We start from the raw sequence: 144,179 nt of genomic DNA on the forward strand, positions 1-144,179 counted from the left end.
TGCCAGACTGGACTCAGTCCTGTTTCATTCTTCCAATTCTAGGCCACTGTTTAAAAGTAGTTAAAACATTTATTTTTATTTATTCTTATAATTTTTACTTCAACCCTATCCATGGCTTTGGCTGCTTTCACAGTAATTAAAAATGCATAATATGAATATAAGCAACACCATTGCTGCAATGGCCATTGTCGTCTCTCCTGGACAGAAGAACCTCAAGTGAGTTATTTAATAATATTATTATATTAGATTTTCTAGCTGTGATGTAGCTAGGGCCATTATCTTGGCTCCAGTAGACTTTCCTCATCATTCCAACGTATTCAGCATGCAACAGCTTAGGTGATTATGGCCTTTACCATCCTACTGCATTATACCCAGGAACCCAACAGACCCAATCCCAAATGTACTGTCCTCTTAGTCTTTTGTGTACCTGATATACTCTGGGTATAAGAACTCAACTCTCAACCCTTGACTTCAGTGGGAGCAGTATTGAGACCAAAGGGCTCATCTTGTTAATATTTAGTACCAAGCATAAGCCCTAATCCTGCGAAGACTTACACATAGTCAACAGGACTATTCACAGTGCTTAAAATTAACCACAGTCTTGTACAACTGGGGCCATAGTGCTTACTACTGTATCTCTTCAGACCAGGGACTTTGTCAACTCCATTTTCTATACAGTGCTAATATGCTGTTAGCATTCAGTAAAAGTAATAAGTTAAGCAGAGTTGGGTATCATCAGGAATTGGATAGGAGGCTTCCTTATAGTACCTAACTGCTGAAGAGAGTGGTGTTGGGGGTTCAATAGATTGTAGTTTACTCTAGAGGAAAGTACCTAGCAATGTCCCATTGTTGGAGGTTCTGTAATTCAGGTGAGATGTAAAACTTAGGCCCTGACCACTTGCAGTTGTGAAAAATTCCGTGGTATCTTTTGTAAGAGTAGAATTGGTAACCTGCAGTGTTAGGAGTGACAGTCTACCTATTCACATTCTTCCATAGTTTCATTTGGATAAGGCATTTTTCACTTTCTAACCTACACTGCTCTGCTGATGCGGTACTTTATTAAATAGCTGCTTTGTGACTGCTCTTTTGTGGTTGATAGGCCAAGTGTCCCATTTGTTACATAGCCTGTTAAGTTTGTTTATGCTTGGTATTCTTTGAAGCAAAAGGCTTCCCCCAACCCCACATGGGGCCTCCTTGTATCTCAACAGCAGAAACAATAGGAGGGGGAGAGGGGCAGAGAATGAGCTTGGTATTGGCTTTGCCTCCCCACAGCCCGCCAAGTGCAGGTGAGTTGGGTTAAGGGGAAGTAATTTGCTCTGGTCTGCGATGTAGCAGGAGCAAATGGGGAGCACAGAGGAAATTGTGAATCTCTGAATTAAAGTTTCTTCCCTGAACTTCTGGGGTGGCACAGCTACCTTACACAGGGCTGTTCCTAAAGGGACAGACTATCCCTTAGTGAGCTCATATACCCCACATGGAGGTGACCAGCTACCTACTAATTTGATAATGGTACTGTTGATACCATTAGCTCCATCCTGGGGTTATGACAACTAGTATTAAACTGCAAAGCCTAGAAACTGAATGACTAGTTTCTATCATTCACATGAACATGATTCTTTTCTATGAGTTCACTCTTCTATTTAGAGAAGGATGTCACTGAGAACTCCCCTTCTGTACGTACTTACGCAGTTGCCAAAATAACCCCTCTTAGTAACTGGCAGCTTTAAAAGCCAGCCAGCAGCTGATTTCGAAGCAGAAGGTCAGCAAAAGGGAGTGAGATACTTCAATTCAGAACTTTAATGTGATCCTTGATTGCAGAGCAAAAGGGCTTGATTGGGCTGTCTGGAGTGTGTTACATACGGAGTGGAAAGTCATCTTCGTAGTCTTTGAGCCTTCTGTGTATATATAGATATATTCTTCACTCTGTTGATTTCAAGATGAATGTGCAGCCTTGTGCTAGATGTGGCTTTGGGGTTTACTCTGCTGAGAAGATTAACTGTATAGATCAGGTCAGTAGACATTCTCTATCTTGGTCATTTTGAACGTTGTTAAACATATGCATTGGTACTTTACTTACTAATATTGGGCCTAATCATGCTTCCATTGAAGATACTGCCAAAAATCCCCAGACTCTACATTCTTTATTCATACTGGATTTCAGAACTGAGATGAACTTCATTATAAAAGTTTGTTGGAACAAAATTCAAAACAACAAACAAATTTGAAATGACAATAGATCTATTTAGTACGTGTTCATCGACACAGTGGGAAATGGTTATTAATTATATGGATAGAAGGGATCAATATTGGTGTTTAAAATCGCAAGAATAATACAATATGAAATACAAGTAACTTTCACTATATTTTTATCTTTTGCAATTCTAGACATGGCACAAAGCCTGTTTTCACTGTGAAGTCTGCAAGATGATGCTAACTGTAAATAACTTTATCAGCTATCAGAAAAAGCCTTACTGTCAAGTGTAAGTGTGTTTCCTTATAAAAAAAAAATCATGGTGTAAAATTTAAATTACCATAATTCATTAGAAGAGTACGCTTGGGGCAGATTCTGGTCTCACATATTGTGGTGTAAAACCAGAATAACTCTACTGATTTAGTTGGTGTTGGTCTTGCTTTGAGCAGGGGATTGGACTAGAAGACCTCCTGAGGTCTCATCCAATCCTAATATTCTATGATTTCATTATACTTAAGTGGAATTACTCTGGATTAATGTAGGCAGCACTGGCAGATGAGATCAGAATCTGACCTCATATGTAACATTTCCACATTTGTCATGTTGTCTTGTAGCTTAAAAGACACCAAAATAAGTGTCATTTGAAGTATTTAGAAAAGTAAACTATTGTGACTATACTATGATTTCTGTATCAGCGATTAAGAGTTAACAAGATGTGAATTCACTTAGCCAGAAAAATATGTAAAATGCAGATTTTAGAGGGAGGGTTTTTTCTGAAAGTTTTTTATTTCATAATGATCAATTCCTGTCAAATCTGTCATTTGAAAGGAAGAGATGACAGTTGTTTTTTATTCTATTATTCTCTTTTGTTATTAGAAACACAGCATTGATATGATATGATCATTAATTTAGTTGTAGGCACCTGCTCCATAAAACAATAACTTGTGTGTAATCCAATAGTTTTGTTGGGGGGAGGGATAGCTCAGTGATTTGAGCATTGGCCTGCTAAACCCAGGGTTGTGAGTTCAATCCTTGAGGAGGCCACTTAGAGGTTTGGAGCAAAAATTGGTCCTGCTAGTGAAAGCAGGGGGCTGGACTCAATGACCTTTCAAGGTCCCTTCCAGTTCTAGGAGATTGGTATATCTCCTTAATTACCTTTAATGTTGTGGTGGGGGACGAGTTCATTCAGTGTTTTTAAGAAATATCAAACTGAAAAGAAAACCTATCTTTCTGGTGGTCAATAACATATATTTCTAATTTCCCATTACACTTTCTTTTGTAGACATAACCCAAAAAACAACACATTCACAAGCATATATGAGACACCAGTAAATATAAATGTGAAGAAACAATCAGAAGCAGTAAGTGAGGTAAGAAATTTTAGGAACAAGTGTGCTTTATATTCAGCTGTATTTTATGTTTAAAAAAGACACCATTGTAGTTATGTATTCTGTTCTAGAAATGTTCTAAAACACAAAGTCCAGACAGAAACTCCTTCTCCTCTCCCATGGTCTCTTTGAGAGTATTAAAAGTTTGTATCCAGGTTGGATCAGAATGTTGCAAATGGGGTCATAATGGGCCACAACAATCAAATACACCCATATTTAAGGGGTTTGAAATCAGTTTGGGATTCAAATTTCCCAGTTTGATCCCATCTGTAGCTTGGTTATGCTGGTATATAGATTTGTTACAATTTTTCCTTAGAAATATATCAATTTTATGTAGAAGAAGACACATTTTGTAACATTTGTTTATAACTATTTCAGTGAATGCTAGAGCTGGCTGGAAAATTTTGAAATTTAGACAAAATGAGGGAAAATGTCTAAAATTTTATATGCAGTGTTGCTGTAGCTGTGTCAGTCCCAAGATATTAGAGAAACAAGATGGATGAGGTAATTTTGTGGAATATTTTTTTCCTTTTTTCAACAATAGTTTTTTTTCTATCTCTGGTGAATTTGTATCCTATGTGTTCAGTATTCATTTTAAAAGGAGGAATAATGTATTGTGCCTGTTCAACTCTACATTGGAGAAACAAAGTGGGTGAGGTAACATCTTTCATGGGACCAACTTCCGTAGGTGGGAGAGACAAGCTTTTGAGCTTACGCAGAGCTCTTCTTCATGTCTGGGAAATGTATTCAGGGTGTCACAACTAAATACAGGGTGGAACAGATTATTTAGTGTAAGTAGTTTACACATGTATCTAGACCTGAAGAAGAGTTCTGCATAAGCTCAAAAGCTTGTCTCTCTCACCAACAGAAATTGGTCCAATAAAAGATGTTACCTCATCTACGTTATCATGCTACATGGCTACAACACTGCATACGACTAACTCTACATTATAAGGCCGTTGAATTACATTGCAAAGAAAGAGAGTAAAACAATAGTTTTGTCAGTATCACTAGGAAACCCCAAGGTAGAATTATAGCCTTACTTCTTGTACTTTTGGGACCTCAGAGTCCTTACTCGGGCAACAAATCGATTAATATTATTGGGAATCTTCCTGATTAAAAAATGGAGGCTCAATGTTTAAAGGGATACTTATCTAATATTCTAAGTGGCAGTGCTCACAGAAAATTGCTAGGAATGCTGAACAAAGCTGTGTAAACTTGATAGTGTCAGTCATGTGGGTTCATGAAGACATTTTCTTAAACTTTCTATCGCTTGTTTTGAATTCTGAGTTCAAATGAATCTGAAAACACCAAGCAAAACTTGACTGAAATCTCCAAGTCTTTGATACCAAGCCACAAAGTAGCTTCGGTTTTATTATAATCTGTACCCAGGAGGTTTTTCAAGCATCTGATGAACTTGGGCTGAGATTTATAAAAAATACAAAGTCAGGTTTTGCATGGTTTTGTTTTGAGAACATTTTTACTGAAATATTATGGGTGCATTGGATTTTCTTGTACCTGTATCTGTATCAAAGGCTGTTGTGCTCCTGAAAAACACTGGGGGAGCTCAAAGTCTTTTTGTTTTATGGCATTCTTTCTTGTCTTGTGGTGTTTTCCTCCAAAGAATTTTGTTTCAATTTTGTATTTCTGGTAACTAACATTAGAAAAATACATAGTAAGATTGCAAATAACCACTGTAACTGGCCAATTTCCATATGTAATGTTTTATTGACTTTAGTCCCCTTTGATACTATAAAAACTACTACGATTATTATATATAGTAAGCATAAAAGTGTGTTCATACATAATTTCACACCTACTAAAAATTTTCTGTAAAATAAGGGAAGGAAGTTGTATTATTTAAATTATTGCACACACTCTTCATATTTTCTCTGCTTTCTGGACAATGCTGGCATCATACATTTAGCAGCATTCATCATACATTGCACTTTTTCTCCCATTTTTCTTGCACACCATTTTTATGCATCAGGTTTTTGGAATAACTCAGACACTCTTACAACAACAACCAGTATACTTCCTTTAAATTGTGTGTGACAGAGCTGGTCTGGAATGAGTCTGGGATTACTGCAGGTTCTATTTCTGTTTGCAGACTGTGATATGAGACCCCCGTTACTTCCAGTGTGTTTGTGTGTGTATATAAACATGCAAGGCAAATTATAGTTCAGAGATCACTTTCCCTTCCTTTCTCACCTAGAGCAGCTCCTGTCCCTTTCAATCACATAGGGAATTTTGAACTCCAAAGAGGGGGGGGGGGTGCTAAGTGTATTTAAGGGCCTGATCCTGCCGTCCTTACTCACTGAAAGTCCCTATTCACTTATATGGCAGTTTTGGGTCTAGAACTACGTATGCTAAATGGATAAAAGAATTCTCACTTGAGAAAATGTTTGAGTTGAAATGTTAATGATCTCAAGGAAAAAGCATATTCAGTTGGTAAAACTGAATATGCTTTTACTTGAGAACATTACATTACATTAGAGAAGAAGGATGGTTTTGCTCTTAAGGCACTAAACTAGGACTCAAGATATGAGGGCAATTCCTTGCTCTGCCACTGACTTCCTTTGAAACATCAAGCAAGTCACTTAACCTCTCTCTGCTGCTTCTCTTCACCTGTAAACTGGAGATATTGATACATATTTTCAGCATTCTTCTGTCTTGTCTATTTAGATTGTAAGCTCTTCAGGGCAGCAGCTGTTTCTTATGTACGGGTACAATACATAGCACAGATAGCGCCCTGATCTCAGTTGGGGCCTCTAGGTGCTATTGCAAAACAAATACTAAATTGTAATAAAGTGAAGACATGAAGCTCAATTTTGCCATTAATTTACATTTGTGCAACCTCACTGACTTTACTGAGGTTGCACAGGATACAGGAGGTAGAATATTACCCAATGACTGATACACAGGACCAGTGTTTCATAGTAACACTTGAACTGTATGTTCTGTGCAGATTTCTCTCTTGATTTCAGTTGTCATTATATTACTGGTGGCTAAGAACCAAATTCTCTTCTCAGATTTTCATGGTAGGTTTCAACTGCAGTGTGCTGCTCCTCCTATATGTGTATAACTCCTGCATCAGCAGACTATCTTAGTCAGAAGCCACTATGTGGATCAGAGAACAGATGTTTGCACTAAGGGATAAATCTAACCTCCTGCTCCGCTGATACCTTAGGCAGTGGTGGGAGGCATGCAGGAGGGAGGTCTGTGCTCCTTGCATGGCACAGAGTCTAGTGCTTGTGTGGCCTTCCTGTATGGCAGTTGGCAGGTGGAGGATGGTGATAAACTAACGAATCGAAGTAGAGTTGGCCAAGTAAAGGGGACTCTGGTGGGGTGGAAAGGAAGAAGAGAGTGCAGTGAGCAATGGTTTCTCAAAGGCCGCAGAGTCTGGGTTGTCTAGGCCTGTGTTTGTTTTGTAGGTCCTAACATAAAATGGCATGTCTCTATGGTCTGGTCTACACTAAGGGGGGGATTGATTTAAGTTATGCAACTTCAGATACGTGAATAATGTAGCTGAACTTGACGTACTTAGATCTACTCACCGCGGTGTCTTCACTGCAGTGAGTCGACTGCTGATGCTCCCCCCCGTCGACTCTGCCTGTGCCTCTTGCTCCGGTGGAGTACCAGAGTTGATGGGAGAGTGCTCGGCCATTGATTTATCGTGTCTAGACTAGATGCGATAAATCGACCCCTGCTGGATCGATCACTGCCTGTCGATCCAGCGGGTAATGTAGACAAGCCCTATATCTGTAGAACTTTTAAAAATATATGGCTAGCTCCTCAGTTGATGAAAATTGGCATAGCTTTCAGTGCCAGTATACACCAGTTGAGGTACATAGATACATACACAAAGTAGCAGAGGTGTGCATTTGTTCATAGCTTTGTTATGTTAGGAAGCAAACAAAGTCTTGCACCGTTTTAAAATTATTCTCGCTGCAGTTTGCACTTACTGTATAGTACTATGTACCCAGGCATGTTCAGCACTTTCCCACCTTAAAATGACGGACTCAGGCATCCATGATGCGAGAAAAACCTGTACATAATGATGCCATTATATTTTGTAGATTAAATATCGAGAAGAGGGGGAACGATTCAAATCGTTTTTTCACTGGGATGTGAGATCCAGAGATATGGAAGCTGCCCATAGAGTTCAACAGCTGGCCAGACAGGTTAGAGACATTCTTCAAGTACACACGTTCATGTGAGCAGCTAGTATGCAACCCGCCAAGCATCGGCCTGGTGTGAGGTACTATCCCATGCTAAATGGGATGATTATTGCTATGCTTTTATTCACCATATTTCAGTTATGAGAGTCCATTTATTATTATTTCCTTAATAGCTTATTTAACTTTCACTTGCTTTTCCAGATAGCATATTTTAGTCATTAAAAAGAGGAGAGCAAGAGTCAGGAGATTTGGATTCTATTCCTGACTCAGCCGTGGAGTCATGCGTGAGCTTGGTCAAGTCACTTACCTTCTCTGTGCCTTTGTTTCCCCTTCAGTAAAATGGGTATAATCAGACTTGCCCATCTCTGTAAAACTTTCAGAGATCCTCAGATGAAAGGTGCTATGTAAGTGCTAAGTAGTATTATAATCCATAATTTGTCTTGCCACTTTTTCTGTTTATTGCAAATATTGAATGAAATTCTGGCCCCATTAACATCAATGGTAAAACTCCCATTGACTTCACTGAGGCCAAGATTTCACCTATTGTGTTTTGCTAGTGGGTTTTTTCTGCCTACTCCAGTTTTTCCTCTGACTTGATCCTGAAGTAGAGCCATAATGCTGAATTTGTGACAATATTAATTTTCAAGGTGAGTGTCGCAAACACAGGATCAGGGACAGGAAGAAATTGGGCAGGGAGTTAGGAATCCCTGATTAAACTCATCTATATGAGCGAGTAATAAAGGGAGAACAGAAAACGACTACCCAAGATAACTATTTATTTTAAAAAAAAGTTTTTTGCTAGTGTTAAAATAAATAAATCTCCCTTAATGTAGAGACTGGAACAATAATAGAAAATGTAAAGAGCTAGCTTGATGATTTATTGGGCTGTAGAACCATTCATCTTATTTTGGTGGATCAGACCCATCCCACGTCAGTAATAAGTAAAATATGCTGCTTTTGAAATGATCTAAGCCCATTATCACTCTTCTTGGCAGTCTCAGCAGACAGCCCAAATACTCACAAGTCTATAAATAACTGGCATCTCGAGAAGATGTCCCTTTTGGCAGGGCAATCTGGATGCTGCCTCTGCAAGAAAATAGAGTACTTCACTTTTCAGAGCTTTCAATCTGGCACTTTTCACACTCTGAATTCTTATGAAATAAGTCTGACAAAAAAGAAAATATATCAATCTTCAATTGCTGAATTTTCAGTTTTCAGATTTGCCTGCACATCTAGCACAGATTTAGCACTAATAGTAATGCTGGTCTAGCAAATTCATTGCTGTTTGCATGATGTTCGGCATTACTCAGCAAATGTTTTACTGGAGTTTTGGGAAATGGGCCCTAATTTCAACTCACTTAAGCAAATCTTATGGAATGTGCTCAGAAATATTCATTGATATGGAAAGGGTCAGCACAAAATTCATATCACTTAAGATCCGCCTATGTTCTCAAAATGAAACTGAAGAGGAGCATAGGCCTCATGCTTTCCCTCTGCATCGGAGTACGTTTCTCCCATAATGAATGATGGTTTTCTTTTCCCTGCCCAGCAGATTAACTGCTCGGGTTTAAAAATGAGTATGCACATTTCCGCTGACTTAATCTTTCCTTTTTTAGAAAGTCTACCAAGCTGCATATGAGGAAAACAAATCCTGGTATTCTGGAACCATCCCAGATCCTGAAACGGTCAGAATAGCTCAGGCACAGAAGACTCTCAGTGATGTATGTGGGCTGACATTTGCAATAACTTTATTTGTATGAGTTATAGTGTTCTGAGGACTTTCCAGTTTAGAATAGCCAAACTTTCAATAACAAATTACAAAAGGAGAAGGTGACATGCAGTTACTGCTATGTTGAGACACAGTGCTGAGCCTTGTGAGTGCTATCTATATATACCATCAAGGTCACCTAACAGTGTTACCGCAAAGCTTAGAAATTATATTCAAGTGGAACTACCATGAATTTCTGCAATTAAGATACACTTCAGCTACAGGAGAGTAACGTCTTAAGTAAACTTTGATTGTAGATGGAATCCAACATATTCTACATCTTCCAGTGGTGCTACCACCTTTAGGCTGCACCAACAGTGGATTACGCATCTTATTTTTTGTAGAGTAGACAAGGATCTGTTGCCTTTCCGTCAACCTGAAGTGAATGGAAATCAAACTTGGTATAAGAATTGAAGATCTGTGCCTACACAAGATGGTCTTTACTAAATTAGTGACTAATAGTAAATATTTTGTTTGCAAAAGTATTGAAGGAAAAGATTATAAACAGATTTTTTCCACTTTACATAGGAAATGTTCATAAATTTTGAACTTATGAAATACATTTTCTTTTACGTGTCAATTATTTTAAAACTCTTTAAACATGTGTAGCCAGACAGATGGGACCTGTGATTTCCACTTTGCTTAAGTCCATTATGATTTTTAAAAGTCATCAGGATAATATAACCCATAACAATTAGAATGTGTGCATTAAAAGAGGTGTCACATTAATGGTTTTTCTTTAACAAAAATAAAAAATATATAATTTTCTAGTTGAAATACACAGAAGAATATGAACAACAGAAAGGCAAAGGCAGCTTTCCAGCCATGATGACTCCAGCTTACCAGATAGCTAAGAGAGCCACTCAGCTAAGCAGTGACGTAAGTCCCAATTTGTGTGTGTCAAACTTATTGAAGTTCAGCGAAACTTGGATTTCAAACAGTTCACAATAAAAGGTGCATTCCATAACCAACAGTAATTGTAAAATAACTCCTGTAAAAGTGAAAAAACCTTGAATATGATACATTGACACAGGAATCGCTAGCAAATTAGCTAGCTTTGGAAGAATGTCACATATAACAAGCGGAGCTTGAAACTTGTCTCTTTCACCAACATAAGTTGGTCCAATGAAAGATGTTGCCTCACCCACCTTGTCTTTCATGTATAACAAGTGACAGTATGGGCATTTTCTAAGATATATGGGACACTTATGACATAATAGCCATCTCAAATTTAAAAAAAATGAATTGCTGTACCATTCTATGCCATCTCACATTTAAAATCAATTAATTGCCGTACCATTCTAGATCCTGTGAATTATTTACTCTTATTTTCCTTTTTTATTCGTTTATTTATCCACTTATTCTAACTTTTTCATCTCTTTCCCTTTTAGTATGTAAAATTATATACCAGTACACTAGTAAATTAATTTACCTAGAATTTACTTTTACTTATCTATGCACGTAATGTACTATATTATAAAAATAATCCAATCCAAAGAAATCCAGTGAAAACAAGAACCATACAAAGCATTTGAAAAATACTGACGTGGTTTCCATGTATAGCATCAACCATTGCAATAATACAGTTGTAAGCTGTGGGGGTTTGTGTCGTTACTGAAGAATCTTGTGATTTTATTGAAGAATATTGTTCACCCAAAACAAACACTTTGGACCATATCCAGCTGCTCCCACTAAGTTTGGAGTCTTTCCGTTGACTTTAATAGGCATTGCACTGGGGCCTTAATAGGAAGATAGCTTACTATGTTGTAGATATCAGCATTACCTGCTTTTATTTTTTTCTCTGTTTACCTGTATTAGTAAAGAGAGAATGCTGTATGAAGTACCAGAAAAAAATAGGTTTTTTTCCCCATAGTGCAGTTTTCTTTCATTGCCATAAAATGAAAACCTTTGGCACTTGATAGATCCAGACAGGCTGAGTGAAATAATAGAACAATTAAACTAATGCACATAGTTTGATGAGTAAAATCAGAACACACTGTAGTGACAGCCACTTTTAGTCAGTAGTAGATACAGCTGCCTTTGTATTTACAGCTGAGGGACTTATATTAAAGACAGAAAACTGGGAATAATTTATTAGCTGAAACAAAGGTCAGTTCTTCTGTTACCTTTTCAAGCCTTATGGAAGGAATTACCCAGATATTTGCTAGTAAATAGTTTTAAAATGCACTTTATATCTTCCGCCTCCCAGGTGGCATATAAACGAGGACATGAAGACAGAGTTTCCAGCTATACCACTGTCATAGACACTCCAGATCTACTGCACGCAAAGGTTGGAGGGAAGCTTATGAGTGATGTAAGTGTAACAGGAGAGAATAGGCAACCTGTTTCAATCCTGAATAATCCGTAGAGCAGGCCTGTCCTGAGTACAGAATGAGGCTGGGGTCTTCTGGGAAAAATAGTATTTGATCATGTAATTAATGACTATACATACAAGGCTGTGAGGGGGTGAGGGATGATGGTGAATAAAGGTTGCACAGGCAACCTTTATTCTGACATTTCCTGACTTTTGAGTGGTTGACTTTGCAATCTCAGTAGTGTTCTTTTTAATGTAGCTTTTTTGTGTGTAGCAGATATAAATGTGTGTGATTTACTTGTTCCTACGTTATCTTGGTTTTTTTTTACAGCTGAAATACACAGGAGAATATGAACAGCAGAGAGGGAAAGGCAGCTTTCCTGCTATGATCACTCCGGCTTATCAGATAGCCAAGAAAGCTAATGAACTTGCCAGTGACGTAAGTATCAAAAGCAATCTCTCTTTTGAGGGAAAAATCCAACAGACTTAGGGCCAAATTTTTTTCTGGCAAAATCCCATCGGTGCCAATGGAGTTACATCAGCAGAGAATGTGGCCTGTAGGATTTCAGGTAATTATTTTTGCACGGGTAGGTCCTGTGTTCTACATGAGGGAAAATAAGGCCATTATATTTTGAAAGCAATCTCTGGGGGCAGAAGGCCCTCCCAAGCTGCACTTGGACACAAAGGAATGAGGGGAGTGGCCATAAGGAGCCACTTGTGGCTCTCTGAGCCCACTCTGCTCAGCCTTGGCATAAGTTAGAGGAGCAGCTCTAATTTATACCACAGGCACAAGGTCCCTCTTACAGGAGGATTGGTTTTATCAGAGCTCTGCCCCTGCCCTTGCTCACCCCCGATTCCCTCTCCTTCTCTTTATGTTGGTGCAGGAGTGAGCTTTGACTGAGAGGCACGAAGTGAACTAGAGAAACCAGTCTTGAGTATTAAGTATATATGTATAAATAAAATTAAATATGGAAAGCATATCAAATGTTTGTTGGCTCTGGACTGACATTATTTCAGAATCACCCCCCTCTCTTTCCATTCTCTTGGAGTATTATCGTGCATGGTGCCGAGCACTCTTGTGAGGGGCTGGATGCCCTGGATTCCTACTGAAGTCATTTGGAGCTGAACTCACGTAGCAGCTCTCAGGAGTGCTAAGCACCTTTCAGGATTGACCCTCTATGGAGCAGTGAGCAGGGGTGGCTCTAGGTATTTTGCCACCCCAACCACGGCAGGCAGGCTGCCTTCGGCGGTTTGCCTGCGGGAGGTCCCCGGTCCCACAGATTCGGCGGCACACCTGCGGGAGGTCCGCCTAAGCCGTGGGACCAGTGGACCCTCCGCAGGCATGCTGCCGAAGGCAACCTGCCTGCGCCCTCGCGGCGACCGGCAGAGCGCCCCCCGTGGCTTGCCGCCCCAGGCACATGCTTGGCGTGCTGATGCCTGGAGCCGCCCCTGGCAGTGAGGGCCTGGGATCTTTAGTGAATATAATTTGTCTGCCTGTGCCTCAGTGCCACAATTACAATGTTTGTTAAATGTGTAACAACCCCACCGCCAGAAGCTGTGATGATTTAAAAAAGCAGTTTCAAGGGAAGATAACATTACCAGCCTCCTACGAGGCTAAATTAAATCATGTGTGTTCAAACTGACTCATTAGTATCAATTTTTACACAGGCAGTGAAAGGAAATACGTATAGCATATTGTGTTAGCTACATGGAAATGACTTTAAAACCAGAATGGAGAATTTTCTAGTTATTAATTCATCAGTGCAAGTCAAGAAGGACCCTTAGTCTTAAAGTCAAAGGCAGATGAGTTCTAAACATTGAAACTTTATACACTGCCCTTGATCTGTGGAGGAACTCTTATTGTGTAAAAAAATCACCTGTGTAGGATAAAGAGCAAGCTTGCAGACATTATTTTGACTTCAATAGAGATATTGTAAAACTTGGGCCTGAACTTGAAAGCTGCTCACCTAAAGCTACCACTGGGCCTAGTGGACATGCTAGTGATCAGCGCCTCTCAGAATCAGACTCTTATTATTAAAAATAATTATTGGTGGGCAAATGATCCTGCTGTGGAGTGTACAAATCACATTGAGATCAGGTAGGATGAAAGGCACTATATAGTGACTCTGCACTTACGTGACTTATGTGTTTATTTTTAACCTTCTGGCACATCAGATGTTAGCCACTGCCAGATGTAGAATGCTATACTTAGCAAAATAATTATCTGAACTGATATAGCAAGTCCTATGTTCTTAAAATTTTATTAAATACAAGTAGAAAACTTGGCTTCTGAAGACTGGTTGCAGTGGAAATTTTTTGGCAAATCTTTATTATTAACATGTGCATGTGATTTATTATGTGGCATGTATGTAACAGGCTGAACTCATCTGGCTTGATCTTCTTTCTTTCTGTTAGGTGAAGTATCATCAAAGATATGAAAAAGAGATGAAAGGAAAAGCCAGCCATGCAACTGGAACAGATGATGCTTTCAGAAAAGAAAATATAGATCACTTTAGCCAGGTAGGCAACAACTAAGAGATACCCATGTTACAGCTGGTTTTAATACTACCGAATGCTTAGAGTTTACTAATGGCAATGAGATTTGCTGTCCCCTGTTGTAAACTTTGTTTTCCCATATGAGAAATCAAGACCTCAAGGAGAAAGCAGCATGATAATACCATAGTCTGAGTATGTAAATGAGTGTGTACCATTGGCAGGGAAACAACCAGGCTTTCTTTCAACCCTGGTCTTTATGGCTTCATCTTTGCGGTTTTTCCATTTTTCAGGATATATAATTATTGTGGGCAATGCTAAAAAATCCTAATATTCATTAACATTTAATATCATAATATTAATTAACATTTCAGTTAAATTATGTCTGTAACAGGGAAGTAATACAACTCAGGGGTCCCAATCTCAGGAATTTATATTTCAGAGGATAATTATTATTTTCACATACTGTTCTTGTAGATAGACTTTGCTTTTTAATCAAAGTCTTTAGGTGAAAAGAAGTGCACGGACTTACTGATATAAGATCTTCGTAACATTAAACTTGCTCACTTCTTTTACCCAAAACTGGCTTATTTGATAGATCCCCTACAAGTGTGAACAACAAGCCACATTTGAAAAAGAAATCAGTTTAGCATATACAATAGCAGAAATTTAAAATCACCATATATCTTCTAAACTAACAAAAGTTTCATTCAAAAAATAAATGAATAAACAGGACATTCCTAATATTCCTATACAAAGGTGGCTAATTTAAATGCTTGTGACTTTAAAACTAACTTACGTATTTTCTTTGAGTGTGGCGTTGAACCTTATATCACAAACGTCAAATCTGGCTTGATTTTTTTTTTTATCTCATTGGGCCAGATTCTGATTAATTTAATCTTATTCCACGAATAGTCCCATAGAAGTGAACAGACCACATTTGCTTTAAGATACCACGTAATATGAGCAGAGAGTCCTGTGGCACCTTATAGACTAACAGACGTATTGGAGGATGAGCTTTCGTGGGTGAATATGCACTTCGTCAGATGCATGGCTCATGCTCCAATATGTCTGTTAGTCTATAAGGTGCCACAGGACTCTTTGCTGCTTTTACAGATCCAGACTAACATGGTTACCCCTCTGATACTTGACACGTAATATGAATAATATTGGTTTCAGACTTGGAACAAGCATAGAAAATTTCAAGAACTTTGCTTGAGGAAGTTATGAAAAACAAACTTCACTGTAGTGTGACCCAACTCATCATGTGGCATGTGATGTGACATAGCATGACCTACAGTGAACCCCTTTGCTGTGAGAAGTCATAGGAGAAATACCATGAATATTTGTAGCATTTACACTACTCCTGCCATAGCAGGCATCCTCATTTCACCTGATCTGGCACGTTGCTAAGATTTATGTGCCAGATCTATACAAAGTTACGTGATAAGCACATGCATGATATGGTTTCTAATGAGGGGAAATTGTTTTTTCTTTTGCTAAGATTGTTAAAAATAAAATATTTAACAATTTCTTTTTCACAAACCCTTAATATGTTTATGAAAAAGTTAAAAATAATCTTTTGGCTAAATGATTTTAAAGTTCAAAACAACCTTTTTTCTGTAAACCTGGCATTAGTCCAAAAATGGTTCAATTATGTCCTGACATAGGGATAACATCCTGGATAGTCTCATGCAATCTGAAAGCTAAGGAGATTTACTCATATGCTTTTGAGGGCAAAATCTGGTCTTTAGACACATTCTGCTTCATAGTACTAATTCTAGAATAATAATAATAAATAATAATAATAAAAGAGTGGGCCCTTTTTGTTTTTTAAGGTATTTGCCACCATAATACCTGAGCACCTCTCATTAATTAATTAATTCATCCTCAAAAAAACCCCTGTGAAGTTGAGAAGTATTACTATACCCATGAGGACTACAGTCACAGAGATGTTAAGACTTGCACAGCATCACAGAGGGCATGTGATGCAGAGCCTGACTTGAACCAGATCTCCTGAGTGTCTTAACCATGAGACTCATTCTTCTTTTCTTTTAGTTTTTGGCCTGGGGGAGTTGGGGTGAGATTTGGAGGTTATATTCATCTTCTCTGTACTGGAAGACTACCATCTTGAAAGTAGCTAAGTTACCTGTGCTTCCATTGCAACATAAATAAAGAGGCCATAGAGAAAGTTTACATTGTGGGTGATTAAATACATATATTCTAGTATGAAATGAACAAACTTTACAGATAAATGGAAGTAATGAACTATACATGTGTAACCCTTCTGCCGGGCCAACGATAGCAGCAAGGGCTGGGTTCAATACATAGGGGTCCCTTCCCCACAACATAATGCAAATCCAGCTCGAGCCCCCACCCAGTGACCTGGGAAAATCTTACACTCACCCCTGGGCGCCTCGAAGGGGCAATACTTCCCCTCTCGCAAGCACAGAGTCTTGGTGTAGCAGAAAAGGTTTAATTACATAAAATAAACAACAACAAGCATTAAATCTGGAAAATACCTTAACTAGAGATCATGGGTCAAACTGTGAGCAAAGACCCACCCCAGCAAATTGGGCCGTGTCCTTCTTTCTGGGCCCTTGAGTCCAGCAACCCCCCAAATCACCCACAGTCCCAAAAGTCCCACAATCCAAAAGTCTCTGTCCCGGGTCAGTGCAGCCCCAGAGTTCAAGAGTCTCTTTGCAGAGGTCCCCTCCCCAGCCTGGGTAGAAAGGGGCACCTTACGTGGGTTCGGGGCCAACTGCCCTGCCTCGTCATGGGGTTCTGCTTCCACTAGTCGTCCCCGCAAACAGCTCAGCTCCGCTTGCTCTGTGGGCTGCTCCGCTCTGCCAGCTGCTCTGGTCCACCAGCTGTCCTGTGAGCCACTCCAGCCGTCCTCACGAGCTGCTTGGCTCCACTCACCCAGTGGCTGCACAAACTGCTCCACTCCGCTCTGCCCTGCCAGCTGCTCTGCTCCACGGTATAGCTTCAGGCTCCCCCACTCATAAGCACAGTACTCAGTGCTCTCAGCTCAGCAAGTCCAGCTCTTCAGTGATTTCAGCTCTTAGTGAGTCCAGCTCATAGTAGGGGAGCCCCAGTGAGTTCAGCTCAGTAACCTGTATCTAGATTCTTAAGGGAATCAAAAATTAACTCTAACATTCCACAGTGGAGAGAGGCACAGGTGGAACTGGTGCTTCTGGCTCACACAAGAAGCCCGCACCACCCAGTACAGATCTCTGTCCCCAGCCTCTCCCCTTTCAATGGGTTTTGGAACTCATGTGCCCCATCTAGCAAGTACTATCCAGCTGACAAGGAAACCCCCCATCACAAGACAATTTTGTAGTTCCCCATTTACCCGATCGGGGTGACAACATTTCATTGCTCCTGCCCCAATAACAACGAAATTGGGGCTCCCACAGCTGTGAAAACAACCATCCCATACTGCTTTGCGGTATGCTAAGTGGGGTGGGAGTGCCCATGCAAATAACTGAAATGCTAATGCGAATACTGGAACCTGCCACTCTGCACTCCCCATAATCTACCACCAGATGTCAGGGTAGAGCTCATCCTGACTCTGCTTACACATGCAAATTACAAGACTGGGGAGCTTAGAAAAGTCATTAATAATCCACTTGCTCATATGTAATGAATAAACACCCTGAATTTTCTGCAGGATTATATGGATGAATATGAAGAGCACAGAGGGAAAGGAAGCTTTCCTGCTATGATCACTCCAGCTTATCAAAATGCCAAGAAAGCAAATGAACTGGCAAGTGACGTAAGTATAAAACATGAATAATCAATACAATACATAAACAATTAAAAGCAGCAGTTTGTCGAAGTAGTACTTGGAAGCAGAATGCTAAAATTAAACTAGAAAAACAAACAATGACATTGCAGAGCACTAGAGGGCTCCGGGCATCGATGATGTCCGTTATCACCAATGCAAATTATGTACTTAGTAGTTACAGTTGTGAGATTTGCTACAGTTACTCCCATAGTGAGTAAATATAGCTTGAATGATCTGAACAGTTTCTAGTTTTTTAATTATGTTGTATTGTATCTTTAGTACAAAGCAGTTGATACTGAGGGTACGTTTATACTTACCGCGCGGGTCGACGCGGCAAGTTCGACTTCTTGGAGTTCGAACTATCGCGTCTGATCTAGACGCGATAGTTCGAACTCCGGAAGCGCCGCGGTCGACTCCAGTACTCCACCGCGGCAGGAGGAGTTGGCGGAGTCGACCTTGGAGCCGCGGAGTTCGCTTCCGCGGTGTCTGGACGGGTAAGTCATTCGAACTAGGGTAGTTCGAATTCAGCTACGTTATTCACGTAGCTGAATTCGCGTACCCTAGTTCGACCCCGGGGCTGTGTGTAGACCAGGGCTGAGACAAGAGAACATAGGATGTGACATTGGCAGATCATGAGGATTGAATTCCTTATCTGCAGTACAGTGTTGTTTTTTCTTCAGTTGTAATCTACAGAACAGGTACAGACTGAGATGTGGCAGCATAAGGTTTTTCCATACAGCCCACCAACCAGTGAACCTCAACTCAGTTCTGAAGAGACCACCTCTAGTACTCACAAAATGTGTCTATCCGCATTCCCATCCTTTCTTGTTCTGTCTGGCATGACAGCCCAAAAGGATGCCTCTTGGTGGCAATTTTTGTCATGTGGACACCTGTCCACTAGGGAATAGACTGAGCCCATCAACTCATGCAGACCATTAAAAAGCCAATAGATGGCAAAATCTTTCTGTCAACCCAAGACAGGCACAAGCAGCAACCTAGAGGTGAAAGATTCCATAGTATCCCATTACTTGAACTAATGACTGGGAGAATATAAAGAAACTAAGACCTCCTATGCAGTGTAGTTATAGCTGTGTCGGTCCCAGGATATTAGAGAGCCACACAGAGTTCTTTCCTTTCCCACATCTGAAGAAGAGCTCTATGTGGCGAAAGTTGTGTCTCTCACCTACAGAAGTGGGTCCAATAAAAGATATTACCTCACTCACCTTGTCTCTCTAAGACCTCCTGGCCTATTTCAATGACAAATTCAGTAATGACCAATTTAAGAATGAATATTTAACCTTCCCTGATTAAACATGCCATTGTAAACAGGTTTCTAACATGCTAAAAATCAAAATTATATTTCCTAATTGGCAATTGTTATAGGGGTTAGTTTTATGGTTTTCTTTTTGCTATACAAGGGGGATGAACATGTCATAGTATAAGGCAATTTAATTTTTTTTAAAGTCTGAGAAACTGAACGCAGACTCCAAAATCAAATATGAATAATCATAACATTTCAGCACACTCTAAAATATCTTTTGTTTCATAACTTACGGGGTAGAATTTCAAAGTTAGGCATTTGCAGTTGCATGAGGCGAGGAGCCTGACTCTGTACATGGGAAAAATAATTGATTTGTTTGCAGAAGTTAGGCAAAACACAAATATAAACATCCAGACCCAGAGGTAGAATCCTGATCATATTTAAGTCAGTGGTAGAACTCTGAATCCAAATTGGCACCTCCTTCACCTCCCTCCTTTTTAAAATGGGGGGGAAGGGGTGAGGGCACGGCAGACTCAGGGGAGGGAGCAGGAGCAGGGACAGGGTCTGCAGAGCAGCCAGGGGTTGAACAGTGAACACTCCCCAGCACACTGGAAAGTTGGTGCCTGGAGCTCCAGCTCTGGAGTTCATAGAACATCAGGGTTGGAAGGGACCTCAGGAGGTCATTTAAGTCCAACCCCCTGCTCAAAGCAGGCCCAATCCCCAACTAAATCCCCAAATAGCCCCCTCAAGGATTGAGCTCACAATCCTGGGTTTAGCAGGCCAGTGCTCAAACCACTGTGCTATCCCTCCCCCCATCCCCTATTGGTGCCTCTACAAGGAGCCACATATTAACTTCTGAAGAGCCGCATGTGGCTCTGGAGCCACAGGTTGGGCACTCTTGCTCTAGTGGATACTTAGTAACCATCCATAATTCTCTGACTGGCATCTTAACATTAGACTACTGAGAATTGAATTCTTTAATAGAGTAGAGTACAAGCCTCAATCAGTTGCTAGACAAGAATCTGATAGTGATTATTAATATGAAGATGTCTGTTCAAGTAACTAAGAACTAGTGCTGTCCAACCAATGGGAAAACTTTTGAAGAAAAATACTAAATTGTGAAGTGGTTTCATATGAAACAGTCAGATTGCATGACTGGTGATTTTCTATGGAGATGATTTTAAGAAGTAACAGCCTGCAATTAATTTACCTTTCCAACTTATTTACCCTTTTGTTCAAGCATATTAAAACTAATAGAAATTAAGGGAAAGTCTTACTCTGTCTCTTCAAGTGAATGGAAATGACAATGGTGACAAAAATCTCTTTGATTTGATTATTTTTCCCTTTTTTAGATAAAATACAAAAAGGATCATTCAAAGATGAAAGGGGCAGCCCACTTCCATTCTCTTTCAGCCGAAGACAACTTAGTTCTTAAACAAGCCCAGAATGTCAACAAGCTTGTCAGTGAGGTAAGGAGTCAAATAGAATTATGGACTGATAGAAGAGCAGCCCATACTAGATACAGCTATATCTATTTATCTCTGGCAGGTAAATTCTGGTTTCTCAGGCTAGGAAACTAAAAAGCTGTTGTCCTTAATGACGAGCACACATGAAAACAATCAATGTGTAGGACAGTTATAAAATATGGCCATTCCTTAGGAGAAACATTCAGGGACAGATCCTCAGCTGATGAAAATTGTCATAGCTTCATTAACTTCAGTAGAGCTTTGAGAAGTTACACAAGCTGAGGATCTTCTCCTCACCTTTCTGTGTTTTTTAAAATGAAAGCATCTCCAGATGAACTAAAATAGCTTTTCTGTTTCTTGAACGACACTTTTCATTGCATGTGTTTTTTTCACGTAATTCCTTTCTGCAGGGGTGCAAGTAATATTCAACACTTACCAGTATGTGGGCCAGCCTCAGCCCATCCGTGCTGCCTGGCCCGTGCTGCCCGAGGCTCCAGTGGCAATTTAAAAGGGCCCAGGGCTCCGGCCCTTTTAAATTGCTGGCCACGGGGCAGCTGCTCCTTTTGCCCCCCCCCACTGTCGGTTGTCCAAGAGGGGAGGGGAGGAGGGGCAATGACGCTAAAGTGCTGCCATGGCAGTGCTTTAAGCAGGGTCCTTTGCCATGGCAGCGTATGGGCCGATACCGGTGGCCACTTTATACCAGCCCACTTTCACCCCTCACTTTCTCCAAGATACATCTTCCCTTCCTCTTCCTTTTTTTTTTTTTTTTTTTTTTTTTTTTAAGGAAAAGAAACCAAGAGTATACATATTGTAGGCAGAGGAGATCAAGAGATGAAGTTTTCCAAAATGTTGTCAATGTGATTTAGTGAATAGATTGTTGGACTGGTAGTCAGGAGACCTGAGTTCTATTTCTAGCTCTGCCACTGACATGCTGTGTCACCTTAGGAATCTGTTCACTTCAGTTCTCCCACCTGTAAAATGGGGGTAATGATACTTGCCTTCTATTGTAAAGTGCTTCGAGCTCTAAACAGGAAAAGTGCTACATAAATGCTGAGTATTATTATTTTATTTTTCTGAATTTAAAGTGTATCTGAAATGTACGTATGTCTTTAGATGAGGCTTAAAAACAAGTTCTACACTTAAGAACTTGCAAATTTTTTGGGAAAGATTTGCTTACCTATTTGAATAGGAAATCCAGTATACAGCTGAGCTCTAATTCTGTACCGTTCTGCCTCCACATGTACATATGAAGTAATCAATGGGAAATTTGCATGTGAATTAAAGAGAAGAATTAGACCCGCGTATCAACACTGCATGTACTAATTAATACTTTCATACAAGGAATTTCAATTTGACTTATAAAGTGACATCACTGTTACAGAGTAAGAGAAAGCAGCATATTTCTGATTCTGGCCAACCTCAGGAAGTCTTGTGCATGGCTCTTAGTGCTGTGTTTCTCATTTTCTGGGGTTCTAAACATAAGTAATTTAGGATAATTCAGAAGTGTATATTACAATATTTTAAAGGGTTTTCTGCAGATAATTGGAAAAATTAACCTTTTAAAAATATATGCAAAATGGGCCAAAATCCAATTTCCATTATACCTGTGCACCTCTATTAATGTATCGAGAACAGAATCCAGCATCCTGTAAAAGACTGTTGCTTACAAATAATGCAAAAAAGACACATCTGCTTGTAGGAGAACAGTGTACAGGAATTCTCAAACTATTCTGAGTTGTTAAGGCATGTCCACTATTATCTGATTAATGGATGCAGTGTGTCAGGAGTATTCTCCAATTACCTGTAACAATTCAGTGTCAGCTGAAGTGCTAGGATACAGCCTCCCACATACGGGTACTCTTGCGATATCAAGTGTGAATCTTCTTAGAAGAAACTTTCCAAATCTGTTTTGTAGCAGCATAACTGAAATAATGTGTCCATCCTTTGGGGGTGCAACTACGTAGTCTATTTGTCAGTAACATTAGCATGTATTAATTTGTTCATAATTAATTGTGCTGTGATAGCTTTAGAGAATAAGGATAACTTTTTCAAAATTGATACGTGATTCTGGATGCTTCTGTTTTGGGGTCCCCACTTAAGAGGTCTTTAAGGGTATGTCTACATTGCAGCTGGGAGTGAGCCTCCCACCCTAGGTAGATGACTCACATTAGTGGAGCTCAAGCTAAGATGGTAAAAATAGCAGTAGGCTTGATCTTCTCTACTCAAGCCTAGGTGGGTTTGAGAACCTGAGCCTCAACATCCACGCTGCTCGATGTTTGAGCACACTAGCTTGAGCTCTGCTAGTGCGAGTCTATCTGCCTGAACTGGGAAACTCACTCCAGATGCAATGTAGGCATACCCCAGGGAGCCTCATATGTAGATGCTGAGCAGTCAGCACTTTCTGAAAAACGTCTCATACCAGGGACTCAAAGCTGAGACATCTAAAATCACTATTCGCTTTTTGAAAACGTAGGCCCCAAATCATCATCAAGGCTATAGGTCTCACTATTGGAAAGGGTAAAATCAGAAGTGTGGAACCTACATTTTACTGTATGCCATATAATAAAATCCTTTATGTTAACTTATCTGGATTTAAGGTATGACTTACGTTCATAGATATTTTATGCAGTGAATTCAGATTTTGCTACATCTCACCCTTGTATTTTTTGGCTTTTAAGGTGAAGTACAAGAAGGATCTGGAAAACAGTAAAGGCCACAGTATTAACTACTGTGAGACTCCCCAGTTCAAGAATGTGAGCAAGATCTCAAAATACACCAGTGATGTAAGTCCTCAGTATCTTGCATGCAGTGCAGTGGAAGTTTAATTTAGCAGCTGCTGGAATCACAGTTCATCTGTGTGTGTTCCATATAAGCCTTGAGTAAAAGCTGCATTGGGAGTTTGAATAGAACAGTCATTTTTTTGTGTTTGTATAATGCTTAGCATAATAGGGCCCTGGTCCGTGACTACAGCTCCTAGGCAATACAATAATACAAATAATAATAATAATAATTAATATATGAAAAAGAGATGACTTACTACAATGCATTGCTAATCCAATCAAAAATGACTATTAACATTCTTTGTCACACTTTCATTTACTTCATCACTTATGTCCATGTGTTAATTGAAGTGAAATATATGCAGATAATCTCAGGAGCCATTTTTGAGATGTAAATTATTGAGCAGAACATAATTAAATATCTGTAAAACTAATGATTATTATTATTGGTGTAGCAATAACTCATTTAAAAAATATCTTTAACTAAAATACATTAGTAGGATGATCTCCATCAGCACAAAGGTAGGGCAGAATGGGTGACTATCCTAAACGAGGACACAAAAGAATATTCATGCAAGAATCTTAAAATACCATGGGATTAATTCCTTTGTTATAAATAACTCTTTCTCAGTTTAATGATCCATCATTTCTGAGGTAAATAATTTTCAGCAATGAAGTGAGAAGGCACCAAATTTGTGTGGCACGTAGGTAATTTTGGGAATACAATTGACATCTGTTGAAAGGAAGGTCTCTTGGGAGGTGTGCCAATAGTTTTTTTTCTTTTAAGGTGTCAAAGTTGTTGTATAATCACAATGAGTTTTCACACGATAGCAACACTAGTAGATCATTTGAACCTGCTATATTTTCCTATGCTCAGTACCTGTCAATGTTTGCTTTTGTGTATAGCTTAAATACAGAGAAAAATACCAGAATCAAATGAAAGGTCATTATGAAGGCATTGGCATGGACAGGCGCACTCTGCATGCTATGAAGGTTGGCAGCTTGGCAAGCAATGTAAGTCATTTGTGCTCATATTATAGTAGGTACTGCGGTAGTATTCAGTTATGTAGAGGTAGTCTCTCTTTTTTTGGTCTTTAATATTAGCAGCCTTCAATTGATGAGAAACTTAGATCGAATTACGTTGGGAGGTGCTAGGGATGGATGTGCTGAGAAGACTATATATCTTGGAAACCCTTCTGCACTAGTTTACACATATTTTATTATGCAGGAGAAGTTAAAATAATTCATTCAGGTATCCAATCCTGCAAAATACTGAGCTCCCTCAATTCCCTTGGACATCAATGGGAGCTGAGGTTGGTCAACACCCTGTAGGGTCAGGTGAAAAAGCAATCTTTAATGAAGGTTTCTGAACCCAGTAATTTACTGGATTGGATTAGTCACAAAGCCATTTTGTTACATACCATTCCTTCAAGTACATTATTTACAAATCTGTAAGAAACTCAAGAACTAAGCTGAAAGATAAAAGAGATATGTCATAGGTGGAAGTTAAGTTAATGCTCCCACTGTTGGCATTGGATTAATTGTGTAGTTGAAAAAGAATCAATTAGTGGCTAAACTACGCAAATAATTTCATTTTCTTTGTCGTTGATGACATTGAACTTACTTTGTTTCTTGTGTTTAATATTAATATTATTGTTTCTCCTTTCCTCTTGACTGATAATTATTCAAACAAATGACAGTTTTAAAAAAAGACTGATTTTTTTTGTTCTTCCTGTGTTTCAGATAGCCTATAAATCTGATTACAAGCATGACAATGTTGACTACAATTACCCAGCTACACTCACTCCTTCATATCAAACAACAAGGAAGTTGGCTCCTTTGAAAGATGTAAATAATCACATGGGGTTTTCATCCTGTTTCTTGCACAGCTCATCATCTCCCTGGAGGAGAAAATCTGAAGCCTAGTGTGTGATTTTATCCTGGTGGCAAACAGCTGGTAACACAAGGCTCAGTGGGGTCAGGAAGACTGTGAGGATTAGGAATGGGAAACAGAGGCTGCCAGCCCAAGTCACTGGTTTCAGTTCAGACCAGATTGTTGGTAACCTAAAGATGAATGGGTGTGGGGAAGTTTACACTACTATTGCCCATACTGTACCTGCTGTATGGATAAATTGACGACTTCAGTCTACAGTTTGTCATTCTGGTACTTTTCCAAGCACTAAATCTCCCCCCGAAAATGTTAGCTGAATAGGTATAACTGATCTCTTTTGTGGGTTCTTCGATATGTAATATTCTAATTGCTAATGGGTATTGTATTGCTTCTTCTCCAGCAATAGTTCCATTTTGTCTGTGGAAAGGGCTAGGGAGACAAGGAAGGGAGAAGGAGAATTTGAATTAATTATTCTCTTCCTCTTGCCATGTGGAAGACTTACATCCCCCAAAAGGTGAAGCAAGAATGTCAAGGGCAGGGACTGTAGGCACTAACGTTTCACTTATCCAAGAGCAGACTGGGCTTGGAGCTTTTTAGTCTAGTACATGCTTTCTATGACTTGTGCATGACTGGCATTGCGGCAAAGTGATTTATATGCGCCAAAGAAAGTACCTGCAATCAAATACAGCATTAGGCCAAACCTGTCCAGAGGCTAGAGCTCACTTGAGCAATTTGGATGTGGGTTCTGTGGATTACCACACAGCCAACATTCTCAATTCTCAGATCATCATCAGCAATAAGTACATGTGGTTAAGTTTAAAGAAAAAAAGGAGACTAAAAAGAAGAAAAGAAAGAAACTGTCTGCTGCAGAGAGCCTTAGATATCTACATAGAAAGAGTGAATGAACTCTTTTAAGTACACTGATCGCTTTTGGCTTTGTGAGATAAGTCATGCAATTCTTCTAATGTGAGTTAAAATGGTGGGTAGCAGAAGTGCGTATATGTGCAGGTGTTTCAGATAAAGAGGATCCTATTAAAATGGATTCATAGCTTTAAATGCCTTTGAATTACACTCCACTTCCTGGCAAAAAAAAGTTCTTAAAGAACTAGTTTTAAGCAACATACAGTTTGCAATGTTCGGTGATTAACTACAATTTATATTAAGGCCTACAGAGAATAGTAATTGTGTCCTGCAACGTAATCCTGAGGCCTTTGGCAGTAATAGGTGTAAGAGAAAATTTCTCCATGACATTTTATCTTGTATAGTTTGGGGATTTAATATATTTATCTTTATAGATTATTATTGCTGCAACTGTATTCATATACTAGGAATTTAGTGCACTCTAATTGCACTCCTACTGGTGGCTGACATTGAAATGCTTTTTTCCCCGCACCATATATATTTTCCCTTCCATATCAAACTCTTACCATACAAGAAACTTTTATTATCAGTTATTACATTTTAAAAACTAGTTAAAGACAAGTAGTAATAGAGCCCATTGGAATACAATTTTTTCTGTATAACTATATGGCAGGACAGACCACTACTGAAGTAAGTTCCTGATTACAAAGATAAAAGGGAATCTAAGGCTATGTTTACACTATGAGGGATTGATGCTCTGGTGATCGATACACTGGGGGGTCGATTAAGCGGGTCTAGTGAAGACCAGCTAAATCGACGGCACAGTGAATCCCGTTGACACAGCTCGGTTTAGACACCGCAGTAAATCGAGCTAATCTATGTCAACTCCAGTTACACTGTTCACATATCTGAAGTTGCGTAATTTAGGTCAATTTACTGTGGTAGTGTAGACATAGCCTAAGAGATGATGCAGGATATTAATTCGATAGGAATGCTTTATAGGAACCAATTGAAACTGTGTCTCGTTAATAAAATCCACACACTGTGTTTGAGGGAAGTTAGTTTTCAAGTAATATAGAAGTAATAATCTCAGCAGAGGGAATTTTCTGGAGATTAATTACTGGCTGTGCGTAATCTCACCCACCAGAATTGTTCTACACCTCAGTTTTTATGACTTAGGTGGTGGGTTTACCCCCAAATTTCAGCTAAACGAAACTTCTCTACCATACCTTTCACATGCCAATCTGAGCATTTCCTTTTTTGTTTCTTATTTTAACTTAGGTAAACTATAGACAAAGCATAGACAAGCTGAAGTACAGCTCTGTTACCAGCACTCCACAAATTATTCAAGCCAAAATAAACTCTCAACAGCTCAGTGATGTAAGTCCTGCTGCCATTGACCATCTCTGTTTATTAGCGATAAGAAATATTTTATTTCCTAATGTCCTCAGTGCATATGTGTTTTCTTTCTTGTTGATAAGTAGGTTTACAACTAAAACAAACCGTAGAAAATGAATGAAATTGCTTTCAAGGCCAAGTGGCCACATCAGTAGATCAAGAAATATGAAATGCTTTCTTGAACTTTGAGAAGTTATATAACTTCAGTTTCTGACTGTTTGATTTGTTAATACTTGTTTTTATTGGACTTGTCCTACAGGCCTATTTACATTATACCATTTACTGGGAATTTTCTTTGAATAACTAGGGGAAAGTTATATTTGCCTTTTCTTATTATTCCCAATTTTGTTTAGTTATTACAGACTTATATTATGGCCCTTAACACATTAAAACAAACAATAATCAGTTAGATGGAATTGCATTTGGTGTATTGATGGTAATTTGTTTCAATGTCTGTGGCAGTTGACTTACCGAGCCCAGTATGAGAAAACCAAAATGAATTACACTCTACCACAGGACGTTCCTCAGTTAGTCAAGGCAAAAGCCAACGCTGAGCTATACAGTGAGGTAAGCAAAGTGACTTGCAAATGTAGATCTAGTGATTGTCCTCAAATATGAGCAATAATGAACACATGGATGCTGAGACTGTTCAGGGAGAACTAGGCATCTCTGTTCTGCCTTTATTCAACAATCTGAGACAAAGTTATCCAAATTAGTAGGGATAAGATGTGAAGCACAACCTTGGAATTTGTTCTGAGATATCATGAAATGACTTGAATTTGTCTAGCAGATTAAAGGTCCACACCACAAAACTGACCATCCAAATTAGTGCTCATTGGATGTATTACTCTTCTGGCAGGGCTAGTGCAAAGACCAAGGATTTAGATCTTGAGCCAAAGCCCCCTGAAGTCAGGGGAAAGGCTTTCATTGATTGCAATGGGCTTTGGATCAAGTGCCACTGTTGCCAACTCTCATGATTTATCACAATATGTGGTGCTTTACTTAAAGCCGCAACTCTTGGAATCAGACAGAAGACAATTACCCCCCCCCACCCTGTACATTTATTATTTGCTACAAATCTGATTACTTTTAAGCCAATCTCGTGGCAATACTGCAAGTCCTTAATGGGGATTTCACATTCCATTCTGCTTCCTCCAATTCAAGGCGGAGGCATACTGGTGGAACAATGTGGGAAGATGCACCGTGCCTGTGATGTACAGTTATTATCGCTATTGTTGTGATGGTCATGCCCAGAGGTCTCAACCAGAATTAGCCCCGTTGTGGTAGGTGGTGTACATACACAGAGGTAAAGATGGCCTCTGTTCCATAGAATTTCGGATGGGATTTTCAAAAGCAGCTGAGTGAATTAGGCACCTAACTTCCATTGGCTCTCAATCGAAGTTGGGCCCCTGGCTCTTTTAGGCACTTCAAAAATCCCATCCTTACAATCTAAGAACTCCTGCCACCTGCTCTGTGCATAACTGGGGGCCACAAGCTCCAGGAATGTTAAATCTGGCCTCTTCTAGAATCAATTATTTAACATCAAATAATAATAGTAAATAAATATATTATATTTAACTGAGTATATTATATTTTTGTTTAGTTCCTCACAATTTTCCATGGTTGCTTTAGCTGTTTAGGCAGGTATATTCAGCTTAGTGACTTGCTGTTGTATTTCCATTCTCAGATTAAGTACAAAGAAGGTTGGGAGAAGACCAAAGGTCGGGGCTTTGAAATGAATCTGGATTCCATGTCTTTACTTGCTGCCAAAGCCTCAAGGGATCTTGCCAGTGATGTAGGTTGTATTTAATTAACTAGGAATTATTCCTAGCAGAAGTCAGCAATAGCATAGGGAAATAAATACCGGTACATTGTTTCACCTGGGTTTTTAAGCCCTGAATTTTACTGTTGTGCATTCATCTTTCTCGACGATTGATGAACTCTAGGGAAATTTGTTTAGAATAATTTCTATCGGCAACCAGCCCCACTCTCCGAAAAATTGCTTATTTTTTTGTGTATAGAAAGAAATAAAATTAGAAAAAGAGCAATAGCTCCATGTCCATGTTGTAAAATTCAGCATTTTGAATTAATTAGACCAACACAAACCTCACCACCTCCAATGCAAGTACAAGGCGTGCTTCTTTGATTTTCCTTCTTTAACATAAACACATAGCAGCGTGTATGTTTTTTAAAAAAAATCCTAAAAACAAAACCCTACCAAAACAAACTGCTACACTGCGTGCATCATTCTCTCCCCCGTGGAGAGGTTGAAGGAGAGAACAATCATGTATGAGAGCTGTTAGTCAAGTTGCTTAATGAATTATTGGAAGGCACTCAGATATTACACTGCTGAGGGCAATATAACAACTGACAGAATAGGATAGAAGCTGTTTATGTTAAAATGAGTCAACCCCTGAAGACCTTGCTCAGTTTTTGCTTAGAACTCCCATTACATATTTGGCTCAATAAGAACATCAGGGTTCAATCCAACACATTTTTCTTAAAAACAAAAGAACGATTTAGCTGTTTCAAAGGTTTTATATCTAAAAAAATATCCATGTGAGGAAAGATTGAGCCCTTCTAATAGGTTAAAGAAGACACAACTAAGGACAACCTGATTGCCCTTCAGAATTCATAAGCATATTTGAGAGCTCTGAATTGGCTGCCAGGCCCTGCACTCAAATGGCCAGTCCCTAAACATACTGCATATCTTTGTGGCAATTGGAAAATGGCCTGTTTACAGTAAATTATTTTCCTCTTCAAAGATTAAATACAAAGAAGAATATGAAAAGACAAAAGGCAAAGCAATTGGAAACAAAGATTCAAGACTTCTGCACTCTTTGCAAGTGGCCAAGATGAGTAGTGAGGTAAATGATTGATTTCTCTTACTTAAAAGATGTTTTTTATCATTATACTATTTTGCTAGTGTAGGGTTGGATCTCTTGAACACTGCATTGTTGGTATTGATCTTATTTTCAGAAGAGGAAAGCACATTGAACCCTGTCTTAAAACACAAACTAAACAAAAACAAAAAAACCAAAACCCATAGACTTTGCAAAGAGGTGCAAGATAAAAGAACAGAGTGAAGTGAGCTTGACTGTGTTCCGGATCCATGAGAGGAATTGCCAGTGGAACCTGCAAATCCATGGTCCCATTTTGGGGCTACAGTGTGACCCCTTTTGAAACCTCAGTCCTACAAGTCTTTGCCTAATATGCAGCAGGGTGGGCAAGTTTATTTCACTCTATCGCAAATGATGATGGAGGCTAAATATAGGTTTTGTGGATAAATAATGCCTGATTATACAGTGATATGAAATAAAGTACTTATAAGCCATTGCTTGCTTTCTTGTTTCTCTTAAAGTGATGATGAAAGTATTGTTCCTTTATATCCTAGATTGCTTATAAAAAAGGTTTTGAGGAGAGTAAGAGACATTTCCATTTGCCCATGGACATGGTAAACCTGAAGCATGCCAAGAAAGCCCAGGCGTTGGCTAGTGACCTTGAATATAGGAAGAAACTCCATGAGTATACAGTGGTTCCAGAAGACATGAAGACAAAGTGGGCCAAGAAGGCCTATGGACTTCAGAGTGAGGTAAGGCCAGACACCTCCATTTTAAATGTTGCTGCAGGTTGAGTGTTGAAGAGTTATCAGGATATATTAGGTGATCAAAATGACTTAATAATATTCCTTAGCACTTATATGTCTGTTTTCATCTTCAAAATGTCTCTTCACAAATGCAGAACTGGCAAGTATACATACTTTAATTGTCAGACTTGTGTCTCAGTCTAAAACATTTTTTTCCCTCTGTAGCTGCAGTACAGGGCAGATCTGACATGGATGAAAGGAGTTGGATGGATGACAGAAGGGAGTGTTAATATAGAACAAGCCAAAAAAGCAGGAGATCTTGTTAGCGAGGTGAGCTGCACTTTCTGGCTGTTTTTCTGACTGGAAGGTTGAAGCCTGGTTGGCCAGGAGTATAGATGCTGTATGTGGAATGGATTGGGAGACTCAAGTATATTGGAAATTTGAGATATGTCTGAGCTGATGGGGATGGTGCATGTGTGTGGCAAGGCGGTTTGGAAGATTTTGGGTTGCGGTTTGGGAAATATTTGCCCATCATGCAACTATCCTCTTCTTCTCTGGAACTCAGTATTCGTGTTACAGGGCTCTCAGACAGATCTCTGTGTAATCATAATTGTTCCCTCCTACCCTTCTCCATCTGCCTGCACCTTTAGCACTGGGAAACAATGGGATTTGCTGTTTTATTTTGTTTAGGCCGTTTTTCAAATCCTAGTAACGCGAGGAGCTAAAACAGGGCACTCAGACTTTTAAGTGACATAAATGAAAAAATAGATGTTTCACAACCTTGTTTGAAACTTCCTTGCTCTATGGCCAGTCAGGCCTAACTTGCTCTGAGTCTTTGCTGGCTGCACTAGCTTGCAGCGCTCTTCATTTTTTTTCTTTGGTTCATTCCTGGCCTACCATTGCCATTAACCTCATGGGAATACACTTTCTCAACCTTCTAGCTCCAGTCTAGTGGTAGCGTTGGTGACAGGAAAGCAGAAGGATAGAAAGAAGAAACAATTAGGAGAAGTTTGATTTAGAGGAAAAGGAAGGAAAAGAAGCCTGTTAGAGTTACTGGAAATCACATACTCTGATACTGTTGGCCTTTGACATCCAACTCTTTACTCCCAGAAATGAAAAATAAATATCAGAACCAAGGGAAGAAGCAATAGCGCTCAGATCCAATATCTTGCTAGAGATAGACTGACATTTACTGCTGTGGCTTGCAATAGTAATGATCACTGCCACAAATATTTAATTTGTGGTGATCTGCCTGACACTAACCTCCTAAGATGAAAGCCAGTGTATATTATTTTAAATATTTCTATTTCCAACCAGACGCTGGCATTTTGTCATTTACTTGCAGAATGTCATTGTTATGTTGCATAAAATTGTGACAAAGACACACTGTTCTTAATCTGCCTCCGTCCCCTCTAAATTCTAAATACAAAGCAATGAGCACCTCTTTGAAGCAGAGCATGCTTTTTTAACTTCTGTTTTGTGTGCAGCCGGGAAAGTCCCAGTGTGAACTGATCTGTTCACCTATCAGTTCAAACAGTGGCTTCCACTGCCAAAATGTGATGTAATAGAAACACTCTCACATGTACCCCTGCAACACAGAATGGTTGGTTTGATTGCTGAATCATAGATTAATAAACAGTCAATTAAAGTACATAAGAAGACTTTGCCTGGTCTCCCCATTATACGCTGTCTTGAAAGAGTTATGATGTATTTTCTTATACTATCTCAAAAGCAGAGAGAAATTTATTTGCTCTGAAAGGAACACTACACCAGACTTGATTGTTGAGATGAATTCAGAATAGGCTTGATCCAAAGTTCAATAGGAGTCTTTCTAATGGCTTCAGTGGACCTTAGATCAGGCCATTAAGGAATATTATGGTATATTAATCAGAAGGACAATCTTACTCATGCAAGGTGAAACTTTGGTTCCTTGCACTAAACCTCTGCAAAAGGGCTAACTGTTGGATACTAATGCACAGGGCTGGACAGAATGGAATGCTCCTTCTGACACCCAAACCTAGAGCCTGGGTCTGGGGCACCTATAGCTGCCACTACAGACAAGCCTCTATAGTTAGCATCCAGTTGATATTGGAGAAAAATGCCAGGGTAATATCTTGAATTGTCATAAGGTTCAATATGATATATAGGGGAAAGTTTGTATCAAGAGGGCTAAAATATGTCCTCTGTGCTCTTTGTTAAATAGTACAGCAGCATTAAGCTCTTCCATAATCTAACAAACTAAAAAAGGAACAACAGAAACTTGTGTTTGAAAAGGTTTATATCGTAAAATGTGGTGGTAACATGCACTGGGGGACTCCAGGCAATGGGTAATGGCATACAGAGCCTTTAAACTTCTCTGTTACTGGTTCAAATCCAGGCCAGGAAGGTTGGTCATTGCTCAGTGTGAAACAAGAAAGGGATCTAGGTCATACAGTCGGTATATCTGGCATTAATTAGTATGCATGTTTTCAGTCTCAGCAGAGAGAACATTGATTGGGCATGCATATGGCATTGCTTTCAGCACTAGCAGTCATCTTGCCAGTTCAGGTTCAGAGACGATAGAATGTGGAAGCTTACAGTGCTGATACCTGTGCTCTAAACAGAAGATGTCAGTTTCCAGAACTCTGTCTTCCCCTTTTGAAAAGCACTGAATTCACTTGGGAAAATAAATGTGATAACAATTTCTGAATGCTTTTTTTAAAATCAGAAAAAGTACAGACAGAAAGCCGATGCTCTAAAGTTCACCAGTGTGGCCGACAGTTCCCAGATCAAACACGCGAAGAAAAGCCAGGAACTGCAGAGTGATGTGAGTCCTCACTGATGCTTTATCATTAACTTGGTAATTCTTGGGGACAGATGGGAACCACTGAAAAAGAAATTGGCTTCAGTTCTGAATCTTGCCATGGCTTTAAATAACTTTGAGCTTTACTTCTTAAACCTTTTTTTTTTAAACTTTCCCCTGCTTCACAGCTAGAAACCTTTAAACCTGATAGGGAACAGATATATGCAAAGCCTCAGACTTCAGATACTGTGGTGATAAGGGCCATATAGGCATCTGGATAGACGGATAGAGACTAAACCGGATCCTTTACAACTTCTGCATTCTGCTGTTTTTCTTTTCTCAGTGAGACTATTTTGCCTGTCTCACTCAGATCCTTAGCTTTACCTAGAGCACTTAAGACTGCATCTTTTTGAGCACAAATGCTTAAGCTATTTTTAGGGAAATAAAGCTTTTCTCAAGGTGACTTCCCCCCCCCCCCCACCCCCAATCCCCTTTCCTTCCTTAGATGGGAGAAATAGAGCAATGACCCTGTCAGCTGATATCTGTGAACTCCTGGCTGTGGTGAAGGCCCAGCTGGACCACAACCAATTTTTAATTTTTCAAAACAAGGGACACCTGTTGTTAAATGTACTGATCACCTAATTTAGTGAGAGTGGTAACTGCTGAGAGTGAGAGATGTTGCATGTTGTGGCTTGAACTGAGGACACTGGCAGCTGTCCAGGTATTGCATGAGCAACACTTCATCCTCAGTTGGTTGATCTTTCCTAGACAGCTGCCTTCTTTCCTTTTTCGTTCATCTGTGTTTTAATATGTAACCCTTCTACCAGTGGAGCTGGCAGCAGCCAGGGCTGGGTTCAATATCTAGGGGTTCCTTTTCAACAGTACAACACAGAACCAGCTTGAGCCCCCTCTCCCCCCCCCCCCCCAGTAACCTGGGAAAATTACACACCACCACTGGGCGCCTCTGAGAAGCAATACTTCCCCACTCGCAAGCACAGTCTGAGTATACACAAGACACTTTTAATGAAAGGCGGGCAGTCTCTGGACATTAATTAGGGAAAATTGCTACAAGCAGGATTCATAAGCATAAAACTGTGAGCAGGATGCCCATCCCAGAGTGTGTGGGGCAGAGCCTTCTGCCTCATGTTCTTCAGTTGTACAACCAAAAGTTCCTTTTCTGTGCCCCTCTCTGCTCCCTCACCATACCCCACTCACAGCGGTTGTCCTTGGTCAGTGAGTATCCAGGGATGAGAGGTGCATCTGTGTGAGTTCACTTCCCACCTGGAGAAGAAGGCATCTTGCTTGCTCTGCCATCTGAGCACTTACTTTGGCTGGCTGCCCCGCCAGCCATGGTTCCTCTCTGCTGGCTACCCTGCCAGATGCTCGTTCCACTCCCGCTGACCACTCCCACTGGCCGACTGTCAGTTACCTTCTGCTGGCACCTGCCTCTCTGCTATGACCTCTGCAGGTCAGTCTCTTAGTGATTTTCAGTTTTTAGCAGGTGGGGCAGAAATGCTGTTTCACCACAAGTGATTTCAGCTCTCATTTAAGCACTTAAAATTCCAAAGGCTCCTAATGGAGCCTATTTAGCTCTATCTTTGAACAGTGAGGAGGAACAGGTTAAACCAGACCAGGGGATCCTTAGGGAGAGTCCACACCTACTGGCTGGGACACCAAACCTCCCCTCCTCCCCTCTTACTTTTCACTCCCCCTGCTTTCAATACTAAAGTGAATTACATAAGAACAGCCATATTGAGTCAGACCAAAGGTCCATCTAGCCCAGTATCCTGTCTTCCGACAGTGGCCAATGCCAGGTGCCCCAGAAGGAAGGAACAGAACAGGTAATCATCAAGTGATCCATTCCCTGTCACTCTTCTCAGCTTCTGGCAAACAGAAGTTAAGGACGCTGTCCCAATGCCAGCCAGAGTTGATCACTTTGAGTAACACAGTTCTATCATCTGGATATCTTGGCAGAGTAGGTATGTTCATGTAAATACAGTTTGCTCCTGAAGCCTCTGCCCCTCCCAGCTAGCTGTCAGGGGAGAACTCATTCAGACCCTGCTTACAAATACTTGGCACTTCCATTTTTTCATCTATATAGCTCAAACCTCTTAAAAAAGTTGGTTTTAAAAGTGAATCAGAAAAGCACGTAGGTCTCCCGAGTCTCTTCTCTTCTGTCTTATCCACTAGATTATTCTGCCTCCCTATAGCTATAAAGAATGTATCTTGAGGCAAGTTTCGTAGCTCTGGAGTTAGAGTTCTGTGCCATTTTGTGGGAGACACAACTTCCCCCCCCTCAATCTCTATGAGATGCAAGATGTTGAGCCTTTAAGTGAAACGTAGCTCTGAATGCAGCAACCTTCTAGTCAATCTACGAGCAACTTCAGTGGGCTCTGAAGCAGAGTGTCTCATCCTGGAATGTACACGCCGTTAGAAATGCACTGAGATGTAAAATGGAAGTGGTTGCTGTTTCAGACTGTTAAAGATCTCGGCGCTTTCCTTTAAAGCAGGAGTGTTAGCCCTGGCCAAATTATAATGTGCTTAATTATATCCGGCTCACATAAATATCCCCTGCAGATTTAGTTGCATTCTGTATTCTTCTTCATTTCCTGCCCTAAAATGTAGCATTCCTGTGTGCTACTAAACAACTTAACTCATTCCATGAAAGAGGCGGCTACATTTCCATGATAGGTGAAGTAATGTCTTGTGTAAACTTTGTTCAGAACATTAGTTTGTATCAGCTTTTATGTCCATTGAAATAAAGTACTTTGGGATGAATAGCTCTGTATAAATATATCATTATCCCTCCCTCTTTGGCTAAGGAAGACCAATGAGGCACATGGAATTGAGGAAAGATAGTATAGATCAAGGTAAAACAGAGAATCCCAATAAAAGGGTGTTTATTGTTTTATCAAGTGTTTGTATTTTATATAATATCACTGACAATTAATAATAAATGAATTGGCTAACCTGGAATTGACTTAGGCTTTATAGGAGAGCATCTCAATTCAGGTTTTGGAAAAAGGACCCTGATTTTAAAGAAGAAATCATCAAGTACATTTCCCTTTAAATATTCTTGCCTGTTTCTTCCCATAGACTCAATTGTCATTTGAAATTGAACATAACCTGATGCTACTGACATTATTTGCTTTGTTTTCTATGGATAGATTTCATACAAGTCGGGAAAAGAGCAGTTTCTTCATCATTACACCATCAGCAAAGACGAACCTCTCTTCATACAGGCCAGAGCAAATGCTGCAAATATTAGTGAGGTGCTGTATGGTTGGGGCTGGCACCCACCCCTTTAACTTATCAAATGCTATTAACGGTGTTGAAATAATTGCTCTATAGTTAATAGAAGGACATTTCCCTTAAGCTGATCTGAATGTTTAAATTCAAAAATTTCAGAGCCAAATTATTTGCTTTTGCTTGAATACCTGGCCAATCCCAGTACTGCTCTGAAGGCTCCGATCCTTCAAAGTCTTTAACACATTTTCATTACTCATGTGAGTAGTCTAGTTTTAGTGGCACATGAATAGTTCCTTTCAAATCAATGGGGCGATTTGTGGAGGAAGCATTACTCAGTGTGAGTAAAGGTATCCGAATCAGGCCCTTAAACTGTAAGTTGTTTGGAACAGGGGCCATCTCTGACTATGTGCACCTACCCTAATGGATTTCCAATCTTATATGGATCTCTTTGTGCTACTGTAATGCAAATTATTTGTGTTATTGATAATAAAGTAGTGTTGTTATTGATATCTTTTTAGAAATTGTACAAGAGTAGCTGGGAGAAGCAGAAGGAAAAAGGATTTGAACTTCGTCTTGATGCACTGTCTTTCTTGACTGCTAAGGCAAAGAGGGATCTGGCAAGTGATGTGAGTATAGATTTTAATTAGATGGTATTCCATAATTAACCTGATGGTTTGTTGTAGAAAAATATAAACCTTCTCAACAAACCTGACCATGCAACCTCTTCCTCAGCCCCTTCTAGCCATTAGGGTGAATGTTCAGAACCAGAAACTGACCAAAAATTTGCAAGTGGCACTGCAGAATAATGCATCTAAGTCACTGGTCTGGGCAATAAGCCAGAACATTTCTGGGAGAGAGAGGCTGGTTTTCAAAGAAATAAAGATTATTTTGGCTGAATTTTTTATCTTTTAGATTATGACATGTAATGTTGAAAAACAGCTTCCTTTTTTAGATAAGCCTAAAGCCACTCTGATTCCCTTTTGGAAACAGACATGTTGATTACTTGCATTGAAAGCTTACAAGCCTTAGAGACTTGATCTTGCTCCGTTTTCTTTCCTGTGCTACTGTGAAATCATAGGCATTCAAAATGTAATTGTCATTGGGAATCATCATTCATAGAATCATAGAATATCAGGGTTGGAAGGGACCTCAGGAGGTCATCTAGTCCAACCCCCTGCTCAAAGCAGGACCAAACCCAACTAAATCATCCCAGCCAGGGCTTTGTCAAGCCTGACCTTAAAAACCTCTAAGGAAGGAGATTCCACCACCTCCATAGGTAACCCATTTCAGTGCTTCACCACCCTCCTAGTGAAAAAGTTTTTCCTAATGTCCAACCTAAACCTCCCCCACTGCAACTTGAGACCATTACCCCTTGTTCTGTCATCTGGTACCATTGAGAACAGTCTAGATCCATCCTCTTTGGGAACGCCCTTTCAGGTAGTTGAAAGCAGCTATCAAATCCCCTCTCCTTCTTCTCTTCTGCAGACTAAACAATCCCAGTTCCCTCAGCCTCTCCTCATAAGTCATGTGCTCCAGCCCCCTAATCATTTTTGTTGCCCTCCGCTGAACTCTTTCCAATTTTTCCACATCCTTCTTGTAGTGTGGGGCCCAAAACTGAACACAGAACTGCTGCCTAGCCATTCGGTCCCTAGTCCTCCCTGATCTATTGTGTTTCTAGTTGGATCCTGCAGGGATTGGTTCCTGGTCCTTTGCAATTTAATGTTTTTGTCAATGATCTGGAAGAAAATATACAGTCATCGCTGATAAAGTTAGTATATGAAACAAAAATTGAGGTAGTGGTAAATAATGAAGGGGACAGGTCACTCATACAGAGCAATCTAAATGGGTAAGTGAGGCACTCCAACAATATGTGTTTTATTACCACTAAATGTAAATGTATACAAATAGGAACAAAGAATGTAGGCCATATTTACAGGATGGGCAACTCTATCCTGGGAAACTGTGACTCTGAAAAAGAGTTGGGGGTCATGGTGGATAATCAGTTGAACATCAGCTCCCAGTTCAACATTATGTCCGAAAGGGCTAACCCGATCCTCGGATGCAAAAACGGGGATCGCGAGTAGGTGAAGACAGGTTATTTTTACCTCTGGCTTTGGCACTGGTGCAATCGCTGCTGGAATATTGTGTCCAGTTCTGGTGTCCATAATTCAAGAAGGATATTGACAAATTGGGGAGAGTTCAAAGAAGAGCCTCAAAAATGATTAAAGGATTAGAAATCATGCCTTATAGTGATCGATTGTGCTCTTTCAGTCTATTTACCTTAACCCAGGGAAGGTTAAGAGATGACAAGTATAGTCTGTAGATTTCTACATGGGAAACAAATATTTAATAATGGGCTCTTCAGTCTAGCAGAGAAAGGTGTAACATGATCCAATGACTGGAAGTTGAAGATAGACAAATTCAAACTGGAAACAAGGCATGAATTTTTAACAGCGAGAGTAGTTAACCATTGGAAAACTTCCCAATGATCATGGTGGATTCTCCATCACTGGTAATTGTAAGTCAAAGCTGCATGCTTTCCTAAAAGATCTGCTGTAGGGATTATTTTGGAGAAGTTCTATGGTCCTTTATGGCCTTGGAATCTATGAATCTTTGAGGAGATTTCAGTTTCCAAATGTGGCTCTCACTACAGTAGTGTTTCTATCAGAAATGGAAAGGCAAATGCATTTTGGGAGAATCTGAATAATGGCAAAAATGAAATTCTGTCTTTACTTTAAGTGGCTAAGTTACCACTTGATTATTAATAAATGGCTACAGCTCAGCTGCATCTCTTTGTATCTATGATCCATTTTTTCTTCTTCACAGATAAAGTATAAGGAAAGTTATGAGAAGACCAAGGGTAAATTGATTGGAGTGAAAGACGTGAAAGCAGACTCACAGATAGCGCATTCTCTCCAAATGTCCAAGTTACAGAGTGATCTGGAGTATAAAAAGGCATCTGAGGACACAAAGTCTCAGTTTCATGTCTCCATGGATATGATAAACCTTGTCCATGCCAAAAAGGCTCAGAATTTGATCACAGATAGAGGATATAAGACAACCCTGCATTGTTATACTGCTCTGCCTACTGACATGAAAGTGGAATGGGCCAAGAAGGCCTATGCTTTGCAAAGTGATGTAAGTTCACAATCTCATACATTGCATAACTGTTTTAGTCGGCTCTTTCAGATGGTTAGGACTTAAATTAATTTCTATAGCTCATGAATTAAAATCTAGGTTTATACATTTAGGACCAGAAAAATATATGTTATACATTGACAAAATCCATTTAGCTCATAAGAACATTTGAATAAATGAAACTTTTTGTCATAGACAAATGTTTTTTTGGAGCTGAAAATGGAGTCCTTAGAATCAGCATGTATTTGCCAGGTTCAGTATGTCAAGTCTTTGTGCTTGCATAGCATTCTGCAGACATTAATTAATCCCCAGGACTCTCCTATGAGGTTTATTTATTCACCTTTGCAAACAGGTAAACTGAGGTAGAAAGAGGCTAAATAATTTGACCAAGATGGTGACAGAATCAATTACAGAACCCAAGAGTCCAGAGTCCAGTCTCTTGCTTTACCCACTAGAGACACTGCCTACTTTATGTGAAAGTGATATGTGTTTGCTGTAAGACAGACTTGCCTCTTTAATGAGTGAGGCTGGAATTTTTAACAGCGAGGTGCCCAAATCTCCTGGCAATTTTGTGTGAATTGTGGGCCTAACTCCCTTAGGCTCATTTGAAAATTGAAGCTTTGATGACTGGTTATTTTGTTGCTTGGGGGCGGGTTAGAGAGAAGCGGGGGCTTGGTCTCTCTCTTGTAATTGCTGAATAGAAAAATGTCACCACTGTTAGAGGAAAGTGTTCATTTAAACACCCTTCACTGTTCAGGGTCCTTGGACGATATCAGCTGAGACCATTTCCCCTCATTGTGACATTTTAGTGTTACAAGAAATCCTCTGAAACAGATCTATACCCTCAGAATCCTCATTGTCTCTGCAGTGTCCTTTTAAACAAAGAATATCCAGGAAGATACTGCATATGATGAAACAAGCTTACTTTTTGTATTCAGAATAAGAATTGAAGATGACAGTGAAGGAACAGGCCAACCTTTTTAAAAGATTGTCTTGCAAAGCATACAGCAGAACTGATAATAGATGGTTATACTGCCGTCTCTCTGTATTTTTTTGTTTTACTTGCAATTGCGCAGCCGTGGATAAAACAAAAGCAGGCACCAATTTGACTCAGTTGGTGTTCCCGATATGTCTGAATCCTCTAATGGCACTTTAAATGTATGAGCACCAACAATGGGGCATTTTTTCCCTTTGTCAGAACCAATACAGAGCAGATTTGAACTGGATGAAAGGAGTTGGATGGATAGCTACTGGGTCATTAAATGTGGAGCAGGCTAAGAAGGCAGGAGAACTCATTAGTGAGGTGAGATTTCATGACAGCATGTAACAGAACTTTCTGCATAATGTGTGCAAAATGTCTGTATAAAATTAAAATAATTTCCACTCAAAGGGGAAAGAAAAAGGCATACCACATGAAAGCCCTCAAAACCAGGAATAGGACTGGTAATTAGAGGGAAACCAGATACCAAACACACACCAGTAGGAGTCCATCTAGCCTTTGCAAAAACAAAGCAGGTGACAAATGATATTATGAATAATAATGGCAATCAAACAGTGCTCAATTGCTACCTACTAGCCTACCTTTTTAATGAAGCAAAACAGGAGAGATGATGAAAAGATGCACTTATTGTACCCAGAGCCTCCTTTTGTATACGTTCTTTCTTTCTCTCTTTTCGTATATATTCACATCGGACATGGACGTCCATGTGGATTTCTCTCGATCCAGCTGTCTCTGTGGATTCTGATCCCCATGACTCCCACATTACCCACTCAAAAAGAATGCTCTTTAGATGAGCTCGAGAATCCTTTGTGCCTGTTTTTGCAGTCCTTCAAAGGAGCCCCTGGCAGAATCAGTTCAATAGTTTGCAGATTTCTGAAGGAGGGCCTGTTGACCAAATCTTCATCAGTAGAAAACTGAAAGACTTACAACACGTTAGATAGCCAGTGGTAAAACCTAGAGAGGTCACCTGTCCACACATTGAGTATAAAGATGCACCAAATAATTTAGCTTTTCAGTTATCCTTTAGCATGGCTAAGTGCTGGCATTATTGACACATTTCCATATAATCTTGAGCAGTAAGAGAAAACAGACTTTTAAAAGACAGTTGACCACATATTTGGCCAGATCCGCTAAAGCCAATGGAACTCTGCCTGTTTATACAAGCTGGGAATCTGGCCCACAAACTTTTAAATTATGCAGATGTCACAAAAATCTGCATTTCATTGTCACTAACTGGACACCACTGTCAGTAGAGAAGCCAGTGTTTCAGTAGAATATGAAGGCTGAACCCCTTGAAGTGGTCCCTGTAGGTGAGGTTTGTCCCACGTTGGCAGGATAGTATAGCAAAGTTGCATTGCTACTGCCTATGTTGTGTCTGTTCTGTCTTCGAATACAGAACTTCAGACTCCAAGACTGTTAAACTGGCCTTTTTTATGAACACTAAATAATAATATTTGTTTATTTAAAAGTCAGGCAAGATGGGGTTAAAAAGCATCTCCAAGAGCAGTATCTCTCAGCACTTAATTAAATGAATTTCTAGTAAATTATTCTACAGTTCTGTTCTCAGTTTGGGACATATTCTGAGAGGTCCAAAACCACCTTAATCTCCATAAAGTCTTTAGGTTTTACAGGTTGTTCACCACTTAAGGATTTGGCCCTGTAGCCTAAAAATTGTGTTAAGGGATGTAACAGGGATAGGGATTTAGACTTGGACATTGAAATCTGAGCAGTTTCTAAAAGAGCCACTAATGCCTCACTCAGGCAGCAGGACTATGTGTGGAGTGGAGATAAGACTGAAGATGGAAGTAGTACAGCCTAATGCAGGAAGAGTGGCTGCTGATTTGACTGCTACATGTGTATGGCTTTCAAGGATTGGGCCATATGGACAAAGTGTAAGCTTGATAATATGGAGCCTTCATTTTAATTATTTATATTTCAAGACCTCTCAGAAGATACTATGGGCCCTTTCAAATAAGCAGAATTAATCTCAGCACCTGTAAAATATGCGGTAATAATAAAATAATTAAACACAGTATTAGTGATCTCAGTGCAGTTTGCCATGCTCAGGTGTTAGCAGGAAATATAAAACTTCCAACAAGTGTAATCATGGCCATTTTTAGCGCAGTTCGAGTGGGTACCATTTCTTGCTTAAAGGAACTATAAATAAAAAATGTAATCAATTGTACTGTGTTTGAAGCCACTTAAAAATGCTTTTTTACCATGGGTCCCAGAGTATTCTAGTAGGCATAATCTGATTTTGAAATGTTTCCTTTATATTTAGGTAGAAATGCTTTAATATTAATCTGTAAATGGCTATTGTTAAATTGAAACAAATATTAATCTGAAAGTACCTAGGACATAAAGATGAGGAAAGAGGAATTCTAATTATGTTCACAAATTCACTCTAATCTCGAGCAACCTATGATTTTTCCCTTTCAAATAGCATGAAAGAGCAGCACAAAATTCACAGCTTTGATCTTTTTCTGCTCAACAGAAGAAGTACCGTCAGCATCCATGTGCTTTGAAGTTTACCAATATTAAAGACACTCCTGAGATGATCCAGGCTAGAATTAGTTATAACCAGGCTGTGGATGTAAGTTATAATATATATGCATTATGATTATAAGAGTGGTATCCTCTTTGAACGACCTGACTGAAGAACTGGTTTTCTCTTTCTCTCTCTAAGATTATTCTTGGGAACCATGAAGCTTCTATGTTCTAGTGAGGTGCACCTTACAAAGGGCATGATTTTTACTTAGTATGGAAGTCTTCTACCCACAGAGCTCCCATTGAAGTCAATGGGACTTCCACACACAGAAGGCTTTCTGTACAAAAATATTTTGCAGGAATATGATTTGGGAGTGGGACTGACCTGCCTTCCTTATTTAGAAAATTTTGACCTTTTGAGGTCTAGCAAAGAAAAAAAAACATTTGCGTGGTTACTTTTTTCAAACCCAGATGTTTTAAATTTTAGTTTCTGTTAAGACTTTAGAAACAGAATGTGAAGTGATGAGACAAGACAGAAAAAATAAATTAATAATTTTAGGCTGTCATCCTGCTGAGAGAGAAATCCAGGAGGAGGAACCTAAAAGGGAAGAATAGAAACTATTTGGTCTTTATTTTTAATAGAAGGACTATTTGAAACTGTTGTAGGTTTAACTGAGATAATGTGGAAGTGAATTGTAAAGTCACCCAACAAAGACAAGTTTCAGCCAAGAGAGAATGTTTTACTGAGGAGAAAAAACACTTGTGAAAATAGGTATTTTTAAAATCGAGAAAAAGATGACAGACCTTTGTGTAATGCAAATGCTAATGTGATATTCTAGTACCTATGCCTTTGGTAGACTTAATAAGAATCAAATTCCTTAATACTAAAACAGGGTAAATATGAGTTAGCGCTCAGTGTCTGCCCAATGTTACAGTTACTCCATGTTTGGAGCAGTCACTGGCTTTCCACTCGGGAGCACCTACAGAATTGGGCCCCTCTATCAGTGAACAGCGGGCAGAGTAGAGTATTTGAGACACATAGGGACACAGTCTAATGGGTCTCAAGCTGTGGACTCTCTAAACACTAGAACAGACAGAAAAGCTATAGGGAAGGCAAGCACATTGAAAAAGAAGATGGTCCATGAGAGGATCTCGCATTTATGAAATGATAAAAAGCAGTCAAAATGTTGGACAACTGTACTAGTCCTCCCAGTAGGTACATTGTAAAGCTAAATGCAAGGGGAAACTGAGAGGTAAAGTGGAAAAATCTTTCAGAAGGTGTATCTGCACACAAAAGGTTTAGATATTCTAAAACATTTATTGTATGCCAAGTATCGGTTTGTTATTTAGAATGTGTATTGGTAGCACATGTAGTAACAACTGCAGTGTTATCCTACAGGATTGACTACCCAAACTTTCAATAGTCCGTAATTGTCCCATTTTGTTCTATAAAACAGGAGATGGTTAGATGACTGTCTCTGTGTGTATTTATTCAGGGTTGACAATCATTTGAAAGAGGTGTGCCAATGGATCCACAACTCCCAGTGATTTCAATGGGAATTGTAGGTGTCTCAGCCACTCTCAGAATCAGGCCCTTCATAGTTGCAAGTCCTTAATGAATAGCCTGTTAATAATTAGCTATCTCTTTAGTCACATATGAAATTGATAACAGTTTTTTAATATTCATAAATCTAGGGTCTTACATTGATTTTATACCCACGTGACTTCAGTTGAGTTACTCCCAGTTTACCCTGCTTGAGAGAAGTATCAGGCCCCTGCTCTTTTCAAGACCTCTCGATGAATACAACTGCCTGCATTTATTAATACTGCTGTTGCTTTTCTGTATTCTTTGCCTTTCATAAACTCAGACCTTATTGTTTTTATCTAAACCTGTGATCAGATGTGTAGTGTGTTCTATTTGAAATTCTTCTGCATTTCAGAGGCTGTACAAGGAGCATGGAGAGAACATAAAGCATCATTATACACAAACAGCAGATCTTCCTGAAATCCTTCAGGCTAAATTAAATGCTTTGAATATCAGTGAGGTGAGGATATCAGAATCTGGCCTTTAATGTTTCAGAGGAAGAGTGAAAAAGATCCCTAGAGTATCTTGCCAATTTTACAGTACTCTATGTACTTCCTGTCCCTCATATATGATCATTCTATGGCCTGATTAGCCTCTTGGTAAACTAAGAAATCAAACGTGATTGGATATTTCTATAAAATACATGCTGTAGGAATTACTTTGGGGAAATTCGCTGTCCTGTGTTATATATGAGAGCAGACTAAATGATCACAGTAGTCCTTTATGGCCTTGGAATCTATAAATCCATAAGTCAGACCAGTAGACAAATTAGAAATGAACAATCGAGAAAGTGAGTTACAGCCCCATTACTGAGACTTGTGTTCTGTTGTACATCTGTCTTGTATTGATAGCTTTATTTATACCAGCCCCATCTATTTGAATAAAATGAAGCAAACACAATGATGCTTCTATTATAACAACAAAGGTGCAATGTCAACCTGCTGTGTAGTAAATGAATTTAAATGCTGTTCAATATTTCCAAACAGACTCACTACAAAGAATCCTGGAGTAAGATAAGAGATGGTGGATATAAACTGAAACTGGATGCCATTCCCTTCCAGGCAGCAAAGGCTTCAAGTGAAATCATAAGTGATGTAAGTGAAATTACTGCTAAATTTTGTCCAATATAAAATACCAGCTACTCCAGACTGTTTCTGTTATGGTGTGTCAGTGTTCATGGAAACAGTATTTCCATCCTACATGCTTAAAGGGATCCGCCCCATGCTCCATTCAACTCTTGGCCTCCCTTCTGAGACTAAAGACCCAATGAGGTGTCATTGGTGGCTGAGGGCTTTTAAATATGGAGTTCTGAGATGACCAACTCATTTCAGATACACACTGAACAGCCATAAGGGCTGTTGACAGCTTTCAGTCATTATCAACCTAAACTACATTTGAAGCAGAAATCTATAGGTAAGAGAGATTTCAGAATCAAACTTTAATTTCTTAAAACACATAGTCCTCTGAAACTGAATTTTTACTGAAAAAATAGGCATAGCAGGCTTTATGTATATAAAAGACTATGCCAGTGTACTCATATACAGAGAAATGCATTAGGAAAGAATGTCATATCCATCATATGATAGCATGTGATGGGATCCATGTTGCTTTCTAAATATATGCATTTGTATATTCTTCTAAATAAGTCTAGATACTGAAAGATGTGTACTGACGAGGCTCTCTCAACATTCACTTAAGATTTTTTTCAGTGTTCATCTCTCTTAACACTTGGCAAAACATAATACATCTTAGTAGGTGTAACTAAAATTTATAGTCCAAAGATTTACAACTGCTTCGTTAGAGAATTCTTTACACCATCTATGACTTGTGTCGAAAAGAGGAATAGACTTCTTGACTGCTTCAACAGTTCTTGTTCATTCGCTCAATTACTGTCCCCCCCCCCCCCCCCCAAAAAAAAAGCAAGACTCAATTTTGGTCAAAAACTCACCTCTCTTGTTACTTGGCCCTTATCAAACTTCTGTTATTTTTTCCACTTCAGTACAAATATAAGGAGGCATTTGAGAAAATGAAAGGACAGATGGTTGGCTCACAGGGCTTGGAAAATGATCTTAACATTGCTCACTCAGTGCATGCAGCTTTGCTACAAAGTGATGTAAGTACAAGGACCTGGGAATGAACATGTAGAAACAATTTTCTAATGACCATGGAAAACAGACCTTGCTGTGGATAGGTTCTTTGGCATATTACATAAGACTCAAGTCTTCCATTACACTGGCTAAATACTTTACATTAATTGCATTATTCTTTTACATTAAATACATTATTATTAATCTGAGTGTAAAATAGCCCTACACTGTATTATCTCTACAGGCCTCTTACTCCATGCAACTGTTTCCAGATATACAGTGTGTTGTTCTGTGTGTATATATATCACCAAGGGACAATTATAAATGGTTAAGAAGAATTAACAGTTTTCATGTAAGGATTTAAACTATATAATTTGGACATCTAACTTTTACATTGAGTATTTTCTACTTACTGTCCTCTATGAGCCTATGTGTTGACTGCACATATGGAATTTCAGGTTGCTTCTTTTGTCATACATTCAGTATATTGTCCTGGTCTTGAAAGGTGCCGAGCACCACAACTTTCATTGACTTCTTATGGGAATTGTGGCTACCCAGTGCCACTCAGAATCAGATCCTATGACCCTGATCCAGCAAAGCGTATGAGTTTAAGACATGAGTAGTCTTATTGAAGTCAATAGGGCTAGTCACATGCTTAAAAGTTTTATTCATGAGGGGCACTCAGTGCAGCCAGCACTCATTGAAGTAAATAGGAATGTTTCCATGAACTCCAACAACTGTTGGATTGGGTTTATACTGGAATGCTTTGTTATATCAAGGTGAGAACATCATATTTTTTGTTGTAAGCCCAACAATGGATATTAGTTCTAGTGATCTGAAAACCTTAAAAAAAGGTCAGTTTGGAGCAGATTTTAATAAAATAATAAAGAACCATCTGCACCACCCATCAAGTTTATTAAATCATTTTCATTAGCACCAAAAACTCTGAATGTTTATCTGAACCTCCTGAGTCAGCGTAAGTCATTTGAAATTTCATGAGAATAAGATTTCTCTGAATTTTTCTACTATTTCATCATCTTTTTCTGGCCAGAACTAAGTAGTGCAAAGACTCCTGTGAAAATAATTTAAAAAATTTATAAAAGGTTACCCAAGTATGTTAGAATTTTAAAACTATTTTGCATGCTAATTCTGGTTTTCTCTAAAAAGGTTCAGATATTGCTCTATAGGTTTATTATCATGAAATATCTTTATTTATTAAAATAAGACAAAGATTTGTATAGGAAATTGGAGGAATGTGGAAACTATCCCTTTAATCAGAGCTTGAATTTTAAGCCATACCTCTGTCTATAAAGTGATCCATTTATTTTTATAACAGGTAAAATACAAAAAAGGTTTTGAGCATATGAAGACCCAGTTCCATCTGCCACTGGATATGGTAAACTTAGTGCATGCCCGGCAAGCCCAGTCATTAGTCAGCGATCAGGAATACAGAAACCTACTTCACCAGTACACCTCTGTGACGGATGATGTGAGATTGCAGTGTGCTAAGAAAGCTTATAAACTCCAGAGTGAGGTAAATGAAAGTCATCCCAGTGATTATCCTTTTGGATCTGACACATGATAGTTATATTCCAGACCATTACATCCACAGATACATATATCTGAGCAGCAATTGTGGAGTAAACAGGGACTGTTCTCCCTTGATTACATTGATGAATGAGACATGTATCTGTCTGGGACTTGGGCAGTAAAGAGTTACAATAGAAGGAATTCTCCAATGAGTGAGATGGCCTTCTAAAGGCCCTCTTGATTGTGTAAACTGTTTGCCCTGTGGCCTTTGACCTGCTATGAATCTGAATGTAATTGGTGCATATATCCAGAAGAAGGCTGCATACAATTTTAAAAAATCTGATTCAAAAGAGACCTTTAAACTGTAGCTTAAGACTAAATCTACACGATCGGTGGAGTTCTAATAAGGACGAATTTGGCCCACTATGTAATCTTGAACTACACAATTCTTTACAAATCTAGGGACTACACCACCACAGGCAGTGTTGTGCCTTAGAAAGATGCCTCTGTATGCCCCTATCGATCAGTTTTACACCTTTATGATAATTTGAGCTGTCTTGTAATAGCCTAGGCTTCTAACTCAGAGATGCTGTAAAATGTAAGATTGTGTCTGCCTGGGTGCTGAGGGGGCATCTTAAATACAAACTTGTAAATTACTTTTCCTGGATTCCCCATAGAATTTGTACAGGTCTGACATGAACTTTATGAAAGGAGTTGGCTGTATTACTCCAGGGGCCCTAGAGATTGAAGGAAAGAAGAAAGCTTCTGAACTCATCAGCGAGGTAACAATAGAGGGGTTTGATTTCTCCACTACAAACAAGAATTTGCCAGATGTGTGTCTATTAAACTGGGTTGGCAAAGTGACTCATTGGTTTAATGGTAGACTCCCTCCCCCTTTATTTGATCACACCATTAATGTTCTGATTTCAGATGGGTGAACCTGATGGAGTTTGAGGTTTTGCAGACCTCGTTAACTATTTTCACAATCTTTTCCTCCTGTGTTCTGAATGCATGTGGTTAGTGTTTTTAAGATGCATTATTTTATATAAAAAAGTATATTTCCAGCTAAGAGGAAACCTGTGCCCTCTATTACCCAAAAGCTAGGCTGGCACATTGGAGTGACCTGAACATTGAATTGTTCCCTGCCGCCACTCTGCTCCTTTTTTCAGAGTTTCTCTGTGTTTTGCATTCTGCCTACTCAGAATTCTGTTTTCCACCCTATTTTCCAATTTGATTTTTCCTTCTCCACTCTCTCCCTGCTGTTCACCTTGCTAGTTTCTCCAAAGCAAAAGCTGAATCCAGTGACCATGTTCAAATAGGTTTGGAACTAGGCAAAATGAGTTTGCACATCTCTAGCCCTACTCTGATGAATAGATCAGGTGCTTTGATCCTTGTGATGAGCTCTGGTTTTTGTTCATAATTCTCACTTACCTCCTCAAAGTAAGTGAAACCTCAACTTTTCCAAGGGCTTGAAAGTGGAAAGTTCAACTGCAGCAACTAGGGATTGAGCCTTTGACAAGGAAACTCTGATTTCAATAGTCAGGACCAGTGACATGAAGAGGTAAAATAATAAAATTTCTACATCAAGTTTGGCAGCACACTGATTTAAACCATACAGTATTCCCTATCTGTTCTTCATTGTCACTAATGAGACATGAATGCACCAGATTAATGGGAGCAATTGATAAACTGGCCTAATGGTTAATAGATGAACATTCTTTACAAAGCACCATTTTAAGCACAAGAAGTAAAACCAAAGCACTAGTATTAGGGAGACAGGTCCCTTATCTGACAAGACAATTTAGTGCTTCTGTTCATTTTTCTTTGTGTGTGAACTCAGAGTAAATATCGTCAGCAGCCACATTCCTTCAAGTACACATCGGTGACAGACTCTCCTGGCCTCCTTCATGCAAAATTCAGCAACATGATTGCTAATGAGGTAGGCTCTTGTAACGTGGATCAGAAAATGTGCTTTTTAAAATGCAATGAGCTGGGGAAGGAGGAGTGGGAGGGAGAGAACCTCATTCTGAGAAACATAATACATCAAAAGGAAAGAAGGCATCATTGATTTGTGCTTTGGCACAGTTAGATCATATTTTATTATTTCCGGACAAACATTTAGTATCATTTTGTCAATCAGATCTCTCCTTTAAAACTTCATAGATAGCCTCCATTTGAGATGAAGTCCTGTAATCAGGTTTTTCTACTTGAAAGCAAACAAAATGCAAAGAAGGTAGATTCTAGTACATTTTTGAGGCAGTTCATTTGCATAGTACTGAATAAGCAACATTAGAGCCCACCTAATGCTATCTGAGAACAAGAACCTCTTTCTCATTTTTGAAAAATTCACCGTGACCTGTCAAACATGCCACTTTCAGGAAAAATCCAACCACCCCAAAGTTCACCCCTCCTTGAGACCCTCTTACCTAATATCTGCTCCTGGTATTTCTGATAGAACTAACAGTTCTGAAATATTTTCCTTGATATTTGGAACAATTCCTCCCCTCAAAAAAAATAAAAAAAATAAACCCAACCCAAACCTCTTTCTAAAACAACAAACCCCGCCAACAAACCTATATAGGTGCAGTAAGCTTTGGTATATTTCTTTTGTACTTTTGTTCTAGCAAAATATTTAAGGCCGTGCACTGTTGTTATATTATTTAAACATTATAGAAAATGAGTGGCAATTATATTCTCAAATCTCTTTCCTAGCGCCTGTATAAAGCAGCTGGAGAAGACATTCTGCATCACTGCACACTAACCCTAGGTCTACCTGAGTTTTCGCGGGCAAGAATAAATGCAGCTAATCTCAGTGATGTAAGTGTTTTGTTTTTTTTCCTTACGCATATTTGTACTGGCAGGGGTTTAGGACTAGATGACCTATTGGATCTATTCCATTTGTTTTCTCTGATTTGAATGCATGTACACCTGTGGCCATTAGCACGTATACATATGTGAGTAAAATAAATCTACATAAAGAATAAGCTACACGTGTGTGTTTGAGATAATAAGATCTTCTATAGATAATAAAAAAACCTTTGGTAGTAAGAAATTGACTCACTAACTGTACAACAAATGTAAGAGGGTTTCTTTGTTCATTCTTTCATGCATTTAAAAATGAAACAGAGAAATCTACATGTGCCTTTCCCACTTTAGGCAAAGTACAGAGAGTCTTGGCATAATCTGTGTGCTCAAGGCTACAAGCTGACAATGGAAGCGATCCCTTTCCAGACTGCCAAGGCCTCCAGAGAAATTGCCAGTGATGTGAGTTGAATGATTCAACCTTCCATCTTGCCTAATTTCTGTTAACTTCATGTAAAACAATGTCTAAGGCAGATTTTACTGAATTAAAGCAACCCTATAACCATGTGAGACGAGTGTGAGACAGACTATATTACTTATGAATGAGATTCTTTGTGTGATTTTTTTTTTTAAAAGAGTCACAGCTAATCAGAAACCAAACCCAGTCAAAGATCTGGGAAACATCCAGTGATTTTAAGTATGGTGCAAGGTAGGGAAATTCTTCCCCTCTCTAATCTATCTAAATCTTCAGCCCCAAACTTTCAACGTATCCACTAATTATGGGTGTCTGCCTGTTTTTGAACACCCATCTTGGGCCTGATTTTCAGAAATGCAGAGCACTTACAACTCATACTGAAATCACAAGAAGCTGTGAGTTCAGATCCTCCAGAAATTAGGTCATAGACATCTCAAGTTGGGCACTGAAAATTGGACTCCTGCAAATGTATATCTCAATAACTTCCCAGGCAAGGAATACATATGTCCCTCCTCTTTAGAATTTTCTCTGGTTTGGATTATCATTTTCAGAACACATTAGGACATGGTGCTATTTTATCTGTAGGTAGTTAAGTCCTTTCCTTTCCCACGAGGGATTTCGTAAACTATAAGAGTCACCTATAATTAAAATGAAATAAAAATATTTGATTTTGCATAGCATTGAGCTACGTATTTTATTATGTCCAGGGGAATAAAATCTGAATGCTTTAAACATGTATATACATTTCATGTAGTAGCTATACTTAGCGATTATATAGTGCTTGTGGCTGCAGCCTCAGATCTGCAATTCCGTAATAGAATTACGTCCACTTACAGCAGGTCTGAATTTGCCCCTTCATCTTCAAAGCACTTTATAAACATTAGCTACTGTAATTTAATCCCCTCAATTCCCCTGCATGGTAGATAAGTATTATTATTCCATTTAGACTACATTATAACCTCTTCAGGCCAGGACTGGACCTTCTCTTTAAAGTTCCCTGCACACTGTTTATGCTATATAAGTAGTAACAACAACAATAATAATCCTTGCCATTTCACAGAGAGGATAAATGCACAGTCACAGAGGGAATCATAGTCAGAGCTACAATGAGAATTCACTCATTCCTGGTGCTTATTCCTATGCTTAGACCTGTACCCTACGCTTCTCTCTCAAATCAGTTTATGGTCCAGGTCGCAAAAAACTGGATACAGTGTGCACAATATTTCTCTTTTGGGAAGATTTTGCATTCTCTTTTGGCCTCTTACAATTGGTATCTAAAAAGGGAATTTCATGGGAGTTAAAATAACAATGCACAATCTGAAGTTAAGCATGCTTGTTAAGCACCTTATCCTTTTATTTTCAGTGTCAATACAAGCACAACTTTGTGATGGAAAGAGGAAAGCACATCGGTGCCAGAAGCATTGTGGATGACACCAGGTTGCTACACTGCTTCCATGCTGGGAAGTTGCAAAGCGAACAGGGGTATAAGAAAGGGTCCCAGGAGATCTGGTCTCAGTACCATCTGCCCATGGACATGGTGAATCTAGTCCATGCTAGGAAGGCCCAGGCCTTAGTGAGCGAGCAAGATTATAGGAAAAGATTCCATGTGTATACAGCACTCCCTGAAGACTTGAAGATGCAGTGGGCAAAGAGAGCCCACATGCTACAGAGTGAGGTAAAGACAGAACCCTCTTGTTAATTGCAAACAGGTTTAGAAACAGCAAAACTTACCACTGACACAAACCACAAGTTGATGCCAAACACTCTGAAAATGCGCCTGCAAACTCCTGCATGTGCATCTACAAAATGTTTGATCACATGCACAACTAAATCCACGTCTTCTGCAGGCACAAATGTGCACTGGGAAGGAGGTTTTATATTCAGAGATTAATTTGCAAGTGTCAGTTTTGGAGGCTCTTTTGCAAATGGAGACCGTAATATCAATGGCCACATTTTCAAACAGGAGTCAGTTCAGCTTCCAATTACTTATGTACAAATTTACACGTGCAAATGGCTTGTTTCATGCAGATTTTGCACACCATTATGTTATGTAAATGATAAACTCTACACAGGCCAAACCTGTGCTCCATTTGCACTTGCATGTACTATTGTTCACATATGCCACTGAAAGTACTCAAAAATTGTGTGCACAGGTGACTGCATATATAAAGTTGCCTGCATGCAAATAGCCACGTTTTGACAGTTTGGCCACAAAGGTTTTCTTTAATTGATAATTAACTACACATCATAAAGCTCCTTTGGCTGCCTTTTTGTTGCATGGGAAAAGCGAGGTTGAATGATACAGTGTAAGAATGTAGCTTTGATGTTGATCTAATTCTTAATACATCTTTAGGGAACTGATCGTTTGCTGGACTCCAGATTTTATTGAGGTCAAATGATAGGATATTTGTTAGATTCAATTGATCTGGATGAAGAAATATTAGTAGAGAGTCCATTTATGAGAGTGTCTGAACAGCAATCAAAGCTCTGGAGAGCTTGCATCTTGCTTTCTTACTTACTGTACCTACAATGTAACATCCCAACCGTACTCTTCTTTGCAACAAAAGGCACCTTGAAAGAGTCTTATGCACTTCATCTCTTCAGATGAAAGCCAACGATCCGTTTGAAGGATCCCTGTTGGATTTGCCTCTCTATGTTATAAATGTATCCAATTGTCTTTGTTCTTTGTTAGAGTGCAAAGAAAGCAAAAGATTTGCCAGTGGAAACTGGAGGATCCCAGTGTAAAAAGAGAGCCATTAGCAGGGGGCTTAGTTTTGTGTTGAGGGGGGAGCCTTAGATTTCTTTCCTCTCTGCTTTGACAGTAGCACAGAGTTTACACACAGATATTAACCACTAGAGAATACATTGGGGAAAAAACAGGCATTGCCAACTTCTTTTGGGTCAGGATTGTATTGCTGAAAGTTTCACCAAGTCCCTCAAAATGTTCCCCTGCAGTCAGCAACATATCATATTTCTTGCATAAAATACTCTTTGGTTTCTGCTCAACCTGTCCATCAATTCCATAAGCCTCCCACTTCTACCCCCCAAAAAACCTCACTCAGTTCCATGTGCTCCCCTTCCCAAATCCATCAGTCCTTCCAGCCCTGACCCTGTGACTCCCCATGCTTGCCAACCCCCTCAGCATATCACAGAGACTCCTGTTGGCAGCTCCCTGTATCTGACAGCTGGTCCTCACATCTGCAGTGGTGATGGGGACTGGGTTGTCCCGCAGCCTCTTGCTATGTTTGGTTAGGTGGGGAATGGATCCTGTCTGGTGAGGGGCTGGATGGTCAGTTGGGGAATACGTCCCTTTCAGTTCTTGAGGTGTAGAGGAATTCTGTAGTGGTGCAGAGGTGTACAATGGTTTTGAGAGTCTGGCTGGAGTACCCTTGTGCTCTGATGCTTTCCTGCCATTGGAATGGCATTTGCGGGGCTGTTGCAGGCTGCCTGCCTTACACCAGTCCTTTGCTACCTTTCCATCAAATCCCCTCTTGTGGCCTGAAATCACATCAGGGACCAAATGGCACACACAGCCCTGATATAGAGGAACTATGATAATCTGTGCATTACATTACACGAAAGTAACATTTCCATGGTCTAAACCCTTCAGTCTTTACCACTGGAGTTCATAAGAGGTTCTCTGGTAGGGACTGAGTAAAGAGTTGATAAGGACCTTGGGATTTGGCTCCATGTGTTTTGAAACGTTACGAGTAAGCCAGAAAAATAATCAAGATGATTTGACGAGGGACGTCACCCAAATAATCTAGGATCTTATCAGATCCCATCTACCTCCCAGTAAGAATAAAAGTTCTGCACTTATACAGCACCTGTCACCTGAGGAGCCAAGAGACGTTTGATAGCTTTGCAGCCCCCTTTGAAATAAGTAATTGCTGTTCTCTCCAGTTAAAATATGGAGAGCTGGAGGCATGGAACTGTTCAATGATTTGGTCAAAGTCACACAATGGGTCACTTGCAGAGTCTGGAGGAGAACCTCAAGGTTTATTGTTCATCTTCCACTTGCTTTAACAATTGGCCCTATTCATTTTGTTAGCCCATTCTCTTTGTAGCTGGGGCTCTGAGCCATATAGTGCAGAGAACTGCTGTCCTCTTACAAAGTCAGGCTAATTAGAAAACATGCACTGGATAAAATAATTAGTATTGCTGAGTTGAACCTACTTCAGATAATTATTTTAAAAAGGGATCTTTTACATTCATACAAACAGGTTATTTCTGCTTTGAATCATGCTAATTCACTTGTGAGGCGTCCTCTCGTGACTTGCATATGGTTCATTATTTAATTCCTGGTGGAATGAACAAATGCAATCAGTTTGGTTTTATGACATGATATATCCATGGAGAATGAAAAAGTCAAAAAGTTTAATATGCATTGGTCAGTCTTTTTAAAAAACGTAATAGCTGAGGATGCAAAACTGAGAAAAACTAACCATTTTCATTTTTAACAGTCTCTCTATAAAGCAGACCTGAACTTCATGAAAGGGGTTGGTTGGCTGGCTCTAAGATCTCCACAGATAGAAAATGTAAAGAAGGCTGGAGAGCTCATCAGTGAGGTACTGATAAATTTTTCATGGGCTGGCACCTCTGTAGGAATTGTTTACCATCAAGGCTCCTTGTTACATGACACTTACGAATGTAGCTTATCATTTCCTTTTGATGTGGGAGCCTGTTTATACAAAGCGTGAGTTACCAAAGAGCAGTATGGGAGATGAGCGTCCACTTGTGACACTCGCAGCATATTTTCTATTCCAGTGGACATGCTTGTCTAAAAACAAAATATGTAAACAAATAAATGCAGTAAATGCCTGTATGAAATGCTAAGCAGATGAGCTACAGTTTTTAAAATTGCATGCTGTTGTGCTATTGTGCATAACATCGACAGAAGGGTGATTTAGCCTAATCAGCATAATTTATTACTGGAGTTTGAGATCTGTATATAAGAAGTGAATTTGTTAGAGCAAAATCCTGTTTGCAAAAAGAAAAGAAACTTTTATTTGTGCACGCTGCAGTGGCACAATGGGACGACATTTGCCAGCATTAAAATAAGGGTTGGCACTAAAGGAAAAACACTTTGTTTTTAACACCATGATTTGAGGATAGTGGTTTTTTTTTCCATTTTGTTCCTGTTGTCACATATGCAAAATTCTCATTGATCACTATTTAATAGAAGCCTCTTGTTTTTTTTCACTTGCAGGCAAAGTATCGTCAGAAACCAGGGAGTATGAAGTTCACCACAGTGGTTGACTCTCCAGACCTGATACATGCTAAGCATAGCTACATCCAGTGCAGTGATGTATGTTTCTTTTTTTTGTAATGGACCTTAAACTTTTTGTTATATTGTAGTGCATCAGTTGGTTTTCCTCAACACTGCTGCCAGCACTAGAGTCGTCATGCTGAATACTTTTTGATTTCACAGAGGCTGTACAGATCTGGAGACTCTGATGCAATGCACAGATACACCCTACCTCCGGACCACCCAGATTTTGTCAGAGCCCGCCTGAATGCACTTCATATCAGTGATGTAAGTGACAGATCGTTTCATTTCAGGCGGTAGACTTCATAATAAACTGGACTGCTTCATTAAGGAAAACAGGCTTTAGGAAGTTTTCCTCTAGATACAGAAGGACAATAGAGACATACCTGAGTCCAGACGGGATTGGAAGGCGGTATAGTTTTATTGACCAGAGAAATAGAACTCTTTTCCTCTGAGAAACAATTCTATTTGGTAGAGTGGAAAGCTATCAGGAATTTCTATCTTTCAATCCAGTTGTGTTTATTGGGCAAATTAAACAGCTGGCCTCTTGGGGGCTACATTTCAGTGATGGGCAGTGAGATCCTTGGATCTAAATTAGTTCACAATGTGCTTTGGGTTCCTTCTGTGTATAAGATACATGTAAGGTTTTATTGTATAATTTGAGCCTTAATCTGGCTGAAAGGCCAGTTATGGAGGTACAAGTGAGGCCTAAAAAATACATTTCTTGTTATCCTCTCTAATACGGGGAGGAAAATTTGTTGGTTTACAAACCTTCTCACTCATATCATCTGAGGAAAAGAGTAAAGAAGATCTGCTGCTCATGCAGCTAAAGCAGTTTTGCCAAGTCTTGACAAATCTCATAATTGTCAGATCTGCATGTAATGTTTCTTCTCAAGATACCAACGTATTTGAACTAGAATTACCAGAGGAGCGGTGGGGATATGGAGATCTTTGTAGCCTTTCATTAAACATCAAATTGTGGTATTTACAGAATTGGATCATGTGCTGCACATGGAAGGCTGTTGAGAGAGAATGACCTTACAGTGCACAAAAAGCCATTGATATTTTAAAGCTGTGGAGATAACTACGAATCAAATGGATGTAATGTGTGAGGATGAGGACAAAACTCTGCACACTGTGATAAAGAAAATGACTCATGGGGTTCCAGATCAAAGGACCCATGTAATATTAAGACTCACAGTGGCAACGCAAAAGCTTTGAGAGATTACATAAAAAAAAAAAGCCAGACAGGAAATGACTGTGATGTAGCAAACAGCCTGCACCCGCAGTTACTAAATGTAAAGGGGAATTGTGGGTACAAGTTGAGAATCTGGGCAAATGTCATTGTTGGGGAGAGACTAAGGATCATCGGATTTACATTTCAGCACATTGCAGCAGGTAGTTTTATAAAGCCCACCCAAATAATGACCAAAAGTTGCATGCCATCTGAAGGCTACAGAGTGGCCTCAGTCCAATCGTAGGTGTCCGCACGTGAAAAACAACAGTCCCAGTTTCCACTTCCTGGTTGGAAGCAAGGGGCAGATTGGGTCTGGAGACTGAACCAGGACTAGGGCACATTAGTGGGCCTTTCACTGCCGTCTCCCATCCTGTAACTGTTCAGAACGTCCGCTGGCTCACTCTGCTGACTTGCACAAACACCACCTTCACTTGCAAAACATAAGAAATAGGTTAATGTATTTTAGAACTTGAAATGTATATTGGTGACGTGCTCAGGTGTAAAACATACACCAGAAAAACTAGACTGCAGTCTTAGACAGGGCCGCCCAGAGGATTCCGGGGGCCTGGGGTCTTTGGCAGCGGAGGGCACCCGCTTAGGCAGTAATTTGGTGGTGGGGGGCCCCTTCCATTCCGGGACCCACCGCCGAAGTGCCCCGAAGACCCGCGGCAGGGGCCTGCCGCCGAAGTGCAGCCGGGTCTTCGGCGGTAATTCAGCGGCGGGGGGCCCCCGCCGCAGGTCTTCGGAGCACTTTGGCGGCAGGTCCCAGAACGGAAGGGCCCCCCGCCGCCGAATTACCTCCGAAGACCCGGCTGCATTTCGGTGGTGGGTCCCACTTCGGTGGTAATTCGCCGGCGGGGGGTCCTTCTGCCCCGGAGCGGAGGGACCCCCCCGCCGGCGAAGACCGGGAGCGGAAGAAGTTCCAGGGGCCCAGGCCCTGCAAGAGTTTTCCGGGCCCCCCGGAGCGAGTGAAGGACCCCGCTCCAGGGGCCCCGAAAAACTCTCGTGGGGGCCCCGGCGGGACCTGGGGCCTCTTCCAAATTGCCCCTCTTGCCCCCCCCTCTGGGTGGCCCTGGTCTCAGAGGGTGCAGGTGAATAAAATTAGAAAGGGAAAAAATAGAAGTGTCCACTGAGACTTAAAAAAAATCAGATACAGCAATTTATGTAGCCAGCACATAGGATTTGACACTGCATCCTATCCACTCTGAAAGCTATTGTATAAATACCACTACTTGGAAAAGAACCAGAGCTAGAGCACTTTCACTTTGAGAATGCATTTCACAGCCTCAAAGTCATATCCAATGTGTTATGGGCAGATGTTATTCCAGATGAGTTAATGAAACCACATGTAACATGGGACTGAAACAGAGCACATTAGAAAAGCTTGAAATGACTGGTTACTGAAACGCTGGTAGTGAAATTCTGAAGACACAAAACCCAAGGCACTACAAGTGGATGCATCAAAAGACAGAATAAGGGCAATATCGATGCAATATTGATGTGGCTGATGCATCAAAGTCGCTAATTGAAACTCAATAAAATCAAAACCAATCCATGTGAAAATGTAAAAAGAAATCCTGATGGTTGTATTTAGACATGAGAGATTTCATCATTATGTTTAATAGGAAAGAAACTGAAGTGCTATAGAATCTGATCCCAAATCTCTGGAGATTGCTGTCCAGATTCATCATGACAATGAATCCTTTAGAATAAAACATTTATTACTGCAGCCACAAAAATGGATTTAATAAACTGACTGTTTTCTCCTCTTCTTTTTAACACAGAAAATGTATAAAATAGCTTGGGAACAGACCAGGGCAGCTGGCTATGATTTTAGGTTGGATGCCATCCCATTCCAGACAGCTAAAGCTTCAAGAGAAATTGCCAGTGATGTAAGAAGTGTTCAGTTTACAAAATACACTCCTACAAAGCCATTAAACCCTGACATAAAAAGTGGGTCTTGGAGGCCAGTTTGGTTGAGGGGGTTATGTAGTCAAACCAGATGTTTGTGCAGAATTAAGTTAGAAGTTTTCCACTATAAACACCATTTCATAATATACAGTACTTGACGGGTATTTTTGAAGGACCTAGTCATGTGGGGTAGGTTTCTGATGATATAGTACTGTAAATTGAGTACAAGATTTTGATTGGTCAAAATAGTGGGCTTACCTAGGCCACTTATTAGCCTGAGTGTGAACGCACAAGATATTGGGTCACCCTGTGAACACATAGGCAAAGAAATTGTAGTGACAGAAACTGCATTGCTTGAGTCATTTATAAACGGACTAGCCAGCTCAAGGCAAAAAGTAGACAGCTGTCCAAGAAATGGTCCTACACTGGCAGGGGTGGTGGCGCCATACATTTTTTCCTGTTTCTTTAACAATTACCAAAGAGTTTATTCTACTGTGGTTACATAGTTGTACTATAAATAATGGCTTTTTTACAAAAAAAATATAGACACACATGGCTTAGACTCCTCTTGGTTTAAGTGCACGGAAGGGATCCTGTGCCTGCTGAAGAGAGAGCTATTGATGGGAGGGGTGGGAATTCAATTAATAAGGCAGTTGTATGATAATGTACAAATGAGATTTCCCTCTCCAATGCCCTGCAGTTCAGGTACAAAGAGGCCTTCCTGAGAGATAAAGGCCAACAGATCGGATTCCGTAATGTGAATGATGATCCCCAAATGAGGCACTTCATCAGGGTGGGAAAACTCCAGAGCAACAACCAATACAAGAAGGAGTTTGCCCAAAACAGGACACAGTTCACGAGTCACATTAATCAGCCCAGATTCATCCATGCTAAGAAGAGCCAGCAGCTAGTCAGCAATGTAAACTACAAACAGCCCCTGCCCCAGTACACTTGTGATCCTGAGCAGCTGAATCTGAAGCATGCAAAACAGGCCTACAAACTCCAGAGTGATGTAAGTATATTTGCTCTATCAGCTGTGTCTTCAGCACTCACTCCAGGTGCTATCAGCTACTCTTGGTGATCCTTGTAGACCCTTCCTTGCTTACTAGTCTTGATTATTACAAAAATCCTATTGTAAAAAAAAGAGGAGCATCCGTTTTCTAAGAATAAATAGCTGTTTGAGTCTCGATCCTGTAGGACCTGGCATGTGTCCTGTCTAACGTTTAATGTGTGTAGTCTAACTAGAGCCACACCTGATAATACCCAGTGGTGTCTATTGCATTTTTCCAGGTCAAATACAAGTCTGACTTGAACTGGATCAAAGGCATTGGCTGGACTCCCCCAGGCTCTTATAAAGTGGAAATGGCAAGAAGAGCTGCGGAGTTGGCATATGCTCAGGGAATGGCACCTGGGGGTACTTATGGTCAATATGAACACGGAGTGGTAAGTGGAATAAACTGCACTTCTCACAAAACCTCTGACACAACACAGCCCCCTAGAGAGGATCTGAGCAGCCATCCCATTGAGCACTTGTGAAAGTGACCAGATGGAGACCCTGGAGACTGCGGTCTCCCTGTTATTTAACCACAGAACAAGGGCAGTGTCTGTTCATGCTTTCCCCACACAACCCTACCACTGTGCCTCAACCCTAATCTAGAGGCATCTCCTCTAGGGAGGAGAGCACAGGTCACTCTCCAGGAAGGTCAGCCTCCAGGGAGGGGCTAGGAAACTCCATAGGGTGGACAGGATTTGGCTCCCCTGTGGAACTCACAGAGGGTTTTGTCCTATGGATTGCTTTTGGTCCACAGGGATCTTGGTACTCATGGAGAGCAGGGGCCTCTGAGTCCCTGCATGGCTCCCCTGGTCTTCCCTTTCCCTAATTTCAGTAAGGTGCCTTTAGAAACAATTCTGCCATTGAATCCCCTCTGACAGCCATGTTGAAAGCCCCTTTGGGTGGGCTTGCGGCAGTGTTATGGCAGTAACTGCAGGATGATTTCTGTTTAGAGATCTACTTGGATGTGGGGGGAGCATGCAGCACGCTGCAGCCCTAGTGGGAGCAGGGGATTAAAGCCCCTAATGCATGGAGTGGGAGGGTGGAGAGTCTCCAGCATTTCCTCTCTCCCCATTCTCAGATTTCGCCCCAAATTTGTTACTTCTCTCACACCGCTGCATCGCAGAAGAGCATATGACCCTGGCAGTGTCCCGGATACTGTTAAATATTATGCTCCAATAAAATAGCAGCATTCCCTTTTCATTTTTTGTTTCTTTTAAAGTTTATCTTTCTCAACAAGGCCAGCCCAAGAGAAATATAAGACACACATTGTATACTCCCCATCTGCAAAGTGATGAGGGGGAATAATTATAAGTCTATTACTTGAATAAGACAGCTTGAGTCCCACACATAGGACTCATCTGCCCTTCACAGAGATACCGCCCCATCGCTCTCGACTGCTTGCTCCTTATTTAGGGTGTAAATTAGAAATGGCGACCCAGTAGCAAAATTCTGCCCTCAGCTACACAACTGTGTTAGCTATTTTCACATAGCTAAGGGCAGGAGTTTGGCCTAAGTGCAGTAATAATCCTTATTTTGCTCATTTTTGTGCCAGATGGATTTTTTTAAATTCAGCTGTGACAGGATAATAAAACATTCCTTTTATGTTGGCTCTTCCCCACAACTTAGTTGATTTGGTTTTGCAGGAACGGGCAGAGGCAGGAGGATCCCAGCAGGTCAGCGTCAACCCTGATGCTTCAGAAATTCTGCAAGTTAAGCGCAGGAAAATGCAGCTGTTTAAGAAATGAATAGAAAGATGAGGCAGCACCGCAGCTTACATGAAAACATTTAGCTTTTTGAGCTTGTCCTGTAGCGTTCCTGACTAAGGAGCACAGTAGATGGCATCTAAGAACTGTTTTGGTGTATTTCAGTTTCTTTTAAAAAAACAACAACAACCACACAGACGCTGCAATTTAATATTGATCTTTATATTTTTGTGTGGATACTTTAAGACAAGTGATTTATAATTGTATGTAATACAAAGTATGGTATTTATTTATGGCTGTCAATGAAATTAGTACTAGATGACTGGCAGGCTCAGCTTTGTACTAAAGATGAATAAGCCCTGATTTGTATTGAATAAATCAAATGCATTTGTTTCCATAAATGATGCCTTTAGATATTTTAGAATTGGTTCCTGGTTTATTGGCACCTTGACATTAAAGGACACAAGGCTTTAAATCTCTTGGCGGGTGAATATGCACAAGGCAAGGGCTGGTGGAAGCTAAATTAGCATTGATTAATTGGGTCATATTCTTTAAGGGACTTCAGAGGAGTTATCCCTGATTGACAGAGATCAGGAGAAGACTCAGGTACTAATTGTGAAGAGGGTGGTTAGAAATTATTGCAATGGGAATAGCTTTTGATGGATTATGGGGCTGTTTATAAAACATCCCAATGGCATGAGGTTTAAAATGGGGGTTCTCAAACTGGGGGTTGGGATCCCTCAGGGGGTCATGAGGTTATTACATGGGGGGGCGTGAGCTGTCAGCTTCCAGCATTTATAATGGTGTTAAATATGTTAAAGTGTTTTAAATTTATAAGGGGGGGGGTCACACACACAGGCTTGCTATGTGAAAGGGGTCACCAGTACAAAAGTTTGAGAACCACTGGTTTATAATCAACCATAAAAGCCAAAAATACCCAAATGAGAGAGACATTGTTACACTTTGTAGACCAAATCTTCACATAAACCGGTGGGCATGCTTCCATCTCAGAATTAACATCAATCTCATATTTTCCAAATTTTCCTCAAAGACTGCAGAATAACTGAACAAAAATATGCAATTCTATCTGTAAAATGAAATTCCAGTTTTATGTCTAACAAGACATTATAATCTAGGTTTAGTAAATAATTCAGCTATCATCAGATACAAAGAAAAGTGGGGAAAAAACAGAAAAAAATCATTAACATTTTCAAAATTATTTTGAAATAATTTAGATTTACATTATAGAAGCGGGGGGAGGGCTAGCTCAGTGGTTTGCACATTGGCCTGCTAAAGCCAGCGTTGGGAGTTCAGTCCTTTGAGGGGGGCCATTTAGGGAACTGGGGTAAAGAACTGTCTGGGGATTGGTCTTGCTTTGAGCAGGGGGTTGGACTAGATGACCTCCTGAGGTCCCCTCCAACCCTGATATTCTATAAAATATATATATATATTTTACATCCTTTTGCTGACAGACAGAGATACACAAATTGGGCCCTGAGCCTGCAGACACATGTACGTGAGTAACTTTATGCATGTGCATAGTACCAGTGACGTCAATGGGAATACTTAGCCGTGTAAAGCTGTTCACATGCATAAGTGTTTTACAAGACAAAAATCTCAGAAGAAAATAAGAAATTGACTGTCCAATTGATTTTGGGCAAAGCAGAGCAGCTCTCGTTCCTTATATCTGAGCCTTCAGGAAGGAAAGACGTCAGCGGACTTTGGATCAGGCCCTTTAAGTCACTGAAAAGACATTAAAAGAACCTACGGGAGTTTCAGTTTTCAGCTAAATATTACATACATACAGTGGTACTGTTCACCAGAGATTGTGTTGATGCATGAGGTCTGAAGCTGCAGCTATTGCTATTTTCTCTATAGCCACCGCCATCTTGGATATGTTGTCATGGTCACAGTGCCATCAATAATGTTTGAGGAGGAGGGAATAAAGAAAATTAAATTTCTCAGGTTTACCATTTGCCTTTCCAGAAAGTGTCGCTTACTCGCGTGAACTGGACTCCTGCTTAATTTTTGATTTAATCCAATTGAGGAATCTTGTCACTTGGGTATAAACTCCTGGTTTATCTTTTAAACCACACTGTTCACCCCAGCTCACAATTCCATAGACATAATAGGAACCATTTTGTACACAGGTTAGAGGACCCCCAGAATCTCCCTGAGGAGAGAAGAAAAAAAAAGCCATTCTTTGCATTCTAAAATAAAGCAAAAAGTTGCCCAACAACAAAATTTCTCTCTCAAGCACAAGCTTTTGAGATTTTGAATGATTTTTTTTATACAGATGTGCTAAGGAGGTTCTGGTTAGATCCTGATTAGGTTTAGGACACCGCTCTGGATTCCGGTAAAATGACAGTGAAAACTCAAACTGTTCTTGTGAAGTTCTGGCTCAAACTAGCAGAAATCTCACAAGTTCACATGACATTTCCAGAGCCATGAATGGAATTCACTTGGCATTCGGGTCATAATCTTGATTCATAACTATACGGGCAGATTCAGCTTGTGTATCAAAACATCTGTAAAAGGGAGGTGGGCCCATCTTTAGTTTTGTTATTTTCATTTAAAGGTTTATGGAAAAACCCCAAAGGCATATTGAGCCAGGTTTTGCTGTGTTACAATAGTTCAACTCTGGAGTGGCTTCAGATTTACACCAGAGTAACAGAGTAAATCAATCCTAACTTCCCCCATGAATATGAGATCTGATGAGGAAGATAAAGTTGGGGGGGCTGGTGCTCATGACAAAGAAGAATCTGATAGATTTGAGAAGAGAGAGAGAGAAAAAAAAAGATTAGAAGGTATATGCATTAAGAAGAGTTCTGGGTAAGCATCTGAACTTTGGAACTTTTCCAATGGAACCTCTAAACCATCTTTGTCACTGATAGTGAGGACATTAATTCTAGGAATATGTCTCTCAAATCACACTGAAGAAAGAAGAAGGCTGTTTTAATGTGTTGAAACAGATACATATGTAGTATCCTGCCAGAGGCATTACTCTGCACAGCCTGACTATTTACATGATTTTTTTTTAAAGAGAGAAATTAATGTTCAAATACAGAAAAAGCAACCGACCTGACAAGTATCAATTCCTGGTGCCTGCAGATTTCCTGCACAAAGCATGCTTTCATCCAGTTTGTTATCATATGCACACCGTGCATTGCACCGCGTCTTGGAGATCAGCTTTACTCTGGCATCTAACAGCTGACGAGATCCTTCACCTACAAGATGTGTGCCAGGAAAATGCGGAAAGTCACCTTCCCTTTCCCCACTTCATGTTATGTTTGTAATCTATGAGTTTGTTTGTAATTTGGATGGGGTGAGGGGGCGGGGTCTGTCTGAAATTATACAAATTTAGTTAAAGCCTGTGCCTGGGAACTTCACTCAGAACTCTGAAGGCATTGGGAGATTTGCTGACTAGAGGCAGAGGAAGGTCTACAGGATTTGGTCATTGCATCTACACATTTGCTAGTGGCATTCAATGGCCTGATTTTCAAAGGTGCTGATCACCTGCGGCCTCCATTGACTTCAATCGGATTTCTAGGTGCTCAGCACTTCTGAAAATCAAGCCACTATATATTTTTCAACACACAAAATAGTGAGAAAGACAAAGAAGGTAAAAATCATACAATATTTTAAGGAGATCATTAATGGGACTCTAAAGACATAACATATCTCGAAAGGTGATAGCCGCCAATTCAAAGCACTACATCTGAAGCTACTTAAGGGTACTTTATGTGGTTTATAAGTTTGGTCTTACTCCAGAGTTACAGGAAACATTTCACCATCTCAGTGATTTCCTGAAATGCTAATAGTAGTTCTGTTCAGAGATTTCAGAGAAAGGGAGCCAATAGGAACACTTATAATGTAATTGGTTTTCTAAATAAAAAAAAAATTAGAAGAACTCTTCAATTTAGATTTTTTTAAACGATCCATTACATTCTATTGGCGCATTCTGAACAAATGGGCATGATTTGCTATTGTTGACTTCAATGGGAGTTACATCAACAGAATTTGGCCCTATGTGTCATATCAGACTATCAGTTGCAAAGTACTAAGACACCTAACGCATCCTGAATGAAACATTGGCCTTCTGTTACTTTACAGCAACACATCAATCAGAACATGAGAAAATATATTTTTCAGAAAATTGCCATTATCTTTTTTTTTTTAAGCATAATTCCCACTCAGAGTTACCGGCTGCAGAAAAGTTTTGGGTAGAATTGCTTGAACTTGAAATGATTTGGATGTTTGATTTGTAGAACCATCAAACAAATCCAGATGCTGCTTATCAAAAGCTTAACGGGTGCAGAAAACTTGCAAGAGTTCCACTACCTGATCCTGTCTGGAAATACTGTAAGTAAAGCATCACCTCATTCACGGTACCTTGTTGCTTCTATTTTTGGCTCTGAATGAAGCCAAGAAGTGCTGTGTCAGGTGGCAAAGAAAAAGGTTAATGGAATTGTTTCAGATTTCCCAGAAAAGTTTGGATACTGGATAAAGGTTCAAGTCAATACTTATTTTACCTAGGCAGGTTAACACATGCTTAGTTTTTGGTTAAATTTCTTTGCTTAATCTGAATTTTAAGTACGAGGGTCTAGATTCTGATCCAGGGAATTGCAGAGCAACTCTGCTGAGAGAGAGTTACTCTATGCTAACATGGATATAACTGAGATCAGCCAACCATCAAATATCTTACCTGTTTCAGTAACTCCCCATCCTGAGATGTAGCATTCAGTTCCATCAGGAAATGGAGCATTGGGCAAACACACAGCTTTTACGTACTTCGTTTCTAGAGCACAATGGCCATCAACTGGCTTCAGCTTAAGCAAAGCTGTACACAGGGTAACAAAGAATACCTTGATTAATTTTAATCCCCTTTCATCTTTATCAGTCTACAATGTACACATGTGCACTGTGCAAATGCCATAACGGCAGGGGCAGGGGACTGGACTCGATGACCTCTCGAGGTCCCTTCCAGTCCTAGAGTCTATGAATCTACTATTTGTACCTGTTGCTGGATGCTGCCCTCTTCTACTCTGTACCTACTTGTTTATGTAACCATCCTGAAAATCTAGAATGTCTATACTGTACATAATCACACACTGGCTTCATCTTATCCAGAACCTGTCCTTGCTCTATTGAAGTCAGCAGGAGTTTTGCCGTTGATTTCAGTGAGAGCAGGATCAGCCCTCATAGAGAGGTGCAGCCCATAGAAACCGCACCTCAGTTTTCATCAGTGAAAAGGTCCATCCAACAATGCCTCGTCAAAGACTTTGCCACGCGTGTTGCAACACTGTGGGAGCTTACCAATATCATTGAATGGAATATCATCCCTTTCTTTGTAATGTCCATGACGAATTATCTTCTCCACATCAAATTTTTGTTCCTGGTGCTCTGTCCTCTCCAGATCTTGCTTTCCAAGGAACACTTGCAGGTTGTCTGCTTGAAATCTAAGAAGAAAAAAATAAATAAAGCAAATCACCTGCTGAACCTTTTAGCTCTGGTGCTTAGAATCAGGCCCACTGACAGCAATTCCTAAAGGGGGGTGGGGCCCAGGGTGGAAGTGACGAATCTGTCACTTCCGGGACTGACCGTGCTGGCCAACTGCACCGGCCCGTGGGGCCCGGAATGGTCACGTGCACCTAGGAGCCCTGCGGTCTACCTGGGTGATTTAAAAGGGCCAAGGGCCAGTCCCTTTTAAATCGCCTGGGCCCCATGGCAATTGCCCACTTTGCCCCCCACCCCCACCAGCAAGCCTGCTTAGACTGCAGGCAGTCAGAATGCTGAGCAAGTCATCTCCAAACGTTCCCTACCTAGAGATTTCTACACACCTGCGAGGCATAAGCTCCTCCGAAAATGAACTCTAGTATTCCAGGCAGAGGCTAATTGGTGTTTAGCAACAGGAGGCAAAAATCACAGAATAGCTGTTCTAGAGCTCTCACTGCTTTCTTCCTTATGCCATGGCAGGTGGTGTCACATGTTATGTGGTCGACCCCCAACCCCAGGTCTTCAGAGGACTTTCCTTTCAACCACCAGAAAGCTTTGCTACATTCCTCCTCTTTTCCTCCAGCAGATGCTGAAAACCTTCAGACACTGATAACATTTCCCCAAGGCATTAACTGAAGGCTTGAATCAGTCCTACAGCAAGGTGTGATAAAAACACCAACACATCTTATCTACACTACATAGGAGTAAGAGGAGGGAGGAGAGCATTTTATAGGTAACACCTTTTGGGGGGACACCCAGTACATGTTTTTATAATATCCTTTTAACCTCCTGTAGTTAGCTACTCGCTAGCATGCGATCTTAATAAAAATACCAACCACGGCTAAATCAAGCAGAAACTGACTCCTCTGAACTTTAATCCAATTTGAGAAGAAGGTCGATTTATGTACTGGCTCTAGAAGTGGAGTTCCCTATATTCCATATAGAAATATCCGCTCTCTTCCCTTCTCTCTCACTTCACAGCCCCTTCGGTAGGGTACTGTTCACATGGTATAACCTTGTTTCAACTTAACTAGGGTTTGATTGGATGCAGAAGTCAGATCCTCTTTGAGCAACTGCAGCAAAGGTGTGAAAAGGATAATGTGTTTTAATGAGCTTCTGGGACACTCATGCAGTGGGAGGGAAGTAGACTGGATGATTTAATAGGTGTTTTTGATCAAAATTTTCTGTGATTTTATAACTATCTGGTAACAACATTCCTTTACCGTCTCATTCTTCATTCCCTGGCAACCCCCAATACGAGTCCTAAGTAACTTCTTAGGATTTTACTTTCAGCTGACAAAGTGGTGTCGCTCCATTGAAGTTAATGCTGATTTGCACTAGCTGGGGCTCTGACTCCATATTTCAATGAGAGAGACAAGGTGGGTGAGGTAATATCTTTTATTGGACCAACTTCTGTTGGTGAGAGAGACAAGCTTTTGAGTTTACACACAGCTCTTTTTCAGGTCTGGGAAACATACTCAGCATTTCTATAAGGAGTTGTTATAACAATCTATGACCCATTAACAACCCCCCTCCCTACCACCCCCCAGCAGTTATTTTTCTCCTGCCCACTTCCCTTCCTCCCTATGACTGGAGGGGTGTTAACGGGCTACATTACCTCGAATGGTCCCTTGAAACGTGTTAACTACTTATGCTGAACAATCTGTTTCATCTTGTATTTATCTGTGACACACTGAGTACGTTTCCCAGACCTAAAGAAGAGCTCTGTATAAGCCCAGAAACTTGTCTCTCTCACCAACAGAAGTTGGTCAAATAAAAGATATTACCTCACCCACCTTGTCTCTCTAATGACCTGGGACTCATATGGCTACCACACCATATATTTCTATAATGCTATTATAGATGTTCAGAACACAGAAATCCCATCCTGCAGGAAATTCTGATATTTTGACTTTTTTTTCCTATCCTGAAACAGAACGAAAAAAAAATCAAAATATCAAACATTTTAATGGAATGGGAAGCTCAGAAAAACGTCCACTAAAATATCAAAATGAAAAATGTTGACACTTTTAATTGAAATGCTTTGTCTGGAATTTTCCCATTAAAAAACACTAATCAGACGAAGTGGGTATTCACCCACGAAAGCTCATGTTCCAATACGTTTGTTAGTCTATAAGGTGCCACAGGACTCTTTGCTGCTTAATCAGAAAATGTTGCTGACATTGACATTTTCCATCAAAAAAATTCAATCTGGCATTTTGTTAGCAACGGTTTCCAGTAGACAAATTTCAGCAAAATAACTACTATGTGATTTTTTTCATGCTTAACAGGATGCAAGTAATGCACTTACTGAATGCAGTGTCCAGCAGTGAGAATCCAGCATGGTTCAATCAGAGCTCCTCCACAGAAGTGTCCCTTTGGCATAGGGGGCCCCAATGAACGCTTGCTCTGTAGAGATGCCATCCAGGGATGTTTGCCAGACACGGTCTTGGCCCCACCATAAATCCTTTTGAGCATTCTCTCAGCCTCTGGCTGTCCACACATATTGAATGTCTTACCCGCTATAGGAAGAACAGCTGGGGCAACTGTAGTCACTGGAGTCTTTTCTGCAGGGGAGACATAAGACTGAACTTGCTACAGGCATAGACTGAATTTGCGATAATGATTATAAATCTCAGGAATGGACAAGGCAATACATGTTGGGAATGTCTGGCACAGTTATAGGACTGGAAGTGTTATGACACACTACAGGGGAGACCTGGGTCTGGGAGCAACATTGGAAATCCTGCCAGACGTACTGTAGGAGCCACTCGGAGGATCATCTACAGCACTGTCCAGCAGTGGTGATAGGCTGTCAGAGCTTCTTGGAAGCTTAGGAGCACGTTTTGCCTGAGACAGAATTTTGGGTCTTGTTTGCCCATTGGACTTTTGATATTTTTATATTCTTAGTAATATGTGTGAACAAAGAACAAAGCCACTGTGTGTTACATCTGCCCACAAGCAGATGGGGTAAAAAAGAGCTAAGAAATAGAATTAAAGTGTTGGGTAGAGTGGGAGTTTAATATACGAGCGCACACTTGAAGGACTGTCCTGTTTCAATTGTTCTCCTGAGATAAGGTCAAGCAACCAGTCGGGAGAGACGAGGGGGATGGGTGAGGGGAGGTATAAGAAACACTAAAAGCCAAAGAAATGCCTGACCCTGACCGAAGCACAACCTCACTCCTTACTCCTCCCATGGGATACAAAAGAGGTGGTTCTGAAGCCCCCAGACCCAAGACCCTCCAAAACAGAACATGACATAAATGATAAGGAGGGATCAAGGGTGTGCACTACAGGTATAATTATGCCCGCTAAGAAAGGGGAGGGGGACACGGGAAAGGCTCTGTGGCATACAGAGCTATTTATATGTGTGCTTGATTTCCCCAATAATCATCACTTTGCCTGCACTTCAGACTTCTGGTCTTCTGTTTTCTGTCTGCGTGAGAAGAACCCAGGGAAGGGCAAAGAGAAAGTCCTTGAGACCTCTGAGCTCCATTGAGCAGGTTCAGTGTTATTCTCCACTCTACCTGTTGCTGAGCAGGGTGAAACGTCACAGGAGTCCCATTTCACCTTGTTATCTGTTTTGATGAAGCACCAGGGTTTTACATCACCGTCTGGATTCCTGAAGGGAACAGATTCCAACATCCACCAGTCAGAGTGAGGAAATCTCCAGGAGAACCGGTTAACCATTAGACAGAAGGGTGCATAACAGATCAGCTAAATGCTCCAAAGTAAAGATCCAAGCTTCCCTAGAAGCTATTTTTATTTTTAACAAGGGACACACCTGAGGGGATGGGTGGCATAGGTGTCTCTCTGCCACTTTTCCACCCTCCTGACCCTGGGAGTAGCTAGGGGCCAGGTCAGTGCAAATTAGAGTGGTCTCTTCCAGGACAGGAGCATCAGAACTCTTTAGAGGGGTGCCCCAGAATGTCCACTATGTCAGACGCTGAAGAAGAGTCTGTGTACGTCACCATTGCAAGTTGGTCCAATAAAAGATTTTACCTCACCCACCTTGTCACTGTCATTATGTCAAAGGCAGGTTGCATAGAGCAGGCAATGGCAGCTTTACATCCCCTGGAGATTTCCCTGTACTTCCATATGAGCTGCTTACACTGGAATTATTGGAGGTTCTGCACATTTTTTTGTGAGAGGAGACCTCTACATATGTAGCTGCAGTAGATTACCTGCAGAAGTTATGTTCACCGATCCCATAATACTTAGCATCCTCCATAAATGCATTATAACTCTCGTCCAAGAGCAAGTTAGAATTCCAATGAAGGCATGTCTCCCCAGACCTTGTTTGACTCACTTTCCCTCTGTATTCATGGCCATCCTGTTCATAACAGTCCTCTGGTCCTACAAGAAGACAATGCTGATATGAAAATGTCCGTCCTGTTGCTCATTTCCTGCACAGCGGATGTGTCACCCACCAAGGACAACATGGATTAATTTCATGCTTGTTGCAAGATCTTGATGTATGATTCCCCCTGGGTGCAGTGAGCCACCGGACCAAATTTAGTCTTGGACGAGGGAGGTGGAAATAACTGAATCTTAAGCCACCCACATTCTCAACCATATCAATACTGTGACACCAAGTTACAATGGAAAAAATGTTTCAGGAAAGTGAAAATGACTGCAAACCCCTGAAACCTATTTGCCACTCCCAGGTTGAGACCTCATGCTCTAAACAGCTCAGCAAAGTAGAGTTGGAGAGCTTCCATTATTACAAAGTCAGCAACTGGTCAGAATCCATTCCTGTAGCAACCTGCCACTTGAGCCATGGACAGCAGAGGGTGCCAGCATGATGGACAGACCTGATCACAGAGTTGGTATCATGCTAGAAGGATGGACACACCGGCAAGAGGAAAGGGTTAAAGGTTAATGAAGGAATTATAGCATTGAGGAGTGCTCATGAGAAAGTTGTCCGTGTGCGTGGAGCTGGTCTGAAGCCTTTAATATACATATCGAGAGAAATTACGATTCCCGTGCTCCTATCCTTACAAATGTGTGCCCCTGCACCCTCATTCAGTCACACTCTTCTAGAAGTGGGTAATGGCTGGAGCACAGTTTCAGGAACATCAGAATGGGGAACCCTTTTGTGACATTTGGGGCTCACCCAGGCCAGTAAGGGGTTTGGTCACTATCGGCCTTGTAACCCTATGTGTCTTGTGGTGGGCTTTCTGGCTGTTGGGGTCAGAGTTCTGAACCAAAGCTTCACAGCCATAAGCCACTCAAAGGTTGCAAGGCAGACAGTGACCAAATGCCTTACTGGCCTGGGTGAACCCCCAAAACGTGTGGGTACATCCTGAAGGTGGCCCCAGAGAGACGAAATTGGGAAAGATTTTTTTTTGAAGAGGAAGGGAGATTGTACAGGAAAGTTCACAGGGGGGAGATAAAAGCCCTGGGAAACCTTACAAACAACTGGTTGTGTCTGCCCAATGTGCGGAGTTAATGTTGCTAAAACTTGAACGTCCCATTGCTAGTCACTTGGGGGGACAGAGAACCTACGATAGGTTAAAGAAGTCCTCTGAAACCTTCCTAAGCCCGGGATTACCCTGGATATGTGTTTGGGCTCCTGGTCTCAGAGCTGCGCTACTGAATCTGATTGCGGGCTTGGACCTTGCTTTGGACAAATGCAGCCTAATAATTACCTTCTTCCCACCCTTGGGGGAAAAAAATGGCAAATCTCTACATACCTATTTCACAGAACCTCCCTCTGAAGGGTTCAGCACACTGGCAGGAGAATTTTGATCTGATTCTCCGCTGTTGACAGACGCCTCCATTTTTACATGGGTTTGGTTTGCAAGCTGAAGATACTGTCAACATTTAAAGCATAAAACAGCACTATTATTCTGCTAGAAGCTGGCTGGCGGTAACTGACTCCCCTAAGGGACTTGGGGTACGTCTACACTATGGGATTATTCCGATTTTACATAAACCGGTTTAGTAAAACAGATTGTATAAAATCGAGTGCACACGGCCACACTAAGCACATTAAATCGGTGGTGTGCGTCCACAGTCCGAGGCTAGCATCGATTTCTGGAGTGTTGCACTGTGGGTAGCTATTCTGTAGCTATCCCATAGTTCCCGCAGTCTCCCCCGCCCCTTGGAATTCTGAGTTGAGATCCCAGTGCCTGATGGGACAAAAATCATTGTCGTGGGTGGTTCTGGGTAAATGTCGTCAGTCATTCCTTCCTCCGGGAAAGCAATGGCAGGCAATCATTTCGCGCCCTTTTTCCCTGGATTGCCCTGGCAGACGCCATATCATGGCAACCATGGAGCCTGTTTTGCCTCTTGTCACTGTCACCGTATGTGTACTAGATGCCGCTGACAGAGGCGATTCAGCAGCGCTACACAGCAGCATTCATTTGCTTTTGCATGATAGCAGAGATGGTTATCAACCGTTCTGTACCATCTACCATGCCATTGTAAATTGGCAATGAGATGATGGTTACCCGTCCTTTTGTGCTATACCATCTGCTGCTGTCATAGGTGCCCCTGGCTGAGATCGGCCGGGGGCGCAAAAGACAAAAATGGGAATGACTCCCCAAGTCAATCTCTCCTTTATGGTATCTAAAAATAGAATCAGTCCTGCCTAGAATATGGGGCAAGTGTACTAGAGAACCAGTGTATCAGAGAACCAGAGAGCACAGCCGCTCCGTGTCAGATCCCGCAGAAATGATGAGCTGTATGCCATTCACAGGGGGTGCCCCTGCAACAACCCCACCTGTTGATTCCCTCCTCCCCCAGCCTTCCTGGGCTACCGTTGCAGTGTCCCCCATTTGTGTGATGAAGTAATAAAGAATGCAGGAATAAGAAACAGTGACTTGTTAGTGAGATATGAGGGGAAGGCAGCCTCCAGCTGCTATGATAGTCCAGACAGGACATTAAGCAGTGTGGGGGAGAGGAGCCCAGCATCCCGCTGCTATGATAGTCCAGGCAGAACAGAATCTTTTCTTTACACATGAAAGGCGGGGACTGATGGAGCTCAGCTCCCTGTTGCTATGATGAAGATGGTTACCAGCCATACTGTACCATCTACTGGGAATGATCAGGAGTTTTTTACCCAGGCGCTCCCAGCCGACCTCACCGGAGGCCAGCCAGGAGCACTCACGGGCTGATGATGAGGATGGATACCAGTCCTTTTGTACTGCACCATCTGCCACAAGACTGATGATGATGATGGATATCAGCCATATTGTACCATCAGCCACCCATGAAAGGGGGGCGAGGATGCTGCCGTTGACTGCTGCAGCATCGCGTCTATCAGCAGCATTCAGTAGACATAGGGTGACATTTAAAAGAGTCAAGAGAGGATTTTTTCCCTTTTACTTCTGAGGGTGGTGGGGGTTGCTGAGGGGGGTAAATTGACGAGCTATGCCCTGAACCACCGCGGACAATGTGTTTGACACTACAGGCATTGGGAGCTCAGCCAAGAATGCAAATGCTTTTCGGAGACTGCAGGAACTGTGGGATAGCTTGAGTCCTCAGTCCCCCCTCCCTCCCTCCATGAGCATCTTTGGCTTTCCGTTACGCTTGTCACGCAGCAGTGTGCTGAGTCCCTGCTGTGGCCTCTGTCTGGAGATTTTTTAAAAATGCTTTGGAATTTCGTCTTCTGTAACGGAGCTCTGATAGAACAGATTTGCCTGCCCATACAGCAGGTACGGTCCATGCTGGAGCTCTTTTTGGATTTTGATTTGGGACTGCATCACCACACGTGCTGATCGGAGCTCCACGCTGGGCAAACAGGAAATGATATTCAAAAGTTCACAGGGCTTTTCCTGTCTACCTGGCCACTGCATCCGAGTTCTGATTGCTGTCCAGAGCGGTCAGTGGTGCACTGTGGGATACCGCCCGGAGGCCAATACCGTCGATTTGCGGCCACACTAACCCTAATCCGATATGGTAATACCGATATTAGCGGTACTCCTCTCGTTGGGGAGGAGTACAGAAACCGGTTTACAGAGCCCTTTATATCGATATAAAGGGCCTCTTAGTGTGGACGGGTGTGGCGTTAAATCGGTTTAACGCTCCTAAAACCGGTTTAAACGCATAGTGTAGACCAGGCCTTACTCCCCTAGCTGGGAGATACTCATCCTTGGTGGGTCCGTCACAGAGCGGATGCGTAACACATACTATTCAATGGGAAACATAGGCTTTCCCGAGCACTATCCGGCCAGATTGACTCTGCCTGGAGAGACCTCCTCTCTGGGGTGAGCAGGAAGTGCAGGCTCCATGCTCACTTACTGAACACACAAACATGTAGGATTTTTTTCTGATGTTGTTCTCACCTTTGTTGCAGTATGGTGGCTTGTAGGGATGTCTACAAGTGCACTGAGAATAAGGTGGAGTTAGCATTATAAGGCAGTCTCCTTTACTACAGCTATTCCTCTCACACACGTTTTTCACTGCGGTGGAGCCAGATAAAACAGAAAAGCAAGATAAGATTAATTGCTCACATTTTATACATGTATTCACTGAACAGGTGCTGAGTCCCATAGACACCAGGCTAGACGTACTTTCAATTGAATCTCTCGTGCCATATTTAGCTTTGGCTTTGGGTGCTACTGCCTGGTAAGCATCTAACCTCAAAACTAGAGTCGTGCAGAAATGGAATTTTCCTTCCTGTGACAAATTTCAAAACTAGGATTTCTTTTTCCATTCGGAATCGGAACAACAACAACAAAATTAATCTTGAAATTTTTCATGGGAAGAAAAGGGTACAAAAAATCCATTTCAGAAGAACTGAAATGGAATTTTGTGGCTTACCAGCTGCCTGCCTGGGAGCCTGAGGAACTGGCCAGTTACCAAACCACCCTGGGGAACCTAGAAACCTGGGCTCCCCAGCAACTTGCCAGGTGGTAAGCCAAGAAGCCCTGCCAAGAAGTCATGAGGGTGAGTGAGCTAGCAAGAAACCAGGAAGCCTGCCTGCCTACCTGCCTGCTTTCCACTGGAAAGTTTTGCTGGAATCGACACATTCCCCTAGAACATTTCAACAACGAATTGTCGACCAGCTCTAGTCAAAACCTGACTCACATTTACCAGTTCCTTTGGATTATTTCACAAACAGATGCTTTCTAAGAAGTGAATCAAAGGCAATGTATTTTTCTTGAGCTTTTTGGCTAGAGTTTTTTCCTCCCCTTAATAGTAATGAAATTATGAAAGCAGCACCTACCTTTCTCACACCTAGTTCCGGCATACGGCATAGGGCAGAGGCAGGTGCAGCGATTTCTATTTCTTTTGCACTCACCATTGTTCTTGCAAGGCTTGGACGAGCATGGATCTACCAGGAGAGCATGGAGACTTTTTATTTACACCCTACAGTATCGACTTTTTGCTAGGCTCTTAGCTTGACGTTGCCAGAAGAGTCTCAACGATCTCATGTGTTTAGATAATAGTTTCTGGATCATGTTCATCTGAGCTTAATATGGTTTCAGGTGGAACCCCAGGTCAGATCACCCCCAAAATGTGACCCTGATCTAAAGTTGACAGGTTCCCCCTTCCAGAGCAATCTGATGCTGTCTTCCTAAGCACAGAAACATGCCTAACAACAGTTAGCCAGTCAGCACCGAACCAGGTTCTGCGCCGCTCACTCAGGGCAAAACTTCCATTGTAATTAATGGGGGTTTCACCTGAATAAGGCCTGCGGGACCAGATGCATTAGGAACCAGAGATGACCCCAAGCTAATGAGTTTGGCTCCAGGTATGAAGGACTTCACTAAAGCGTGCAAGTGTTTGGGCACTAGAAGCAATGTAGTAGTTAGATTCCCCTGCAGATATCATATATCACCTCTGTGATTTCTTCAGTGACTGGTCTCACCCCATCCCCCCAGCAGCAGGAATTTGGGTGTGGGGGGGACTCAGGGCTGGGAACTGGGGTACGGGGTGGTGCTTACCTGGGGTGGGGGTTCCCAGAAGGATGACAGGAACTCCCCTCCCTCAGCTCCTAGCTCCAGATGCTGGGGCTGCCTGCAGGCACCGCCTTTGCAGCTCCCATTGGCCGCGGTTCCTAGCCAATGGAAGTTGCAGAACCGGGGCTTGGGGCAAAGCAGAGGCAGCATGTCGAGTGGGGAGCTAGGAGCTGGGGTCGCTGCTTCCAGGAGCCTGCCCCAGCTCCCCCACCCCACCAACACCCGTGACGCCCCCCCCCAGCTACGAAGCTCCCCCAGGGCACACCTCCCCCAGCATCTGCAATCCCCTGGGCCACAACCCCCCCAATACCCGTGCCCACCCAGCTGCGACTTCCTTCCCTAGCACCCGCGGCACCTCCCCAGGTCACGCCCCCCCAGCACCTGTGGTGCCCCCAGGGCTGCCCTCCTGAGCTGCCCCCACCACCAAGTTTTAGTCAGGGGTATATAGTACAAGTCACAGACAGGTCACGGGCCGTGAATTTTTGTTTACTGCCCATGACCTGTCCGTGACTTTTACTAAAAACACCTGCGACTAAAACGTAGCCATTAATCATTATTATTTACTATTTCCTCAGAAGGACCCCACTGAGCTAGGTCCTGCATAAACTTATTCTCACCTAAATTACTGTGCACTGTGGAAAAGAACGGGTTAGAGAGAAAGGCGTGCCAGACCTCTGGGTAGATGGGCGAAGGAGGGGTTGCTCTCTTTCTGCCTCTGACCCTGGGGATATCTGGGAGCTCTTTAGGTTTCTGGTGTAGGCCTCAGTGCAGCTTTAAACTGCACCCGGTTGGCTATAGGTCCCCAGGGGCTATCCACCAGCAGAGGATCACTAGAGTGAAGTTTGCTGAAGCCACAAACCCAGGTGGTGGGAGGGGAAGCCAACAGCTCATGGCTCAAAGCTGGCAAACCCAGCTCTGCCCCACCTCCTTTTCCCCTAAGCAAGGAGAATTTCCCACCTTTCTGCTCCTGAAGTGGTGCCAAGCAGCTGGCTCAAGGCACTTTCTCGCTATACTGAAGTTTGATAAAATAGAAAATAATGTGTGACTAAGAAAAAAAAATCTGCTTTACATTTGGTTACAGAACATACATTCCATGAAAGCAGCAATTACATCTCACAGTGTCTATAGACAAATAAGCTGGGGCTTTTTGTAATAGCAATCAGAAATGTTCTGCATGATCAGAATCCGTTCTGCGAAACCAAGAGATAAAACACGGGCTCCTTACAAGAGGAATACAAAGGAGAACATTGCCGGCAAACCCTCCTAACTAATTCCTTTGATGCAGACGTGTTGAGAGGACGCTGGCGGATAAGGTAAGATGGGGAGTGAGACAATAAGATTTGCCACACTTAGAACTGGAATGGTGGGTTGGGGTTTTCTACCCCGACACCTTCCAACATACTTTAAAAATGTTGCATTGCTAACACCTATTTTAATACCGTTGTAGCCAAAGTATTCGTAGAACCAGTCGGGATATGTGAGGTATTCTCTGTCTGTGGTGGGGGTGCTCTCTTCTGGCGGGACATGCTCATCATAGTATTCATAGTAATCCGTCCTGTCTATAGGAGCATGGAAGGAAAGAGGAGAAAATATTATTAAAGGAAAGATAGTGTTGTAAAATATCCGTTCTCCGGGGTTGCCACTCTGCAGCACACCGGGGCCGTTTGGGGTGTCATGACAGCAGTGGGCATCGCATATAGATCTTCCTGATCCTATAAAAGTAAAAGTAGTCAAGTACGTCAGCCCCCATTTTTTCATGGTCTCTGTATATGTATATTTTCCTACTGTGTTTTCCACTGCATGTATCTGATGAAGTGGGTTTTATGCCCAAATAAATTTGTTAGTCTCTAAGGTGCCACAAGTACGCCTCGTTCTTTTTGGTGATACAGACTAACACGGCTGCCACTCTGGAAGAAGTATTCTTTGTTAGCCTTGTGGCCTGTAACACATAAATGAACTGGTCTGAGGCTACCCAATAGACGGAAGTGGCGCTCCTGCACACACATATGTGCACGTGTGTGCGTGCGCGCACACACATATGCATACACACACACGGGAACATCTTGTTCACAATATTCTGGCTACCTTTCCTTCACTGCTTCACCTGCGAGGGCTGGAGTGAATCAGAAATCTGGATCAGCCAACAGTGCTAAGTCTCGCAGATCCCTAGACTGCTAGAATTGTAAGCCACTTCATGCCATGGTGCCGTTGAGAAGACTTTGTCCAGGATATTGTGAATCCATCCATTCACAGCATTGAAAATTGTCAGTGCCCCAATATAATTTGGGTGATACCACTGTTCTGTGGTTGTTTCGTATTTCATTGCACTATTTTGTACCCTCAGGATGGGATTCTTAGGTGCCCATCTCCCATTGAAGTCAATGGGTTTAGATGTCTAAATATCTTTGTGAATCACACCCTCAGTGCCTATAGACAGTCAGCTTCTCAGGTCCTGTTATTCATTTGCCTCCCCCCATCCCACCTTGTGACATATGACAATATCCTGGACCAAGAATTAAGTTTAATATCGTTGGGGCCCATTGTATTAAAAATGCAATTCTTTACATGTTATTATAAGATGGCTATGAGTTTTCAGAGCAGGGACTGTCTCTTACTATTTGTAGACAAAAAACCTATTACAATAGGGCCCTGATCCCAATTAGGGCTTTTTAACACCACTGGAAGACAAATAATAATTGTTCCTATCTTAGAGGGCAGTAAGAAAGAAGGTTCAGATGCCTAAAGGGTGCAACTAAGAGATTCTCATTTACTTTAATATTTATTATTTGCATTGTTGTAGTGCTGAGGACCCCACTCGTTGGCCAGGACACCATTTTGCTAGGAACTATGCAAACACAGGGCAAAAAGACAGTCTCTGCTTCTTTGAACGGGCCAGTAAGTTTCCAGCATTAATTTTAAATGACTGTATGTAAGTTAATATTGTGCAGTTGTGAATAGCCACATTACGCAGGTAGCAGCCTGGAGTGCACCCAAACACAGCTGGAATCAGCAGCGCTTCCAGCTTATGTTTTGCAGATGAAGAACCAATTAACTTGGGCCTCCCCATCTCTCCAGCAGGTGTCACTGCAGCCAGTCGGAGCCACTCTGATGAGTTTCAAAGGCAAGGTATGCTAATGAGCAGACTAAAATGCATACAGGGAAACTTTAAAAAAGCTCTCCTCTAGGGCTGGACCGATGGCCCTGCAGATAATGCTGTACCTTGAACTGATTATCGACTGCATTATCTTAGATTCCTCTCCTCATTCATTCGCTTGTAGCCTTTATCTTTACTCCTTCTTTGCTTCAGAAAAAATCTACTTTTGTACAATGGATGTTTTATATTTCATATTAAAATGGAAACGTCTTTTTCCCCCCTTCTTTTTTCTATGCACCAATCCTGGTTTCTTGGGGGGAAAAAAAGATTCACCTCATTTATCATTATGTCAAGTCAAGACTCCTTTTTCCTGGCTCATTATTTCTCAGGAGCTGAGTCTCCATGATATGAAAGTGCTGCAGGAGAGCACACCTGGTTGAGGAACATAAGGATCTGGCTGGAAGATAAAGCCATTGTCTTCAGCAAGCAAATAAAGTTTAAAGTGATGAAGTTAAAAAAGGAAAACAAGAAGAACGTCTGCCCAGAGTTCAGCCTTCAAGCTAACATTGTGCAGGAGGGAAGATATTGCAGGAGTTAGATTCTTCCCTGCCCTTCCCCCACCTCCACCAACTCCCTTTAATTATTAAATATCTTTCAGGAAAGGTGGCTTTGTTTCAATAGGCATCTTTAAGTAACTGCTGCGAAGGTCTGAGTAGCCAGATCCTAGCACATACTTTATATACAAGAAATGTATAAAAGGTCTATGCAGGGTTAATAAATGAGTAATAGATGCAATATCCTTCTGTCGTCTCTTGTCTTATACATCTTGGACTGCAACAAACTGGGTCTGGGACCATCTTTTTGTTCTGTGTCTGTACAGCTCCTTGCACAATGGAGGCCTGTGACATACCCAGGGTATAATCCACACTGATAAGTAGCTGAGTCACCCCTGCCCTGCAACCTTGAGCGCCTTACAATGCCTTGGCAAAAGATGTTCCCACCGGGGCTGCTAACAAGCAGCCGTCCAGCATGCAAGCCACAGCCTGAGTGTCTGCATGCAACTGTAGCCTGCCAGCCACACTTGGGTTATAGTCGGCTCTCACCAGCCATGGCTATATTGCAGGGTGACCCCAACACACTCCCAGTCCTATATTTCCCCCCAGAAATGTGTGTCCTGTGCTGCTTAGCCCTCTACTGGACAATACAAACGTATATAAAATCCGTCATTTTATTAATAGAACTCATGCACGCGCATCTTGTTACCCCAAACGGAGTTTCCCAAATGCTTCAATTCAAACACTGGATTAGACAAAACAATAAAAGAAATGTATTAACGGCAAAGAGATGGATTTTAAGTGAATACACACAATGAGGCATAAAAGTCAGAAATGGTTACAAGAAAAATAAAGACAAAACACAACTAGTGCCTAACAAACTATGTTAAATTCAAAGCAAAGTTTTTCTCACCATATGCTCTCAACAGTCTTGCTGGCCAAATTTCTTAGGTCAGGACCCCTTCTTTTGATTAATGGCTGCTTCCTTTGTTCCTTCTCATGCAGTGGACAGAAAGGGAGGGAGGTGTAGGGGTGCCTGCCCCTTCTTTTGATAGTCCTGTCTCTCTTTTGAGAAGTCTTTCCAACGGGGAAGCAAGGTGACAAGCACTCAGTGTGGAAGGGAACTCCATGCCGTTCCTTTGCTAAGATTTCTTTTTGCCCCGGCCCCCTTTCCTGCCAAAGAATGGCCATTTAGCAAGTAATGGCCCATCAGGAGTGTTTACACCTGGCTGAGATGTCAGCTTGCCCTTTATCTCCAAAAAACTGGACTCCCTAGACTTCTCTGTAGTCGTGATCTCAGCTTACGTTTACCATAGACAAGAAAGGGAAAGGGATGCAGATCGGAATAAGTAAAGAACACGTCTTCTGACCCAGGGGTTCTCAACGTTTTTTTTCCTGAGGCCCTCCCAACATGCTATCAAAACTCCATGGCCCAACTGTGCCACAACATCAGTTTTTCTGCACATAAAAGCCAGGGTCAGCATTAGCACATAACTAGCAGGGCACTTGCCCAGGGAGCCCTACAAAGCTAAATTACGCAGGCTTCAGCTTCAGTCCCGGGTGGCGGGGCTTTAGCTTTCTGCTCTGGCCCCCAGTGAGTCTAATACCAGCCTTGCTTGGCGGACTTCCTGAAACCTGCTCGCTGTTGGCAATTGAGAGCTGTTTGAATGAATGAATTGAAATCAGCAGGGCCTGATGCTATTCACCCAAGATACTGGAGATTATTAGCTGAAGAAATCTCAGAGCCGCTGGCAATATTTGCAAACTCATGGATGACAGGAGAGGTCCCAGAAGACCGGAGAAGGGCTAACATAGTGCTCCTCTTTTAAAACGGGGGGAAAGGAGGAGCCAGGGAACTATAGACCACTCAGCCTGACTTCAATACCTGGGAAGCTATTAGAGCAATGTATAAAAACATTCAGTTTGTGAATACATGGAGGATGAAGGGGTGATCACTAGCAGCCAGCATGGCTTTTCCAGGAGCAAATCATGCCAAGCCAGCTTCATTTCCTTCTTTGACAGGGTAACTGGTTTGGTGAATGGGGAAATGAGGTGGGCATAATATACCTGGATTTCAGCAAGGCTTTTGACACAGTCCCCCCGACATTCTGATAAGTAAACTGGAGAAATGCAGGCTTGGTGGGACTACCATTAGGTGGATACATAAGTGGTTAAACAACTGCAAAGAAAGAGTAACTATGACTGGAATGATGTGGGATTGGCGGGAGGTCTCAAGTGGGGTTCCACAGGGGTCTGTTCTCGGTCCACTGTTGTTTAACATCTTTATGAATGACTCGGGTGTAGAAATAGAGAGCATACGGATCAGATTTGCAGATGACACAAAGCTGGGAGGTGGGGGTTTTGCCAACGCTTTGGAAGCTAGAGCTAAAATTCAGAGGGATCTTGAGAAATTGGAGAACTGGGCTATAGACAACAAAATACTACAAAGACAAATGTAAGGTGCTACACTTAGGGAAGAAAAAACCAAATGCCCAAATGCAAAATGGGGGATAACTGGCTTGGCAGCAGCATGCTGAAAAGGAGCTGGGAGTTTTGGTGGCTTACAGTGTTAACAGGAGTCAGCAATGTGATGCAGTTGCAAAGAAGCAAATGCAAGTTTAGGTTGCATTAACACAGGCATAGCATGCAAGTCATGAGAGGTGACAGTACTGCTCTACTTGGCACTGGTTAGGCCTTAGCTGGATTACTGTCTCCAGTTTTGCTCACCAGAGTATAGAAAGGATGTGGACACCAATGTATAGAAAGGCGAGCAACAAAGATGATCAAAAGGATGGAATGCAAGCCATATGGGCAAAGGCTGAAGGAACTGGGTATGTTTAGTTTGGAAAAGAAGAGATTAAGGTGGGGATATGATAGTGGTCTTCAGATATTTGAAAGGCTGTCATAAAAAGATGGAGAAAAGTTGTCTCTTGCCACAGAGGGCAGGACAAGAGGCAACGGGTTCAAACTACAGCATAGCAGATTTAGATTCAATCTCAGGAAAATCTTCCCAACCGTAAGAACAGTAGGACAATGGAACAGATGCCTAGGGAGGTTATGGAAGCTCCTTCACTGGACATTTTCAAAAGGAGGCTGGATAGCATCTATCTTGGATAGTTTAGACACACAAATCCTGCATCTTGGCAGTGGGTTAGACTAGATAACCCTTGCAGTCCCTTCTAACCCTATGATTCTACAGTTTCACATATAATGCTGCTACCTGCATTTTGCCATGATATTATTGATCACCAAATTGTGAGTTTTTAAATGCTCTCTCACAAAACATACTCTGTACAACAATTATTACAATAGTGTGTGGGGTGCGGGCACAGGGATACATTCTGTCGCAGGGCCTGGTCCATGACGAGGGCTCCTAGGCACTACCACGATACAAAGAACATTACAATATAATAATAGTAACGTATAACATTGTGATAGAGAGGGTTAGAAGCACCTATTGACCTGTTCCATAGTACAAATCAATAACCTGAATGCGGAATGTCATCTATTACGCTTTTTAAATGGACCTTAACAGGTGGCAATATCATCAGCTACGTTATTTAACCTTTTATAAACATTATGGCCACTCATTAACAACTAACTAACCACTTGCTAATCACGTATTGACCCGTTATAAACTATTTATAGATGTGCCTTGAATATAAAGCATGGTCCCTATATTCAGCCATGCCAGGGGACAGAGAGTTTAACAGGGGACCTTTGGTGTTGGCCAGTAGACAGGTTCTGGGCACCTCCCAGACGTTACAGAAGGAATCCTCCCAACACCCCAGTCAGATAGGACTGTATCATTCCCATTTGACACACGATGAGCAGTGATATTAAGGCCTCAATTTTCAGAAAGGCTTAGCACACTGCAGCTATGTCTAGATTTTCAAAATCTCTGGATGCAGCAGCCTCTGTTGGGAACAACAAAGAATCCTCCCCATGCTGAGATCAATGGGAGCTGCGGGGCGCTAGACTCTTGAAAATCTGACCCCGTCCATGGGTGCAGAGAACTTTGGAATAGTTGGCCGTGCACTTGTGAAAACCTGCCTCTAAGCAACTTGCCCAACATTGCCAAAGAAGACTGGCAGTAGAACCCAGATCACCTAGGTCCCACTCCAGTGCCTTAACTACAAGTTCATTAAATTGAAGAAACTGCTACAGATTCCCTAGGGAGTCCATCTCATCTTTCATTTACCCAATACTCTGCCAGCTACATGTGACAAAAACGCCCCTCCCCCTCACACCCGGTTACATGACATTCCTGCATCAAACTAAGACTTGTTTTCCTCTTTATCATTGCCTCAGCATTAAATAACTATTTGGCTTCCACATCTCTTATTTAAGAAGTGTTCCCATTCCATTTTTTTAATTATTCATAACAAGCCATAGGTTTAGTAAAGCAAAAGCAACAGTTTTTTTTTTATCTGAGCACATAATTAATGCACAAAGTCTGAGACACTGGCTGATTTAAACATATTATTGAATCAGAGGGCTCGTTCTTTGTAAGTGCCGGGAAACCTTAACACGCTTAAAAAAGCAGTGATCTGACATTTGTCACTGAAATGTGACGATTACATGAAATTAAATTAGACATCCTGCATGCAAATTTTCAAAGAATAACTTTCCTCTGTGTAGTACAAACACACCCACCCCACCATAATTGATAGGCAGAGATTGACTTTTAAAGCTTCAAATCATCTTTGAGGTTTGGATGATCTTTTAAACTGCTCAAGCTTTCATCTCCAGGTTTTTTCATTACTGAGACCAGTCAATCAATTAGTGGATTTCTGATCAATATCCTCTTATTCATTAGCTTAATGGGCTCTGTTATCGAGAGAATATCTGTCCCAACACTGGCAGTCATGCTGTTTTGATCAGTGGATCGAGCCGTGACTAATGTTCCAAGTGGAAATGGGATGTCACTTGAGTGACATGGATTCCAGATGACAAACTTCCTCATAGATTTCTACCACAGCATCAGCAACCACCACCCATCCATTAAACTCTCTCTGGAACACTTCCTCACCAGCATCAACTTCCAAAATCAGCGTCAGCAATGGAACTCTACTGACAACAATATACAAGAAACCCACAGGTCACCACACCTACCTTCCTAGATCCAGGAACCACCCCAAACACACCAAGAAATCTGTTACCTACCGCCAGGTGATCAGATACCACAGAACAGGCTCTGAGGAGAAAGTCCGGATTATACAATTTATTTATTTATTTATTTGACGAAGTGGGTATTCACCCACGAAAGCTCATGCTCCAATACGTCTGTTAGTCTATTAGGTGCCACAGGATTCTTTGTTGCTTTTTACAGATTCAGACTAACATGGCTACCCCTCTGATACTATACAATTTAACACATTCAGAACTGACTCCACCAAACAAGGACACTCCACCACAGAGAATTTGATCACATCATGGAACAGGCCACCCAAATACCCCAAGAGAACCCTCTTCAGTACAGAAATAACACCTACCACCCCATACTGGAAGCCATATGGGGTATCATCAAACAACTACAACCCCTACTCAATGGGGACTCCATCCTGAAAGAAATCTTTCCTGAACTCCCTCTACTGGCCTTCAAACAACCCCCCAGCTTCACCAAACTCGTCATCAGAAGCAAGCTCCCCACAGACCAGGACCCACCAACGCAAAGCAGCACCAGACCCGGCCAGAACAAAAGATGCAAAACCCGCAGACATATCTCCACTGCTACAATGATCTACACCCTCCCCGAACACATCTTTCAAGATCCCTGGGTCCTACACATGCCTATCACAACATGTGTAAAACTCTAAAGCTTGTCTCTCTCAGCAGCAGAAGTAGGTCCAGTAAAAGATATTACCTCACCCAACTTGTCTCTCTAATGAATTGCACGGAAACTTTGCTGGGATGTAGGCACTGAGATGAGTGCCGGGCAAAGCAAAAGCTTATCGCAAATAAGAACCAAGGTAGCCACGTGCTTATCCAAACTTTATTCAAGTTCTCAGAAACTCTTGGGACTGCTTAACTGAGCTATTGATCTAGCTGGGATGGGCTTTCTTGCAAGGTTTCTGGCACTTTCTGTTTCCAGTTCTTCTGAAAATAACATGGAAAAAGCTACTCTCCTGGCCCCATTTTAGTCAATGGCAAAATTCCAAATGGAGCCCAGATTTCACCCAGGACATTTTGGCCCTTACACATCTGATCCTGGCTGGAAGTAGCTGCAACCTTGAAAAGCAATTGCCAAGGAAATAAAAATAATAAAATTAACCACACTTTTAAATACTTCCACCCTGGTGTCAATTGGGTCTGAATTTGAGTTTAATCTAGAGGCTTGGTGTGGGGGAGGGGGATGGAGGGGAAGTTCTGCTATTGAGGCCAATCCTGAAAACACTTATTGCAGAGCCTAGCGCTTAATACGGTGACTAGCCCCATTGGAGCTAATGTTGCTTCACTGTGGAAAGCCCTACACCCAGTATAGGGTGCATGATTGGACCCATAGGCTCTGCTTAGCACCATACAGCTAGATAGGTTTGCTATTCCTTCAACTTCCAACCAACACCAAAGATCATGCTCCAAACAGAGGCACTGGTACAGGAAGACAGAAGTGGCTAAAGAGCCATCTAGTTAGCTCCCAGGGTAAGTCCCATCACTAAACGTCATTATTCTTCTCAGGCCAGTTCAACCCATCAACACTAATTTCCACTTCTGCTCTGGGATGATATTAGACTCATAGAGTTTTAGGCCAGAAGGAACCACTAGATCATGTAGTCTGACCCCCTGTATATTGCAGGCTACCAACACCACCCAGCCCCAGCACTCTAAATCCTACAACCAAAATGAGCAACCAAAGCATTACAGCTCACAGGGAATGCATAGGAGGGACTGAGGTACACCAGTGTCTGAGGCCCCTGCAGTGTTTGGGAAATAATTAAGTGAGATATACCCAAGTGATCCACATCTACATGCTGCAGAAGAAAAACCCCGCCCCACCAGGCCACTGCCAATCTGCCTGAGAGAAAAACTCCTTTGTGACCTCACATATGACGATCAGTTAGACCCTGAGCATGTGAGCAAGAACCAGCCAGCCAAGCACCTGAGAGAGAGAGACTGCCTCGTGCCAACCTAAGAGATCTGTCCCACCCTGCCTCGCGTCCCATCTCTAGCCATGGCCATCGCTGATGCTTCAGAGGGAAGACATAAAAAACTCCTCCCAGAATATGATGATGATGGTGGACAGGGCCGGCTCCAGGCACCAGCCAACCAAGCACATGCTTGGGGCGGCACCTTGGGGCGGGGCGGTGCTTGGGTTTTTTTTTTTTGGTTCGTCGGGGCAGCGCTGGAGGGCTTTTTTTTTTGTTTCGGCGGTGCGGTGCTCGGGGGCGGGGCTTCAGGCGGCGCGCTGCTTGGAAGGAGGGCGGGGGCTTCGGGCGGCATGGTGCTTGGGCGGTGAGGTGCTCGGGGGTGGGGCTTCGGGCGGGTGGGGGCTTGGAGCGGTGCTGGGGGGGCGGGGGCTGGCACGGTGCTGGGAGCGGGGGGCTTCGGGCGGTGCGGCACTCGGAGGGGCGGGGCTTCGGGCGGCACGGCGCTGGGGGGCAGGGGCTTGTGCGGTGCTCGGGGGCGGGGCTTTGGGCGGCATGGCGCTGGGGGGGTTCGGCTGCAGAGCACTCACGGGGGGTGTATGGCAGGGCAGCACTCTTCTTTTTCACTTGGGGTGACAAAAAAGTTAGAGCTGGCCCTGATGGTGGAGGGTGGGGGGAATCCCTTCCTGATCCCTGCTCGTGGCCAGCTGAAACCCTGCAGCATGAGCTGTAGGAACATAAGACTTAAACTGAAAATGATCCCCAGGGCTGTTCACCATCACAAGCAACCCCTGTCATACAATCACATTCATAAATTTGCCCAGCTCTCATTTACAACTAATTAAGTTATTTGCCCCCAAAATTCCTATTGGGAGGCTGTTCCAGAACCTCACCCCTCTGTGGTTAGAAACCTTTTTCTAATTTCCAGCCTGAATTTGTTCTTCTGCCATCACTGCCCATTAACTTAAATAGCTCTTCATCCTCCCTGATATTTATAAAGAGCAATCATATTCCCTCTCAGCCTTCTTTTTGCTAAACCAAACAAGCCAAGCTCTTCCAGTTTCCTCTCATACAACAGTAGCTCTTCTCTGTACCTGTTCCAGTTTACATTTATGTTTCTTGAACATGGGTGACCAGAACTGTGCACAGTATTCCAGATGAGGTCTTCTTACCAGTGCCTTGTACAATGGCATTAATACTTCTCTCTCTCTACTGGAAATGCCTTGCCTAATACATGCAAGGATCACATTTGGCTTTTGCACAGCTGCCTCACATTGATGGCTCATAGTCACGTTGCCATCAACCCACACACCGAGGTCTCTCTCCTCCTCTGCTGCTTCCAGCTGATAAGCCCCCACCTTGTAGCAGAAATTCTTATTATTAGACCCTAAGTGCATGACCTTGAAATTTGTACTGTTGAATTTCAGCCCATTTCTATCATTCCTGGCTTCAAGTTCATCCAGCTCTCCCTGTATAATATTCCAATCCTCCTCTATATTGACCATGCCTCCTACCTTGTCATTACTAGCAAATTTCATTAGCTTCTTTCCGTGCCAAGGGTCATTAACAGAAATATTGAATAAGGTTGGTCCTAAGACTGATTCTTGAGCACGTTAAATTTTTTGCAATTAGTTTTAAATATTTTGCTAACCCCTATGCAACTGGATTATTTGGTAGTCCATATAATATTGCCATATAAGTAGCTCTCAGGCTGTATATCCTGATTTTCTCAAGCAGTGATGCCATTAAACTAAAGTGATGGTTATTATTTGTGGGATTTTGAGAACATTATGATGAGTGACTTATAAATTAAAATGTTAAGCTTGTATCAAACTTTTTAGGGCAGGACCCTGTTATCATGAATAAAACATGGAAGTTAGAAGTGGAAAATATCAGTTTGATCATATAGGCTACAATCTGATTTACACCTTACACAATCCCAATGAATCGGATGGTACAGGGAGTAAATCAGGGCATGATTTGACCCGAGACCTATGCAATTATATGGCCAAATGCTCAGAGAAGCCAAATTATAACCTCAAATGCTCACATAAAATGACAATTCAAATTGTGTTCTGAGAACTCTAGCAACAGAAATTACACTTGCATTGTGTGCAATTGAAATAATACAGACCCACATGAGTAGTCTCATTGCAGTAGGTAGGACCTGAATTCAGATATGTGCTAAGTATCTTGCTGAATCAAGTACACAATCACGAAAATAATATACGGAGACCATTTTATGAAAGAAATCAGAACCACTTACCTGTCTGCAAGTCAACTAGTGAAGAGAAGAGGCTGGAAAGCTGCACAGAAGACAAAGAATGGCAGACTGGTAAGTTTTTGAATCCAAAACACAACAGGAGTTTAGTTTGAATGTATTTGCAGTTTCAGTTTCCCAAGAATTCTAATGAATGAAGCTGCTGCATTTTCAAAAGCACTCAGGACCCATTAGCTCCTATGTTCTCAAAAACACTTTTGAAAACTCACACACTTTATTGAAGTGCCTAAATAGGAATTGAGCCGTGAAAGTCCAGCTGATATTATGGATCTTGAGTAGAGCTTGGAGCGAACATGAGATTTTTTGGTTTGCTGGTAATTCCTTAAAATTACCAGCAAACCAAAGGCTCACAACAATGACAGGAGTTTGCATGGGCTTTCCAGAAATGCCTGTGTGGAAAGTCTCTACATGTTCAACCTCTCCTGCAGAGTTCTGTTCCTTCCTCCTTGGATCCCAGGCAGCATCTGAATGTGCAGCAAGGACAAATAATGGAGGAAGAAAGCTAAGCAAACCTTTGGAAGTGTTTGAGTTTTAAGAGAAGGTTTGGCTGAAGAGGGTTTTATTGAATCCAAACTGGCACGAACATCCCTAGCAATGAGACACTAAATAGGCTTCAACCTGGCACCTCTTAGATCATAGAATCTCAGGGTTGGAAGGGACCTCAGGAGATCATCTAGTCCAACCCCCACATACAGTTACATTATATACAGGATTTTGTGGATGGGATACGAGTATACAGAATACTGAATAGTACAGAGAAGGTAGCTCTCCCTATTTCACAGTACAGGAGGGGTACAAATACGCCCAAAGCAACCTCATTTATGTATTCAAACTAGTATTCCCAGAATGATTTGGAGAGTTTCGGTTTTGCTTTTTTGCATTATTTACATGGTTCATTATCTATGCTTGATAGACAATTAACTGGTTAAATAATGCAGAAAACAACTTTCTGCGAATACAAACTTGAATATGTAAACTAGTTTGCTGTGGGTGTGTTTGTATCCCTCTTGTGTTTGAACCAGGAAGAACAGAAGCTCCAGATCCACCCATTCCATTGACTACAACGGGAACCTTAACAGAGCAGAGTTCCCCAGACCTCTCAGTAGAGCCTCCATACAGCTGCAATTAAATGAACCATCCAAGTATCTAACCAAATCATTTGCAACTAGGATGAAGCACATTCATGCAATTTTTTTCAGGTCAATGACTGGGGTGATGACAATTATAGGGTCATAAATGCAATATACTAGGTATATATTAATCAGTGCAGGTAAAGGTTTCCCCAAGTCCCTTGCCAGAGCCCAGATCAGAGGAAATTGTACAAGCAAAATGCATCTGACCTCACCCTTTAAGATAATGTTCAAAATTGGGTATTGGGCTACACATTAGAGATGAGTCTAAATCAAAACCCTGAAACGGAACTTAATCCTGGTTGGCTAAATATACTAAACAAAAAGAAACAAGCAAAGAATGGTACAAAGCAAAGCTACATTTACAGTCCCCTTCCCTCAAAAGTAAGAATCCTTCCCATCCTTTAGAGCTGTCTCTCTGCACTTAACCCAAATTCCCCACCTTGTCGGTTTCCATCATTCACTGCATTATCTGTCCAGCTGGGACTGCACATCACTGTTTGCGGGGCGCCTTGTCTGATTCAGCAAAGAATTAAAGCAGATGCTTAACTTTAAGCCTCGCTCCTGGACTAAAGCCTCTAGGTGCTGCTGCAATACTGTACAGACATTACGCCTGGTGCTAAGGAATTCATTTCTGGAGAGCCATATGGATTTCTACAGGGCTTTTCCATAAATGGCAGTATAGTCCATGTCTAAGGCTTTCTCTACACTAGAGAGGGTTTTGCCAGTATAAATATACCAGTGTAGCTATTCTGGCAAACCCTCCTAGTGGGCATCGAGTTTGCTCTGGCAAGGCAGTTCCACTTATGTGAGAGCTTTGCCACCAGGGCTATGTGGGTGAGGGTCGTGCTTTTCTCAGCATAGCTAGGCGGGTAAAACGTTTACATACCAGACCAGGCCGGTGAGTTAACCATTACTCTTCCCATCAGGAGCTTGTGTTACGTTTCCCCCTCCCTCAGTGCTACCTTTAATGACCCAGCCACCTTAGCACAACAAAGGAGAGAACTGGCCTCTCAGCTTTGAAATGCTTCCCCAACCCAAACCTTTTGAGTTTCAGTCATTACATTTGAGAACTCACCAAACCGTACTGGCTTAAAGGAATTTTCTCTTGCTTAATGGCACAAAGCTACATTTTGCCTGTTTTGCTTCGTGTACAAAACTTTCTGTAGCTCTCGTCTTTGGACGGCACAGATAGTGCAACCCTCCTCAGCCCCTAAGGTCTAGCCCTTGCTCTTGTTTTATCACCATGAGTTGCTGTGTGAAATCAGCAGGGTAGCCAAGTTTCCAAAATTCACAGAAATGCACAGTATCAAAGGCTAGGGCCGAGCCCTCTCTGTGTTTTACATGCTTGCACCTGGCATTGTTGCTATATTTCACGAGGCCACCAGAGGGGGCACTTGTTCTTCAGTGGAAGTATAAAAACAAGTCAGAAGCAGGATTCAAACAAAAGAAGTTGAAAAATAATAGATTCTGGGTTTTCTTTCACCAAGCACGATCATTTCTGCAGCTTGCCACGGATACTTCGTGTTCTCAAAAGAAAAAAAAATCGCTGAACGTGTGAATCCTGTTTGCATCAGGGCATTAGAGAGACAAAAGATGAAGCTAGAAGTCAGAGGCACCTCATTTTAATTCTTCAGTCTCATAACAAACAAAAGCCCTACAAAAATATTTAAGATAAAATGTATCTGGTTAATTTGCTGAGCCTGGAGTCACCGGTGCATTGGAAAAATGGCTGAAATGCAAAATGGCCAAACTTAGACTGGACTTTATAGCAATAAGTATAAGAATAAACAATTATCCAATGCTTCATTTCTCCAAAGCACTGACAAACATTAGCTCATTAATTAGACCTAGAACACAAAAGGAAGATGCTGCCAATGTTTGCTACTTTATATTTTTTCATTATAGGTGTTTATCATCTGTGGTCTAACTTCATGGACAGCAAAAGGATTCAGCTAGTTAAATGTAACCGACTGGACCTTGTAATGCCAGAACTGTGCACCTTGTGCACTGAAGCCCAAACCCTACAGCCCTTTTGCAGCCATTTAAGCCCATGGCAATTTTTCCTGAGAAAAGACTGCAGGATATGGCCTTAGTTGTAAGCAGGACTTGCCAATAAGCATCTGGCTGTTTGTTGCAAGTCCCTTTTCATGAAGCAAATTTACTCACTGATTTGCCAATGTTCACCCTCACGTGCTCAGAAATGGGTGTCCTTCCTTTGGAGCATCATGGGAACTGAGAAACTAGGCGCTAGGACTGGTTGAAAGTGGCTATATCCTCAGGTGATGGCTGGAAAAGAGCCTTTGAACCTCAGTCAGATGCAAGAAACACAATGGTACAAATAAATAAGGACTTGTTTAAATCTATCAGGAACAAATAAAATCCTAGCAATATTATAGCTCTGATTTTTGTTCCAGTTTACAGGGATGGTAACATTGTGCAGAAAAGAGAGAAATATTCCACAAATCTTTCTGTTCTGTGTTAGGAAAGAAGCAGAACAATGTAATATTTCACAGTGATAATGAAATGCTTTGTATTTCATCAGCAACTGGGGATGATGTTAAACAGCAACTATTGAAGTTAAACATTTTTAAAGTTGTAGGATGAGAACTTGCACCCAAGATTATTAATGGAACTGGAACTGAAGCAATAATGTTGATTTTTAAGAAATCTTGAAACACTAGCGAAGGTCCAGAGGACTGGAAAATGCCAATGTTGTACAAATATTTAAAAAGAGTAAATAGGATGACCTGGGAAACAAGAGGCATCGATCTCAGGCAAAATCATGGAAAGGCTGATATGGGCTGCAATCAGTAAAGAATTAAAAATGGACGTGTAATTAAAGCCAATCAACATGATTTTTTTGGAAAACAGATCTTGTCAAACAAACATGATGCTGTTTTTTAATGAGATCACAAGTTTAGTTGATAAAGGTAACTGCATTGACGTAATATACGACTACTGTAAGGCATTTGACTTCGTTCTGCATGACATTCTGATAAAAAATTAGATCTATATAAAATGAATGCAGTCCATAGTAAGTGGATTAAAAACTAGATCAGTAATAGATCTTAAACAGCAACTGTAAACAGAGAATTGTAATCCAGTGGGAGTGTTTCTATAAGGGTCCCACAGGGATCTGTTCTCGGACCAATACTGTTCATTATCTTAATCGCTGTGGAAGAAAATATAAAATCATTGCTAGTAAAATTTTCAGGTAACATAAAAATTGGTGGAATGGTAAATAATGAAGGGGATACGTCAGTTATACAGACTAACCCGGATTGCTTGGTAATAAGTTGGGCTTGTTTGAACAGCACGCTTTTTAACACAGCCAAATGCAAGGTTAGACATCTACAAATAAAAGAATGTAGGTCCTACTGTGAAAAGGAGTTAGCAATCATGGTAGATAACCAGCTGAACATGAGCTTCCAGTGCAAAGCTGTAGCTAAGAAGGTGAACATGGTCCTTGAATGTATAAGCAGGGAAATGTCAAGTAGTGTTAGGGAGGTACTATTACCTTTGCATACAGTATTAGTGAGACCATTACTGGAAGATTGTGTCCAGTTTGGTGTCAACATTTCTGAAATGATGTTGACACATTTGAAAGGGTTCAGAATGAATTGAGGTCTAGAAAAATACCTTATATTGAGAAACTTGAGAAGCTCAGTCTGATTAGGTGATCTAAGAGAAGTTTAAGAAGTGAGTTGATCATGGTCTACAAGTACATTGGGAAGAGATTTATGAGAGTAGACTACTCTTTTATTTAGCAGAAAAAGGCATAATAAGATCCAATGGTTGGATCTGAAACGAGACAAATTCGGACCAGAAAGAAGGTGCAAATTTTGAAGACTGGGGGCAATTAATCATTAGAACATCTTACGTGGGGATGTGGCTGGATTACCATCACTTGCAGTCTTTACATCAAAACTGGATGTCTTAATAAAAGATATGTTATAGCTCAAACAGACTTTATGAGCTTGATGAAGAAATTTCTGGGAGAGGTTCTATGGCCTACATTATGGAGGAGGTCAGCCTAGCTTATCATACTGGCCTCCTCTGGCCTTAAAATATATGAACATTTGAATATATGAACAAAACCAAAACATGAATTGAGCTAGTTAACTCACTGGAGTAAGTTGTGACATTTTCCTATACCTTGCAGTGAACCAATCTCAGCCGCAGTAAGATAAATACTGACTTTTTAGTTTGTCCGCCTGTATACAGTAAAGCTGCAGACTGATTTTTAAAACTCTTATGGTTCTTGTTTTGAGAAAAATATCTACCCGACCATGATAATGGGTAAAATTTACAAAAAAACATTTAGGAGCCAAAGTCTTGTGAATGGAAGTCAGTGGGTTAAGTCTCTTTTGGACATAAGACTTGGAAGCCTAAATCACTTGAGTGCTTTTGAGACTATATTTCAGCCTCTCGTCTCTAAAGCTCCCTGTGAGAATTGTGCCTATTTCTGCATGGCATGTCACACGGAGCCAGAATTTTCTCCTTGGCCCCTTGCCATAAAAATAAAAATAAATAAAATAAATCCACAGAAATACCCTGGGTAACGCTCATAAAGAGACAGGTTGGGGAAAGAGCGAAACGTAGCAGGGAACTCTCAAATAGCTGCCCTTTGCTATGCAGAACATCACAAAAGATCTTTGAAAGAAAGAGGCAGAAGATGGGAACGACCATGCAGCTGCTGGAAATGATCGTGTGGGATATAGCCAGCTGGCTGCACTGCTTAATGCTTCAGAGGAAGCGGAATATCCCCTAAACTTCCCTGCTTACAGGCCCTGCCAAGGAAAATTCCTTCCTAACCATAAACCTGGAGATTATACATTGCCGTTCCCATTACAATCAAATAGATACAGAATTGAGACTGGTTGTAAAACACAGGAGAGCACTTGAGCAATTTGTGTCCATCACTGACAGTAGGTCTGAAAGAGCTATAACCATAGCCACAACTGCCTGTCCTTTGTGAATCTCTTGTCCACTCTGACAGCTTTCAAAGGGATCTTTTGTCTGGGCTTTTGACAGACCAGAAAAGTATCAGATGTTCTGACAGTCTAACAAGCATCCAAATTCTTCGGTACCACCATGTTGAACAGCAGCATTCCAGGAACTTTGCTGGAAAAGTCCCAAGCTCCCAACGGCATTGCATCAATGTTATAACTGGATTATAATGGAAGCAGGGTGTGTTCTCACATGGAGCATACAGGGAACATATACACATTATCCTTAGAGTGGGAAATGGTCTACTTAAAAGGACTTCATCATGGTTAGTTGGTTCTAGGTTTCTCTTTCCCAATACGGCAACCTCTGGCTTTTCCAAGTTAGGAATACACATACTGTCTGCCTCTTGATCCCATTACAAGCCCTAGAGTCTTGAGGAGAAAGGACAAGCAAACATATTCTAATGCAATATTTATGCTGCAATCTTTTTTTATTTGCTTTAGGAGAGCGGATGACAAGCGCCGAATGTGCCTGGTTTCAGAATATCAGAAACTGAATTTATTTAATGTCTCTGTTTTTGGAACTGTTAAGTTGAAACCCTTTCCCGTTTTAGCATCTGATACGGGAATCCCTGGGGGCCCAGAAGGGAGCTGAAAGCATGGCTATTGGAGATGCTGTTGTAACCACCTCTGCTGCCTACCCAAGGGCTCCTGGCTACTGTATTTCAAGACAATCTTTGCACCACAAGTTAATCTTGCACCACAAGAAGCTTCCTGGGGAAGTGTGGGTGTTTTCAAACCGGCTCAGCTATTGAGCATGTGCATTTGTGCTTACATGGGAAACAGGCTCTGTTTCAGGAATCAGGAGCAAAAGAGAGGGCTGCAAAATCTGTTTCAATGGGGCTGCAAAAGCAGATTCTATCACCCTGCCAGAAGTGCTGGGTATCATCAAGCATTCTGCAGTCAGTGCTGAGAATGCAGGTTATGCTGTTAGACTTAAAGCTTATGCAAAGCCATTAAGTCCCTTTAGTTACAAGGGATATCAACCCACCTGCTTCAGGGCATAAGCTGATTGCCTTCAGGGGTCAGAAAGGAATATTTCCCTCTATGTTATAGCATTGCACAATTAGCTAGGGGCATTGTGAAGGCTTTTTGCTTTCCGGCAGCATCAGGCAAACGTAGGCCAGTGTTGCAGTGGCAGGATATTGGCCTTGATGGACCAATGATCAATGCTGCTGTGACTACTCATAGTCCTCTATTTAGGGAATTGTTTTATGATGCAATAGAGCATGCTGCCCATATGTGCATACCACAGAACTATGGGGAGAATATGCATAGACCAGCATCATTGATTTATTTAATCAATGCATTCTGTTGACAAACGCAGCAGCCAGCATCATGAGCTGTTGCTGTCTACATGTCCGTGGGCTCGATGCTGTGCCGATCGATGCACTGGGGCTCGATTTAGCAGGTCTAGTGAAGATCCGCTAAATCGACGGCAGAGCCCTCTCCAATCGACCCCAGTACTCCACCGAGAATGAGAGGAGTAAAGTAAGTTGACAGGAGAGTGTCTCCCGTTGACCCAGCACGGTGTAGACACCGCAGTGAGATGACCTAAGCTACATCGACTTCAGCTACATTATTCACGTAGCTGTAGTCACGTAACTTAGGTCAACTTACTGCGGTAGTGTAGATATAGCCTGACTTTGGGACTTTGAGCACTCAGTGATGAGCATCTAGCACTCGAGCTGAAGAAATACCTCCTTTAGCTGGCAGCTACAGGAGATTCATATCCCCTGTGGCCCAGCCACTGCAGTGGGATGCATGACACACTCTGAACAGTGGGTTTCACCGAGCATTTTAAAAATCTTAATAATCTCTTTTAATAATTCATGCTTCACAAGAAAATATACTGTAGGTTAAGCTAGTGGCCATGCTGGTGGATTCAAAACATTCTCCTTTATAACCCTGCCTTTTTTAGTTTTCATACATTCTGAAATGTCCACATCAATGGGCAGAGGTAAGGGCTCGATTCTGCATCCATTACTCATGTGAGTCAGCCTTACTCCTGTGAGTAGGGCTGTTGAAGTCAGCGGGACTATTCCTATGAGGAAAGGTTTGAACATTAAGGCTTCAGTTCAGCAAAGCGCTTAGGCACATGCTTAACGTTAAGCACATACTTAAGTCCCACAAACACCTACCATGTGCGCAAGTGCTTTGCTAAATCAGGGCCTTAATTTCCTATCTGAACTTTTCTAAATCCACCCATCATCATGAAATCGGGGCACAACGTAGCTCTCATATTTACTGACTTCTGAAGCCCCGACTCAGCAAAGTATTTAAACCCACGCTGAAATCGGCAAAGCACTTAAAACACAAGCTTCGGTACTTTGCGGAGAAAGGATACTTTGCTGAAGCAATGTCTTAACTCTAAAGGTGCTTAACTCTACAACCTCAGTGTTTCAATAACACAGGCTTTTGTTTTAATTTTGCAAAAGTAAGAAATCCTTAACGATATCAGACCTTAGTCTGAGAATGTCTCTGCTACTAAATATTTAGTAAGAAGTTGAGTGAGACAGTCATTAAAAAACAAAAAAGCAAAGCCCAGGTTTTCAGAATAGTGATGTGATAACCAGTGAATTCCTACTGAAATTCTAAGCAAAATAAATTGAATAAAAACCGTAAAGGATCTCTAGTCACTGAAGCAAAACTTGCATATAGTTCAATTATGTTGTTTAAATATGGCCAAATTCTGCTCTCAGTTTCACCAATGTTGTAATTCCACAACCCTTGATGGATTTACTCCAGATTTTCACATTTGTAACTGGTTTCTTTTCCCATCATATTGCATTGAACTGACAGGAGAATTTCACCTTAGACCCTGATCCTGAAATCCTGGTGCTTTTCTGTTCAGTTCTGACTAGATGGAACTAATGCATGAAATGTTGTTTGGCTTCTGCAATATTATAACAATAACCCTTTAATAATTATACTGCTACATATAAAAACTCCTATAACCCAAGTCTAATAAAAAATAAAATGAAGAGAATGATGATGGCAAGGAAGGAAACAATTTAATTTTTCCACTGAGTTTGGCAGAGTGTAAAGTCTATTTTTTTTTGACAGACTGCTTTCAGTGCAACTTCTTTGGAACAAATCATTAAGCCCAAAATGTCCTCTTATAACATGTTTGTCATGTCATGGTCACGTCACAGCAACTGGGCCTTTTTTTTTTTCCGCTGGGATTCATGCCAAGTGCTAAGCCAAAAAACCTTGTTATATTAATTATGAATAAAAACATGTTTTATTAAAAACTAGCCTGCTGAATATTCTGTCGTGCTGCTTTTCGGTGACAGCAGAATTGCTTTTGCATTTTAGCAATGTTAATGAAATTTTGGAGGGCGGGGGGTAATATATATATACTCCATTTTCCTCAGCGATATTTACAGGAAAGTCAGATTAAAACCATCAAAGCTAATTAATTGATCTAACATTTAGGACTAGTCAGGAAAATCTGTACATGATTTAGTACAGGATCCAACCTTCTGCAATGGGTGTGAATTAAAGCATCATCATCATTCTGGACTTGTTTTGATTTGATTGGGTTCTCACAAAATCTGTGAAACTGATGCTGAAGTACCCTAGCATTGATGCTGCCAGGAAGTTGTCAAATGCATCACTGGATCCAGTGTGTGGTATCCGTTGTCGTCTGTGGATGGATAGCCCTAACAATACACTATTTAAATAAAACTCTGTTGTGTAGTGAAAATCACTGATCATGTATTCGCCAGCCAGTTCAAAAAGATCCATAAGCCATTAAAAAACCCTCTCTCTCTTTCTTCCAAAGGACTGAATTTAAGCTCATCAACATCTAGAATTTCAGAATGAATTTCAGTAAACATGAAATCTCATCAACTGAAATCTTTATTAAAGAATAAGTAAAAAAAAAACCAACCCCTTTTGTAAGAAAATCTGCATGCTGAAATGTTTGGAGGAACGGGAATGTTTTTAAAAGTGATTTTTAACTTCTCTTGGGTTACAAGCCAATCTTTTATTTTTCTTTAGTGACGGGATGAACAGATCTGGAAAAGTATCTCTCTCTAGCTCTGATAAGACTAGGGTTTGGAGTTCTCTAGTTGTGTTGAATGTTTTGCTGTTAACCTTTTCCCCCTACAGTCAGAGATGTGAATATTTTGGGGGATCTGTTGATGCGGCGGAGCTGCTGTTTAGCATCTCTGGTTATCTGGCAGACAGATCACACGCTTAACATCCTCTTTGAAGAAGTCTGCAAAATTAACAAACCCGAGCACACTACTCACCCTTTTAGGTGAGTATCTAATCCTTTCTGCATCAATGGTCATTTGAAAAAACACATGGACCTAACTGCAATACTGTACTACAGAGAGATGAATTCCTTCAAGGGCCCTATTTCACTCCTTTAAACATGAAGACTGAGAGCCCTTATTTTTATCACAGCAACTGCAATTCTGGTTCAGATTCTGACTCATTAAGGGCCTAATACTCTCTCACTGTCATTAGGGGGAATATTTCCATTGACTTTAATAGAAGTAAGCAAAAGCTCCAACATCTTATATGGTTAAAAAAAAACTTGTTAAAAATCTTTGCGTCAATAAATCCAGTGGCAGGTTGTTCCACAGGTTAACAAGATGTAACAATTATTGCCTTTTACTGGCTATAAACATATTGTTTCCCTTTCTTGCATTGTGGGACTGTGGAAAAAGAAACACCCTTCTGGCTTTGTTGGTACTTGTCTCCTCACACAAATTGGCCAAATAGTACCTTTTAATTTAGCCTCTTTTGGAAGCCATCTCCACTTAGCAAAGACTGGGATGTGTTAGTATTTGTATGGAAACATTAGCAGAGCTGTAAGCTTCACTCTGTCCAGAGCCACTGTACTAACTTCACACTTAACACTCTAACGTTCACCAGAATTAGGCTAAACAAACTCCAACATTTTGTTTCACACACATGCACGCACAACCCCATCCAGGCAACCCGTCTCTTTAACGTTTAATGTCTCCTCCAAATATTTTAGAAAACCCATTTGAACCATGAAGCTTTCTAGCTCTAAGAACCACATGCCACATTCTGCGTGTGTTTTGGTTTGAGACTCTCAGGTCTTCTGAGCAAGGTACAATTAAATGTCTGGCACTGTTCACATATTGCACAGCTCCACGTATACCTTGACACTATATGGATAATAAATAATACAGGAGGAGTCAAAACTAGATCATTTGGGTCCAGTTGTCAAGGATAATTGGGAACTAGGGAAAGTTTAAAAAGCTGACTTTGAAAGTGTGTTGATCAGGAGACTTATTAATACATATGTTTTTCTCCTAGCTACAGTGAAATCAGTTCTATGTATTAGGGACAGAAGAACATTCTTCAAGAGCTAGGTGCGTAGAAGAAGGTGCACTATGTTAATACCATCATTTATTATTTTCATAGCAGTAGAGCCTAGCAGCCTCAGTCATGGACCTCATGGTGCTAGGTGCTGTACAAACAGAGAACAAAGACAGTCCCTACGTCAAAGATTTGACAATTTAAGTATAAGACAACAGATGGATCCAGACAGGCAGGGCAGTACAAGGAAACAATGAGACAATATTCGTCAGTATAATAGGTAGTGGTTTCAGCACACCAGCTGCCTGACCACTGTCAAATAAATACTGTGTGTTTTACAGATGTAAGTGCAGATCCTTAATAGAGCTCTATTGATTTATACTAACGGAGGATCTGGCCCACAGTACTTATTTTTTCACTAGGCTCTGTGTTCCCCATCTGCCTCTTTATACTCTCCCTCTGCTTGTTTTACTCTGCTCTATCTTTCAACCTATTTTCACATTGGATTTTCCTTCTCTGTCCCGTTTGGGGGTCCTCTCCACAAAGGAGCTCTCTGGGGTGGAATGTCTATTATATAATGCTCAGGTTTCCACCTTTTAGGCCCACGACATTCCAGTGGATCTGAATCTAGGCTAAATCAGTACTTCCAATCTCTGAGACAGTACTTAATCAGTGGGCTTGGCAGTTCGTAGCCCCAGCACCTCTGGGTTTGCTGCATCAGTTATGAATGTAAAAAAATTGCCTCAGCCCCGGCACCTCTTTCATTACAAATTAAGCACTGCTCTGAGATAGAGCTTAGTTTTGTAATTGCTAGGTAAAGGTTCTGCAAAGAACTGCACAAGCAGTAACTATCTTAGAAGGATACTTACACAGAAAGGTGCATTCCCCAGCAACAGGATCAGAGGAAGAACCCAAAGGGACACAGCGCCATTAAACATCCTCACAAACTAAATTTTCCTACAAATAATCTTGCATTTGTTGACTATGTTTTTTTCTGTAAAGTCAAACTACAATGGCTAGAGAGCAAGTTCATGCAATGCAAATGATTAACTATGCCTCAAATATTGTTTAATGTTTAATGTTTGGTCAACAGACTATCCTGATCAAATATGTGCTACTGGTGAATCCATTCCAGTACATTCTTGTCTTGATCATTGGGGAACATGTCAACATGACAAAGTTTAACAACCTAGTGCGTAATAAATAAAAGTAGTATGTATGTATTATTATCAACATTATTGTCAACTCTAGACATTCAAAGATATGAGTCAGAGACAATCCCACAGCAAAAAAACCCATGAGATTTGGGTTAAAAATCATGAGATTTTTTAAAATAAATGTTGGGTTCTTTTTATTGGCTTCTGGGTTTTAATTCTTTAGGGGCTATGTTTTCAAGCTTTCCCTCACAACCAGGAGAGCTAGGAATTTACTTCTTTTTAAAATGAAAGCAGAGAATCTCATGTAATAACATGACTCCAGGTGCAGGAGCTTTAAGAAAAATACCAAATGCCATGAGATTCATAAAAACAGCAGAAGAGTTGGCAACTGTTAGCAACTCCTAGAAGACCATACCAAGATTAGGGGTTCCAATGTGCAAGGCATTGTAAAGACACATAAGACTCTGGCCCCAAATGCTTGGAGTCTAAGGATATGTCTATACTACCCGCCGGATCGGCAGGCAGCGATTGATCCAGCAGGGGTCAGTTTATCATGTCTAGTCTAGATGCGATAAATTGACCCCTGAGTGCTCTCCCGTTGACTCCTGTACTCCACCGCCACGAGAGTCGCAGGCAGAGTTGACAGGGGAGCAGCAGCAGTCAACTCACCGTAGTGAAGACACCATGGTGAGTAGATATAAATACATCGACTTCAGCTACATTATTCACATAGCTGAAGTTGTGTAACTTAGATCGATCCCCTTTCTCCCCCGCTCCAGTGTAGACCAGGCCTAAGTAAAAAGACAGAAAAGAGTAGGGGTAGGGAAGTATCATTGTATAGAGAGATTAAGGGACGTGCTCAAGGTCATTCAGGGAGTCCTATTAATACATTTCATGTATGTTTGTGAAGGACTCAGATATTGTAGTGATGAGTGTCATAGAAGCCCACGATGAAATGAATAATTCCGTCTTCAGAGCAGGATGTGAATAATGGGTAGTAAATAAAACACGAGACCATGAGGAGTAAAGAAAATATTGAAAAACTGCTCATTAAATGAGCATAGTCCATCCTGTGCACTGAATGAGGCAGCCAACCTGTGGGAAAAAATAGTATGTGATCATGTAATTAAAGACTATATCATTATGCAAACACACAAGAGGGCTGAATTAAGGTTGCACACCCGACTTTAATTGTGGCATTTCTTAACTTTTGAGGGCTTGACTTTGCAAGCCATATGTTCAAGGAATTTTTGGAGTGTGTAATATACGATTTAGATGGAGTATATTTTATATTGGTGTTATATATAATTTACACACCCACCCACCATAATAGAGGTGTTCGTATGTTGGTGGTCACACACAGAAGTTAAAGAGAACAATTCAAGATTCTTTAACTAGTTAGGAAGACAGCAAGATAAAAGGAATTAGATAATGCTCAGCTTTAGCTAATGTGTCCTTGAATAAGCTGATTTGCCCTGAATTTTAATAGACCCCTGATTCATCAAATCTCAAACAGAATTAAGGTATGGACTGGATCCTAATAACATCATGCTTTATATCCATGAAAGATAAATTAAAGGATGCAAAACTGCTATTGACAAACATTGATTATATGTACTTTGAAGTTGTGCCAGATGCATCTTGTCAGCCTCCAAAGTTTTCTTTTAAATCTCATTGCGTAAGGCTTTTACTTTTTAATTATTTTTTTCTCCACAGCCTCTTTGATCAACAAAAATGTAGATCATATTTGGGTGATGCTACTTCCTACGCATTTTATTTAGATGTGCCCTTGTGCATAGCACAAGCTACATGAAAAGGTTATATGGTACATTGTCATCTCAACGTATTATCCTGGATGCTGTTTAACACTTCAGTGAGCTGCTCATGCTCTTGGGTGAAGTTCACTCCTGTGCTGAAGGCCAGCACTTAAATCTCACACAAGTCTTCAATAACAAAACTTAATTTATAGAACTTCTGCTGACCCTTTGCCCAGGGGACAACTTTGCCCACTGTGAATACTCCACCACCCAGTTTTATACTTGTCAATGAATCCATGGCAAGGGTGCCCACCTGTCACATTTTGCTCTACTGAAAGAGAAGCTTGGTAGCATTGTCTGCTAATGGGAGAAGATGGACTATGACTTTGACAAATGAGGGAACTTTAATAACCTTAAGAGAAAGTTTAGACTGGGTAAAAATAATGAGGCCTGGGTAACCGAGTTTAGCTCTGTGTGGAAACTCATTGGGCTGAAAAATGAAAATCTCACCCCCAACCCACCAGGCATGGTCATTGCTACAAGGCATAGCAAGGAGCATCAGACATGTTGCACTGCTCTTCCCCGGTGCAAGGTTTTCAGCCAGCAGCTCAGTTTTGTGAATGGAATCACTCTTCCACCCCCTCCAATCCACCTTGCTCATCCCAGTGCATTGAACAGACATGGAGCTCTGCTGTGCTATAGACTGGAAGGTATAGTGTTCCTAGACAGGGTTTCTGAAACTTGTTTTCTCACACACACACACACACACACCTATGGTGTGCAATTCTGCTATATTCAAGCCCTTCTATTAGCACATTGAAACCTGGTAAATCCTGTCAAGTAGCTCTGAGGCCTCATCTCACCTGCTACATTTACGATTGCAGCATTACCAACATAATCATTTGCACCTGCACACCTCAAGCATTTGTGCATGCAAATCATCAGACTACTCCCAAAAGCCGTTTACTCACACAAATGACCTTTTGGAAATGTGCAAGAAGGTGGAAAGACCAAAGTCCTAATGCATGAGGGGCTGACCTAGACCCATCCATGACACATAGGTGATCAGGACTGGGATATAAACGTGGAGGGGAAATGGCTGTGGCAGTACCTATCTTGAGGGAGGGAAGGGTTGTCCTTTCCCCTTCCTCAGTTAGCAAGGGCTCTGGCCATTGGGACCCACTGCTTTTTGTGACAGTGTCTTTGCTTGGAATCCTTTGTTTACGAAACAATAGCAGAAAGCCTCGAGGAAAGGAGTTAAAACTGCTGCTGGTGAAAGTGTTACTCATCTTCATTATACTTTGTCCATGGCTGGTGGTTCTGCCCACTGGCCTATGGGCTCCAGCACAGAAGAAACCATACTGCAGTAGGTGATTTATTTCTCTATTGTAGGTACGTACACAGGGCCCAGCAGTGTAATAGCTGAATGCCTCCCAAGAGTTAGAAGATTTGGGGAGGAAATGTTTTCAGTCTAAAAGAAAAATCACATGATGTTGAGGAGATGTGATGGGTATGTCAGACTGCACACAAAGCTCTGATATTGCATTTATTGATCAATCAAGTCACATGCAGCAAAGTTCACCACTGTGCAAGGCATCAGCACAAGGCTGATGTGCTACTGAAGGGTTTCAGTGGGACATAAGCCTCATGCTGGCCTTTTGCACGGGGATGAATCTCATCCATGTTTAGCTGGGGATAGTTTATCTAAAGAGCTGAGGTTTTTACAGCAATTGATATGAAGATACATTTAAAAAGAAACTAACAGCCTGCTTGTAGTTGAGGATAGTTTATCTGGGAACCAGCCATGACACTCACTGATCATCAGCCCGATTACTTTGCATGTGTGAGCGACCTGGCTCTTGGTGTGTCATGTTAGGTCTTGGGCTCACAGATCCTTTTTTGCCAGTGTGGAGTCCCACTGAAGCAAGTTGGCACAAGGGTCTGCACAAGCACATCCCAACATAGGATAAATAGCACATGCAGGGCTACATTATTTTGTTGATGCCACTGGAGTAGTGGACTCTGATCTTCGCTCTTTTAAAAACATTAATGACTTGACATTTGGGTTTTGAGTAAGTGGGAAGATTCAATAATAAAATGGAGGAAACCACTTCCAAGTTGACCTTGAGAGGTGTCAGGCTACCCAGGACTGCATGAGAGTTGACAGAGAGCAACAGTACAGCAAAAATTCTGGTCCACACCAAGGCCATAGAGGCAGGTCCCTACAAAACCTTTCCTTTTCCGCCCCCAAAATTTTCATTTTCACTTTTGAGTTTTCAGCTGACATGTTTTCATTTTGGTTGCCAAAAACCAATTTTCGGTTTTTGGTTATAACCCCATTATTTTATTTTCATTTTTATGGGGTTGTTTGGGTCAAAATTAGCCATTTCCTAAAATAACCTTTTCTGTGGAAAATTTTCTACCAGCCCTACTCCATACCAGTGAATCCTGAGTGACAGAGAACTCCTCTATGGTCAATGGTGATTCTTCATGCCAACGGGTAAAACAAATGAGCGTTAAAGGATATTGTGCCAAGTCTGACAAGCTTTACATATATTAGCCCCAGTCAATGTTAAACATATTGTACATGGCCCATGCACAGATCTAATTATTAGCACCAAAAAGAAAAATCACCATGATAATAAAGGAGGAAATAAAATTACTAGAGTAAAAAATCTACTCTGGTAACACTTGACTTTTCAAAAACAAACAATGTCCGGATGAGCAACTTCATGCACATGGGACCAGATCCAACGCCTAATGACGCTCATGAGGTCTTTCCATGAGGCCCACAAGCCGTCCTATGGTGCACAGTGGGATTGCCAAAAAAGCATAGCAGTTACCAAGATCAGTGCCAATCTTTCCATTACTTTGGCACTTTCCACCATCACCAGCATGGCTTTTCTTCAATAACATAACCACCTAAAAAGTCCTGCAGACGGGCATGATTTCTTTACCTACCTTTAAAAACCACAGACTAAAAAAGGAAAGCAGCAGCTCTATTATTACAGTCCATACAGAAGGCTCAAAACTGAGAGGGAGTATGAGGGATTGGCTTTTAATACCAAATCTTGGAGTTTTTAGTTGCTGGAAGAACTTCTTCATCCTGATGCAGAGAGCTGGCGCGAGGCCTAGACACCACTCAGTTTGAAATGTAAAATGTTGTGGTTACATTTTGTTTAATAATCCACATCGGCAGCAAATTCTCACTGATGATTTTGCTTCCTGTGTGTCAGCTCAAAAGCAAGCCAAAAATGGAATGATTGTAGGCAATAGAAATGCAAGATTTGTTAGATACACAGGGCATGTCTACACTGCAGTGGGAAGCAAACCACTAGCAGGACTCAAGTTAGAGCACTAAAAAGAGCGGTGTGGATGTTCTGGCTCAGGCTAGCACTCAGGGTCTGAAGTCTAGGGGGTCAGATGGGCTTGAGAGCCCAAGCTTCCACTTGAGCCAGAATGTCATGGACTAATGGACTAATCCAAGTTAGGTGGACACTGATCATGCCCCCGACCCTTGAAATCCACGCTAAGGCCTTTTCTGCCAATGGTTGATCAATAGGGTTAGATACAGAAGAACTACCCATCTGAATAGGTCCAGATTCTCTGCTGCGACTGACCATCTTACGCAGACCATAACGGAGAGGGTAGGCCATCAGGGAGCCACTTAGGCCTCAGGTTTCTCTGCCAGGCCTCAGGTACAGGTTGGAGCAGCCTGGTGTCTACTGTAACAAAAGCCTGATGATAATGGTCCCCAAAGGACCACCCACCATTGGGGATTGCTGGGGCACACTGAACTCTAGACACACCCCTTGTGACCCTTCTCTGCATAGCGGCTGTGAGGAGGAGTGAGCTCTGCACCTACTGGAGACTCCCTCACACCAAGAAATTCCCCAGCAGGGCACTTACAGGCAGCTATTGATCCCGATCAGTGCAAAGGGAGAATTGTGACACAGCAGAGAAGTTGCCTCTCCAGCCTCAGTGTGAACGTGAGCTGACGCTAGCGGTGAATGTAGGCCTGCTTGTTTTAGAGAACAAGTGGCTGTGCAAAAGCTTGATGGTTAGGTTAAAAAAAAAAAAAGGTGCAAAATTTGCCTTTCCACCACAAGCCTGGGCAGGGAATTACAACGATGACAAAAGAGGAGGAGGAAGAGGCCAAGGCAAAACAATAAAAATAAAAAAAATAAAAAACAATAAGCAAAGCTGCTGAATGCAGGGGAGAGAAAGAACAGAAACCAATACTGAGTCCACAAGGGAAAACCCTTAGTTACTCCTTGGCCCAGTACCTTGACTTGCATGGAGTTACCGCTGATCTATCCCGGTACAAGTGAGATCAGAACCAGGTCCTTTAAAATCCCAGCAGACAAACACTTAACGAAGACCGTATTATAGTAGTACTTAGAGTCCCCAAGTGAGATCATCGTGCTCTGCTCTGTACAAACGTCTGGCGAGAGGCAGTCCCTGTGCCAAAAAGCAAGCAATCTAACTGGACAAGAAAGACAAGAAGTGGGAGGAAAAGTAGAGGCAGAAAGAGGTGATGTCGACTCAGCCAAGGTTGCAGTAGGTCAGAGGTAAAAGGGAGAACAGAACACGTGTCTCAAGCGTCAGTCCATTGCCCTACTCACTAGACTATACTGTGTCTCTTTATATTATATTCTATTAACCCTATCATGACCACTTTACTACACCAAACCCAAGAAACGCAGAGTCAGGGTGAAACTTAAAAGAAATCAGAACATGTTAAAGTGTGGGACTGCACAGTTAGGGCACGAAGCCAGCCGTGCCTCTGCCCTGTAATAGCCATAATTTTGTCTTCCTACCCCCTCTCTCCCATCATGGTGTCACCCTCAACACTAATACCCATCGGTGTGCTCTCTGTGAGCTATGTATATGCCCAGACCCAATACACTCATGTACCCTCCTGACATCCCCAACCCACCCCCTCAAACACTCATGCACTCATCTACCCCTCACCCCTCCTTTCACTCTCCTCACGGCTGTCCTCCCCAGCCACCCACCCACCGATGGTGCTGCTTTATGCCTCAGGCTGAGTAGGGAAATGGGGGAGGGGAGGGAACAGTTCTAATTCACCCCTGCAGGCTGCCCATAGTGCCCCCACTGAGGAAGCAGGAGCAGAAACAGTTTCCTCCCCCCGGCTGGCTGCACAGCTAAGTTAGCTGGGCCCAACGGTGGCAGCAAACAGTGCGGTGAGGGAGGAGAAAGGATTGTGACTAGGCACAAGGGGACATCTTTGGGGAGAGAGGGCTTCAGTCTGGGGGAAAAGCAGGAGCTGAAGAGTTGGCTAGCAACTCCGGCCCCTTGTTTCTATTTCAGGAGGGGCAAATGCTAGCCACACCGCCTCTTAGATCTGCCCCCACTTTGTTTTTCCAGCCATTCTGTCTACGTGATGAGATGCTAGATTCCCCACAGACCTGGTAAATCGTTAAAGGAGGGCAAAATCTTCTCTATGGGCATATTCTCGCTCTCTCTCTCTTTCACACACACACACACACACACACACACACACACACACACACACACACACACACACACACACACAGAGTCGTCTCCCGTAACTGCCTGGTCCTGCTCAACTTTACTCACCCAAGGAGTCCTCACTCATGGACATGATCTCATTGAAGTCTGTACAACTGCTTGTGTGAGCAAGGATGACTTGTGTCAGAAAACGTTGGCAGGCTCGCGCCCCCCGTTTTGTAACATTTCCCCTCAAAGGATCATTCAAGGAGGCATCTTAGAATCAGATCCCAGAGAGGGAGCTAAAAGAAACGTCAATAAAAAGAAACTGTGAGGAAACCAAATATAGAACAGACCAATATGAATTAAACAACATCCTAGAAATCTTCACACAAGAATTGATTTGCTCATTTGTACTTCTTTCTATTCTTTAATCTTTCAGCAGGGCTTCCATCCTCCCCCTTTGCTGTTTTTAATATTCTCTGCTCATCTGTTGTCTACAATATCGCTTCTGATCTCTCCTATCCCATCAATCATCTATACAGAGACTAGTCCACACACACTCTGGTCTCCAATCCTAATGACTGTAAAGAACTAATCATCTAGACTGAGTGATGCTCCTTGTTGTAAGTGTCTCTTTGATTTATTAAAGATCTCTGTATAAATTCCTGCATGTTTTGCAAGTTATTTCCTACAACCTGTATGAAGGGACTTTGAAATCCTAAAACTATCTGAGTATGGGGGGGTTGGTTCACCTAATAAACAAAATCATGTCATGGAAAAAAGTATCCTTGACTTAAGGTAGCAGGACAGCTTAATCTCAACTTCAGCGCCGGTCCTCAGTTTGACATGTCCATCAAACGTACACAGACCTCTTTAATTTGAAAAATACTATGCATGTAACTTCAGTGTGCTGAACACACAACTGAGAGACACAAGCATAATGGCAATGCTAGAGACTAGGAAAATTTCCTAAACGGTCACTACCTCATCATATTGCAATTGATTCTCTCCAGATGACCAGCAGAACTTCCAGGCTGGTTGACTGATGTTTTAAAAGCTGAATAAGGTACACATTCTGTGTTGTCCAGATCTACTTATTATAACTCCCTAAATCATGGAACCCTTCCTCACCTTGATTATGCAGGTGCAGTTTGAGTGCCAGAACTGGCCTCCTAGATCTTGGAGGTGTGTGCTCCAATCAGCATCTAGCCCACCCATGTGGCTGTTTCACAAATTTACAGAATGCTCCCATTGATCTGTAACTCTATTATCCAAGCCTACGCATTACCCAGATCCCTTCCTTGTCCCCAGCATGAGATACATGGAGGACAAGGAAGGGAATTAGATAATACAGAAGTTCAGATAATAGAGCAGAGATCCTTGACCAGGACTGCAAGGAGAAGGAAGATGAGCCAACAACCGCTGGGGAGGCCAACCCACTGCTGAGTGGTTCCCGCTCTCTTGTTTATCTAAACTCCTGATTATCTAGATAAAATGTGTTTTCCCCCAGGCTATTTGAATAATTGGGAGTATACTGTTGTTGCAACATTACATGGGTGTTGCCCAGTTAGGGTTGGGATTTTCACCAGAACCTAAGATTGTGCCACCTTTGCTCACATTGAATAGTTCCTTACTGTGAGTAGGCCCACTGAAATCACACAAAGTGGGGTTCTATTCAACACAAGCAAGCCTGTCAGCTCACTGAGTGTTGGCCATCTAACTCCCTCAGGCTTATTTGTAACCCGCAGTCTAACTCCCCAGTAAGTGTTTTGGAAATGCACCCTTCTTCCCAAGGGCATTGTGATGGTACCAGTTACTTTAAGGTTACTCCTCCCAATTATGCTTTACAATAGCTCTGTTTCAAACAAGGTCTTTGCCTATCAAATGTTCACAAATTCCATTCCTCTTTCTGTTGCTGGATTTGTACAGAATATTGAATACCAGCTAAGGATAAATGCATATTCCTTAATGTTCCTCACGTTCCTTGTCACTACTAATGAACCAGCTATTGTTGCAGGCGGGTGAGTTTCATGCATTGATTGTTTTAGTGCTCCATTGTAAGCAAGAGACATTAATAATTCTATTACTACAGATACATCATGGCAACTCATAAATATAGATACAACAATTAAGATCACACATGAGTTAAAACACATTTTTAGCACAGTATGGGCAGAGTTATGCTGGCGCACAAAAGAAGTGGAGCAAAAATTTTAATGTGCAATTTATTCAATGGATTTTCTCACTGTTTCTGTTTGCAAACATGTGAACCTTAATGTCTTCACGTTCTGTAGATTGTTTGTGAGCAGTTTGTTGCAAGCATACAGTATTTGAATTTTGAGCTGGGTTAATTGTGGTTGGTAATGAAATCACATGGTATTCATTTTTGTCTCCTGATTTGATGATGACTGTTACTCTGAAAAATGGGTTTCCCATCCAAACACTTACATTTTGGAGTTCAAAACTCATTCTGTGTGACTAGTTAATAAAATTCACAAACAAATCATGATTTCCACAAAAATTCCTGCCAGTAAACTTATTCACTAAATGATTCACAGAAAGTGAATCCACAAAATGGCATGAACTAGATCAAACATTTTTCATGACAAATTTGTCTGTTCAAAAAAATTTCAAAATTCAATTTTTTCCCAACCAGTTCTAATGCAAACACAAACAAAGGAAATTCAAAGCAAATATTCATGGGAAAGGTCTATGAGGTGCCGTATGATACCAGCTCAAACACACATATATTCATAACATCACAGCACAGGCCTGTGTAAAGGTTTCTATTGGCACCAGGTGGGATGACTACATTATCCCGGCAAGGCAAAGCCACAAATAATTTCTGCAGGTCATTGTTATTTTTATAGTAGTGTCTGCTTTGAGCTGATGCTTCACAACAGCTCAAAAAGGATGGTAGCTGTTCTGTGAAGTTCACACTCTAAGGACAGTTAGACAAGTAGACAGAGGTTAGATGAATAGGAACAACCACTGGCAATTTCTATACAAATCGGCTTGATTCACTATATTCAGCATGGCAGAAGTGGGTTTTAATGGGTACACCTATATTGCACACTAAGCCTGGGCTCGGACTCAGGTTTTAGCCCAAGCCTGCCTTCTGTCCACACACAAATCAGTCTGACTTGAGTCAGCAAGCTCGCAGGACAGGGGTCTGAAGACTCTGCTGGGCATGTGTGAATCAGAGCCCTACTCCTGCTGAAACAGGGGTCTAAGCCCTGTGAGTTTGCAGTGTGGACTAAGGTCCATCCACAGACCTGAGTCAGAAGGTCTGCATTCTGTAGCATGGGCATGTTAGCACAGCTGTGAGACCCAGGTCCAGCAATTGTAAACTCAGGTTTGCAGTGCAGTGTGGATGCTCAATTACATCCTACAGACTTGGGCGAAGACTGCAGTGTAAACATACCCTAAGAGGAACTTAACCACAAACAGGGTAGGGGCCTTGGAGATGAGCTTAAAGAGGTCAGACCATATGGAGAAAGGTAAGATATTTGGGATGAATCTGTCAGCTTTTCACACAAAGTACCAACAAAACATTTACTTTAGAACAGGGGTAGGCAACCTTTCACCAGTGGTGTGCCGAGTCTTCATTTATTCACTCTCATTTAAGGTTTCGCGTGCCCGTCATACATTTTAACGTTTTTAGGTCTCTTTCTATAAGTCTATAATATATAACTAAACTATTGTTGCATGTAAAGTAAATAAGGTTTTTAAAATGTTTAAAAAGCTTCATTTAAAATTAAGTTAAAATGCAGAGCCCCCGGACCGGTGACCAGGACCCGGGCAGTGTGAGTGCTACTGAAAATCAGCTCGCGTGCCGCCTTCGGCACCTGTGCCATAGGTTGCCTACCCCTGCTTTAGAACCACATCACATCATCATGTGTATGTTAAAATTGCATTCGTACTATATATTTCAGCCCCCTGCCCAAAAGAGTACCATGAGTCTAGCTTTAGTGGTCTCAACAGAAGAGAATTAATGTTAGAAAGTCTCAAAATGATCTAAAAGAATTTTCTTCTACGTAGCAATGCTGCACCAAAGTTTATTCATCTATGGAAACAGGGCATTCTCAAATCTCCAATAGGTAACGCTGCCTTTAATTAACCTGGGCAGCTGAACAAATATTACGCCTTAACCCTGTCAACTAGAATGAATATTGCAAATGTTACACCACAGACATGTGTAATTGGGGAGGAAATGCCACATATTTGAGGAAGGTAGGACCCATTTCTGTGGGTGGTTGGATTTCTTTGAAGATAGCATCTTTCAGCTCAGTGGCTCAGTGGCTTAGAATGTTAGAAGTCGTTAGTCCTAGTGGGAATGAGTTAGTGGGCAGAGCTTCAGGTGAGGTGGCAAAAGACGCCTGATAAATACAGTTAATTGCAAGGGTGTTGCCACCACACTCTCCTCATAGCCAGTTTGTTTGTGTAGCTATAAAAACACATCTGAATCACAAACCCTCAGTGGAGCAGAGAAAGGTTCTGTGTCTTTGACACAAGAGAAGAAGATCTCCATCCCAGCAGTTCTAGTGACATTACTCAGCTCTGAACAGATAACTCAATACAAAGAAAACGAAGAAAAAGCAAGGAAAAAAAAGTAGAAGCAGACAATTTCATAGAGCCCAAACCAGACAAGACTCTCTCTGATGACCAAGGGAAAAGCTTTGATAAACTGTAGGGCAGCTCCTCAAATCCAGGTCTCTGAAAGCAGGGGTGGAACACTGCAGGAAATAATATGAGGGTCCCTGCTGTGGGAGTCAAGGGAGAGAGGGGAAATAGTTCAGGTAATAAAAAAAATGTTAATGTTCCAAGAGCGGAAGGCATCTGAGTGTAATTCCAGACTTTTAAGTTCAGTTTTCAATTCTTGGAGAAAGAAAGAGCCAGCCCGCTGCCTTCTCTCAATTTTGTCACATCGGGCTTAAGGTGCAGAATAAATCAAAACTTTTTTTTTTCAGAACATGGTACAAAGGAATGCATTAATAATACATGAAAAACATTCATCACATTGGGGTGTATCAGTGGAAACACTGTTTTAAAGAAACTCTGAGTAACACATGAAAAAAGTTGACCCGAGGAGTCGTGGGTGGGGGAGAAAATGAACATGTCATGGGTGGGGGGAAGAAAGTGAACATTTCTGAGGCTGTGACTTTCAGATTGGGAGAAGAAGATACCCAAAACTAGGGATGTGTTTTCCACAGAGCCAGTATGTATCAAATCCCGTGAGCCATCTCCCCACACTGCACTCAAGAAGAATAGAAAAATATATGGGTGGGGGGGAAACTGGGATATATCTCGCTGTGTACCTGTCATGGTTTTTTCTGCCTATTGCACGTTGCAATCTCTAAGGACTTTGCTGTCTGCAAGGACAGGCAATCATTTTTCTGTTCATTTCTGTGCATTACTGCAGAGGGAACACGCATACACCTTCCTAGAGACTTTACTTTTCTCCTTCACCCCCTTGCACACTTAATAAAAAAAATATGTAAGTTGTTCTGATTAAATGTATCCTCTTTGCTTATGGAAAAAGCATACCGCTACTGAATATCTACTTGCAAACCTACTGGAAAAAAGAAGTTGCATAAAAATCAAAGAAATTATAAGCTTTTCAATGGCATTCATGATTTGTATTATCCTACCGTCCAGCTGAGACTCAGGCCCTGTATATCTATCTTAGGTATTTATATGGCCCCCCATGAACATAGTACACCTCAACCCCGATATAACATGACCCGATATAACACGGGTTCGCATATAGCGCGGTAACCCCGGGGCTCCGGCAGCGGGGCTCTGGTGGCGCTTTAAAGGGCCCGTGGCTCTGGCTGCTGCAGGGAGCCCCTGGCCCTATAAATCACTGTTGGAGCCCTGCCATTGCTATCTCAGAGCTGTAGTAGCAGGGGTTGGCTGGTGATTTAAAGGGCCCAGGGCTCCGGCTGCTGCAGAGAGCCCCGGGCCCTTTAAATCTCCGCTGGAGCCCTGCCGCCGCTACCCCGGGGCTCCGGCAGTGGGGCTCTGGTGGCGCTTTAAATGGCTTGGAGCTCTGGCCGCTGTGGGGAGCCCCTGGCCCTTTAAATCACCCCTGAAGCCCTGCCACTGCTTCCCTGATATAACAGGGTTTCACCTATAATGCAGTAAGGATTCTTGGCTCCCGAGGACTGCATCATATCGGGGTGGAGGTGTATCTGAGAGCATCACTATACTCCTGTGAGGTAGGGTAGTGCTAGTTTCGCCATTCAGCAGATAAGGAAATGAAGCACTAAGAGACTAAGTGACTTGCCCAAGGTCACAGAGAAAGTTTGTGGCAGAGCAAGGAACCAAACTTGGCCTAGACTAATGCCCTAAGCACTAAACCATCCTTCCTTCACCAGGCATAGGCACGTAGGAAGACAATTCCTACCCTGAAGAGCTTACAGTCTAAACAGACAAGATAAACCAAAGGTAGGAGGGAAAGGGCTGCACCATATAAGGGTACGTCTACACTCAAAACACTACTGCAGTGCTATTAAATGTAGATACTCACCACAGCACCAGAAGCACCTCTCCCATCGCTGTAGTTAATCCACCTCTTCCAGAGCCAGTAGCTAGATCAACAGAAGAATTCGTCCATTGACCTCGTGCTGACTACACCGGTGGTTAGGTCACAAGAGCGACATCACTCAGGGGGGTGGATTTTTTACACCCCTGAGAGATGTCACTATGCTGAGGTAAGTTTTCAGTGTAGACCAGCCCTAAGTGAGCAAACAGAATGAAGTTGAGCCAGAGTAATGTTGGTCTTGCCAGGGCAGTTGCCATTCCTGGGGGCTAGTTCCTCACCCAGGAGCTCTTGTTCTCCCTTTACAGGCCCATGAGCCTAGATACACCCAGGGGGATGCCCTGCTTAGCTGTGTGTCTGGGGAAATGAGACATCTTAGCTGGGCCTCACCCCATCCCTAGCCCCTGTTGCTCTCACTGCTCCTTAAAAACCTTCATTCTTTGGTTAAACTATCTCCACTTGCTGGAGAGAAAGAGAGAGGGAGCATGGATTTCACCTGTCTGTGTGGAACACCTCACACTGCTTTCCTTACATTCTCCTCTCCCCACCTGCCAGGAGGGTAACCGTAACCACGTCTGGCTGGCCCAGAGACGCAGCGGAGAAAGAAAGCCCGTAGTGCTCCCGGTTGGGCTTTGCAAACCCACCAAGTGGAGGCAGGACCCCGGGTGCTCCTGCCGCTTGTAGTGTTAAAGAGAGAGGAGCATCTTCAGCTGAGCACAAGGAAGAATTAGGGGGTGGAGAGGATTCAGGGAGCCCTTGCAGGCTCTTTTCTTCACTTACGTGCAGGCAAGATTTTGGGGTGGGAAATAGAGCAAGAATATGGCCTCTGGGCCTGTAGCAAATAGGATCCAGTGGGTGGCGCTGACCTTTTGGCAGGAGCAGCCACTGAGGCTGTTGTCGTTCTGAGCATGCAGTAGCAGCTCAGAAACAGTTCAGCATCCTAAGGGAGAAGATTCCATTTCCCTGAACCCTCTGTTTTGGGCTGGGTGTAATTCACCCCTGTGCAGAGAACTAGTGCAAGTCCAATGTCCCTCTGAAACCCACTGTGTGTAGGCTTCCTAATTTGTGCCCTTGAGAATGTCTTGAACACTTTTTTTTAATCCACTCTTCCAACAGCCACAAAGAGTGGAAAGATTGTTATTTTGCTGAAACCTTGCACGGCAAGTTTCAGATCAGAAACCCCTCAGAATGCAGAGGATATTAATGAAAATGCTGAGAGTCACCATAATAATTCAAACTACCCAGACCAATGTCAGCAGGCTCAGCAGGGCCTGTCATTATAAAGCTCCCTTTTAACATGGGTGTCCCTCCTATTAGTTAAATTATCTAGGCTGCAGCGAAGAATATTCCAAGGTGACAGAAACTGGAACAGTACAAACTGCTAAAAATGAAAATCAGATAATTGCACATAAATTACTTCTGGGGTCTTTCAAGATCTTTTAGTCATGCTGACTGAAAGGCAAGTCATTTGGAATGCAATAATTAAAATAAAAGCTACAATATACAGGGACTGTAGTTGGAATGAAGATATTAAGAGATATAGTGTACCTGCATAAATTATGATCACCAGCGCCCTGGTTTTCAGTAGTATCCATCCTAAAACTCACTGTCATCCTCCTTAGAAAGCAAATACGAGTCTCAACCGAGAGGCCAACATTGAATGAGTATTTGAAAATGAACTATTCTTTTGCAGTTAGGCTGATGTGATCTGTCCTGGTCTGGGATGAAATGTACTTAAAGGGCACAGGAAGCGTGCACTGCCAAAGACCATAGCACACTTGTGAATAAGCAGAAGACTTCTGGTTAAATCCTCAGCTGATGTGAATCAGCACAGCTCCACTAAAGACAATAGGGAGGGGGCCCAGCTGCAAGTCAATAGTGATGAGCTTCTCAAAACCTGGTGTGCAATGCTGTGCATATTCTATGTGCATAAGGTTACCTAGCTCTGATATAGAGCTTTTCATCAGTAGATCTCAAAGCACTTTATAGAAGAAGTCAATATAATCATCCCCATTTTACAGGTGGGGAAACTGAAGCACAGAGGGTTAAAGTGACTTGCCTGTTATCATCCAAGAGTGGGACCAAGAATAGAACCCAGCTCTCTTCAACGCTCAAGCCAGAGCTTTGTCTACTAAACCACACCACCTCAGACAGACCCTGTGGTCTTTACAACCTAGCATGACCAAACACATCTCACCATCTTGGATTCACTCCCTTTGAAGTGGTGTGTATCCATCTTTCTCATTGATTTAAAGGATCAGATTACAGCTGTAACCAATAATCCACTAACCCACAGGCCTCTAGCTAAGAATTTACTCTTGTGGGATGGGAACAACCTGTGGTTGCAGAGAGAAACACTTCACAATTTGAGGTATATTCCAGTGATGAGCCTGTGGGTAATAGTAAGTGAACTTAGTATTCATTAAAACCTTCTACCCATTAGCTGTTTCAGTGGTGAGGGGGTTTTGGGGAAGGATGTGGGTTTATATTCATAAAACTTGCTTAAAGTCAGACAGGCAATCTGGAGATCTCTTCAATTAAGACGTGACGTCATCAGTGCTGCTAGAGTGTCTCTCTCTTCTCAGACTATCATATATGGCAGCCAGCCATTCACAGAAGGGGACACTCCATAGATTCAGAACATGAGCTAAAAGCCCTCCTGACATCCCTTAAAGTAGGCCAAAATAAATAAAAATAAAGTTATTGAACCAGCTTCGGCATTTACTGGACCACGTAGAGAGGTTTTAATGAGACATGTTTTTTGTTATACTGTATTTTGTTAGCTCCTCAGAGGGTTGCAAGCATGGGCTACTCTATAAATAACGTTATTATTCCCCACTGATTAGTATGGTTGCTTTCTGATGACTCACTTAATAGCTCAAATGGGATGATTAAGAATTTTCTGATGGCTTCAAGTTTTGCAATTAAACAGGGGGCAGTTCTCTGTAGCAGAGGAGAGCCACAAGGAGGAGGGAACACTATAAGCTAATTGTTTTTTAAAGAATATGTTTATCTTGTACTTGTCACCAAGTCTTCAGTACATACATTATAGCCCCAGAGGGGAGAATCTTCAGCTGATCAAAAGCAGTGGAGGTCTGGAATTTTTTGACATAAATTTAATTGTTGTTGTTGGAAAAGGCTAATTCATTGAAACCAAAACTTTTGTGGGAAAGGATCAGTTTCAATGAACTTCCAGTTTTGAAAATAAAATAAATAAAAAAAAGTGCGGAAATTGTCAAAATGACCCATTTCAACACTTTCAAAGCACAAAGTTCAATTTTTCTTTACAGGAGGTCAGACCAGATAATCACAATAGATTCCAAGGCCAGAAAGGACCATGAATGACTTTTCCTTTTGAAATTTAAGTGATAGTTAAAACAGTCAAATTGATATGAAATATTTCAGAATTAATAAAAACAAAATGTTTCAATTGACCCAATCCAAATATTTTTTTGGAGGAGGTTGGTTAGTGAAAAATTTTCAGATTTCAACTTTTTGTCCTGATTTGAGACAGGACTATTTTTCAAAAACTCAAAAATTCTCATGGGATGGGAAACCTGTTTCCCTCCCAGCTCTGGTGCAAAGTGATCCATGGTTGCACAGGGAAATATTTAAAAGAACCCTCAGCTCCAGACTCTGAGCAAATTAAAAATCTCTGTTTCTATATGGGTGTATTTACTTCTATGGCTACAGTGGCTATAATACAATTACTGGCAGTTTCCGTGAGGAGGCAAAGGCCTGCTGAGTCATGGGGGCTGAAATACCATCATTCCCTTCAAGGTGGGCCTTTCAGACTTGAGACACATTTATGGGGCAAGATGCGGTGAAGCTACCCTGACTCAAGCTATTTCTGTTTGGTAGGTCAGTGGAGCATTTCAATCACCAAGGCTGTTAATCTAGCACCTTTCACCAAAACTCAATCAACTACAACAAATTCTCAGTTGAATCAGGGCTTGTGCAGTTTAGTACAGAAAGAAAGTTAATTCAACCTCCATCTGGCTCAGCAATAAAGAGAGATGAAAAAGTGAAAGCACCATGAGGTTATTGGTGGTATGGAAAAGGTGGTTTTCTTGGGCCTTGTTGATTTCTAGCTGAATTTGCCAACTGGGTAGTGACTTTTAGGAAAATTACTCTGCTGCAGGAATTACTCAAACTTCATTGCATCATGACCCCCTTCTGACAAGAAAAATTACTGCATGACCCCAGGAGTGGGGGACTGAAGCCTGAGCCTTCCTGAGCCTCACCCGCCCGCACGGAGGCCAAAGCCAAAGCAGAAGCCTAACAGCTTCGGCCCCAGACGGGGGGGTTGTAACCTGGGCCCCACAACTCAGGGCTGAAGGCCTCAGGCTTCGGCTTCAGCCCTGAGCATTGGGGCTCGGATTTCAGCCCCAGGCCCCAGCAAGTGTAATGCCAGCCCTGGCAAACCCATTAAAATGGGGTCCTGACCCACAGTTTGAGAACTGCTACTCTCCTGGGTAACACCAGTTGTCCTTTTAATCCTGTATCCCATTTCAGATAGTGGCCAGTATGACGTACTTTAGAAACCCAGAAGCAGGAGATTATGGAGCAGGGAAAGTTTCTTCCCAACTCCCAATAGTTACATGTTCTGTTATGCCTGAGAGTTTAAAAGAGTTTTGAAATAAATTTAAAAATCCTATTACAAACCTGGATAGGCTTGCTACTCTATGGGTTTATGAGCTGGAGGAGATTTTGTATGGAATAGAGGACAATGCAATGGAACATGTTTTGTAGATTGACCTTGTATAATCTATAGTATATTTCTCGATTGCCATGGGTTCACCTTCAGCTTGAAATCTATAGAAGGAACTGGGTTTTGAACAAAAAAAATGGCTAATAAAATAATTGTCATCAGCTCCTTGAAATGTGAACAAAGTAGATGGGATGGAAATTCTTTATCAAATCCCTGGAAGAAAGAATCAAGAATAAAAAAGGTTACCTTCTTATTTATGAATAGATCTGAGAGTTGCATTCAGACAAGCGAGGCACAATGCAGGAGTAACCTTGGCCTTCATAATGACATGAAGGAGGGCATTCAAAAGTATGCATATAAATGTTTGGGGCCTGATCCTCTGCTGTTATAAGTCAGCCTAGCTTCACTGAAGACAAAAGGAACTGCTGTGCTTTATGGCAGCTAAGGATGTATTAATCAATCAGTATAAATCTACATTTAATAAGAAATGGAATTAATATAAAAGCACAATAACTACCTTTTCAAGCCCTTATATGACTCCTTGCATAAGTCTTCATTTGAGAAATTAGTTCAGGTTAAACTACAGTAGTGCTGACCTGCAAATGGGAAGCAGTGGTGCCAATTGCAGTGATTTGGAATGTCAGGGCAGATGTGTGAATGACCAGCCTTAGATATTTGAATGTTGCCTGTCTGCTGGAGAGAGTAATCTTGAAGGTCCTGATTTGTCAAAAAGAATGTATAAAGAGGAAGGATGGTCTTGTGGCCAAGGCACTGGACTGGGACTCAGGAGATCTGAGTTTAATCCTTGGCACGTCTACAGACACTGTGTGTCATCTTGGCCAAGTGACTTAATTTCTCCTTGCCTCAGTTTCCCATATGCAAAACATGGATAACAATACTTTCTTTCTCCCATCCTCTGTCTGTTTAGACAGTAAGCTCTTCGGGTCAGGGGTTACTAAACATATAACATATTCATCGGATGCATCCGACGAAGTGGGTATTCACCCACGAAAGCTCATGCTCCAATACATCTGTTAGTCTATAAGGTGCCACAGGACTCTTTGCTGCTTTTACAGATCCAGACTAACACGGCTACCCCTCTGATACTTGATACTACTGTAATATTATATATCTGGCTTCCGCACTCTGGAAATACATGCATAATATCATTGGCAGCATTGTATGGCATCGAAGCTGAACAGTTTTTCTATCGATCTGGGCCTAATATCAATTTAATTATATCTAAAACCATTTTAAATGGGGAAAGAAGACACCCCATGGGCCAAATCCCAACTTCAGCTCTGCGCATGTCACTTCCCCAGGAGTCAATAAAACCAATGACACAATTTGGCCCAACACACTAAACTAAGGTATAAATGGCAGGCACAACAATGTCCTCTAGGGGTGAGATGCAAAGAAGGGATCTTTAAGTAATATAGTGTAAGAAAAGGAGCCTAACCCTCTTACCCTCAAATCCTGAGCCCAGCTGTATAATTCTCCATTTGTTGCACAGTTTGGGGGGTTGTGCTACCAAATTTGCCTCTAGTGTGCATAATACACAGAGCCTCAAGTGTGGTTTTTTGTCAGTCTGTAACTTCCCACCCTGTCCTTTATTAGTGCTTGAGAGACAGACACTGTGCATCTTCATCTAGAAGCCGTGGCCTCTGCTCAATTGAATTACTTCCCCCTGTGGCTTCAAGCTAAGGGTGGCTTGTTTTAAACAGAATTACTTTCCCCTGCAGCTTGCATGGTAAATGCACATAGGAAAGGGATGTCTGTTAAATGGAAGCTGGCTATTAATGGAGGGCCGCTTCTAAGCAAAGATGTAAATAGTAAACATCATTGTAAAATTCCGCACCGCTGCACATTTCAGCTCAGAAGTTTGCACCCCAGACACACATCCCTTGAAAAGAATGATTTTTATAACGGAAACACCAATGCAACCTGTAAACTGCAGGCACAGGTGGAGCTACATACAGATAGATCCAGAGCCTCGGCCAATGTAAATCAATGTAGCTCCACCTATGTCAATGGAGTTATGCTGAGGATCTGGCCCACACATTTGTAATGAAAAGATACATGGGATCATATGGCTTCGGAGGTGGGTATGGGGCCCCCCATTGACTTCAGTGGGAGTTTCATGCAAATATCTGAAGCCAAAGTGTAGAAGGCACCGTGGGCCCAATTCTCAGGGAGACCACTTACATGTATGCAATTTGTAGGTGCACATGACTGTGGTCACTGTTAGTATGATAGAATTCCATATGTGTAAACTCCATCACCCAGGATAAATATATATGCGATAAATTAGATTATATGCGCACAAGGTGACGGTGCACAAAGGGTGAGGGTAGGGTGGGTGTGGAAGCAAAATCATGTGTGTGCATAAGACAATATTAGTGATGAAGCCCACCAGCTAGCAGAAGGCTACAAAGCAACATTTCATGACAAAGTATCAGACATGCTCGCACTTCTCAACTGTCGCTCATTTAAAATGCAGCTGCAATATAACTTATTACTGTAAAACATTTATATGTGAAATGCTGAACCAAGGAGAGGTTAAACAAAGTAAAATGAACCCACTATCATTTCAAGCTCCCTGCACTAAAAGATGGCTAGTGTCCCTTATCCGGCCTCTTTGCTCCAGATGCAGACTGAAAGGACTCGCTTTCTTGGCTTAGTTGGCTAATTTTAATATGATGGAGTTGTGTCCATTAGCACGCCATATATATGTGTCTGAGCAGAACACTTTCTGCCGCCATTCCATTATAGTGTTTGCCTACTCTAGGGACTGGATCCTTGAATCAGAAAAACTTTGAATTTTGAGGAGTTCAGATTTGAAACTTTGGATCTGAGCCCATTGTTATGGTTTTGGTTCTGGGTCAGATCCAACCTCAGAAGATGCTTATTTTCTGGTGCGGGTGTTGAGACTGTTAACATTTCTCGAAAACAGCCATTCTTGCAAGTTTTGATCAGAAACAGCAGAAACCTAATAAGAGATTTCTGTGGGTTGGAGCAGAAATCTTCTGGGAATATATAGAGTTCAGTGCTATTGAATGTGGACTCAAATCCTAGCACAGAGTTGATCTGGAACCTAAATCGTGAACCAGCCCAGATCTGAACACTGCCTCCTTGAGAAGGTTCTCTTTTGAGGAATACATCTACCCAGGGAGCAGTTTGGAAATGGCTTCTCTCCTTTCCACACATAATGAAACTATGTCTCCTCTTTCTAAGCTAAGCATGCAGCTAACTGAATCTCCACAACCTAAGAAGGTGCTACAATACTGGGACCATAGTCACTACATATCAGCTTGATAATATCGATCTTCTCCATCTGCATAATTTCCACCTAACTGGTCACCACTGCAGTTGGGTGGGAACTGGATTTTCCATTTTGCAGGAAATTCCATTATTTTGGGTTTTTTTCTGTTCCAAAATGGAGCAATACAAAACAAAATTACAAAAATGCCCAATGAAATGAAATTCTGAAAAAAAAATTCATTTTGGGCCAATTAAAACATTTCATTTTGATAAAATCAAAATATTTTGACCTTTGGAAACTTAAATAAGTATATAAAAAGGAATTTTGTTTCAAACAGTCATTTTGAAACAAAAAAAATCAAAGCATTCCATTTGGAAAATGTCAAAATGGGATGTTTCAACATTATCCAAACACTTTGTTTCTTTTTTCTAAATGAAATGTTGTCATAAGTGACAGTTTCTAAACGGGTCGATTTTGATGAAAACGCCATTTTTCCTCAAAAAATCATTTCAGTGAAGACCAGCTCTAGTCCCCATTGATCCCAGCACTTGTAGCAACTGGGATACATTTCTGATGAGGAAATGCTGGAGAGAGAGAACTAGGTGGCCTGCTGCACCTGCTGGCAGAAGGGGAAAAGAGAAAGGCAGAAGTGATGTATACTGGTGATCTGTCAAATACCATTTTTTCTATGACGCCAGTGCTCCATGGACATGCAGCATAAAGGGGGAAGTGTTCTGATGATGGGTGAATTACTCAATTTGTTTCTTCCATGGTAATGAAATCTAGGGGTCTGCTCATACATGAGCTGGCTAATACGCAAGTATATATATGGTGTTTTAAGTTCCATATGTCTCCCCAGCTTAGACTGCCATTCAGCTTGACTCTTCTAACACACTTTTGAAAAGCAATCACACTCCCTTTAACTTTTGAAAGTGGTGTCACTTGCAGCAGAGATTGCCACTTATGAGAGATGAGGGAAAAACACCAGGAGACGACATGCTCTTCGCTGTCTCCATGTTGTTCCATCCTGCATTGTGTGAGAAGAGGATAGCAATGCCCTCCGATAGACTGGCTGCAATGGATGGGTCAGAGTCTGTGTTAGCACACAGCTAACCATTAACCTGGCCTTAGTTACTGACTTCCAAATCATTTTTTGAGCACTCACCTTTCATTCTGTAAATAACAGTTAGCTTTGATGAAATAGCAGTTAGCAACAAGACCACACAGACACAAGGCTCTGAGGGCTTATTGCAATGTGAGCTATACAAGAGGGAATTCACACTTAGCACGGATCCCATTGGCCTGAGCAGATGAAGTGGAAGTTCTCTTTTGCCTAATAGAGCTGTCTTGAACAAAAGGGGTCACAGTTTGAATGTTGGTTGGCAGTGCTGTGTCGGTGTATCAACATTATCAGAATCAACTACAACAGCCTTCTGTTTCTACTGCACCCACCACCACCATGGGAACTGGCATGCATCTTAGGGTTCAATTCTTAGGGGGTCATTGGATGTCCACAGCTCATCTTAACATAATTAATGGTGCTCAGTAATGTGCTTGCTCAGAATCTCCTTTACCAAGTCTATTCATTAGCTGAGTGAACCTACTGTTTGCCCACGTTCCCCCAATGCATCAACCAAAAATACTGGAGATACCTGAAACACTGAGGTCTGAAGAGAAGTGACTCTGCTGTATGTAAAGGAGACTTTTTCTTTCTATGGGTTCATACAGTACAGGATTGAGATCTGCATGTGTGCAGAATTTAGGGTGACCAGATGTCCTGGTTTTATAGGGACAGTCTCAATATTTGGGGCTTTGTCTTATATAGGTGCCTATTTCCCCCCACCCCCATCTCAATTTTTCACCCTTGATATCTGGTCACCCTAGCAGAATTACAATTAAATGGCTATAATACAGTGTTTAGACAGAAATCATTGCCGGTCATGTGGCCCTTGTCTGTGCCAGCCTTCTCAAAGACAAAATGTCTTGTTAAAACTGACTGCCAAGTTTAGTGCTTGTGAAAATGAAGGGACTTCCAGGACTGGCATCTCAGTCCTGCATTGTCCCTGTATTTTAGTTCTGGGCCCTGTCACCCAGCTCCATCAGTGCACCTCGGACCAGTCATTTAACACTCCTGTTATGCAGCTCTGATACCACCCATTGTTAGAGAGCTCTGTCAGGTCGCTGCCTTGGTCCTGTATGGCAGCACCTTTTGAGATTTCACTCCCTAGGATAGAGACTTCAAATCATGCAGAGTTTTGTGATATAGGCAAGTAGGAAATCAGACGAAACCACTAACATATTTTCACCTCTAACTTGAAAACAAGATTTGAAGCCCTGCCTCCTGAGATAAAAATGTTTAACTCTGCTAATTCCCTCAAAGTGAAACAGTGAAGGCTGTAGACTATGATCCCGTCATAAATGGGTGTAAAATGAAAACATCCACCTTCATTTAAATAACGATTTTCTGTGTAAATACTGGGTTTGGACACATGTACATATGTACAAAGAGCTGTGAGCTAACTCATGCTTTCCTACAAGAGAGGTCCTGGAGAGCCAAAGTGATGTGGAAAACTCAACAAGAGTGAAGGTATCCCACTGAATCATCCCATCAGGACTAGGGTTTGCCTCACTGCTGAGTGGGAAGAGCTCCTGGCTCTCTGTTATTATTTATTTTTTCTATTGCAATTGTACCTAAGGCCCCCCACAAGGATTGACTCTGACTGTACTCGGTACTGTACAGACAAAGAACCCAAAAGCAGTCCCTGCCCTGTTGCTATGGATGACCTAAAATCTCTCGATGGCCAAGCGAGAACAAGGGCAGTTGTGCAGTGTACCAGTAGCTCTGCAGGATTCTCTGCCTCCCCATTCCTCATGGTAGCATGACTTTCTCAGAAGTTTCCCTGGCCATGTCTGTCCTGCAAGAGGAATGGCAACATAGCCCTGGAATCCGTGAGAGATAAAGCCAGCAAGATCAACGCAAGCTTACAGGGAAAATCTCCACCGGTCTGGAAGGCAACGATGCCACAGAAAGCAGGTCTTCCCATCTCTGCCTCTCAAAACCATACAGCCCCACATGTATGATGCTCAGAGGAAGGTGTTGTCACAAAAAATAGGCAGGATGATTCTGTATTTGCTCAATTAATTTTGCTCCTTTTGTCCCTTCCGTGACACAAAATGGAGGAGGGGATTATGTGATTGTTTGCTCAACAAAATGGCTACACCAAATGTATTGGGCCAAATGCCTCCCAGTTGCAACTCTACTGAGTTCAGTAGAATTAAAAGTGGGATGAGTTTAACCTGTAATATAGATCTGTGCCATTTACATAACCTCTTCCGCCTTAAAATTCTGAAGCACACCTACAGAAACTATAGAAGACACTCAGCATAGACAGAACTTATTCCTCACACTAAGTTCTGGCATTGCAAAGAATATTGAATTAAATTCTGGAATTGCAAAGAATACCTAAGTCAACCCAAAAGATCTAAGTTTGATACCAGATCTAGATTGTTTTAGCCTTCACATATTATACCCTATATTCCATGGTGGTGAGCAACTATAGAAATCTCTGAGGGAGAGGTATAGATATAATTATAGTGGTGGTTCTGACTTCTACCCTAATCTAAAACCAAAGTAAAGCCAAAAGGCTATAAGTGTTTAAATATAGCTTATGTCATAAGTGATCTGAATGTGTGATGGTCTCAGCTTGACTCCTAAAAAGACTTTAGATACCATGGTGATAAATGACTTCAATTTAGAATTAGATAAATAGATTTGTCCACATCAGACCATACATACCATACAGCTTGATACAAATCAGCATGACTGACAGCAGGCTTCAGGGCTAGGCTGTAGAAAAGGAGCTTCATGTCAGGAATGAAGAGCATAGACAGTGATGTGTGAAGGAAGCTTACACAGCAACTGTCCATAGCATGCCCATCTCCAGTCCTCCAGCTAGGGTTATCAAGTCTAATTTGTGTGAGCACTGCAATTCATAAAACTCAATATATATATATAGGAAGTGGGAGGGGAACTGGAAAAGTGGTAGAAAGGAAAAACAGACAGGGAGGTACATTTTAAACTGAAAGTGTTTAGAAGTTTTCCCCGGGGAAACTCTGAAATGCACATATTGAAAGCAAGTGATACTAATGCAGCCACCCTATAATACACATAGCACCTCTCATAAAAGAAGTTGTATAGACACACATCCATTAGCGACAGGTCTGAGCTACAAAGTTCTTTGGTGTTCAGATCCAGGGTGCTCGTACAGGTTATTACATAGTGAGAGACCATCCAAGAAGCTCCAATCCAGATTGAAATGTCACAAAAATTTGGGGGTGCTTAGGTCTAAGTTTATGGTTTGAGCCCATTTCTGAGATTTATGTAGATGACCAATTAGACTCTGATCCAGTACTACATTGAAGCACAGGGATGCTGGAACAGTTTTTATAATGGGGATGCTGAAAGCCACTGAACCAAACTGTAAACCCTGTATATAATGGAAACCACTTCAAGCCTGGGGGTGCAGTTCCAGCACCTATACTGAAGCAGAAAAGGACCTAGGGGTTACAGTGGACGAGAAGATGGATATGAGTCAACAGTGTGTCCTTGTTGCCAAGAAGGCTAATTGGAAAGAGTTCAGCAGAGGGCAACAAAAATGATTAGGGGGCTGGAGCACATGACTTATGAGGAGAGGCTGAGGGAACTGGGATTGTTTAGTCTGCAGAAGAGAAGAATGAGGTGGGATTTGATAGTTGCTTTCAACTACCTGAAAGGGGGTTCCAAAGAGGATGCATCTAGATTTCTCAGTGGTACCTGATGACAGAACAAGGAGTAATGGTCTCAAGTTGCAGTGGGGGAGGTTTAGGTTGGATATTAGGAAAAAAAATTTCACTGGGAGCATGGTGAAGCACTGGAATGAGTTACCTTGGGAGGTGGTGGAATCTCCTTCGAGATTTTTAAGGTGAGGCTTGATGAAGCCCTGGCTGGAATGATTTAGTTGGGGATTGGTCCTGCTTTGAGCAGGGGGTTGGACTAGATGACCTCCTGAGGTCCCTTCCAACCCTGATATTCTATGATTCTATGAAGCATATGCAAAATGTGAGTGGTCCCATTGAAGCCACTGTGACAAAAACTGGGCTTAAAGTTACATACATGCTTAAGTCTTCACTGGATCTGAACCTACCTGCCTCTTTATCCAACAAGGGTTGACTCTGCTTTCTACATCTGGACATGCTTGTCATTTTTTAATATTTTCTTCTGTCAACAGATGATAATGTAGCCAACCACTAGAGGGCATTAAAGCACAAGGCTACACAAACTGAAAACGCTGAACTTCTGAAAATTTGTGAAACTACTCTGTGCGAGGTTCCTAGATCTGATGCAGTTTCTTCTTTTGCTGTAATTATATCTACAGATAAAATTCCAGAACAAAGAACCGATGCAAGGGTATATTCATTGCTATATGTTTCAACTGTCCATTATGAGGTTCGAAACAAAAATAGGGTTCATAACTATTGTACAATGCAATGTTTCATACATTGCTAGCTTGTACTATAAAATGTGACTTTCTGTTGTAGCTGTTTGTCAGACCAAAAACAATAATTGTATTGAAATTCATTTAGAATCAAATTGTTTGCTGTGCCCTGGGAATCTATCTCGGGCATTTTTATAGTGTTCATCACCATTGCATCAAGATATTCTAGCTGTACAATCAGTTAAGATTGATATATGTTAATTGAAATCCTTTCATTCGTTCTGTCTTTCCACCATTCTTTTTTTCCCCCTCCAAATTATCATTCATACTCTGACGGCTTTTTGTGCATATCCTATAGTGATTGATTACAGACACTTTTCTACCATGAAGTTTGATTTTCTTTTCCCCTAACACCTCTTTTTATTTTAAATCCTTTTTATATTATAAGGGAATTTGGTGCACTTCAGTTCACCTGCGGGAGTTTTTTATTATGAAGAGGAATACACTGAAAATACAGCTGTAAAAGAAAAAACATTACAAAGGTGTCCTCAACACATAAAGACTAACAGCCCCAAATCTGAAGATACCACACCAAGGTAATAGGAAATATATAAAAGCTGAATGGAATAAGTTAGATGTAGGTATTAAAATAGGCTTGATAAAATGAGGCCTTAAATTTCTCAAGAGAAAACCTCCCCAATAAAGGAATAATTTGATCTGATCTGGTCCCTTTTTAACAATAATTTTTCTTATACTTTATGCAAATGGAGGGTTTTTTTTACTATTATTGTTAAGCACTATTAGTTTCTTCCCATTACAAAAAAAATTCCCATCAGTCAGGATTCCTAGCTTTCTCATATGAAACAAAAAAGATTAAAAATAAAATCCCTAGAAATAAATAAATGATAGCTGATTGAAATTTTTCTGGTAACCCTAATACTGTGCTAAATGAAAACGATTGCAGATAGTTACCTAACTAGTAAATATATGTCAGTGCTAGTTTAAACTACTAAAACCCCAATGGCGTTTTTTTTAAACAGCCACTTGGTATTTAATCTGTCTCATCTCACACGGGCAGCATTATTTACTATTTGTTAAGCACAGACAATCTTCTATTCTCAGTGCTGTACAAAACACAAAAACACTGGACAGTCCCAAGTTATATAATCCAATGGAGAGAAAGAAAAAGAAAGATATTGGGAAATTCAGAAGAAGGAATAATTTAGGAGTTTGTTTTTACTCCCACGGAAAGCCTCCTATGAGTAAGAACAATTGGTGTGAATAAAGTTTGCAGGATCAAGGTCCATATCCTGCCCTTTCAAGGGAATGTACTTAATCAAATATGTCTTTTCCATCCCTGACTACCACCAGCCTATGTAATAACCATCATGTTCAACATGAATGAGGCCTTTATTTGAACCACTTAAAGCTAAATTCTCCCCTATTACAAACTCATCATTCTGGCACTCATTGTGCATGCACACCTTCTGTTAGAGAACACTGGGAGTGGAACAAGTACAGAATACTGCACCGACCATCCCTTTGCGGGATCAGAGAGAATTTTGCCCTTAATTTTTCTTAAAACATCTGAGATTAGGAGCTTTCCTCCATGGAGTATTTTGAATCCCAAACCACTCGTTCTATTTTTGCATATGTGTGCATGGCCATCGTTCAAAGAATCAGTGTTGCTTGACACTGTTGTCAGTACAATTCTTTTGGTCTTGGCTCATGCGCTGTGTGCTGTACTTCGCAACTTTATATTGAAGTAAAATTTCTGTAGGGAGGCCCCCCTCTTTGTAGGTGTAATTTGTGCTGCACATGAGGGTGTTCTTGTGCCTTCAACCATCTGATTGCAAGCTCAGAGGAGATTTGCATCTGCAATGCATTTTGAAAGTGCAGACACAAAATTTTGAGCTGCAAATTGTGTCAGTGAAGAAGGGGAGGCTGGGCCTCCAGATAGCGAAAATTTACCCCAATTTGATCTTTCTTCTAGTCAATGAAATCACAAGGTTTTGTGGTTTCATTGCCTAAGAAGAGTAAATATTTGTCAAACTCCTGGGTGAATATTCTGTCTGTTGTGCATTCGGTATTTTCCAGCTTCAAATCTCCAATGGCCTATAAAAACCTCTACAAGTTTTTCTTATTGTCAACTGAGGTGGCTTGTGATGTAGGTAAAACTGATCTCTTGGAAGATTTCCTCCCCCTGAACTAAACCACCAAGCACTCCTGACATCAGCACACCCACACATACACATACTCTTCTCTTTTGCCCCAATGGGCAGTTTATGGAGCAATATTCTTTCCAACAAGAGCAAACATCAGCACAGCAGAGCTCTAGCCACATTTTCCTTTAGTTCTTTGGGAAGATCTGACTTTCTTTCTTTCAAAATGTCAGACTCCTACACAGTTTCTTTGAGTGTTAGTTGGATCAGTCTTGAAGCAAAATAAACTGCAGAATAGTTCACCTTCTGCAAAACTTTTCAACAGCTGGGATGCATTTCAGAGCAGAGTTGGCTTCACCTTTGGTTCTCTGAAGGGGTGTATTTTATACAAAGCACCTTGCACAGCTGCGTCACTCTGGCGCCCATACTAAATGGTGGAGGGGATGAATTTTACAATATCATTACATTAATTATAAAATGGATAATTATATACTTGGGGCAGGGGTGGAAATGGATAATTAGACACTGGAAATACCCACTCTGTTTGCTAAGGCAGGGTGGTTGCTGCTCCTTTCATCCAGTTCTCCCTCTGGGTGCAGTCTGGACACTGGGGGTGGGAATTCTGCCCCCGGTTCATGTGTGCTGGGCCGGACTGATGATGTGGTCCTGTCTGTTTCCCTCACCCTTGATTGGCTGGCTTGAATAAGCTGGGGCTCTCTTTGGCTTGCTCCTCCCTCTCTCCCCTCCACCTCCTCCCAGGCTGCATTTGGCAGCCGGCGGCGCTGAGGGAAGATTCCTGGGAGTAGAAGCTGAGGATGGGGACACAAGATGTAGCCCTGACATGGGATCTGAAGTTCTGGTGGCCCAAGTCCGCCAGCCGGTATTGCCTTACTGGTGGTGATTTGGCTCATGGCCCTGGACGGGTTGGATGGCACTGGGAGCAGAAGGTGGTGCCACCCCACCCGCGCCGAGGAGAACACCCCGCAGAGCCCTTCCAAGCAGGAACAAAGAGAGCATAGGGCTGTGACCCACCTGGGGGAGGGAGCAGGGGTATCATGTTAGGTGAAAGCCCTCCTGCACTAGGTGGTGAGTGGAGGCTAATTTCCCCAGGGCCCAATTTCCCCTTCCGTCTCCAGGACTGTTACTGAAGAAGGTGCTCTAAGAGCAGACAGCTGGTTTGGTGAGCCTACTTGGAGGAGTGCTTGGCCTGCAGTGATGTGAGGACATGAGTCCCTCTAAGTCTCACACCACAGAGCACAATGAGGGATGAGGGGGCATCACTTCAGTGCTGTAATTGAAGGCTCGCGGGGAGGTCCCTGAGGGCTCCTCATGGCTCATGTGCGGCCAGGGCCATAATCAGGGCTGCTGGGGCCTCTTCAGGTAGCAACCTGCTTGTCTTCAGCTTCCAGAATCTCTCAGATGGTTTATTCCATGCTTGGGGTAGGAGGGGGAAGGGCTGGTGAAGAAGAACGGGGGGTAGCTTGGCCGGCATGACTGAGGAGGTTGCCCTTCTCACCCTCCCCCTGACAGTGGCACAGAGGCGAGGAGGTAGTGGGTGAGGGAGCTGAGGCAGTGCTTTTGGTTCTGAGGCTGCAGGGACCCATGTGTGGGCTCAGGATTGGGGTTTGCTTGCTGGAGGATCCAAGTTCGACCCAGCCGGCGACCCCACTCTCCAGGGTTTAGCTTTAGGCCAATAGGAGGTAGGACCTGAGGGGAGCTGTGGCCAGGCCTCCAGAGGAAGCTAGCAGGGAAGGGGACTCCAGAACAGCCTGTGCTAAGCCAGCACCTTCTGAAGTTAAAGGCTAACACTTGGAGAGGTGAACACATAGATACATTTCCATTACTAGTTAGACAAAACAGTGCACAGAGCAAAGCAGAAGATAATAGAAAGGAATCAGAGAGGGCAAGCCAGCCCCAGGGGTCTAAACATCTGGACAAGTGGAGTGCTGCATTCCTGATTTGTGCTAGCGATTTGTGAAAAGGATGCAGGGAGCGGTGCGTCATTCCTCAAGGATATTGATACAATTAGGAGGGCCCATGTAACGCTTTTGGGGTGCATGCCTGAGTGTGGCTAGTATGCAGAATTTCATTTAAGGAGCAGCTGAAGATTTAAAGGATCCAATGGAAATGCCCAGATAATGATCTGTGGCTGGAGTAGCTGACTTTGCCAGCAAACACCTCACAGGCAGAGCGGTAGTAACTGGATTCCAATGCAGGCCCGTGCCCGGTGTGATGCTCACATTTAATGTGAGTAAATGCGTTTGTGCTGTTTGCAAGTATCGGCGTGAATGCTCCAAGGGCAGTGGTCCGCACAGGATGCATTTTCCGCACAGGCCACAAGGGGCACACGGAGTGGGCAGTAAGATAGTGAGCCCTACGTGCATCCATTGGCCCAGGTAATGCAGGAGAAGGCCCCAGGCCGACTCAAAATTAGTACTCTCAGATTGTTGTTGTGAGATGGCCCAAATAAGGATGCTGGCACTCCTTTATGGGGATGATTCTGGGTGCGTTTCAGAACACGGAATCAAGGAGAAAGGCCAGAAATCTGAAAACAGTCAAGGGTTTAGTCCCTGTGATTTGGCAGGCTAACTAGCCCGTACTGCCCCTTCTGGACCTGTGTGTTGCTTCCTTAGGAGCCCAAGTAGGCTGCAGGGAATATCACTTAATTCATCATTTTGCTTACCCTTGGAGGGAATTTGGTGAATTATGCAATTGACACAGGCTCTCTGTTCAGTCTTTTTTTTGCCATTTGATTCTGGTGTGTCCATGCTTAGGATGTATGGGACTCATTGGAAGAGCGTGACAGTAAGTCATCATTCAGCCTTCTTCTCATTCATGTGTCTGATTTCAAACCTAGTGGGCTTTCGATTGGAGGGTAAGTGCTTTTTGTATGCCACTGAGCTCTTCATTATCCTGTGTGACATATGAAACATGGGCAACAGTCAGGGAGACAGATCTTCTTCCAACAAGGTTAAAACAGGGTTTCATTCTGGCCAGTAGACTGGCTGTCAGCAACAGATCTGCTGGTGCAGTCAGACACCGCCGCAAGAGGGAAAGGCTTTGGGGGATTTATTTGCAGGTTAGTTGGTGTGGTCAGTGTTGGCCAGAGAACTGGATCCACCAGGGCCATGGCAGGGACATCGCTTTCCTGGAGCTTTTTCCCATTGTGGAATGAATCCCTCAGTAAGCGGGTCAGGTTTTGGTGTGACACCCAACTTCCAGTGTGGATGGTGAACAGTCTGTCTCCCATTCCCCAGAGATTAAGTAGTTGGTGCAAGATTTTGCACTTCTATGTCTGGCACAGGATATTCATGTTACTGCAAGATTTGTCCCAATCAACAAGACAGTGCTGTCTTCCCCACAAATCGACCAGCCCCTACCTCCGTTGCCCCATGGAACTTGGCTTTTGACTCCATTTGCACTGGTGGCAAGCCCTGTCACTCCAAGGACATTTAGGGCATATACTGCAGGGCTTGCAGAGTTCACTGAGTTCAGGGCATTCGGAGGTCTATGCTGGGTCATGCAGTTTGTGGTGGAATTGGTCCACTGCAAGCTTTTCTCTTCTGCCATCTTGTTCTCGAGATCTAGCTTAGCATTTTGCAGCAGAGTGGCTAGATTCACAGACCCATGCTCAGCGTCCATGGCGTGAAACATGTAGAGAGACATGTTCTGAGAAAGTGGAGCTAGAGCATCCATGGTGATTTATTACAAACTAGAGCCTGTTGGATTTGGTTTGGGCTGGCCCATGGGTGTGCTCCACAGGCTGGTATTTCTGAAGGCTCCATCCATAGTCAGAGCCTTTGAGGCCCTGCAGGTAAGCGAGATTGTAGCAGGATCAGTAAATAGGTCAGGTAGAGGATTATTGGGGGAAGTTATACAGTGCAGTTGGGATTATGTATTAGTGACGTTAAAGTACTCCAATAAGGTCAGTAGGGATACCCAGACAGTCCCAATGAAAAGTGGGGATGACCAGGCTGGCTGGGTAAGGCACTGTGGGATTTTCTAGCAAGGCAGCCTGCAATATCAAGCCCCCTTTTTGTACAACGGGATGAGCATTTCCTTGCCAGCTTTCCACAGTGGTTGTGAGGAAAGGTATCAGATTCCTGGGCCTGTCACCTAATGCTTATGGCCCACACGCCTGTAGGGGCAGGGCTGCTGTAGTTGCTGTCTCCTTGGGTATGGAAGCCCATAAAATCCAGTCTGTGGGATGGTGGCAGTCACAATAGCTGGGCTCTTATGTCCGCCCTTCTCTTTCAGCTTCAGTGTCTTTTGTTGTTTTTAAAGTGTGACGGAGATTTTAAGGGCGTGAGTTTTGAGTCACTGAAAGGCAGAAGGTTGCGATGTCAGTCTTGTCATTTCATGTTACTCATTTCAAGTTGGTGCGACCAAGTTTACCCACTGAGCTTATGGACAGGCCAGCACATTAGTGGTAGTCTGGCATGGTAGGACAGGCACACTGTGGGACCAAATCATACCCCTCCTGCATACGCTGTCAGCAGAGACATTCCCTCCATCACAAGGTCTCGTTCATTTGTAGGAAAATGTCTTGGTTCTAACCCTCAGGGTTGTACTGTTAATTAGAAATAAGAGACACCTGGGCTCAATTAAGCAGCTCTTTCTAGTAGTCTTGACTGTATGGTGAGTAATGCTCCAGAAGAAGGCCTGCTCACCGGACTAGGCCAGGATATATGTCAATCAAGCCCCGAAACAAGAAAATCTGTTTGGGTAGTTAGGGAGAATGGGATTCAGCCATCTGGTATTGCCTTGGACGGTTTCCTTACAGCTCTGTGGTAGTAGTGGCTTAGCCAGTACATGAGGTGTTATGAGGACACATCCATGCTAGTCACTGGCATTCTTAATGGGAGAGGTCCAAGTGGGGTTATGGAGTTTGCAAGGCCCAGGCTGACAGCCCCAATAAGATTAGGCAACTTGGGCTGCGGGTTTGGGCTCAGGGCTTGGGCTGTGGCTCTGAAAGGTTTGGACAGAGGGTGTTCCTCATCCTGGCTTATAACTCTTGCATGAGTAAGGGGTGGTACAGAACTTGGATGGGCAGCATCTAATGCCTTAGATGCATGTGGGGTAATGGGGTAGCCTTTCCTTAGGCCCTTTGACATGAGGTGATGGTCCTGAATGCAGAAGTCACCCGGAATAGCTAAACTGACCCCTTAAAATCCCAGAGAGGTAATCTTTATAATTCTGAATTGATAAATAAGAAGTGAACAAAATTGCAGCTTTATCTTTAACAACAGGTTGCCAGCCTGAGCCTTGCTCTCGGCACGGGGCAGGGTCAATGCACAAGTGTGCACTGCTCGGTGGGATGTGGTACTGTGGAAATGCTTCATTGTAATTACCATCAGCAGCCTGGGCACTAAATCCGCATGCTCCCCCTCCCCCACTTTACAGTGAGGGTGACGATATTTTAACCCATCTATCAAAAAAAATCCCTTGGCCTGAGGCAGTGGTGGAATAGCCTTCTGTGATGTTGTGATATTGTTACACATCTGATGTTGTATAGACTTGAACAATAAAGAGCCCCCCCACCCCCCCCCCCACATAATTTTTTTTAAGGAATTCATTATACATCTGAAAACAACAACAAATGTTGCAATGTGTGCCTCTGCAGTCACAGAATTTACCCGCCCCATTTCAAGCCTTGCTTTTGCTCTCAGTCGTCCATTGTACTGGAGGAATGGATGTCACGACAGTGGGAATGGTCTTGGATAACTCTTCCTTAACCTCCATCTGAGTCTATGACAGTTTAACTTTTTGCCTTAACTTTTCTCCTCTGGAATCCTCCTCAGCTATAAATTAGAGCTGAGGAAAATAGTAACAATGAAAGAGGATGGATCATTCCTTAACAGGGCTGTTTATGACGTTAGCAGCATCTATATAATATATAAAACACACACACACACACACACGCTTGCTACTAGCTTCGGCTCCATATACCATCTGTGCAACCTTTTAAACAGCTTTTGCTACAAAACAAGAGTCTGTATTTGCTATAACAGAAGTGCTTCATTCCCAACAGTAGAATAAAAGAGTTTTCTGAAAGAGAAAGGGCATTGCAAGGATGTGCTTTGAGCGCTGAATTCTTTCCCAGTGTCTTCCTTTTAATATGTCGCAAAAGGGAGAGGAGAAAAAAAAACACATTAAAAAAAAAGTGTTTTAGTGCATTTTCCCAAGAAATATCACACACTGAATTGTACCACCTTATCTACAAGGAGGTCCTGGTGGCAAGTGCAGAAGCAACACAGAAAAAAAATCAATACAGCCTGTGGAGATTAAAAACATACTGGAAAGACATAAGAAAAATGCAACAATTAATGTTAGTGGTGCATATAATATATGAAAACAAAGCAGAGAGGCATTAGTGTCTACGTACAGATCTATCAGCTAGGTAATGCTTTTATCTCAACTTGAAAATGGAAGCTTTATTAGAGTGCTTCCCATCAGGAGGCATCATACCCAGAATACAGTGTGAAGATCTAACTAGCTCCAAGACTTTCCTATTTCACTCCCCCAATCATTTAGCATACGGGTGAAATTTAAATGGCCCAACCTCAGACAGAGGAGGAGTTGAATAGAGGTTCAGATTTACCAGATAGGAAAAAAGCCATATGTTCCTTGTACAGCACAAGACATTTTAACAGCCAATGAAAATTGCTTCTTGATAGAAGGGAGCAGTTGTTCCGAGTATTTAAAAAAAAAAATCTTCTGAAATTACAGCTAGATCTTGACCTACTTGTCACATTAGGTTGTACTATATCATATATTATTATACCTCTGGCTTGAATGAAGCCAGTTTTAACTGTGTTTTGGCTATTGGAGGGTTCTATAATGAAATGAAGATGTGCACAAAAATTAGAGAAATTTTTTTAATAGTATCTAAAATGTCTAGATATCTTTGCTTCCCAAAGTCGTATTTCTTCAAACGATTAAATAGCTATATTCTTTAGCCCAATTCTCCCAATCTACCCATTAAAACAGAAGTAAAGCTCAGGAAATAACATAATATTTTATGCATCTTTCTTCCCCAGCTGCCTAATGTTTAAAGCCGGTTACAAAGTTTAAGAAGTATATTCACATCTGTCCTCGATCCTCTGAGTCATGAACATAAAAATAGCAATGGAAATGTTTTTTCTGTACCACTTTCCAAAAAAAGCCATACAGACTCACTGCAGGGGTTTGGAGAAGGTAGAAGAGGCAGGGGCATAACGCCAGCGATTCCTTAGATAGCCTTTATGATACAGGAACAAAAGTATTTTGACCTTCTGCCCTCTACGGTCATATCTAAATAAATACAAATTAGAACCTCTCCTTGTTAAATCCAAGAATTGTGACCTAAGGATTATTCATCCCCTTACTCACACTGATGAACAAAGCAGGGCTTTAGGGATGTATTCTAGCCTGAGATGCAGTTGCCTTATGCTCGTCTGGAAGACCTACATGGGGATTCCCTTTTGAGTAAGGGAAATGTCTAGTGGTGCAATGGCCACAGGGAGGGACTGCTCTTTCAGGAACAAGGAAGTGGCCAGGGGGCATCTGTACTCTGGCTGTGCCCAGCTACTGAAAGAGCCCCTTGGGATTGTGGGCAACTGGGCATGAGTTCCTCTGACTTATGCTGGGAACTGGATTTATACCCATATGGACCCATGATCTAAGGACCACAGGGGTGCCTTAAGGCCACCTTCACCCTCACACCCTAGTACTGCATTGAGCTTGGCTAAAATGGATGAGGATATAGACTTTAGAATATACACTCAACAAATATACATAATGTGCCTGTATCTATAGTTTTACCTCTGTGTGGGCAGGTTGCCATAGAGGGTGAGATTTCATGGCGAGCAGATGCGCAGGGGAGTTGAGTTGTTTGTTTGGCGGGGGGGTTGAGCTCTGCTGATGTAACCCACACACCTCCTGGGTGTGGTGCCACAAGAGGGGCCAGAGCACCAAGACCACTTAGGGCAGGTCTACACTATGGGTGAAAATTGATATAAGATACGCAACTTCAGCTACGTGAATAACGTAGCTGAAGTCAAAGTATCTTATATCGAATTACTTACCATCCTCACGGCGCGGGATCGACGTCCACGGCTCCCCATGTCGACTCCACTACCGCCGTTCGCGTTGGTGGAGTTACGGAGTCGACATGAGCGCGTTCGGGGATCGATATATCGCATCTAGATATATCGCGTCTAGATGAGACGCGATATATCGATCCCCGAGAAATCGATTGCTACCCGCCGATACGGCGGGTAGTGAAGACATACCCTTAGAGAGAGAGGGTGCTGTACACCCTTAGCTAACTTTTAGCTCATGCAGTAGAGGCTCATGCATTAAGCTCCAGAGGTCCCAGGTTCAATCCCGCTTACCGATGACTGGGGTCTGTCGGTGTTACAAGTGGGGGCTCAGCTGGGATTTCAACTGCGAAGTCTCTGAAGCTTGGGATGTGTTTCCTCAGCTAGGGGGAGTATGTAACTCACATACCTCCTGGGTGTGGAGTTCTGTCCCATCTAGTGGCACTGAGACCACTTAGAGAGAGATTAATGAGTCTGCTAACAGCCATATGGCTTTTGGCTCATGCACTAAGTTCCAGAGGTCCCAGGTTTGATCCTGCCTGCCAATGACTGGGGTCTGTCGGCGTTACATTGACACTTGGAGCTAAACTGCTATTTTATTTTTGTTCTTTAAATTTGCAGAGGGGTGCCTGGGTGAATAATGAATTTCTGGGTTTGTTGGCAATAGCCAAGAATCAAAAAAATGTCATCGTGGATTCAATGAAACACTTTCTCACAAGAGCAAAATATTTCATTTTAAAAAATAAAATTAAAGGACATTTTGAAAAATGTCCTTTACGACAACAACAACAACATTTTGTTGGGAAAATATCCCAACAAAACTTTGATTGTGTTTTAAATGAACAATTTGGCAAAAGTGACGGGAATTCATGAAACATTTCAGGTTTGCCAAATTTGCATTTTTGACAGGTTTTTCTGAAAAATGTCACCCAGCTCTATCTAGCATTTAGCATAGACTACCCATTTTTCATTATAGAAATCCAAATAAACCATCCTTCATGCACGAGCATTCTCATTATAAACAGGCTGCTTGCCAGTGTGGAAAAACAAAGTACTTTTCATTTAACAGCCAGATATTAGATATCATTCAAATTCCCACAACCTTGGTCTGAGACTAGGGTTGCCAGCTTTGTTTGGTTGGATGAATTCCTGGAGGTTTCATCACATGACATTATTTTTTATTAAAGATTAATCTTTAATTCCTGGAGACTCCAGGACAATCCTGGAGGGTTGGCAACCCTATCTGTGACTTTGGACCAGCGTCTGTTCCAACTGAAGTCAGTTGCAAGACTCCCACTGAAGCCAATGAGAGCAAGCTTATTTTAAATGCATTGACAGGGTTTAGTTCTGCAGACCATCACTCAAAGGAAAAGGCCCACTGATTTCAACAGGGCAACTCCTAGACCTGAAAACTAATTCGGACAAGTCAAATTTGCAGCATCAGACCTTAAGTATCAAATGAGACTATTTAACTCTTCATAACACTGTTCATCTCACATAACATATATTATGAATAATAATTAATATGCCCTCAGAATACCCTTATAAAAGTAGGTAAGCAGGTACCTTTATGCCCATTTTACAGATGCGTAATCTAAAGAAGAGCTATTAAGGCTTCAAAGTGAGTCAGTGTGGGAGCTAATATTAGAAGTTCAGGAAGCCCTAGCTTCGAGTGCACATGCTAACCTGCTAGCACTAATGCTAAACAGCATCCTGTCAAATGTTTTATTTCCTAAATCCAGATGGACTAAAGAAATAAATGAGAATTTATGATAGTCGTTATTTTTTTAATAATGTCTGTCTGACTTTTCCCAATACGCCCTGCAATGCAATGAGTTGCTGTAGTTAACACAATTGTGTAGGCAATAGCGCAGCAGTTCTACATTCGGAGCCTGATCCTGCCACGTGCCCTCAATTCCCATTGAGTTCAGTGGGAGATGACGCTTAACCCTTAACATAACTGAGCCCTCAGACAAGGGAGGAATGATAAGGCTTCTCGCCTACTCATT

General features: G+C 41.8%; 2 protein-coding genes across 7 annotated transcripts; one reads left to right on the top strand and one right to left on the bottom strand.

The window, feature by feature from the left end:
* The first annotated feature begins 1,922 nt into the window (after nucleotides 1-1,922).
* Nucleotides 1,923-64,297, top strand: LOC123375112 (nebulin related anchoring protein). The gene is made up of 42 exons (XM_045025755.1): nucleotides 1,923-2,009; nucleotides 2,386-2,480; nucleotides 3,474-3,561; nucleotides 7,659-7,763; nucleotides 9,377-9,481; nucleotides 10,300-10,407; nucleotides 11,738-11,842; nucleotides 12,174-12,281; nucleotides 14,258-14,362; nucleotides 18,009-18,113; nucleotides 20,739-20,855; nucleotides 23,531-23,635; nucleotides 24,539-24,646; nucleotides 25,376-25,480; nucleotides 27,666-27,764; nucleotides 28,245-28,349; nucleotides 29,470-29,577; nucleotides 30,548-30,649; nucleotides 31,177-31,374; nucleotides 31,594-31,698; nucleotides 34,076-34,174; nucleotides 37,318-37,422; nucleotides 37,918-38,025; nucleotides 40,226-40,537; nucleotides 41,736-41,840; nucleotides 44,032-44,130; nucleotides 45,965-46,069; nucleotides 46,596-46,703; nucleotides 47,609-47,722; nucleotides 49,033-49,230; nucleotides 49,904-50,008; nucleotides 51,067-51,165; nucleotides 51,939-52,043; nucleotides 52,383-52,490; nucleotides 53,867-54,178; nucleotides 56,967-57,071; nucleotides 57,713-57,811; nucleotides 57,935-58,039; nucleotides 60,794-60,901; nucleotides 61,621-61,932; nucleotides 62,211-62,363; nucleotides 63,618-64,297. The coding sequence occupies exons 1-42, from the start codon at nucleotides 1,938-1,940 to the stop codon at nucleotides 63,717-63,719; spliced, it is 5,214 nt and encodes a 1,737-aa protein (XP_044881690.1). The 5' UTR covers nucleotides 1,923-1,937; the 3' UTR covers nucleotides 63,720-64,297.
* Nucleotides 58,171-104,552, bottom strand: HABP2 (hyaluronan binding protein 2). Of its 6 annotated transcripts, none has more exons than XM_045025752.1 (14): nucleotides 104,414-104,552; nucleotides 92,084-92,123; nucleotides 80,524-80,643; nucleotides 78,349-78,456; nucleotides 77,465-77,581; nucleotides 74,870-74,989; nucleotides 73,358-73,529; nucleotides 72,701-72,795; nucleotides 71,485-71,740; nucleotides 68,994-69,136; nucleotides 68,383-68,517; nucleotides 66,759-66,904; nucleotides 65,649-65,850; nucleotides 58,171-59,434 (listed from the first exon to the last, which is right to left on the bottom strand). In XM_045025752.1, the coding sequence occupies exons 1-13, from the start codon at nucleotides 104,480-104,482 to the stop codon at nucleotides 65,674-65,676; spliced, it is 1,698 nt and encodes a 565-aa protein (XP_044881687.1). In that variant the 5' UTR covers nucleotides 104,483-104,552; the 3' UTR covers nucleotides 58,171-59,434; nucleotides 65,649-65,673. The 6 variants fall into 6 exon arrangements, with proteins under 6 accessions (XP_044881687.1, XP_044881684.1, XP_044881688.1 ...); XM_045025749.1 differs by lacking the exon at nucleotides 58,171-59,434 and adding an exon at nucleotides 60,570-63,677; XM_045025753.1 differs by lacking the exon at nucleotides 58,171-59,434 and adding an exon at nucleotides 60,570-63,704.
* Between the last annotated feature and the right edge of the window lie 39,627 nt (nucleotides 104,553-144,179).

Source organism: Mauremys mutica, chromosome 7 (genome assembly GCF_020497125.1).
Source record: "Mauremys mutica isolate MM-2020 ecotype Southern chromosome 7, ASM2049712v1, whole genome shotgun sequence".
Taxonomy (NCBI): domain Eukaryota; kingdom Metazoa; phylum Chordata; order Testudines; family Geoemydidae; genus Mauremys; species Mauremys mutica.

Excerpts from the sequence above, each read along its gene's own strand:
- LOC123375112 (XM_045025755.1), top strand. The coding sequence starts at position 1,938 with ATGAATGTGCAGCCTTGTGCTAGATGTGGCTTTGGGGTTTACTCTGCT. Across the intron at positions 2,010-2,385 it reads AGATTAACTGTATAGATCAG|ACATGGCACAAAGCCTGTTT; the intron begins GTCAGTAGACAT and ends TTGCAATTCTAG. Across the intron at positions 46,070-46,595 it reads ATGCTTTGAATATCAGTGAG|ACTCACTACAAAGAATCCTG; the intron begins GTGAGGATATCA and ends ATTTCCAAACAG.
- HABP2 (XM_045025752.1), bottom strand. The coding sequence starts at position 104,482 with ATGTTTAATGGCGCTGTGTCCCTTTGGGTTCTTCCTCTGATCCTGTTG. Across the intron at positions 68,518-68,993 it reads TATTCCATTCAATGATATTG|CTTTGCTTAAGCTGAAGCCA; the intron begins GTAAGCTCCCAC and ends CCCTGTGTACAG. Across the intron at positions 65,851-66,758 it reads CAGGAATTGATACTTGTCAG|GGAGATTCTGGGGGTCCTCT; the intron begins GTCGGTTGCTTT and ends TTCTCTCCTCAG.